This window comes from Rhinoraja longicauda, chromosome 13 (genome assembly GCF_053455715.1).
Source record: "Rhinoraja longicauda isolate Sanriku21f chromosome 13, sRhiLon1.1, whole genome shotgun sequence".
Classification (NCBI taxonomy): domain Eukaryota; kingdom Metazoa; phylum Chordata; class Chondrichthyes; order Rajiformes; family Arhynchobatidae; genus Rhinoraja; species Rhinoraja longicauda.
The window spans coordinates 12528722-12647889 of NC_135965.1; the positions used below are offsets into that span (position 1 = coordinate 12528722).

A 119168-nucleotide genomic window follows, 5' to 3' on the forward strand; every position below is an offset into this window, starting at 1 on the left:
GAAAAGAAAAACCGCAAAGTCTTGGAAAGTAAAATAAAAAACAGAAAATACTGGAAATAGTTAGCGAATCAGGATGATCATAACGTTTTAGAAATTGCTTGAATATATTTGGAGTTTGTTCCAAATTAATTACAGGCTATTTTATTTTATTTTGCTTCTGTCAGTACATTGTGTGTAGCAGGAAGGAATGGTGTTTCTCAGCAAGACTTTGTTATGCCCGGAAGGCTTGAGCTCTCGCATGATCTCCACCGCGTATACAATACAATACAATATATCTTTATTGTCATTGTACCCAGGGGTACAACGAGATTGGGAATGCGCCTCCCATACGATGCAATAATTTAAGTAATTAACATGGCTAACAGACCCAAATCGTTCCAACCTCAATGCCACTCGCAAATGACTTGCACAATCTGCACGTTCAGACTTCAAGTTTCAAGTCATTAACAAGTACTTCACAGAATATATAAGAAAATGGACCTTACACCAAACACTGGCAAATCAAAGGTCCTCTATCATCGGTCCCTGCTGCACAACTCAACCCCTCTGTCCCTTTACAACAGGGTCCACAATAAGAGCATGGGAATTACGGAGCATTTTCCATCGATCTGAAGCCATCTCACACTTGGGAAATATTCAGTGTACCAGCACAACCTTTGGCGCTCTGAGGAATAAAATGCTTGCAGATTAAAATCTCAAATCCAGCAAGAAGCACGTCGTCCACCAGGCAACAAAAATCCTCACCTTCTTAGACAAGGTGTACCAACAGCAGGACCTCAAAAGCACTCAAAGAACTGATGATGCCCTCTCTGTAAAATCTTCCAAAGCTACACGGTGGACGGCACGGTGGCGCAGTGGTAGAGTTGCTGCCTTACAGCGCTTGCCGCGCCTGAGACCCGGTTTGATCATGACTACGCGTGCTGTCTGTACAGAGGTTGTACGTTCACCCCGTGACTGCATGGGTTTTCTCCGAGAGCTTCGGTTTTCTCCAAAACTCCAAAGAAGTACAGGTTTGTAGGCTAATTGGCTTGGTATAGTGTAAACATTGTGTAGGGTAGTGTTAATGTGCAGGGATCGCTGGTGGGTGTGGACTCAGTGGGCACTGTATCTAGTCTCTAAACAAAACTAAACTACTGCCAGGAAGAGCAAACCTATATCAGTAATATACTCTCCCAGATTGATGCTCCATTGATGTTCTGCACTTGCTTAGTCAGCTCCAATGGATAGGCCACATCGTTCACAAGGTCAGCATCAGACTTCTGAAATAGATACTCCAGTCCCAATTCCATCACTGAACAGAGGAAATGTCCCCAAAGCCTCCATGACGAAAATGTTACATTCCCACTTCTCGTGGCCTCAAAATAGAGAAGGGACAATTTGATTGGCATTGGGAAAACAAATCATCTCATTAGCAGCATATGGAAGCCTAGCGTAAATGATAAAAGGAATGCACCGTTTTCCAAACCAACTCGCCCTGGCAAGAAGCATCTGGAGAAGAGTCTGTGCATCTCCCTTAGGACTGGAATATCTCAAAAACCAGAAACATCCTCAACCCGAGGGACTGCCTAACATGTAAAAATTTGGTTGATACAAAATGTTGGAGTAACTCAGCGGGACAGGCAGCATCTTTGGAGAGAAGGAATGGGTGACGTTTCGGGTCAAGGCCAATCTTCAGACTGATGTAGAAATTTGGAACTGTTTCTCCCAGAAAGCTGCAGTGCTGAGTTGAACGGAAAAGTTTGGAACTGTGATCAATAAAATGTTGGGCAGGGTTAATAAGGGATTGGAGCAGTGATGAGTGACCCAGTGTTGCAGGCTCAATCCCAAACTGGATTTCTGTCTGTGTGGAGTTTGCACTTTCTCCCTGTGATGTTGTGGCTTTCTGCAGTGTTCCAGCTTCTTCCCTCAGCCCAAATATATGCTGGTTACTAGGTTTAGTGGGTAAACTTGCATAAGGAGCTGACAGTTGAATCTTGTATTCAACATTGTTGCCAATAATGTGTTCTCCTGACCTATTCGACACTTAAAGCAGAATTTTCTGTAAATTCGCTTTGTACTGTTATCAACACTCCTTAGTGTTGGTAGATGGAAGGAGAATCAGGTTGGTATTGATGAGCATGTGAAAAGGATTAAGTTACAATGCTTACCAAGCCAGCATGGACTTGATGGGTTTCAATGGTCTTCATCATAAACCAATTTGAGAAATGTTGTTAAAATATTGTATCGGGCAGAGTAAAGATACAAACTAGCATGAGCACTCAAAATGCCTGCCCCTTTTATGCTGCTTAACCACATGTGGAAACTCAAACTGTTTTTCAAGCATAGATGTGGCAAAGAACTGCCATGAGTTTTCTTTCCATCCATTCCCTTTCTCTGAGGGTTAACAGAGGTTTCAGATGTATAAAATAATCTCTGTGCTACTGTGGTAACAGCATGATGTTCATGTGTGAACCAAAAGAATTAATGAACAGTTCAGTCAGGAAGGAACCCAGTGTCCTGAATGATTTATTTTTGCCTCCTGTTATTTTGGTAGCATTCATTTAAGGTCTGACAATGTAAGCAAGTACATTATACGCCAAACAAATATTGCAAGTTTTTTGTGGGTGCCTGATGAAAGTATTAATGTTTTCAAAGAAAACCAAATGATGAAAGCGGTTTACACCAAATTTGCAAGATGCCCCATGTGGATGGTGGCGGAGAAGCAGGCAAGTTATTTTCAGCTGCTTATCATTCAACAAGTATACAATGCCCAGTGAATCAAATATTTGCATCCTAAATGATTATGTAATGGTCTGACTTTCAAGAATACACTACCAAACCTATTTTGCGCTTCACAGATTAAAATTATTTCAAAACTGAAATAATTCCAAGTTAGTACATTACACAGCAAACCTGCAGAGGATTTTCACATGTGAAGAATGGAGACTTCATCCAAAGAAATGTTTCATCCACAATTGTGCTTCCAGAATTGTTTCTCTATCAACCCTTGTGGACCGAAGATGATTTACTTCCACTGCAGGTAACTGGATTTTGAGATGACGCACAATATCGTTGTTGGCTATACGAGCAACAAGATACACCCACTTTGATGCCAAATTTTGGTTGATCTCGTGTTCACACAGTGGGAATTGAAACGATGAATGATGTAAATCCGACATGGTCACCCATTTTACAATTGTTTGCAGAGTCAAAGACTCCATCAATATCAAGATTTAAAATATAAGAGCAGGGAAGTTATGTTCTATAAAACAGCATGCCATATGTTATACGAAATTGTACAAAACATATCTTAAGCCAAAGATAGCGTACAGTCTGCTCACCACATTGCAAGAAGTATGTGAATGTACAAGAGGGGTTCAAGGGGAGATTTGCGAGGATGTTGCCAGGAGAGAGTGACACAGAATCTTGGCTCTGAGGAAGTATTTGGATGGGCTGAGGTTGTTTTAATTAAGGCAGAAGGAACGATTTTTGTGAGTGAAACAAGATTAAACGAACATAAACTGTGGGCGAGAGGCCCTTAGCAGAAAGATCAATAACTATGCGCATGCATTTAACTTGATTGATAGCTGATTGATAGTTGATAGGGAGGTGAGGAGAGTTTTTGTGAAGGATATCAGGGGAAGGGGATGTGGCAGGGTGTGGTGCTAGAATTCACTGCCTGGAAGGACGAAAGGGACAGATTATATTATCGCATTTCAAAATCACTCAATATGCATTTGATCCTGTAACCTCCAAGGTCTCAAACAAAGACCTGAGAGTAAGTTTAGGTTAGCTCAGTCATGATGGGCAAAATGCTTCCCGTCCTGTAAATTTCCATCGTCCAAAATTTGGTTCATCATATTTGTGGTCATCAACCTAATATCATTGTCCTTTAATCAGTTAGAATCACTTCATAAAATAGTTTTCATTATTAATTGTAATTTGTAAAATATTACATTTCTGCCCTATCTATTCAAGTATAATGTTTGCCAGCTTGCAATAGGTGCTGTTCTAAGCCTTCTGAAACATTCATGTATCCTCTGATATTGCAGCACACTTATACAAAATCCATCCAATTCTAATCTTTTGTTTTCTCTTTATAAAATCAACCATGGCCCACCATTATGATTTTTTAAATGGTTAGATTTGATTCAATAGTTTTGCACTATAGTTTGGATACGAACCAAAACGAAATGGAACACAAAGAGACGGAATTAGATCCAAATGCTTTTGGTCTCTGTTTGCTGCAGCTACCCAATTTTAATCCAGCTGCTTTGTCACTTCCAAAAGTCTTGTTTTTCTTCCCTCAGTGCCTTTTCTTTGTCTGTTCATTATATTCTCTCTCCACATAATGACTATCCCTGCTCCAATGATAGATATTTATATGCACCCAGCATCTCCCTGTGTGTCAGAATAACATCTTTAATTTAGTTGAGGGATACAGCACGGAAAAAGGCCCTTCGGCCCAACGAGTCTGCGCCGACCAGCGATTCCCGCACACTAGCACTATCCTACACACTAGGGATAATTTACAATTTTACCAAAGCCAATTAACCTACAAACCTATGTCCTTGGAGTGTGGGAGGAAACCAGACCACCTGGAGAAAACCCACATAGTCACCGGGAGAACGTACAAACTACATACAGACAGCACCCATAGTCAGTATCGAACCCGGGTCTGTAAAGCAGCAACTCTACCGCTGCGTCACCATGCTGCCTTAGGCTCTAATCTCATTTTTTTGTTCTCTTAGTTTTAAATTGCCAATTCTCCATACTGAATATTTTCTGTGAATTTATCAGATTGAAAATACAATTATTTGGCATTTTTAGATGCAAAGCACTGAGTAACTCAGCGGGTCAGGCAGTATATCTAGAGAGCATAAATAGGTGTCAGCATATCGGACCAGACCCAAAATGTCACCTATCCATGTTCTCCAGGGATGCTACTGATGTGCTGAATTATTTCAGCACTTTGTATCTTGTAAACATCATCCACAATTCCTTGCTTCTACATTTGGTGTTTTAAAATCCTTTAAATGCTTGGTCCTCACTTGTCCAAAGTTCAGCACTGAGTTGCAAACAATTTGTTTCAGTATCGGATAGCTGTTAGATAAATGAATGGCGTAAATGATGAAGAGTCGCTCAGGTCTTTACTCCTGCCCATTTCTCCTGCATCCAACACATCAACTTCAAGAACTGACTGTTCACTTGCTGCCTAATATATCCCACCCCTTGACAGGTGCCATTGTAACAAGATAATCAATGTTATTTACTTTGCCTGTCAGTGGTCATAATGTTTTGGCTGATTGGTGTATATATACACATAGACAAGATGAGAGTTTTAGTAATATTTCGATACCAAATGAAAACCTCATGTATGAAAGAACATGTGTCAGGAACAAAGGACCTTGGAACAGATTTTCCAGATAGCAGTTTCTTACAAAATGTCGTGGCTGGAGACTAGAAACATAGAAAACATTAAAAAATAGGTGCAGGAGGAGGCCTTGGCCCTTCAAGGCAGAACCGTCATTCATTGTGATCATGACTGATCATCCATAATCAGTAACCTGTGCCTGCCTTCTTTCCATATCCCTTGATTCCACTAGCCCCTAGAGCTCTAACTCTCTTTTAAATTCATCCAGTGAATTGGCCTCCACTGCCTTCTGTGGCAGAGAATTCCACAAATTCACAACAGTCTGGGTGAAAACGTTTTTTCTCACCTCAGTTTTAAATGGCCTCCCCTTTATTCTTAGACTGTGGCCCCTGGTTCTGGACTCACCCAACATTGGGAACATTTTTCCTGCATCTAGCTTGTCCAGTCCTTTTATAATTTTATACGTCTCTATAAGATCCCTTCTCATCCTTCTAAATTCCAGTGAATACAAACCCAGCCTTTCCAATCTTTCCTCATACGACAGTCCCGCCATCCTGGGGATTAACCTCGTGAACCTATGCTGCACTGCCCCAATAGCAAGGATGTCCTTCCTCAAATTAGGAGACCAAAACTGCACACAATACTCCAGATGTGCAGTTCACCAGGGCCCTATATAACTGCAGAAGGACCTCTTTACTCCTATACTCAAATCCTCTCGTTATGGCCAACATGCCATTAACTTTCTTCACTGCTGGTTGTACCTGCATGTTTACGTTCAGTGACTGGTGTACAAGGACACCCAGGTCTCATTGCACTTCCCTTTTACCTAATCTGACACCATTGAGATAATAATCTGCCTCCTTGTTTTTGCCGCCAAAGTGGATAACCTCACATTTATCTACATTATACTGCATCTGTCATGCATCTGCCCACTCACTCAACCTGTCCAAGTCACCCTGCAACCTCCTAACATCCTCTTCGCTGTTCACACTGCCACCCAGCTTTATGTCATCTGCAAATTTGCTAGTTTTAATTTTAATTCCATCACCCAAATCATTAATATACATTGGAAAACAGTTGCAGCCCCAGCACCGAGCCTTGCGGCACTCGACTCACCACTGCCTGCCATTCTGAAAAGGACCATGATTGCCCCATCCAGAAGATTTACACTATTGGCTATTTCGAAAATAAATATAGGGAAAAGGGCAGCGATTTCGGGTTAAAGTGCTCCATGTGCAAACATAACCTCTCCACCATAGTGTATTATTTTAATGGCGTGATCTCCCTGGAGCATAGGAGGCAAAGCGATAACCTTATAGAGATTTATAAAATCATGAGGTGCATAGATGAGGTGAATGGCCGCAGCCTTTTACCCAGGAGTGTCAAAAACTAAAGGTCATAGGTTTAAGGTCGGAGGAGAAAGGGACTTGGGTTGACAAGTGTACTGCGCTCAAGGAATCACCTGCCAGAAAAAAATGGTTGTGGCAGGTAGAATAACAATATTAAAAAAACATTTGGACAGAAGCATGGATAGGACAAGTTTAGAGGAATATGGGCCTAACACGACAAATGGGAGGACCGAGACAAAGGAGCTGCAGATGCTGCAATCTTGGGCAAAACACAATGTGCTGGAAGAACTCAGCCGGTCAGGCGGCCTCTGTGGAGGGAATAGATAAACGACATTTTGGGTGAGGAGGATAGTATGTATATGGAATGGGCTGCCATAGGAAGCCATAGAGATGGATACAAATATAACATTTAAAAGACACTTGGACATATGGGTAGCAAAGGCTTGGAGGGAAATGGCCTCAGAGCAAGGATATAGGACTACCTCACATGACTAGTAGCACTGAAAGGCTTGTCTCTCCGGCTGTATAGGTCCATGACTCCTTTACTTCCCCCCTTCCACATCCCCTCAAGGTTAAGTGTCAGCAAATTACACTATCGTCCATCCTGACTTTTCTGTCCAGGGCCTCCTCCATTGCCAGAGTAAAGCCACACGCAAACCGGGCATACACCTCTTATTCTGCTTGGGCAACTTACAACCCAATGGCATGAATAATGAATAATGAATAATGAATTCTGCAATTTTAGGTAACATCTCTCCTCCCCACCCCACTCCAGCACGCACACATTTCTCCCATTATCCTGCTCACCCCCCCCCCCCCCACTCCATCCCTGTATTCTTCCACCAATGCTCCTCCCTCTGACTTTACATGTCACCTCTCTTTCACTCCTCTTCGCTTTCCACCTGCCACCCTTTTGTCTCGTTTTCTTGCCTAGCTCTTCTCCACCCCTCCCCCTCATCGCCTCACCTGTCTCCACCTGTCACTTGCCCACCTCTCTGCCAGCTTCCCCCCCCCCCCCCCCCCCACACCCGCGGTCTCCATCGACCTTCAGATGGGTTCCTTCCCCACGACCCTGACCCTGCCTATCCATGTCATGTCCTCCAGAGATGCAGCCTGCCCCGCTGAGTTACTCCGGCACTTTGTGTTCTTTACAAGAGTCCAGCACCTGCAGTTCCTTGTGTCTCCATTGAAATGATCTCCTCGCCTTCTCCACGTTTGCCCCATCCAGTTGACCCTAACAACAGAGTCGCGCTTTGAGGACGACTGACTGCTCGACCACACGGTGGACGTGGCCTCCAGAACCCCTGTCCACCTGGTCTGGCGGGAATCTCACCTTACTTAAACAAAGGTCGCTGATCGACGCGGGATCCATACAGTAATCCCTCTTTTCTTCATCCTTCACCCAACCATAGTTTTTCTTGGCGACGTGGCTGGCCGGGTGGTGTCCAACTCCAAGCTGCGGTATGTTTATAGTGCGTTGCCATGGCACAGCTCACTGGGTTGAAACATTCGGCGGGACGGGGAAGTTATGAGATATAATTTAAAGAGCTAAACTTCTCTGAGTAATGTTGATATGTCCTTACCCATTTGGTTTGGCGACCTGTTCCAACGATGTATTTAAAAAAAAAATTAAATTCAACCCTTTCCTCAAATAAAACCCATCAAAAGGAGACAAGGGGGATGTTTGTTAAAGGCGATGGAAGCCTGTCACAAATCGGGCACTCTTTCATCTGCGGGTGAATATTGTGTAAAAGTCTCTAATTTAACTCGCTGTCATCCCCACACAGGGCTAAGCGTGCTGCTTTGGCCCAAGATTCCCAAGAGGAAAGTTGCCAGGACTCTGTCAATTCACCTTGAATTTTTGTTCTTTATTTTTTCTCTCCAAGCTGGTGCAGAGTTACAGGCTTGACACCTCTGCAGTGCCAACAATTAAATTATACAACCTTTCATCCATGGAATTGATGTTCAGATCTCACGTGGAATGCACCTGATATTTGCTCACTCTTTTTTTTAGCCCAAATTTGGCACTGATGGACAACAAGGGCACAGAGTGCAATCCAGCCCAGGGGATGACAACAACTAAATTATTATGATGCATTGAACTTGTAATTTATGGTAAGTTTTTAACAGTTAATCCCATCTAGTATTTTTGTATATTTAATGGTCTGAAGAAGGGTCTCCACCCGAAAGATCACCTATTCCTTTTCTCCAGAGATGCTGTCTGAACCGCTGAGTTACTCCAGCTTTTTGTGTCTATCAATGGTCTACCCATGTTCACAATGCTTACAAAAGATCCAGATCTGGTGGCATTCCGAAAGAGTGTAGGGCAGGGTTGCAGAGGCGGGAGGTCATAGAGTTGTGCAGCATGGAAACAGGCCCTTCAGCCCAACTCATCCATGTCAACTAGGATGCTCCTTCTAAGCTAGATCAAGGTTTTGCTTCTTTATTCCATCCCACCTCCATTCTTCCCCCCCCCCCCCTCCTCCTCCACCCCCATTTTTGTACACTACAGCTGTCAAACACTCCAATAGCTACGTTGATAGATGTAAATCAGTTTGTCATGTTCTGAGAGAAGCATTACAGCTGCTATATAAATGTTGTTTGCAGATAATCTTCTGTAGAATTCCCCTACAATTGAGGGTGATTTGCTTGCAGTCTATTTCTATATAAATGTGTAGAATCAAGTTGTGGTTGGTGTTATTATCTGGAGAAATATTCAGCAAATAAGTAGATCATATTAAAGCTCTCTCTGCCCATTACTTTAATATGCACATTTGAAACTTGCTATATATAATGAGGTCCAGATAATTTTAGCTTCTTTAAGCGTCTGGGGACAATTAGAGAGTGATTATAGCTGCCTGCAAATTTCTGGCTTTAGATTTTTAAAAAACAGCAGATAATGGCAGTCCAGAATATTTTAGTCGTGAGACCCCATGATTTGCCCAGATTTTCGTTTGATGCATGTTGTGGTAAAAATTTAATTTATGAAGGGTTAAATCCAAGTGGTTACATTATTATTTTAAATTAGCAGTTAGAATCACTAATTTGGAAAAAATGGAGTATGATTGGAATAGATGTTGGCTTGTGCAACAGTGTGAAAAGGATGATGACTTATTTTATATCCTTTCTGGATTTTTATTTCCAGCCTTAGGCGCAGCTGAAAATCACAAGCCAGAATATTGGCTTCTTATGAGCAATTTTACAACAATGTACAGATGAAATCGGAAACTTTAGATTCATGGTCCATGTAACTGGCTTACACAAGTTTTCATTCAAAGCTGCAATCTGATTAATTTGAGAACTAACAAAATTCTCTATTGAAGATTTGTCATCTAAATTGTCAATTAATGCTGACTTAAATCCAATTTATCTAATTTTCAATGGTTGTTAATTATACATTTGCAGCAATCCTTACTGCAAATGTATAATTAGCAAACATTTACAACTAAATTATTGTGACACACTGAACCACCCTTCTAATTTCTGTTTTTTGTTTTTATCAGTTAACCTTAACTAGTATTATTTGTACATTTATTGTTTTTATCTCTGTCCACAATGATCACTAAAATAAACATAGACAGTACTTGGCATCATGAACAGGAACAGGCTTTTGGCCCCATAATGTCTGTGACGAACATGATGCTAAGTTAAACACATTTCCTCTGCCTGCATGTGATCCATATCCCTCCATGCCCAGCACATCCATGTGCCTATCCAAAAAACTCTTAAATGCTGCTATCGTATCTGCCTCCACCACACCCCTGGTACCACTCTACAGGCACCCACCACTCTCTATTCCCGTCAAAATATCTCTCCGTCTCTGTTTTCTCTGTTTTTACTATACGTCACTGAGTAAAATAAGTTGGTTGGTTTAGTTGCCATATGGACATATGTAGTGAGGTGCAGATACAATATAAATCATGCTTGCAGCAGCATCATTGGCACATAGATTGATACAACATAAAGATAAAAACATAAAATTATATATAAATCACATAGATTGTACTATACAGTAGTACAAAGGAAAAAGAATGCAAAAAAACCCACAAGACATTTGTGCAAAACATAATTAGAAAACAACTACATGCAAGAGATGATCTATAGTTTTGTACTGCCGAGGTAGGGTTAGGATAGTGCAGGCAGGTCCAAGAACCTGACTGTTGTAGGAACCTGTTGGTGTTTGACTTCAGGCTTCTCAACGTCCTGCCTAATGATAGCAGCAAGAAGGGGGCATGATAATAGATGGGGATCCTGATAATAGATGCTACCAAATGGAGGCAGTGCCTCATATAAATGCATTTGATGATGGGGATGGCTGTGCCCATGACAGGCTGAGATGATTACACTACTCTCTGCAGCTTCTTACATTCCTGTCACTGGAATTACTGCATCAGACCATTATGCAACCAGTGGAAATTTACTATAGAGTATTTGGTGACATAAAGTTCGTTTGAGTACTCGGGAACACCAAGGATCCATGAACTTGTCTTCATTGGTGCAACAGTGATGGAGAGAGTCAACCGTATCAAGTTCCTGGGTGGAGATATCTCTACAGATCTGTCCTGGCCCCAGCACTTTGATACAACTAGAAAGAAAGCTCATCAATGCCTCTACCTCAGAAGTCTGAGGAGATTCATCATGTCGACGAATACTCTATCGAGCTACTAGAGGTGCACGATAGAGAACATATTGTCTCATTGCATCACAGCCTGGTTCGGTATCTCAAATGCCCAAGAACATCGGAGACTGGAGAAAGTGGTGGACATTGCCCAGACATCACCAGTATTAACATCCCCACCATCGAAGGGATCTTACAGGAAGAGTTGCCTTGAGAAGGCAGCTAATATCACCTCAGACCCACACTACCCTGGCCACACTCTTATCTCACTGCTGCCTTTGGGAAGAAGATAAGGAGCTTGAGAACCGTTACCTCCAGCTTCAAAGACAACTTCTTACCATCAACCTACATTCAAGTTCTTGAACTACACTGCATAACCCTAACCACAATCCTACCTCAGCAAGAAACCACAATGGGCATTGTATAGATTGCACTACAAAATTCTCATTGCACTGTTATGGTTTAGTTACCTGGTATAACTAATCACTTATTGTTTTATTGTTTATTGTGTATTTATTTGTTGAATGGTTGTGTTAATCTGCCTGTAAAGCTGCAGCATGTAAGAATTTCATTCTGGTGCATATAACAATTAAATGCTCTTGGTTCTTGACTATTGATACTCCGAATGTCTTTAAACGTCTAAGAAAGGTGTAGTTTCTTTTTGATTACACCTGTGTGCTGGGACCAGGACAAGTCATCCAAGATGATAACACCCAGGAATTTGAAGTTGCTATCTTTTTCCTCCACCAACCCACCAGTGAAAACTGCCCCAACTCCCCCTTTCTGAAGTCAAGGATTAGTTCCTTGGTTTTGTTGGGCCATTGAGCCAGAGTTTGTGTTGCAGTACCACTCAACCAGGAGTTTTATCTCTCCCCCGTATGCTAACTCATCACCACCCATGATTCGGCCAACAACAAGTGTCCTCAGTGAATTTGTAGATGGATTTAGAGCTGTGCTTCGGCACACAGTCATGAGTTAAAAGATAGTACAGCGGGGACCTAAGATTGCAGCGTTGAGGTACACCTGTGTTGATGGTCAGTGAGAAGGCGATATCGTTATTGATCCACACTGATTGAGGTCTTCCTGTGAGGAAATCAAGGATCCAGTTACAGTGGACGTAGAGAGGCCCAGGTCTTGGAGCTTGGAGGAAGAAATAAAGAGTAAAGTACCAAAAAATGTCGATTTAAAACAAAAGAGTTTTTGTTATCTGGAACATATTACTGAAATTATTGGAGTCAGCTGCAGCTTGGTTGATGGTATTCTTACCTCTGCGTCAGAGGGTTATGGGTTCAAACCCCACTTCAGGGACTTGCGCACAGAAATCCAGATTGCCGCTCCAGGGGGGGAGACTGGGCTGTTGGAGGTGTCATCTTTCAGATCAGATATTGAACCAAAATTCTATCTTCACTCTCTCTCTCTCTCTCTCTCTCTAGTGGGCATAAAAAAAATCCCACTGTAATTCTTCACATATCCCTAGTATCCTGACCAGTATTTAGCTCTTAATGAACATTGCTGAAAACATTATACTTGTGAGAGCGTGCTGTGTGCAAATTTGCTCCCGTCCGTTCTATGTTACAATGGTGACTACACCTGTTTCTTAAAAAAAATCTTCCGCGGCCATTAAGTGCTTTGTTGGATGAGATGAAGAATGCTGTATAAATGCGAGACTTTCAAAAGAACAGGCTCCTGCAGAGAGACAATAGAAAATAGACAATAGACAATAGGTGCAGGAGGAGGCCATTCGGCCTTTCGAGCCTGCATCACCACTCAATGTGATCATGGCTGATCATTCTCAATCAGTACCCCGTTCCTGCCTTCTCCCCATACCCCCTGACTCCGCTATCCTTAAGAGCTCTATCTAGCTCTCTCTTGAATGTATTCAGAGAATTTGCCTCCACTGCCTTCTGAGGCAGAGAATTCCACAGATTCACAATTCTCTGACTGAAAAAGTTTTTCCTCATCTCAGTTCTAAATGGCCTACCCCTTATTCTTAAACTGTGGCCCCTTGTTCTGGACTCCCCAACTTTGGGAACATGTTTCCTGCCTCTAACGTGTCCAACCCCTTAATAATCTTATACGTTTCGATAAGATCCCCTCTCATCCTACTAAATTCCAGTGTATACAAGCCTAGTCGCTCCAGTCTTTCAACATATGATAGTCCCGCCATTCCGGGAATTAACCTGCAGGAGCATTAAACATTATAACTGGGACCTTGTGCAAGGATGACCATTATGATCAGGACACGAATAGGAAAAGAAAAACCGCAAAGTCTTGGAAAGTAAAATAAAAAACAGAAAATACTGGAAATAGTTAGCGAATCAGGATGATCATAACGTTTTAGAAATTGCTTGAATATATTTGGAGTTTGTTCCAAATTAATTACAGGCTATTTTATTTTATTTTGCTTCTGTCAGTACATTGTGTGTAGCAGGAAGGAATGGTGTTTCTCAGCAAGACTTTGTTATGCCCGGAGGGCTTGAGCTCTCGCATGATCTCCACCGCGTATACAATACAATACAATATATCTTTATTGTCATTGTACCCAGGGGTACAACGAGATTGGGAATGCGCCTCCCATACGATGCAATAATTTAAGTAATTAACATGGCTAACAGACCCAAATCGTTCCAACCTCAATGCCACTCGCAAATGACTTGCACAATCTGCACGTTCAGACTTCAAGTTTCAAGTCATTAACAAGTACTTCACAGAATATATAAGAAAATGGACCTTACACCAAACACTGGCAAATCAAAGGTCCTCTATCATCGGTCCCTGCTGCACAACTCAACCCCTCTGTCCCTTTACAACAGGGTCCACAATAAGAGCATGGGAATTACGGAGCATTTTCCATCGATCTGAAGCCATCTCACACTTGGGAAATATTCAGTGTACCAGCACAACCTTTGGCGCTCTGAGGAATAAAATGCTTGTAGATTAAAATCTCAAATCCAGCAAGAAGCACGTCGTCCACCAGGCAACAAAAATCCTCACCTTCTTAGACAAGGTGTACCAACAGCAGGACCTCAAAAGCACTCAAAGAACTGATGATGCCCTCTCTGTAAAATCTTCCAAAGCTACACGGTGGACGGCACGGTGGCGCAGTGGTAGAGTTGCTGCCTTACAGCGCTTGCCGCGCCTGAGACCCGGTTTGATCATGACTACGCGTGCTGTCTGTACAGAGGTTGTACGTTCACCCCGTGACTGCATGGGTTTTCTCCGAGAGCTTCGGTTTTCTCCAAAACTCCAAAGAAGTACAGGTTTGTAGGCTAATTGGCTTGGTATAGTGTAAACATTGTGTAGGGTAGTGTTAATGTGCAGGGATCGCTGGTGGGTGTGGACTCAGTGGGCACTGTATCTAGTCTCTAAACAAAACTAAACTACTGCCAGGAAGAGCAAACCTATATCAGTAATATACTCTCCCAGATTGATGCTCCATTGATGTTCTGCACTTGCTTAGTCAGCTCCAATGGATAGGCCACATCGTTCACAAGGTCAGCATCAGACTTCTGAAATAGATACTCCAGTCCCAATTCCATCACTGAACAGAGGAAATGTCCCCAAAGCCTCCATGACGAAAATGTTACATTCCCACTTCTCGTGGCCTCAAAATAGAGAAGGGACAATTTGATTGGCATTGGGAAAACAAATCATCTCATTAGCAGCATATGGAAGCCTAGCGTAAATGATAAAAGGAATGCACCGTTTTCCAAACCAACTCGCCCTGGCAAGAAGCATCTGGAGAAGAGTCTGTGCATCTCCCTTAGGACTGGAATATCTCAAAAACCAGAAACATCCTCAACCCGAGGGACTGCCTAACATGTAAAAATTTGGTTGATACAAAATGTTGGAGTAACTCAGCGGGACAGGCAGCATCTTTGGAGAGAAGGAATGGGTGACGTTTCGGGTCAAGGCCAATCTTCAGACTGATGTAGAAATTTGGAACTGTTTCTCCCAGAAAGCTGCAGTGCTGAGTTGAACGGAAAAGTTTGGAACTGTGATCAATAAAATGTTGGGCAGGGTTAATAAGGGATTGGAGCAGTGATGAGTGACCCAGTGTTGCAGGCTCAATCCCAAACTGGATTTCTGTCTGTGTGGAGTTTGCACTTTCTCCCTGTGATGTTGTGGCTTTCTGCAGTGTTCCAGCTTCTTCCCTCAGCCCAAATATATGCTGGTTACTAGGTTTAGTGGGTAAACTTGCATAAGGAGCTGACAGTTGAATCTTGTATTCAACATTGTTGCCAATAATGTGTTCTCCTGACCTATTCGACACTTAAAGCAGAATTTTCTGTAAATTCGCTTTGTACTGTTATCAACACTCCTTAGTGTTGGTAGATGGAAGGAGAATCAGGTTGGTATTGATGAGCATGTGAAAAGGATTAAGTTACAATGCTTACCAAGCCAGCATGGACTTGATGGGTTTCAATGGTCTTCATCATAAACCAATTTGAGAAATGTTGTTAAAATACTGTATCGGGCAGAGTAAAGATACAAACTAGCATGAGCACTCAAAATGCCTGCCCCTTTTATGCTGCTTAACCACATGTGGAAACTCAAACTGTTTTTCAAGCATAGATGTGGCAAAGAACTGCCATGAGTTTTCTTTCCATCCATTCCCTTTCTCTGAGGGTTAACAGAGGTTTCAGATGTATAAAATAATCTCTGTGCTACTGTGGTAACAGCATGATGTTCATGTGTGAACCAAAAGAATTAATGAACAGTTCAGTCAGGAAGGAACCCAGTGTTCTGAATGATTTATTTTTGCCTCCTGTTATTTTGGTAGCATTCATTTAAGGTCTGACAATGTAAGCAAGTACATTATACGCCAAACAAATATTGCAAGTTTTTTGTGGGTGCCTGATGAAAGTATTAATGTTTTCAAAGAAAACCAAATGATGAAAGCGGTTTACACCAAATTTGCAAGATGCCCCATGTGGATGGTGGCGGAGAAGCAGGCAAGTTATTTTCAGCTGCTTATCATTCAACAAGTATACAATGCCCAGTGAATCAAATATTTGCATCCTAAATGATTATGTAATGGTCTGACTTTCAAGAATACACTACCAAACCTATTTTGCGCTTCACAGATTAAAATTATTTCAAAACTGAAATAATTCCAAGTTAGTACATTACACAGCAAACCTGCAGAGGATTTTCACATGTGAAGAATGGAGACTTCATCCAAAGAAATGTTTCATCCACAATTGTGCTTCCAGAATTGTTTCTCTATCAACCCTTGTGGACCGAAGATGATTTACTTCCACTGCAGGTAACTGGATTTTGAGATGACGCACAATATCGTTGTTGGCTATACGAGCAACAAGATACACCCACTTTGATGCCAAATTTTGGTTGATCTCGTGTTCACACAGTGGGAATTGAAACGATGAATGATGTAAATCCGACATGGTCACCCATTTTACAATTGTTTGCAGAGTCAAAGACTCCATCAATATCAAGATTTAAAATATAAGAGCAGGGAAGTTATGTTCTATAAAACAGCATGCCATATGTTATACGAAATTGTACAAAACATATCTTAAGCCAAAGATAGCGTACAGTCTGCTCACCACATTGCAAGAAGTATGTGAATGTACAAGAGGGGTTCAAGGGGAGATTTGCGAGGATGTTGCCAGGAGAGAGTGACACAGAATCTTGGCTCTGAGGAAGTATTTGGATGGGCTGAGGTTTTAATTAAGGCAGAGGATGCTGAGGAACGATTTTTGTGAGTGAAACAAGATTAAACGAACATAAACTGTGGGCGAGAGGCCCTTAGCAGAAAGATCAATAACTATGCGCATGCATTTAACTTGATTGATAGCTGATTGATAGTTGATAGGGAGGTGAGGAGAGTTTTTGTGAAGGATATCAGGGGAAGGGGGTGTGGCAGGGTGTGGTGCTAGAATTCACTGCCTGGAAGGACGAAAGGGACAGATTATATTATCGCATTTCAAAATCACTCAATATGCATTTGATCCTGTAACCTCCAAGGTCTCAAACAAAGACCTGAGAGTAAGTTTAGGTTAGCTCAGTCATGATGGGCAAAATGCTTCCCGTCCTGTAAATTTCCATCGTCCAAAATTTGGTTCATCATATTTGTGGTCATCAACCTAATATCATTGTCCTTTAATCAGTTAGAATCACTTCATAAAATAGTTTTCATTATTAATTGTAATTTGTAAAATATTACATTTCTGCCCTATCTATTCAAGTATAATGTTTGCCAGCTTGCAATAGGTGCTGTTCTAAGCCTTCTGAAACATTCATGTATCCTCTGATATTGCAGCACACTTATACAAAATCCATCCAATTCTAATCTTTTGTTTTCTCTTTATAAAATCAACCATGGCCCACCATTATGATTTTTTAAATGGTTAGATTTGATTCAATAGTTTTGCACTATAGTTTGGATACGAACCAAAACGAAATGGAACACAAAGAGACGGAATTAGATCCAAATGCTTTTGGTCTCTGTTTGCTGCAGCTACCCAATTTTAATCCAGCTGCTTTGTCACTTCCAAAAGTCTTGTTTTTCTTCCCTCAGTGCCTTTTCTTTTTGTCTGTTCATTATATTCTCTCTCCACATAATGACTATCCCTGCTCCAATGATAGATATTTATATGCACCCAGCATCTCCCTGTGTGTCAGAATAACATCTTTAATTTAGTTGAGGGATACAGCACGGAAAAAGGCCCTTCGGCCCAACGAGTCTGCGCCGACCAGCGATTCCCGCACACTAGCACTATCCTACACACTAGGGATAATTTACAATTTTACCAAAGCCAATTAACCTACAAACCTATGTCCTTGGAGTGTGGGAGGAAACCAGACCACCTGGAGAAAACCCACATAGTCACCGGGAGAACGTACAAACTACATACAGACAGCACCCATAGTCAGTATCGAACCCGGGTCTGTAAAGCAGCAACTCTACCGCTGCGTCACCATGCTGCCTTAGGCTCTAATCTCATTTTTTTGTTCTCTTAGTTTTAAATTGCCAATTCTCCATACTGAATATTTTCTGTGAATTTATCAGATTGAAAATACAATTATTTGGCATTTTTAGATGCAAAGCACTGAGTAACTCAGCGGGTCAGGCAGTATATCTAGAGAGCATAAATAGGTGTCAGCATATCGGACCAGACCCAAAATGTCACCTATCCATGTTCTCCAGGGATGCTACTGATGTGCTGAATTATTTCAGCACTTTGTATCTTGTAAACATCATCCACAATTCCTTGCTTCTACATTTGGTGTTTTAAAATCCTTTAAATGCTTGGTCCTCACTTGTCCAAAGTTCAGCACTGAGTTGCAAACAATTTGTTTCAGTATCGGATAGCTGTTAGATAAATGAATGGCGTAAATGATGAAGAGTCGCTCAGGTCTTTACTCCTGCCCATTTCTCCTGCATCCAACACATCAACTTCAAGAACTGACTGTTCACTTGCTGCCTAATATATCCCACCCCTTGACAGGTGCCATTGTAACAAGATAATCAATGTTATTTACTTTGCCTGTCAGTGGTCATAATGTTTTGGCTGATTGGTGTATATATACACATAGACAAGATGAGAGTTTTAGTAATATTTCGATACCAAATGAAAACCTCATCTATGAAAGAACATGTGTCAGGAACAAAGGACCTTGGAACAGATTTTCCAGATAGCAGTTTCTTACAAAATGTCGTGGCTGGAGACTAGAAACATAGAAAACATTAAAAAATAGGTGCAGGAGGAGGCCTTGGCCCTTCAAGGCAGAACCGTCATTCATTGTGATCATGACTGATCATCCATAATCAGTAACCTGTGCCTGCCTTCTTTCCATATCCCTTGATTCCACTAGCCCCTAGAGCTCTAACTCTCTTTTAAATTCATCCAGTGAATTGGCCTCCACTGCCTTCTGTGGCAGAGAATTCCACAAATTCACAACAGTCTGGGTGAAAACGTTTTTTCTCACCTCAGTTTTAAATGGCCTCCCCTTTATTCTTAGACTGTGGCCCCTGGTTCTGGACTCACCCAACATTGGGAACATTTTTCCTGCATCTAGCTTGTCCAGTCCTTTTATAATTTTATACGTCTCTATAAGATCCCTTCTCATCCTTCTAAATTCCAGTGAATACAAACCCAGCCTTTCCAATCTTTCCTCATACGACAGTCCCGCCATCCTGGGGATTAACCTCGTGAACCTATGCTGCACTGCCCCAATAGCAAGGATGTCCTTCCTCAAATTAGGAGACCAAAACTGCACACAATACTCCAGATGTGCAGTTCACCAGGGCCCTATATAACTGCAGAAGGACCTCTTTACTCCTATACTCAAATCCTCTCGTTATGGCCAACATGCCATTAACTTTCTTCACTGCTGGTTGTACCTGCATGTTTACGTTCAGTGACTGGTGTACAAGGACACCCAGGTCTCATTGCACTTCCCTTTTACCTAATCTGACACCATTGAGATAATAATCTGCCTCCTTGTTTTTGCCGCCAAAGTGGATAACCTCACATTTATCTACATTATACTGCATCTGTCATGCATCTGCCCACTCACTCAACCTGTCCAAGTCACCCTGCAACCTCCTAACATCCTCTTCGCTGTTCACACTGCCACCCAGCTTTATGTCATCTGCAAATTTGCTAGTTTTAATTTTAATTCCATCACCCAAATCATTAATATACATTGGAAAACAGTTGCAGCCCCAGCACCGAGCCTTGCGGCACTCGACTCACCACTGCCTGCCATTCTGAAAAGGACCATGATTGCCCCATCCAGAAGATTTACACTATTGGCTATTTCGAAAATAAATATAGGGAAAAGGGCAGCGATTTCGGGTTAAAGTGCTCCACGTGCAAACATAACCTCTCCACCATAGTGTATTATTTTAATGGCGTGATCTCCCTGGAGCATAGGAGGCAAAGCGATAACCTTATAGAGATTTATAAAATCATGAGGTGCATAGATGAGGTGAATGGCCGCAGCCTTTTACCCAGGAGTGTCAAAAACTAAAGGTCATAGGTTTAAGGTCGGAGGAGAAAGGGACTTGGGTTGACAAGTGTACTGCGCTCAAGGAATCACCTGCCAGAAAAAAATGGTTGTGGCAGGTAGAATAACAATATTAAAAAAACATTTGGACAGAAGCATGGATAGGACAAGTTTAGAGGAATATGGGCCTAACACGACAAATGGGAGGACCGAGACAAAGGAGCTGCAGATGCTGCAATCTTGGGCAAAACACAATGTGCTGGAAGAACTCAGCCGGTCAGGCGGCCTCTGTGGAGGGAATGGATAAACGACATTTTGGGTGAGGAGGATAGTATGTATATGGAATGGGCTGCCATAGGAAGCCGTAGAGATGGATACAAATATAACATTTAAAAGACACTTGGACATATGGGTAGCAAAGGCTTGGAGGGAAATGGCCTCAGAGCAAGGATATAGGACTACCTCACATGACTAGTAGCACTGAAAGGCTTGTCTCTCCGGCTGTATAGGTCCATGACTCCTTTACTTCCCCCCTTCCACATCCCCTCAAGGTTAAGTGTCAGCAAATTACACTATCGTCCATCCTGACTTTTCTGTCCAGGGCCTCCTCCATTGCCAGAGTAAAGCCACACGCAAACCGGGCATACACCTCTTATTCTGCTTGGGCAACTTACAACCCAATGGCATGAATAATGAATAATGAATAATGAATTCTGCAATTTTAGGTAACATCTCTCCTCCCCACCCCACTCCAGCACGCACACATTTCTCCCATTATCCTGCTCACCCCCCCCCCCCCACTCCATCCCTGTATTCTTCCACCAATGCTCCTCCCTCTGACTTTACATGTCACCTCTCTTTCACTCCTCTTCGCTTTCCACCTGCCACCCTTTTGTCTCGTTTTCTTGCCTAGACCTTCTCCACCCCTCCCCCTCATCGCCTCACCTGTCTCCACCTGTCACTTGCCCACCTCTCTGCCAGCTTCCCCCCCCCCCCCCACCCCCCACACCCGCGGTCTCCATCGACCTTCAGATGGGTTCCTTCCTTCCCCCCGACCCTGACCCTGCCTATCCATGTCATGTCCTCCAGAGATGCAGCCTGCCCCGCTGAGTTACTCCGGCACTTTGTGTTCTTTACAAGAGTCCAGCACCTGCAGTTCCTTGTGTCTCCATTGAAATGATCTCCTCGCCTTCTCCACGTTTGCCCCATCCAGTTGACCCTAACAACAGAGTCGCGCTTTGAGGACGACTGACTGCTCGACCACACGGTGGACGTGGCCTCCAGAACCCCTGTCCACCTGGTCTGGCGGGAATCTCACCTTACTTAAACAAAGGTCGCTGATCGACGCGGGATCCATACAGTAATCCCTCTTTTCTTCATCCTTCACCCAACCATAGTTTTTCTTGGCGACGTGGCTGGCCGGGTGGTGTCCAACTCCAAGCTGCGGTATGTTTATAGTGCGTTGCCATGGCACAGCTCACTGGGTTGAAACATTCGGCGGGACGGGGAAGTTATGAGATATAATTTAAAGAGCTAAACTTCTCTGAGTAATGTTGATATGTCCTTACCCATTTGGTTTGGCGACCTGTTCCAACGATGTATTAAAAAAAAAAATTAAATTCAACCCTTTCCTCAAATAAAACCCATCAAAAGGAGACAAGGGGGATGTTTGTTAAAGGCGATGGAAGCCTGTCACAAATCGGGCACTCTTTCATCTGCGGGTGAATATTGTGTAAAAGTCTCTAATTTAACTCGCTGTCATCCCCACACAGGGCTAAGCGTGCTGCTTTGGCCCAAGATTCCCAAGAGGAAAGTTGCCAGGACTCTGTCAATTCACCTTGAATTTTTGTTCTTTATTTTTTCTCTCCAAGCTGGTGCAGAGTTACAGGCTTGACACCTCTGCAGTGCCAACAATTAAATTATACAACCTTTCATCCATGGAATTGATGTTCAGATCTCACGTGGAATGCACCTGATATTTGCTCACTCTTTTTTTTAGCCCAAATTTGGCACTGATGGACAACAAGGGCACAGAGTGCAATCCAGCCCAGGGGATGACAACAACTAAATTATTATGATGCATTGAACTTGTAATTTATGGTAAGTTTTTAACAGTTAATCCCATCTAGTATTTTTGTATATTTAATGGTCTGAAGAAGGGTCTCCACCCGAAAGATCACCTATTCCTTTTCTCCAGAGATGCTGTCTGAACCGCTGAGTTACTCCAGCTTTTTGTGTCTATCAATGGTCTACCCATGTTCACAATGCTTACAAAAGATCCAGATCTGGTGGCATTCCGAAAGAGTGTAGGGCAGGGTTGCAGAGGCGGGAGGTCATAGAGTTGTGCAGCATGGAAACAGGCCCTTCAGCCCAACTCATCCATGTCAACTAGGATGCTCCATCTAAGCTAGATCAAGGTTTTGCTTCTTTATTCCATCCCACCTCCATTCTTCCCCCCCCCCTCCTCCTCCACCCCCATTTTTGTACACTACAGCTGTCAAACACTCCAATAGCTACGTTGTTAGATGTAAATCAGTTTGTCATGTTCTGAGAGAAGCATTACAGCTGCTATATAAATGTTGTTTGCAGATAATCTTCTGTAGAATTCCCCTACAATTGAGGGTGATTTGCTTGCAGTCTATTTCTATATAAATGTGTAGAATCAAGTTGTGGTTGGTGTTATTGTCTGGAGAAATATTCAGCAAATAAGTAGATCATATTAAAGCTCTCTCTGCCCATTACTTTAATATGCACATTTGAAACTTGCTATATATAATGAGGTCCAGATAATTTTAGCTTCTTTAAGCGTCTGGGGACAATTAGAGAGTGATTATAGCTGCCTGCAAATTTCTGGCTTTAGATTAAAAAAAACCAGCAGATAATGGCAGTCCAGAATATTTTAGTCGTGAGACCCCATGATTTGCCCAGATTTTCGTTTGACGCATGTTGTGGTAAAAATTTAATTTATGAAGGGTTAAATCCAAGTGGTTACATTATTATTTTTAATTAGCAGTTAGAATCACTAATTTGGAAAAAATGGAGTATGATTGGAATAGATGTTGGCTTGTGCAACAGTGTGAAAAGGATGATGACTTATTTTATATCCTTTCTGGATTTTTATTTCCAGCCTTAGGCGCAGCTGAAAATCACAAGCCAGAATATTGGCTTCTTATGAGCAATTTTACAACAATGTACAGATGAAATCGGAAACTTTAGATTCATGGTCCATGTAACTGGCTTACACAAGTTTTCATTCAAAGCTGCAATCTGATTAATTTGAGAACTAACAAAATTCTCTATTGAAGATTTGTCATCTAAATTGTCAATTAATGCTGACTTAAATCCAATTTATCTAATTTTCAATGGTTGTTAATTATACATTTGCAGCAATCCTTACTGCAAATGTATAATTAGCAAACATTTACAACTAAATTATTGTGACACACTGAACCACCCTTCTAATTTCTGTTAACCTTAACCTTAACTAGTATTATTTGTACATTTATTGTTTTTATCTCTGTCCACAATGATCACTAAAATAAACATAGACAGTACTTGGCATCATGAACAGGAACAGGCTTTTGGCCCCATAATGTCTGTGACGAACGTGATGCTAAGTTAAACACATTTCCTCTGCCTGCATGTGATCCATATCCCTCCATGCCCAGCACATCCATGTGCCTATCCAAAAAACTCTTAAATGCTGCTATCGTATCTGCCTCCACCACACCCCTGGTACCACTCTACAGGCACCCACCAATCTCTATTCCCGTCAAAATATCTCTCCGTCTCTGTTTTCTCTGTTTTTACTATACGTCACTGAGTAAAATAAGTTGGTTGGTTTAGTTGCCATATGGACATATGTAGTGAGGTGCAGATACAATATAAATCATGCTTGCAGCAGCATCATTGGCACATAGATTGATACAACATAAAGATAAAAACATAAAATTATATATAAATCACATAGATTGTACTATACAGTAGTACAAAGGAAAAAGAATGCAAAAAAACCCACAAGACATTTGTGCAAAACATAATTAGAAAACAACTACATGCAAGAGATGATCTATAGTTTTGTACTGCCGAGGTAGGGTTAGGATAGTGCAGGCAGGTCCAAGAACCTGACTGTTGTAGGAACCTGTTGGTGTTTGACTTCAGGCTTCTCAACGTCCTGCCTAATGATAGCAGCAAGAAGGGGGCATGATAATAGATGGGGATCCTGATAATAGATGCTACCAAATGGAGGCAGTGCCTCATATAAATGCATTTGATGATGGGGATGGCTGTGCCCATGACAGGCTGAGATGATTACACTACTCTCTGCAGCTTCTTACATTCCTGTCACTGGAATTACTGCATCAGACCATTATGCAACCAGTGGAAATTTACTATAGAGTATTTGGTGACATAAAGTTCGTTTGAGTACTCGGGAACACCAAGGATCCATGAACTTGTCTTCATTGGTGCAACAGTGATGGAGAGAGTCAACCGTATCAAGTTCCTGGGTGGAGATATCTCTACAGATCTGTCCTGGCCCCAGCACTTTGATACAACTAGAAAGAAAGCTCATCAATGCCTCTACCTCAGAAGTCTGAGGAGATTCATCATGTCGATGAATACTCTATCGAGCTACTAGAGGTGCACGATAGAGAACATATTGTCTCATTGCATCACAGCCTGGTTCGGTATCTCAAATGCCCAAGAACATCGGAGACTGGAGAAAGTGGTGGACATTGCCCAGACATCACCAGTATTAACATCCCCACCATCGAAGGGATCTTACAGGAAGAGTTGCCTTGAGAAGGCAGCTAATATCACCTCAGACCCACACTACCCTGGCCACACTCTTATCTCACTGCTGCCTTTGGGAAGAAGATAAGGAGCTTGAGAACCGTTACCTCCAGCTTCAAAGACAACTTCTTACCGTCAACCTACATTCAAGTTCTTGAACTACACTGCATAACCCTAACCACAATCCTACCTCAGCAAGAAACCACAATGGGCATTGTATAGATTGCACTACAAAATTCTCATTGCACTGTTATGGTTTAGTTACCTGGTATAACTAATCACTTATTGTTTTATTGTTTATTGTGTATTTATTTGTTGAATGGTTGTGTTAATCTGCCTGTAAAGCTGCAGCATGTAAGAATTTCATTCTGGTGCATATAACAATTAAATGCTCTTGGTTCTTGACTATTGATACTCCGAATGTCTTTAAACGTCTAAGGTGTAGTTTCTTTTTGATTACACCTGTGTGCTGGGACCAGGACAAGTCATCCAAGATGATAACACCCAGGAATTTGAAGTTGCTATCTTTTTCCTCCACCAACCCACCAGTGAAAACTGCCCCAACTCCCCCTTTCTGAAGTCAAGGATTAGTTCCTTGGTTTTGTTGGGCCATTGAGCCAGAGTTTGTGTTGCAGTACCACTCAACCAGGAGTTTTATCTCTCCCCCGTATGCTAACTCATCACCACCCATGACTCGGCCAACAACAAGTGTCCTCAGTGAATTTGTAGATGGATTTAGAGCTGTGCTTCGGCACACAGTCATGAGTTAAAAGATAGTACAGCGGGGACCTAAGATTGCAGCGTTGAGGTACACCTGTGTTGATGGTCAGTGAGAAGGCGATATCGTTATTGATCCACACTGATTGAGGTCTTCCTGTGAGGAAATCAAGGATCCAGTTACAGTGGACGTAGAGAGGCCCAGGTCTTGGAGCTTGGAGGAAGAAATAAAGAGTAAAGTACCAAAAAATGTCGATTTAAAACAAAAGAGTTTTTGTTATCTGGAACATATTACTGAAATTATTGGAGTCAGCTGCAGCTTGGTTGATGGTATTCTTACCTCTGCGTCAGAGGGTTATGGGTTCAAACCCCACTTCAGGGACTTGCGCACAGAAATCCAGATTGCCGCTCCAGGGGGGGAGACTGGGCTGTTGGAGGTGTCATCTTTCAGATCAGATATTGAACCAAAATTCTATCTTCACTCTCTCTCTCTCTCTCTCTAGTGGGCATAAAAAAAATCCCACTGTAATTCTTCACATATCCCTAGTATCCTGACCAGTATTTAGCTCTTAATGAACATTGCTGAAAACATTATACTTGTGAGAGCGTGCTGTGTGCAAATTTGCTCCCGTCCGTTCTATGTTACAATGGTGACTACACCTGTTTCTTAAAAAAAATCTTCCGCGGCCATTAAGTGCTTTGTTGGATGAGATGAAGAATGCTGTATAAATGCGAGACTTTCAAAAGAACAGGCTCCTGCAGAGAGACAATAGAAAATAGACAATAGACAATAGGTGCAGGAGGAGGCCATTCGGCCTTTCGAGCCTGCATCACCACTCAATGTGATCATGGCTGATCATTCTCAATCAGTACCCCGTTCCTGCCTTCTCCCCATACCCCCTGACTCCGCTATCCTTAAGAGCTCTATCTAGCTCTCTCTTGAATGTATTCAGAGAATTTGCCTCCACTGCCTTCTGAGGCAGAGAATTCCACAGATTCACAATTCTCTGACTGAAAAAGTTTTTCCTCATCTCAGTTCTAAATGGCCTACCCCTTATTCTTAAACTGTGGCCCCTTGTTCTGGACTCCCCAACTTTGGGAACATGTTTCCTGCCTCTAACGTGTCCAACCCCTTAATAATCTTATACGTTTCGATAAGATCCCCTCTCATCCTACTAAATTCCAGTGTATACAAGCCTAGTCGCTCCAGTCTTTCAACATATGATAGTCCCGCCATTCCGGGAATTAACCTGCAGGAGCATTAAACATTATAACTGGGACCTTGTGCAAGGATGACCATTATGATCAGGACACGAATAGGAAAAGAAAAACCGCAAAGTCTTGGAAAGTAAAATAAAAAACAGAAAATACTGGAAATAGTTAGCGAATCAGGATGATCATAACGTTTTAGAAATTGCTTGAATATATTTGGAGTTTGTTCCAAATTAATTACAGGCTATTTTATTTTATTTTGCTTCTGTCAGTACATTGTGTGTAGCAGGAAGGAATGGTGTTTCTCAGCAAGACTTTGTTATGCCCGGAAGGCTTGAGCTCTCGCATGATCTCCACCGCGTATACAATACAATACAATATATCTTTATTGTCATTGTACCCAGGGGTACAACGAGATTGGGAATGCGCCTCCCATACGATGCAATAATTTAAGTAATTAACATGGCTAATAGACCCAAATCGTTCCAACCTCAATGCCACTCGCAAATGACTTGCACAATCTGCACGTTCAGACTTCAAGTTTCAAGTCATTAACAAGTACTTCACAGAATATATAAGAAAATGGACCTTACACCAAACACTGGCAAATCAAAGGTCCTCTATCATCGGTCCCTGCTGCACAACTCAACCCCTCTGTCCCTTTACAACAGGGTCCACAATAAGAGCATGGGAATTACGGAGCATTTTCCATCGATCTGAAGCCATCTCACACTTGGGAAATATTCAGTGTACCAGCACAACCTTTGGCGCTCTGAGGAATAAAATGCTTGTAGATTAAAATCTCAAATCCAGCAAGAAGCACGTCGTCCACCAGGCAACAAAAATCCTCACCTTCTTAGACAAGGTGTACCAACAGCAGGACCTCAAAAGCACTCAAAGAACTGATGATGCCCTCTCTGTAAAATCTTCCAAAGCTACACGGTGGACGGCACGGTGGCGCAGTGGTAGAGTTGCTGCCTTACAGCGCTTGCCGCGCCTGAGACCCGGTTTGATCATGACTACGCGTGCTGTCTGTACAGAGGTTGTACGTTCACCCCGTGACTGCATGGGTTTTCTCCGAGAGCTTCGGTTTTCTCCAAAACTCCAAAGAAGTACAGGTTTGTAGGCTAATTGGCTTGGTATAGTGTAAACATTGTGTAGGGTAGTGTTAATGTGCAGGGATCGCTGGTGGGTGTGGACTCAGTGGGCACTGTATCTAGTCTCTAAACAAAACTAAACTACTGCCAGGAAGAGCAAACCTATATCAGTAATATACTCTCCCAGATTGATGCTCCATTGATGTTCTGCACTTGCTTAGTCAGCTCCAATGGATAGGCCACATCGTTCACAAGGTCAGCATCAGACTTCTGAAATAGATACTCCAGTCCCAATTCCATCACTGAACAGAGGAAATGTCCCCAAAGCCTCCATGACGAAAATGTTACATTCCCACTTCTCGTGGCCTCAAAATAGAGAAGGGACAATTTGATTGGCATTGGGAAAACAAATCATCTCATTAGCAGCATATGGAAGCCTAGCGTAAATGATAAAAGGAATGCACCGTTTTCCAAACCAACTCGCCCTGGCAAGAAGCATCTGGAGAAGAGTCTGTGCATCTCCCTTAGGACTGGAATATCTCAAAAACCAGAAACATCCTCAACCCGAGGGACTGCCTAACATGTAAAAATTTGGTTGATACAAAATGTTGGAGTAACTCAGCGGGACAGGCAGCATCTTTGGAGAGAAGGAATGGGTGACGTTTCGGGTCAAGGCCAATCTTCAGACTGATGTAGAAATTTGGAACTGTTTCTCCCAGAAAGCTGCAGTGCTGAGTTGAACGGAAAAGTTTGGAACTGTGATCAATAAAATGTTGGGCAGGGTTAATAAGGGATTGGAGCAGTGATGAGTGACCCAGTGTTGCAGGCTCAATCCCAAACTGGATTTCTGTCTGTGTGGAGTTTGCACTTTCTCCCTGTGATGTTGTGGCTTTCTGCAGTGTTCCAGCTTCTTCCCTCAGCCCAAATATATGCTGGTTACTAGGTTTAGTGGGTAAACTTGCATAAGGAGCTGACAGTTGAATCTTGTATTCAACATTGTTGCCAATAATGTGTTCTCCTGACCTATTCGACACTTAAAGCAGAATTTTCTGTAAATTCGCTTTGTACTGTTATCAACACTCCTTAGTGTTGGTAGATGGAAGGAGAATCAGGTTGGTATTGATGAGCATGTGAAAAGGATTAAGTTACAATGCTTACCAAGCCAGCATGGACTTGATGGGTTTCAATGGTCTTCATCATAAACCAATTTGAGAAATGTTGTTAAAATACTGTATCGGGCAGAGTAAAGATACAAACTAGCATGAGCACTCAAAATGCCTGCCCCTTTTATGCTGCTTAACCACATGTGGAAACTCAAACTGTTTTTCAAGCATAGATGTGGCAAAGAACTGCCATGAGTTTTCTTTCCATCCATTCCCTTTCTCTGAGGGTTAACAGAGGTTTCAGATGTATAAAATAATCTCTGTGCTACTGTGGTAACAGCATGATGTTCATGTGTGAACCAAAAGAATTAATGAACAGTTCAGTCAGGAAGGAACCCAGTGTTCTGAATGATTTATTTTTGCCTCCTGTTATTTTGGTAGCATTCATTTAAGGTCTGACAATGTAAGCAAGTACATTATACGCCAAACAAATATTGCAAGTTTTTTGTGGGTGCCTGATGAAAGTATTAATGTTTTCAAAGAAAACCAAATGATGAAAGCGGTTTACACCAAATTTGCAAGATGCCCCATGGATGGTGGCGGAGAAGCAGGCAAGTTATTTTCAGCTGCTTATCATTCAACAAGTATACAATGCCCAGTGAATCAAATATTTGCATCCTAAATGATTATGTAATGGTCTGACTTTCAAGAATACACTACCAAACCTATTTTGCGCTTCACAGATTAAAATTATTTCAAAACTGAAATAATTCCAAGTTAGTACATTACACAGCAAACCTGCAGAGGATTTTCACATGTGAAGAATGGAGACTTCATCCAAAGAAATGTTTCATCCACAATTGTGCTTCCAGAATTGTTTCTCTATCAACCCTTGTGGACCGAAGATGATTTACTTCCACTGCAGGTAACTGGATTTTGAGATGACGCACAATATCGTTGTTGGCTATACGAGCAACAAGATACACCCACTTTGATGCCAAATTTTGGTTGATCTCGTGTTCACACAGTGGGAATTGAAACGATGAATGATGTAAATCCGACATGGTCACCCATTTTACAATTGTTTGCAGAGTCAAAGACTCCATCAATATCAAGATTTAAAATATAAGAGCAGGGAAGTTATGTTCTATAAAACAGCATGCCATATGTTATACGAAATTGTACAAAACATATCTTAAGCCAAAGATAGCGTACAGTCTGCTCACCACATTGCAAGAAGTATGTGAATGTACAAGAGGGGTTCAAGGGGAGATTTGCGAGGATGTTGCCAGGAGAGAGTGACACAGAATCTTGGCTCTGAGGAAGTATTTGGATGGGCTGAGGTTGTTTTAATTAAGGCAGAAGGAACGATTTTTGTGAGTGAAACAAGATTAAACGAACATAAACTGTGGGCGAGAGGCCCTTAGCAGAAAGATCAATAACTATGCGCATGCATTTAACTTGATTGATAGCTGATTGATAGTTGATAGGGAGGTGAGGAGAGTTTTTGTGAAGGATATCAGGGGAAGGGGATGTGGCAGGGTGTGGTGCTAGAATTCACTGCCTGGAAGGACGAAAGGGACAGATTATATTATCGCATTTCAAAATCACTCAATATGCATTTGATCCTGTAACCTCCAAGGTCTCAAACAAAGACCTGAGAGTAAGTTTAGGTTAGCTCAGTCATGATGGGCAAAATGCTTCCCGTCCTGTAAATTTCCATCGTCCAAAATTTGGTTCATCATATTTGTGGTCATCAACCTAATATCATTGTCCTTTAATCAGTTAGAATCACTTCATAAAATAGTTTTCATTATTAATTGTAATTTGTAAAATATTACATTTCTGCCCTATCTATTCAAGTATAATGTTTGCCAGCTTGCAATAGGTGCTGTTCTAAGCCTTCTGAAACATTCATGTATCCTCTGATATTGCAGCACACTTATACAAAATCCATCCAATTCTAATCTTTTGTTTTCTCTTTATAAAATCAACCATGGCCCCCCCCCTTCCACCCCCCAACTCGATGACTCAGCAGCGGTGGCAGCTCGACGGTGACGGCAGTTGCTTTGAGCGGGAAGATGGGCACCCCCCCTCATTGGCCGCCACTCCCGTCACTCAGGTGGGCCCTGCCCCCGGTGGCCATCTTGGGCACCCTCCCCCCTTCATAGGCCGCCACTCCCGTAACTTGGGCGGGTCCCATTGCGACGTCGAACGCGGCTGACGGCCAGAGCAAATGGAAAAGTGATTTTTTTAAACTTTAAAAAAGTGATTTTTAAAGTTTGAAAATTGAAAACGTTTAAAATATAACAAACATTTGAATCACAAGACAATGGTGATTAAGGTGGCGCTAAAATTGTTGCGCTATCATGTATTTTGGCTGTAGTTCGGGAAAATACTAAATATATATATATATGTATGTATACACCGATCGGCCAAAACATTATGACCTGATGAGCCAAAACATTATGACCACCTGCCTAATATGCTGTTGGTCCTCCTTGTGCAGCCGCATACGCAGCAGGGTGCGATGCACTGTGTATTGTGACACATTCCTCCCGTGACTACTATTAAAATTAGTAGACCTTCTGTCGGTTCGGACCAGACAGGATAGCCTTTGTTGCCCTCACGCATCGATGAGCCTTGGGCGTCCAACACCCTGTCGCCGGTTTGTGGTTTGTCCCTCCTCAGACCACTGTCAGTAGGTACTCACCACTGCTGACCGGGAGCACCCCACAAGCCTTGCCATTTCAGAGATCCTCTGATCCAGTCGTCTGGCCATAACAATTTGGCCCTTGTCAAAGTCGCTCAGGTCTTTACTCCTGCCCATTTCTCCTGCATCCAACACATCAACTTCAAGAACTGACTGTTCACTTGCTGCCTAATATATCCCACCCCTTGACAGGTGCCATTGTAACAAGATAATCAATGTTATTTACTTTGCCTGTCAGTGGTCATAATGTTTTGGCTGATTGGTGTATATATACACATAGACAAGATGAGAGTTTTAGTAATATTTCGATACCAAATGAAAACCTCATCTATGAAAGAACATGTGTCAGGAACAAAGGACCTTGGAACAGATTTTCCAGATAGCAGTTTCTTACAAAATGTCGTGGCTGGAGACTAGAAACATAGAAAACATTAAAAAATAGGTGCAGGAGGAGGCCTTGGCCCTTCAAGGCAGAATCGTCATTCATTGTGATCATGACTGATCATCCATAATCAGTAACCTGTGCCTGCCTTCTTTCCATATCCCTTGATTCCACTAGCCCCTAGAGCTCTAACTCTCTTTTAAATTCATCCAGTGAATTGGCCTTCTGTGGCAGAGAATTCCACAAATTCACAACAGTCTGGGTGAAAACGTTTTTTCTCACCTCAGTTTTAAATGGCCTCCCCTTTATTCTTAGACTGTGGCCCCTGGTTCTGGACTCACCCAACATTGGGAACATTTTTCCTGCATCTAGCTTGTCCAGTCCTTTTATAATTTTATACGTCTCTATAAGATCCCTTCTCATCCTTCTAAATTCCAGTGAATACAAACCCAGCCTTTCCAATCTTTCCTCATACGACAGTCCCGCCATCCTGGGGATTAACCTCGTGAACCTATGCTGCACTGCCCCAATAGCAAGGATGTCCTTCCTCAAATTAGGAGACCAAAACTGCACACAATACTCCAGATGTGCAGTTCACCAGGGCCCTATATAACTGCCCTATACTCAAATCCTCTCGTTATGGCCAACATGCCATTAACTTTCTTCACTGCTGGTTGTACCTGCATGTTTACGTTCAGTGACTGGTGTACAAGGACACCCAGGTCTCATTGCACTTCCCTTTTACCTAATCTGACACCATTGAGATAATAATCTGCCTCCTTGTTTTTGCCGCCAAAGTGGATAACCTCACATTTATCTACATTATACTGCATCTGTCATGCATCTGCCCACTCACTCAACCTGTCCAAGTCACCCTGCAACCTCCTAACATCCTCTTCGCTGTTCACACTGCCACCCAGCTTTATGTCATCTGCAAATTTGCTAGTTTTAATTTTAATTCCATCACCCAAATCATTAATATACATTGGAAAACAGTTGCAGCCCCAGCACCGAGCCTTGCGGCACTCGACTCACCACTGCCTGCCATTCTGAAAAGGACCATGATTGCCCCATCCAGAAGATTTACACTATTGGCTATTTCGAAAATAAATATAGGGAAAAGGGCAGCGATTTCGGGTTAAAGTGCTCCACGTGCAAACATAACCTCTCCACCATAGTGTATTATTTTAATGGCGTGATCTCCCTGGAGCATAGGAGGCAAAGCGATAACCTTATAGAGATTTATAAAATCATGAGGTGCATAGATGAGGTGAATGGCCGCAGCCTTTTACCCAGGAGTGTCAAAAACTAAAGGTCATAGGTTTAAGGTCGGAGGAGAAAGGGACTTGGGTTGACAAGTGTACTGCGCTCAAGGAATCACCTGCCAGAAAAAAATGGTTGTGGCAGGTAGAATAACAATATTAAAAAAACATTTGGACAGAAGCATGGATAGGACAAGTTTAGAGGAATATGGACCTAACACGACAAATGGGAGGACCGAGACAAAGGAGCTGCAGATGCTGCAATCTTGGGCAAAACACAATGTGCTGGAAGAACTCAGCCGGTCAGGCGGCCTCTGTGGAGGGAATGGATAAACGACATTTTGGGTGAGGAGGATAGTATGTATATGGAATGGGCTGCCATAGGAAGCCGTAGAGATGGATACAAATATAACATTTAAAAGACACTTGGACATATGGGTAGCAAAGGCTTGGAGGGAAATGGCCTCAGAGCAAGGATATAGGACTACCTCACATGACTAGTAGCACTGAAAGGCTTGTCTCTCCGGCTGTATAGGTCCATGACTCCTTTACTTCCCCCCTTCCACATCCCCTCAAGGTTAAGTGTCAGCAAATTACACTATCGTCCATCCTGACTTTTCTGTCCAGGGCCTCCTCCATTGCCAGAGTAAAGCCACACGCAAACCGGGCATACACCTCTTATTCTGCTTGGGCAACTTACAACCCAATGGCATGATTAATGAATAATGAATAATGAATTCTGCAATTTTAGGTAACATCTCTCCTCCCCACCCCACTCCAGCACGCACACATTTCTCCCATTATCCTGCTCACCCCCCCCCCCCCCCACTCCATCCCTGTGTTCTTCCACCAATGCTCCTCCCTCTGACTTTACATGTCACCTCTCTTTCACTCCTCTTCGCTTTCCACCTGCCACCCTTTTGTCTCGTTTTCTTGCCTAGCTCTTCTCCACCCCTCCCCCTCATCGCCTCACCTGTCTCCACCTGTCACTTGCCCACCTCTCTGCCAGCTTCCCCCCCCCCCCCCCCCCCCACACCCGCGGTCTCCATCGACCTTCAGATGGGTTCCTTCCCCCCGACCCTGACCCTGCCTATCCATGTCATGTCCTCCAGAGATGCAGCCTGCCCCGCTGAGTTACTCCGGCACTTTGTGTTCTTTACAAGAGTCCAGCACCTGCAGTTCCTTGTGTCTCCATTGAAATGATCTCCTCGCCTTCTCCACGTTTGCCCCATCCAGTTGACCCTAACAACAGAGTCGCGCTTTGAGGACGACTGACTGCTCGACCACACGGTGGACGTGGCCTCCAGAACCCCTGTCCACCTGGTCTGGCGGGAATCTCACCTTACTTAAACAAAGGTCGCTGATCGACGCGGGATCCATACAGTAATCCCTCTTTTCTTCATCCTTCACCCAACCATAGTTTTTCTTGGCGACGTGGCTGGCCGGGTGGTGTCCAACTCCAAGCTGCGGTATGTTTATAGTGCGTTGCCATGGCACAGCTCACTGGGTTGAAACATTCGGCGGGACGGGGAAGTTATGAGATATAATTTAAAGAGCTAAACTTCTCTGAGTAATGTTGATATGTCCTTACCCATTTGGTTTGGGGACCTGTTCCAACGATGTATTTAAAAAAAAATTTAAATTCAACCCTTTCCTCAAATAAAACCCATCAAAAGGAGACAAGGGGGATGTTTGTTAAAGGCGATGGAAGCCTGTCACAAATCGGGCACTCTTTCATCTGCGGGTGAATATTGTGTAAAAGTCTCTAATTTAACTCGCTGTCATCCCCACACAGGGCTAAGCGTGCTGCTTTGGCCCAAGATTCCCAAGAGGAAAGTTGCCAGGACTCTGTCAATTCACCTTGAATTTTTGTTCTTTATTTTTTCTCTCCAAGCTGGTGCAGAGTTACAGGCTTGACACCTCTGCAGTGCCAACAATTAAATTATACAACCTTTCATCCATGGAATTGATGTTCAGATCTCACGTGGAATGCACCTGATATTTGCTCACTCTTTTTTTTAGCCCAAATTTGGCACTGATGGGCAACAAGGGCACAGAGTGCAATCCAGCCCAGGGGATGACAACAACTAAATTATTATGATGCATTGAACTTGTAATTTATGGTAAGTTTTTAACAGTTAATCCCATCTAGTATTTTTGTATATTTAATGGTCTGAAGAAGGGTCTCCACCCGAAAGATCACCTATTCCTTTTCTCCAGAGATGCTGTCTGAACCGCTGAGTTACTCCAGCTTTTTGTGTCTATCAATGGTCTACCCATGTTCACAATGCTTACAAAAGATCCAGATCTGGTGGCATTCCGAAAGAGTGTAGGGCAGGGTTGCAGAGGCGGGAGGTCATAGAGTTGTGCAGCATGGAAACAGGCCCTTCAGCCCAACTCATCCATGTCAACTAGGATGCTCCATCTAAGCTAGATCAAGGTTTTGCTTCTTTATTCCATCCCACCTCCATTCTTCCCCCCCCCTCCTCCTCCACCCCCATTTTTGTACACTACAGCTGTCAAACACTCCAATAGCTACGTTGTTAGATGTAAATCAGTTTGTCATGTTCTGAGAGAAGCATTACAGCTGCTATATAAATGTTGTTTGCAGATAATCTTCTGTAGAATTCCCCTACAATTGAGGGTGATTTGCTTGCAGTCTATTTCTATATAAATGTGTAGAATCAAGTTGTGGTTGGTGTTATTGTCTGGAGAAATATTCAGCAAATAAGTAGATCATATTAAAGCTCTCTCTGCCCATTACTTTAATATGCACATTTGAAACTTGCTATATATAATGAGGTCCAGATAATTTTAGCTTCTTTAAGCGTCTGGGGACAATTAGAGAGTGATTATAGCTGCCTGCAAATTTCTGGCTTTAGATCAAAAAAAAACAGCAGATAATGGCAGTCCAGAATATTTTAGTCGTGAGACCCCATGATTTGCCCAGATTTTCGTTTGACGCATGTTGTGGTAAAAATTTAATTTATGAAGGGTTAAATCCAAGTGGTTACATTATTATTTTTAATTAGCAGTTAGAATCACTAATTTGGAAAAAATGGAGTATGATTGGAATAGATGTTGGCTTGTGCAACAGTGTGAAAAGGATGATGACTTATTTTATATCCTTTCTGGATTTTTATTTCCAGCCTTAGGCGCAGCTGAAAATCACAAGCCAGAATATTGGCTTCTTATGAGCAATTTTACAACAATGTACAGATGAAATCGGAAACTTTAGATTCATGGTCCATGTAACTGGCTTACACAAGTTTTCATTCAAAGCTGCAATCTGATTAATTTGAGAACTAACAAAATTCTCTATTGAAGATTTGTCATCTAAATTGTCAATTAATGCTGACTTAAATCCAATTTATCTAATTTTCAATGGTTGTTAATTATACATTTGCAGCAATCCTTACTGCAAATGTATAATTAGCAAACATTTACAACTAAATTATTGTGACACACTGAACCACCCTTCTAATTTCTGTTAACCTTAACCTTAACTAGTATTATTTGTACATTTATTGTTTTTATCTCTGTCCACAATGATCACTAAAATAAACATAGACAGTACTTGGCATCATGAACAGGAACAGGCTTTTGGCCCCATAATGTCTGTGACGAACATGATGCTAAGTTAAACACATTTCCTCTGCCTGCATGTGATCCATATCCCTCCATGCCCAGCACATCCATGTGCCTATCCAAAAAACTCTTAAATGCTGCTATCGTATCTGCCTCCACCACACCCCTGGTACCACTCTACAGGCACCCACCACTCTCTATTCCCGTCAAAATATCTCTCCGTCTCTGTTTTCTCTGTTTTTACTATACGTCACTGAGTAAAATAAGTTGGTTGGTTTAGTTACCATATGGACATATGTAGTGAGGTGCAGATACAATATAAATCATGCTTGCAGCAGCATCATTGGCACATAGATTGATACAACATAAAGATAAAAACATAAAATTATATATAAATCACATAGATTGTACTATACAGTAGTACAAAGGAAAAAGAATGCAAAAAAACCCACAAGACATTTGTGCAAAACATAATTAGAAAACAACTACATGCAAGAGATGATCTATAGTTTTGTACTGCCGAGGTAGGGTTAGGATAGTGCAGGCAGGTCCAAGAACCTGACTGTTGTAGGAACCTGTTGGTGTTTGACTTCAGGCTTCTCAACGTCCTGCCTAATGATAGCAGCAAGAAGGGGGCATGATAATAGATGGGGATCCTGATAATAGATGCTACCAAATGGAGGCAGTGCCTCATATAAATGCATTTGATGATGGGGATGGCTGTGCCCATGACAGGCTGAGATGATTACACTACTCTCTGCAGCTTCTTACATTCCTGTCACTGGAATTACTGCATCAGACCATTATGCAACCAGTGGAAATTTACTATAGAGTATTTGGTGACATAAAGTTCGTTTGAGTACTCGGGAACACCAAGGATCCATGAACTTGTCTTCATTGGTGCAACAGTGATGGAGAGAGTCAACCGTATCAAGTTCCTGGGTGGAGATATCTCTACAGATCTGTCCTGGCCCCAGCACTTTGATACAACTAGAAAGAAAGCTCATCAATGCCTCTACCTCAGAAGTCTGAGGAGATTCATCATGTCGACGAATACTCTATCGAGCTACTAGAGGTGCACGATAGAGAACATATTGTCTCATTGCATCACAGCCTGGTTCGGTATCTCAAATGCCCAAGAACATCGGAGACTGGAGAAAGTGGTGGACATTGCCCAGACATCACCAGTATTAACATCCCCACCATCGAAGGGATCTTACAGGAAGAGTTGCCTTGAGAAGGCAGCTAATATCACCTCAGACCCACACTACCCTGGCCACACTCTTATCTCACTGCTGCCTTTGGGAAGAAGATAAGGAGCTTGAGAACCGTTACCTCCAGCTTCAAAGACAACTTCTTACCATCAACCTACATTCAAGTTCTTGAACTACACTGCATAACCCTAACCACAATCCTACCTCAGCAAGAAACCACAATGGGCATTGTATAGATTGCACTACAAAATTCTCATTGCACTGTTATGGTTTAGTTACCTGGTATAACTAATCACTTATTGTTTTATTGTTTATTGTGTATTTATTTGTTGAATGGTTGTGTTAATCTGCCTGTAAAGCTGCAGCATGTAAGAATTTCATTCTGGTGCATATAACAATTAAATGCTCTTGGTTCTTGACTATTGATACTCCGAATGTCTTTAAACGTCTAAGAAAGGTGTAGTTTCTTTTTGATTACACCTGTGTGCTGGGACCAGGACAAGTCATCCAAGATGATAACACCCAGGAATTTGAAGTTGCTATCTTTTTCCTCCACCAACCCACCAGTGAAAACTGCCCCAACTCCCCCTTTCTGAAGTCAAGGATTAGTTCCTTGGTTTTGTTGGGCCATTGAGCCAGAGTTTGTGTTGCAGTACCACTCAACCAGGAGTTTTATCTCTCCCCCGTATGCTAACTCATCACCACCCATGATTCGGCCAACAACAAGTGTCCTCAGTGAATTTGTAGATGGATTTAGAGCTGTGCTTCGGCACACAGTCATGAGTTAAAAGATAGTACAGCGGGGACCTAAGATTGCAGCGTTGAGGTACACCTGTGTTGATGGTCAGTGAGAAGGCGATATCGTTATTGATCCACACTGATTGAGGTCTTCCTGTGAGGAAATCAAGGATCCAGTTACAGTGGACGTAGAGAGGCCCAGGTCTTGGAGCTTGGAGGAAGAAATAAAGAGTAAAGTACCAAAAAATGTCGATTTAAAACAAAAGAGTTTTTGTTATCTGGAACATATTACTGAAATTATTGGAGTCAGCTGCAGCTTGGTTGATGGTATTCTTACCTCTGCGTCAGAGGGTTATGGGTTCAAACCCCACTTCAGGGACTTGCGCACAGAAATCCAGATTGCCGCTCCAGGGGGGGAGACTGGGCTGTTGGAGGTGTCATCTTTCAGATCAGATATTGAACCAAAATTCTATCTTCACTCTCTCTCTCTCTCTCTCTAGTGGGCATAAAAAAAATCCCACTGTAATTCTTCACATATCCCTAGTATCCTGACCAGTATTTAGCTCTTAATGAACATTGCTGAAAACATTATACTTGTGAGAGCGTGCTGTGTGCAAATTTGCTCCCGTCCGTTCTATGTTACAATGGTGACTACACCTGTTTCTTAAAAAAAATCTTCCGCGGCCATTAAGTGCTTTGTTGGATGAGATGAAGAATGCTGTATAAATGCGAGACTTTCAAAAGAACAGGCTCCTGCAGAGAGACAATAGAAAATAGACAATAGACAATAGGTGCAGGAGGAGGCCATTCGGCCTTTCGAGCCTGCATCACCACTCAATGTGATCATGGCTGATCATTCTCAATCAGTACCCCGTTCCTGCCTTCTCCCCATACCCCCTGACTCCGCTATCCTTAAGAGCTCTATCTAGCTCTCTCTTGAATGTATTCAGAGAATTTGCCTCCACTGCCTTCTGAGGCAGAGAATTCCACAGATTCACAATTCTCTGACTGAAAAAGTTTTTCCTCATCTCAGTTCTAAATGGCCTACCCCTTATTCTTAAACTGTGGCCCCTTGTTCTGGACTCCCCAACTTTGGGAACATGTTTCCTGCCTCTAACGTGTCCAACCCCTTAATAATCTTATACGTTTCGATAAGATCCCCTCTCATCCTACTAAATTCCAGTGTATACAAGCCTAGTCGCTCCAGTCTTTCAACATATGATAGTCCCGCCATTCCGGGAATTAACCTGCAGGAGCATTAAACATTATAACTGGGACCTTGTGCAAGGATGACCATTATGATCAGGACACGAATAGGAAAAGAAAAACCGCAAAGTCTTGGAAAGTAAAATAAAAAACAGAAAATACTGGAAATAGTTAGCGAATCAGGATGATCATAACGTTTTAGAAATTGCTTGAATATATTTGGAGTTTGTTCCAAATTAATTACAGGCTATTTTATTTTATTTTGCTTCTGTCAGTACATTGTGTGTAGCAGGAAGGAATGGTGTTTCTCAGCAAGACTTTGTTATGCCCGGAGGGCTTGAGCTCTCGCATGATCTCCACCGCGTATACAATACAATACAATATATCTTTATTGTCATTGTACCCAGGGGTACAACGAGATTGGGAATGCGCCTCCCATACGATGCAATAATTTAAGTAATTAACATGGCTAACAGACCCAAATCGTTCCAACCTCAATGCCACTCGCAAATGACTTGCACAATCTGCACGTTCAGACTTCAAGTTTCAAGTCATTAACAAGTACTTCACAGAATATATAAGAAAATGGACCTTACACCAAACACTGGCAAATCAAAGGTCCTCTATCATCGGTCCCTGCTGCACAACTCAACCCCTCTGTCCCTTTACAACAGGGTCCACAATAAGAGCATGGGAATTACGGAGCATTTTCCATCGATCTGAAGCCATCTCACACTTGGGAAATATTCAGTGTACCAGCACAACCTTTGGCGCTCTGAGGAATAAAATGCTTGTAGATTAAAATCTCAAATCCAGCAAGAAGCACGTCGTCCACCAGGCAACAAAAATCCTCACCTTCTTAGACAAGGTGTACCAACAGCAGGACCTCAAAAGCACTCAAAGAACTGATGATGCCCTCTCTGTAAAATCTTCCAAAGCTACACGGTGGACGGCACGGTGGCGCAGTGGTAGAGTTGCTGCCTTACAGCGCTTGCCGCGCCTGAGACCCGGTTTGATCATGACTACGCGTGCTGTCTGTACAGAGGTTGTACGTTCACCCCGTGACTGCATGGGTTTTCTCCGAGAGCTTCGGTTTTCTCCAAAACTCCAAAGAAGTACAGGTTTGTAGGCTAATTGGCTTGGTATAGTGTAAACATTGTGTAGGGTAGTGTTAATGTGCAGGGATCGCTGGTGGGTGTGGACTCAGTGGGCACTGTATCTAGTCTCTAAACAAAACTAAACTACTGCCAGGAAGAGCAAACCTATATCAGTAATATACTCTCCCAGATTGATGCTCCATTGATGTTCTGCACTTGCTTAGTCAGCTCCAATGGATAGGCCACATCGTTCACAAGGTCAGCATCAGACTTCTGAAATAGATACTCCAGTCCCAATTCCATCACTGAACAGAGGAAATGTCCCCAAAGCCTCCATGACGAAAATGTTACATTCCCACTTCTCGTGGCCTCAAAATAGAGAAGGGACAATTTGATTGGCATTGGGAAAACAAATCATCTCATTAGCAGCATATGGAAGCCTAGCGTAAATGATAAAAGGAATGCACCGTTTTCCAAACCAACTCGCCCTGGCAAGAAGCATCTGGAGAAGAGTCTGTGCATCTCCCTTAGGACTGGAATATCTCAAAAACCAGAAACATCCTCAACCCGAGGGACTGCCTAACATGTAAAAATTTGGTTGATACAAAATGTTGGAGTAACTCAGCGGGACAGGCAGCATCTTTGGAGAGAAGGAATGGGTGACGTTTCGGGTCAAGGCCAATCTTCAGACTGATGTAGAAATTTGGAACTGTTTCTCCCAGAAAGCTGCAGTGCTGAGTTGAACGGAAAAGTTTGGAACTGTGATCAATAAAATGTTGGGCAGGGTTAATAAGGGATTGGAGCAGTGATGAGTGACCCAGTGTTGCAGGCTCAATCCCAAACTGGATTTCTGTCTGTGTGGAGTTTGCACTTTCTCCCTGTGATGTTGTGGCTTTCTGCAGTGTTCCAGCTTCTTCCCTCAGCCCAAATATATGCTGGTTACTAGGTTTAGTGGGTAAACTTGCATAAGGAGCTGACAGTTGAATCTTGTATTCAACATTGTTGCCAATAATGTGTTCTCCTGACCTATTCGACACTTAAAGCAGAATTTTCTGTAAATTCGCTTTGTACTGTTATCAACACTCCTTAGTGTTGGTAGATGGAAGGAGAATCAGGTTGGTATTGATGAGCATGTGAAAAGGATTAAGTTACAATGCTTACCAAGCCAGCATGGACTTGATGGGTTTCAATGGTCTTCATCATAAACCAATTTGAGAAATGTTGTTAAAATACTGTATCGGGCAGAGTAAAGATACAAACTAGCATGAGCACTCAAAATGCCTGCCCCTTTTATGCTGCTTAACCACATGTGGAAACTCAAACTGTTTTTCAAGCATAGATGTGGCAAAGAACTGCCATGAGTTTTCTTTCCATCCATTCCCTTTCTCTGAGGGTTAACAGAGGTTTCAGATGTATAAAATAATCTCTGTGCTACTGTGGTAACAGCATGATGTTCATGTGTGAACCAAAAGAATTAATGAACAGTTCAGTCAGGAAGGAACCCAGTGTCCTGAATGATTTATTTTTGCCTCCTGTTATTTTGGTAGCATTCATTTAAGGTCTGACAATGTAAGCAAGTACATTATACGCCAAACAAATATTGCAAGTTTTTTGTGGGTGCCTGATGAAAGTATTAATGTTTTCAAAGAAAACCAAATGATGAAAGCGGTTTACACCAAATTTGCAAGATGCCCCATGTGGATGGTGGCGGAGAAGCAGGCAAGTTATTTTCAGCTGCTTATCATTCAACAAGTATACAATGCCCAGTGAATCAAATATTTGCATCCTAAATGATTATGTAATGGTCTGACTTTCAAGAATACACTACCAAACCTATTTTGCGCTTCACAGATTAAAATTATTTCAAAACTGAAATAATTCCAAGTTAGTACATTACACAGCAAACCTGCAGAGGATTTTCACATGTGAAGAATGGAGACTTCATCCAAAGAAATGTTTCATCCACAATTGTGCTTCCAGAATTGTTTCTCTATCAACCCTTGTGGACCGAAGATGATTTACTTCCACTGCAGGTAACTGGATTTTGAGATGACGCACAATATCGTTGTTGGCTATACGAGCAACAAGATACACCCACTTTGATGCCAAATTTTGGTTGATCTCGTGTTCACACAGTGGGAATTGAAACGATGAATGATGTAAATCCGACATGGTCACCCATTTTACAATTGTTTGCAGAGTCAAAGACTCCATCAATATCAAGATTTAAAATATAAGAGCAGGGAAGTTATGTTCTATAAAACAGCATGCCATATGTTATACGAAATTGTACAAAACATATCTTAAGCCAAAGATAGCGTACAGTCTGCTCACCACATTGCAAGAAGTATGTGAATGTACAAGAGGGGTTCAAGGGGAGATTTGCGAGGATGTTGCCAGGAGAGAGTGACACAGAATCTTGGCTCTGAGGAAGTATTTGGATGGGCTGAGGTTTTAATTAAGGCAGAGGATGCTGAGGAACGATTTTTGTGAGTGAAACAAGATTAAACGAACATAAACTGTGGGCGAGAGGCCCTTAGCAGAAAGATCAATAACTATGCGCATGCATTTAACTTGATTGATAGCTGATTGATAGTTGATAGGGAGGTGAGGAGAGTTTTTGTGAAGGATATCAGGGGAAGGGGGTGTGGCAGGGTGTGGTGCTAGAATTCACTGCCTGGAAGGACGAAAGGGACAGATTATATTATCGCATTTCAAAATCACTCAATATGCATTTGATCCTGTAACCTCCAAGGTCTCAAACAAAGACCTGAGAGTAAGTTTAGGTTAGCTCAGTCATGATGGGCAAAATGCTTCCCGTCCTGTAAATTTCCATCGTCCAAAATTTGGTTCATCATATTTGTGGTCATCAACCTAATATCATTGTCCTTTAATCAGTTAGAATCACTTCATAAAATAGTTTTCATTATTAATTGTAATTTGTAAAATATTACATTTCTGCCCTATCTATTCAAGTATAATGTTTGCCAGCTTGCAATAGGTGCTGTTCTAAGCCTTCTGAAACATTCATGTATCCTCTGATATTGCAGCACACTTATACAAAATCCATCCAATTCTAATCTTTTGTTTTCTCTTTATAAAATCAACCATGGCCCACCATTATGATTTTTTAAATGGTTAGATTTGATTCAATAGTTTTGCACTATAGTTTGGATACGAACCAAAACGAAATGGAACACAAAGAGACGGAATTAGATCCAAATGCTTTTGGTCTCTGTTTGCTGCAGCTACCCAATTTTAATCCAGCTGCTTTGTCACTTCCAAAAGTCTTGTTTTTCTTCCCTCAGTGCCTTTTCTTTGTCTGTTCATTATATTCTCTCTCCACATAATGACTATCCCTGCTCCAATGATAGATATTTATATGCACCCAGCATCTCCCTGTGTGTCAGAATAACATCTTTAATTTAGTTGAGGGATACAGCACGGAAAAAGGCCCTTCGGCCCAACGAGTCTGCGCCGACCAGCGATTCCCGCACACTAGCACTATCCTACACACTAGGGATAATTTACAATTTTACCAAAGCCAATTAACCTACAAACCTATGTCCTTGGAGTGTGGGAGGAAACCAGACCACCTGGAGAAAACCCACATAGTCACCGGGAGAACGTACAAACTACATACAGACAGCACCCATAGTCAGTATCGAACCCGGGTCTGTAAAGCAGCAACTCTACCGCTGCGTCACCATGCTGCCTTAGGCTCTAATCTCATTTTTTTGTTCTCTTAGTTTTAAATTGCCAATTCTCCATACTGAATATTTTCTGTGAATTTATCAGATTGAAAATACAATTATTTGGCATTTTTAGATGCAAAGCACTGAGTAACTCTGCGGGTCAGGCAGTATATCTAGAGAGCATAAATAGGTGTCAGCATATCGGACCAGACCCAAAATGTCACCTATCCATGTTCTCCAGGGATGCTACTGATGTGCTGAATTATTTCAGCACTTTGTATCTTGTAAACATCATCCACAATTCCTTGCTTCTACATTTGATGTTTTAAAATCCTTTAAATGCTTGGTCCTCACTTGTCCAAAGTTCAGCACTGAGTTGCAAACAATTTGTTTCAGTATCGGATAGCTGTTAGATAAATGAATGGCGTAAATGATGAAGAGCATGATTGGAGTACATCATTTAATCTGCCATTTCCCTTGCATCAATATTTCCTTTCTTAATCACTCTATTGCTTTAACTCTCTTTCCTCCTTTAAGATGGTCCTTAGAACTTCCTCTTAATCCAGCTCTTGGTCATCTGCTCTAAGATGCTTTATGTGCCCTGGCATTAATGTTTGATTGCGCTCCTGTAAAATGTCTTGGTACATTTTGCTGTTAAAATAGTTATTTTGAACTACAGTAGAGACACAAAGCACGTTTTTATTAACCCCAATGCCTGAGTGATAGTCAATAGACAATAGACAATAGGTGCAGGAGTGGGCCATTCGGCCCTTCGAGCCAGCACCGCCATTCAATGTGGTCATGGCTGATCATTCTCAATCAGTACCCCGTTCCTGCTTTCTCCCCATACCCCCTGACTCCGCTATCCTTAAGAGCTCTATCTAGCTCTCTCTTGAATGTATTCAGAGAATTGGCCTCCACTGCCCTCTGAGGCAGAGAATTCCACAGATTCACAACTCTGACTAAAAAAGTTTTTCCTCATCTCTGTTCTAAATGGCCTACCCCTTATTCTTAAACTGTGGTCCCTGGTTCTGGACTCCCCCAACATTGGGAACATGTTTCCTGCCTCTAACATGTCCAACCCCTTAATAATCTTATACGTTTCGATAAGATCTTAATAATCTTATACGTTTCGATAGTCAAGCATTGGGACCTCTTGTCTGATGCCAAACTTGCCTGGTTTAATTCCATTGAAATCATTGAAATCATGTTTGGCTGAGTGAGTCTGTAAAATAGGATTTAGAAAATTATAGAGCAACCATCAATATTATGCAGGTTTAAAAATAATTGCTGCAGTTTTTAGCTGTATCATTTTCCAGATACTTTGCCAACTTCCTTCATTCTTTCTTCTTGTCATTGAGTCATATGATACAGAACGTGCCACTGGCAGTTAAGATATATATGGATGAGCACATATATCACCAAGGCAGAAAAGCTGTGGACAAGTGCTGCTAAGTGGGATTGGTGTAGATGTGTACTTGATGGTTGGCATAGACGTGCTATGCCACTGGCACGTTCTGTATCATATGACTCAATGACTCTATGTAGCACTTCACATTCCTTTCAAAACAATACCCTAGGGGCACCTGTTATACCATCACGTTGCACTGTCTTCTGATTTTTTGATCCTGGTGAGCTATGTCCCTACACATAAAATGTTGCAGAATACCAGTAGAATGGGCAACACAAAATGGAATGCAATACATGAAGAACTATTGTCGAAGACCAACAAGAAGAAAGAATGAAGGAAGTTGGCAAAGTATCTGGAAAATGATACAGCTAAAAACTGCAGCAATTTAAAAAAAACCTGCATCAGTTATAACCCGTGTCCAAATGTGCCCAATTTATCGCCATGTAATTCCCCATGAAACAGTGTTCAACCTATTCTTATCTATTTAAGTACCAAACATACCTATCCATATACTACAAAATAGATATATTTCCAATAACACTGCTGCTGGAGAAAAACCATGGCCACAATGACCTGCGTTAATTAAGGTCGAACTTCAAGGACTTACAAAAGACAGCACACGTCTGACAAATGAAATAATGCTTCTGCCAAAACAATGGCATATACGAATAAATAAAATAGGTGCAGCCCGCCCCCGGGTTATGAGCACCCAATTTGTGCACACTCGTAGATACTAGTGAGCTCCCATTATATTATTGAATTCAAATATTTAATGTACATACATATAGTTAGTTCTACGAGCAGAAGAACTCATTTCCCCTCCTCTCTCTCACTTAATAATTGTTCTGTCTTGTCAGTCTGAAGTGCTACAGATGCCATTCACTCCAATACTGTGGAGCGATGGCTATCTTATTGTGTGATATTTGTGCACTTTCCGACTTCTGGACTTTAGTAGAGGGAGAACCGTTCGTTACCCGAGGTAGCCTGTAATTTTCAAAAAGATGCCGCTCAAGAAACTTGTTACTAAAATTAAGACATATGGTGTCAGAGAGAATGTGAGCATATGAGTTGGAAATTGGTTAAAAGCCAGGAAGTGGAGGCACTGTATGAATATTTTTTTTTTAGGAAAACAAAGATTTTCAAAGTGTTGTTTATAAATGCCAGACCCAAGTCTACTTCTTTCTGTCACATACAAAATTTCTATCAAATAAAAAATCTGAACTTGATTGACAGAGATATGGTATCCATGTTTCTAGGTTACCCTTTGAAAGTAGTTTCATGAAACTGACTGGATGCAGCTGGTGAGGATAGACATTAATTGACTGAGCAGATGGCAAATGAAATGCAAAGAAACGTGTGGTAATATAATTTTTGGCAAGAAGAATGAGGACATTGACACTATTCAAAAGTAGAAGGACAAGTTGATCGACATGAAAAGAAACACTTGGGAATTATAAGTTACCCAAATTGGAGAACAGCCTTCCAAAGTCAAGAGGCAATTCAGATGCCCCCACACATCTTTGACAAGGCAGAAGTTAGAACAATTTTGAAAATCAAAATAAATACAGGTTCTGAAATGTTCTAAAATGCTTCTGAGATCCTCCGATTCTTTCTTAAAATATGACCCTACCAGTTCCCCTCCACCATAGTACCATTCTATCTTGCTGATCTAATTTACTTAAAACATCCATTCATTACAGGCCTCCATATCCTGGCCTCAAACCAATTTCCAACTCATAGAATATAGAGTAGTGCAGTGCTGGAACAGGCCTCTCGACCATGATGTCTATTCTGAACATGATGCCAAATTGAACTAATCCCTTCTGCCTGCACATGATCCATATCCCACCATTACCTGCATATTCTTATGTGCCACGATATATCTGCTTCCACCACCACTCCTGGCAGCACATTCCAGGCATCTATCACTCGCTGTGTAAAACATTTGGTCTGCACGCCTCCTTTAAACTTTCCCCCTTCCAACATAGCTATGCCATTTGGTATTTAATATTTCTACCCTAGGGAAAAGATTTGGACCGTCTGTCCTATAATAATTTATAAATCTTTATCAGTTCATCCTTTAGCCTCCATGCTCCAGAGAAAACAATCCAAGTTTGTCCAACCTCTCCTGATAGGTAACACCCTCTAATCCAGGCAGCATTTGGGTGAACCTCTTTGGCACCCGTTCCAACACTTCCATACCCTTCCTGAAATGTGTGATCATCACAACTGCACACAATAATCCAACCCCGTTCTAACCAAAGTTTTATGAAACTGCAACATATACTCACATTCTTCTTGTGTAGGAAGGATCTGCAGAAGCTGGTTTACATAGAAACATAGAAAATAGGTGCAGGAGGAGGCCCTTCAGCCCTTCGAGCCAGCACCACCATTCATTGTGACCATGGCTGATCGGCCCCAATCAATAACCCATGCCTGCCTTCTCCCCATATCCCTTGATTCCACTAGCCCCTAGAGCTCTATCTAACTCTCTTTTAAATTCATCCAGTGAATTGGCCTCCACTGCCCTCTGTGGCAGAGAATTCCACAAATTCACAACTCTCTGGGTGAAAAAGTTTTTTCTCACCTCAGTTTTAAATGGCCTCCCCTTTATTCTAAGGCTGTGGCCCCTGGTTCTGGACTCGCCCAACATTGGGAAAATTTTTACACCGAAGATAGACACAAAATGCTGGAGTAACTCAGTGGGCCAGGCAGCATCTCTGGATGGAAGGAATGAAGAAGGGCTTCGATCCAAAACGCTGCCCATTCCTTCTACCCAGAGATGCTGCCTGTCCCGCTGAGTTACTCCAGCATTTTGTGTCTATCTCGCATTCGTCTTTTTTTCCAATGAACAACTTCATTTCTATCTCCCTGCATTAGTTCCAAGTGAAAAATGTATCTGCTCTTTCATCTCGATCAACCATTCCCCTCCTCACAATACATTGCATGCAAAACTACATGAGATTTAACACCTGCTCTTTTGCCCCATTCCTCCCCACCATCCAGGGACCTTAACAATCCTTCCAAATGAAAGACTGATGCTCTTCCACTCCGTCCATTCCCAGCGTGTGGGATTTGGTGCTTATGATGTGATCACTTCTACAATAGAGGAACCCAATGTAGATTGGGTGACCAGTTTGTGGAGCAGCCATGATCAATCTGCAAGGGTGACCCTCAGCTTTCACTGCCTGCCTCTTTAATTCTCCCCATTCCTCTCACACTCAGTTCTGTCTGACTGTTGAACCCTATACTGTCTCAACAACCTCCAAATAAACGTAAAAACCAACACCTCACCTGTCGCCTGGGCACAACACAGCCTTCAATTCTCTAGTTCAGAAGATTCCACTAACTTGCTTTGTCTTTTTAAGTCAGAACTGGCCAGGTCCCCTACTAGGTTATCCATAATAATTGTTTTCCTCTCTCTCTCTCTTTCTCCACACACCCTTCCTGGATCGTTAGGCATGGCCAGCATTCTCTTCTAAGTTTAAGCAACAGCTCTCAGCCTGCGTGTTACAGCTTTACACGTTGCCTTCTCTCTTTTCAACTGCCTTGATTCAGGCAGCAGCGTAAGCACCCGAGCAAATCTGGTTTTAAACAATTGCAGAGTCATTTATCCCATGCCTCCTCAGCCCAGCGCTATGTGACTGAACACTAACTTGACTTCGCTCTTTCCATAAAGGGTCGCCCACATTTTTCTCTTGCCACAGATGTTGCCTAACCCGTTGAGTATTTATTTACAGCATTATCCATTTTTATTTTATTTTTAAAGAATAATGGGTCCAGTTGATGGTCATTTACTTTGGGGAAGATATAGATTGGAGGGAAGGGCTTGGGATGTTACCCAATCAAATGCAAACTAGTCTGAGCGGCGGCAAGAGCAGGATATACTCATCAGGTCAAGCAGCATCTATGAAAAGAGGAGCAAGGTTTAAAAGTTTCGGATCGATGGGCGTTCATCGGAACCTACAGGCAGATCCAAGGACGATTTAAAGGTAAAGTGGGCATCTAGTGAAGAAATGCAGCAACATTTCTCAAAATTGGGGGACGGATGTGTAAGCCTATTCTAACATATTGATGTATCTCGGGAAATTAAATACCGAACAGCGGGTGTGTTTCAATAGAACAGGGTGTTCAAAACCCAATTCCCCCGAGCCGGCGGTGGTAGTGCTTTGTTGTCGATCTGGTGAACTTCGGACATGACTCAAATCCATTCCTCAGGACCTTGTCCACACGCAGAAATCAAACTGGAAAATAAAAACGTGCACCAAACATTCGTATTGCACGTTGGACGAAAAATTATTTCCATTTATTTCCCAGCCCATTAGTTAGACTTTGGGGAAACGCTCACTGCCGGACTGCTGGAGATGTTTCCCAAAGTCAAGAGGACTGTTTGGGTTTTTACTCCACTGATAGTAAGTCCCCAGAATGATAGATAACTCTACAGTTTCCCACCCCATCCCTCGTTTGTTTGTTTTTTGTGTTAGGGCGGGCGCCAGAGAGTTAAAGTGCCCTCTCAGGAATGTTTTCCTCCAGGGATCTCGGCGCCTGTGTAATTTGGTGTGCGAGGAAGGTAGTAAAACATTTGGCGAGAGGCTGCGCGCTTGTAGGCTTGGCATGGAATGATTCCTATCTTGCTCCCATTACCAGTGAGTGTGCATCCGAGGAGGTCAGACCCGGGGCGCTGGGACGTGGACATCAGAGGTGATTAGACTGCGGGAAGCTGCGATCGAGCACAGTACCAGACCACAGCACCGCTCAGATACCTCCTTGCATCCATTGAGTTCACAGAACGAAAGCAGACCATGCAACAAATCCCGGGGCCAAATCTAACCCAAGTCCGTTCCGAACTGTTCGGTGAGTCTCAAACTTGATGAATTCCGAAACGTCTTTTCTCGTGACAGTACCCCCGTGTTATTTTGGTTATCAAGAAATATAAATATTTCCTAATTAGGGGGGATTGAGAAACGAAACACTCAAAATCCAAGCAAAATGCAAAACGAGAGAACGACCCGAGAATGTATTCGCGTCTTAATTTTATCGTTCGCGTTTGAGGACGTGTCCATTTTTGCTGTAAATATCATGATTGCATTTGATCCAAAATTCATTGCAATTTTGAAATCGGAGCTACTATTGAAACTGAACCCACCGCCTCTTCTATGGCTTATGCTTCAATAACTTAATCCGCCAACACAACCCACCCACAATCAAAGCAAAAAAACCCCAAATAAAACTAATTCCCTACTAGATGTTAAACAAAGGTAAGTTATTATTAATCAGTTGCTTTGGTGATAATTAATGTAAATTACATTTTGCACATTTATAATACACAATGTTCGTTTGTAGTGATGTCGTCTGTTGAAAAGGTTTTAAAGTATCCGTGTTAATCTTTACGAAATGTGTGGCTTTCGATAGAAGATGCGAAATGTTATTCAGAAACATGTCTTTATTTCGCGTCCAGTAATTTGTTTTGTATAACGCCCAGAATGCTCCTTATTTCTAAATATCAACTCCAGAATATTCGCACAGTGCCAACATCGATATTTGTCTTTCGCTTGAAGCGCGTTTCCACTTCATCCTCCAAATCTAATGGGGCGTGTAATGTACTAATGCAGGTTTGTAAATTGTAAGATCCCGTTTACAGCGAGGGTGGTATTTCGTTTAGACATTTACAGATATCATCTTTTGATCAAACTACCAATATTAAGTTTTATGACTGGAAGAGGGAAATGTATCTGCTTCCAGCACTCAAGTGAATATATTTTTAAAGAATTCGGAAAAGTTGGAAATCTCAAATAGAAATTGTTAGAAATCCACTGTGCGAAAATATACCAATCTGATATTAAAAAAATTTGCGCCCAGCCACTACATCCAGATGGGTAACGTGAAATCCCTCTCCCACATTCCACTAAAGCAGCATATTGACCCATGAGGGCTATGTCTGTACTCATACGAGAATGAGGAAGGATCCCTTTCAAATGAAGAACAAGGAATGATCCAGGAATGATCCCTTCAAAGCAGGCAAAATTCTTATAAGGCGGTAGAATAGATATAGACCACGTTCCCCTTGGGTGGAGTGTCTAAAACCAAGGTTTAGATTCAGATTCAGACAAATTTGTCATATACACCATGATGCAATGCAATTCCTGGTTCACACCAAACTCACAGAGTAACCATGACATATCGAGTAAAGATAAGTACAACAACAAATGCAAAACAGCAGAATGGAATAGGATTGCAGTGCAAATTGAATTAGTGCAAAGTACATTAAAGTACAATAATGGAATAACCCAATGAGGTAGAGTTAAAAGTAAGAGTACGTGGCAGTCGCTCCGGGAAGGAGTGTGTAAGACGTGATTGGTTCAGGAGTCAGATTGCAGTGGGGAACAAGCTGTTCTTTGGACTGGATGTCTGAGCTTTAAAGCTATTTATCTTCTCCCAAAGGGAATAGCCTGGATGGCATCCTTGATGATACTTCCAGACTTCCTGATGCAATGCACCATGAAGATATACTGGATGGAAGCAAGGGACGACCCTTAAATAAAACTATCGCCGCTGTGGGCTTCTACCAATCTTTCAAAGCAATTCATTATGGTTAATTTTAGAGTTACTGAGCATTGCCATTGAGACAGGTCACTTTATCCTGCTTGGGGACTGGAATGAGGGAGTTCTCATGGAAGCAGATGGGGTTAGTAGACTGTTGACGGGAGAGGTTGAAGATATCCGTGAAGACTCTGGCCAGTTGATTGGCGCACAATTTCAAAACCTATTCAGGACTCCTTCTGGGCCAGCGACTTTCCGAGAGTGAAAGCGAGCTTTCCCTCATGAAAGCAGATCTGACCTCTGCCGTCGACAGAGCCAGTGGGGTGTGGAGGGTGCACCTAGATAGAGCTTTGTTTGCCTGATTACAAAACAGCTCTTCCAGAGCGATACGTCATTGCCCCAGATTTTCCTAATTTCGTCTCGTGGTCCGTGATGATATTCAGGCCCTGCCAGAGTCGCCTGGTTTCAGTTTGATTGAATTGAGCCTCTCGTATGTTATGGATTTCTTTCTTGGCATCCCTGATGGCCTTGTGGAGAACATGCTTGGCCACCTTGTACAGTGCAGCGTCAATCTTTATGAAAGTATTGGATCTGGACTTGAGCAGCGGGTCAATCTCCCGGTCCATTCTTGTGCGGGTTCTTGTTAGGATAGATATTAATTATCTGTCGGAACGTGGTCACCAGTGCATTTCTTGATGAAATGTGTGATGACTGAGATATACCCATCAGGTGGGTGAAGCGGTTCTGACCAGGTTCCAGTTCACCGAGTTAAGCCAGCCCTGAGGTAGACACACAGCCTCCACGGACCACTGCTCTATTGCTCTCTCAGCTCCAGAGATGCTGTCTGACCCACCGAGTTACTCCAGTTTTTTGTGTATATCTTCCACTCATGCTTCAATCTCCGTTGGCAGAAGCAGCTTCCACAGTCTCCAACTGCTGAATCCTCCCTGTAGCTGGGCGACCACAACTGTACGCAGTGCCCACGCGTGGGCTTCCCCTGACCCCGCCGTGCAGCGTGGCAGGACCCCATGGTTGCATGAGGGATGCATGCAGCTGTGCAGCAGCGTTGCTGGCAGCAGTAACGCAGCGACCCAGGGGACCAAGCGGGGAACTTCAATGGGGCCGGGGTGGGGGGAGCAGGCATGCATTGGTGCAGAGCGCTGGGCCGCCCGCACATCTGCCCAAACCCCTGGCCGCCCACACATCTACCCAAACCCCTGGCACATCTGTCCGGACCCCGGGCTGCCCGCACATCTGCCCAAACCCCTAGCGCACATCTGCCCTGACCCTGGACACACATCTGCACTGACCCCAGGCAGCCCACACATCTGCCCTGACCCCGGGCACACATCTGCCCTGACCCCTGGCACACATCTGCCCTGACCCCGGGTACACATCTGCGCAAACCCCTGGCACATCTGCCCAAACACCTGGCACATCTGCCCAAACCCCTGGCACACATCTGCCCTGACCCCGGGCCGCCCACACATCTGCCCAAACCCCTGGAACATCTGCCCTGACCCCGGGCACACATCTGCCCAAACCCTTGGAACATCTGCCCTGACCCCGGGCACACATCTGCCCAAACCCCTGGCACATCAGCCTGACCCCGGGCTGCCCGCACATCTGCCCAAACCCCTGGTGCACATCTGCCCTGACCCTGGGCACACATCTGCTCTGACCCCGGGCAGCCCGCACATCTGACCTGACCCCGGGCACACATCTGCCCTGACCCCTGGCACACATCTGCCCTGACCCCTGGCACACATCTGCCCAAACCACTGGAACATCTGCCCTGACCCCGGGCACAGATCTGCACAAACCCCTGGCCTATCTGCCCAAACAGATAGCACGGTAGTGCGGCACGGTAGCGCAGCGGTAGAGTTGCTGCTTTACAGCGAATGCAGCGCCGGAGACACAGGTTCGATCCTGACTACGGGTGCTGCACTGTAAGGAGTTTGTACGTTCTCCCCGTGACCTGCGTGGGTTTTCTCCGAGATCTTCGGTTTCCTCCCACACTCCAAAGACGTACAGGTATGTAGGTTAATTGGCTGGGTAAATGTAAAAATTGTCCCTAGTGGGTGTAGGATAGTGTTAATGTACGGGGATCACTGGGCGGCACGGACTTGGAGGGCCGAAAAGGCCTGTTTCCGGCTGTAGATATATGATATGATATGATAACACCTGGCACATCTTCCCAACCCCCTGACACACATCTGCCCTGATCCCGGGACGCTCGTACATCTGCCCAAACCCCTGGAACATCTGCCCTGACCACGGGCACACATCTGCCCAAACCCCTGGCACATCTGCCCTGACGCCGGGCCGCCCGCACATTTGCCCAAACCCCTGGAACATCTGCCCTGACCCCGGGCCGCCCGCACATCTGCCCTGACCCCGGGCCACCCGCACATCTGCCCTGACCCCGGGCCACCCGCACATCTGCCCTGAACTTAGGGCGGCACGGTAGCGCAGCGGTAGAGTTGCTGCTTTACAGCGAATGCAGCGCCGGAGACTCAGGTTCGATCCTGACTACGGGTGCTGCACTGTAAGGAGTTTGTACGTTCTCCCCGTGACCTGCGTGGGTTTTCTCCGAGATCTTCGGTTTCCTCCCACACTCCAAAGACGTACAGGTATGTAGGTTAATTGGCTGGGTAAATGTAAAAATTGTCACTAGTGGGTGTAGGATAGTGTTAATGTACGGGGATCGCTGGGCGGCGCGGACTCGGTGGGCCGAAAGGCCTGTTTCCGGCTGTATATATATGATATTGTAGCGACCATAGAGAATGGTCCAGGTCGTCGAACCCTCGGATTGGCCAGCGAGGTCACGTGGGAACGCGACCATGGGGATTGGTCCAGGGAGCGACATCGCTGATTGGCCAGCGATGTCATGTGCGCGTTTGGCGCCCGTTTTAGTCAGTTCGGCGAAGTCTTCAAGGAAGACAGTAAGTTTGTATTGGTTGTCCTGTACCTTGTTGTTTAACTCTGTATTCGTGTATTGCGGCTGCAATAAACTTCGTCTACAACCAACAAGTTTCGGACTCGCCATATTGGTGACCCCGTCGTGATCTGGACGATCACCGACTGAGCAGGAACCCGACGCCTCGTTGACGATGACCGAGCAGGGCACACCGGAGTCAAGCGCGGCGGGCGTCCATCTTCCGTTATTTTGGACGTACGCACCGCAAGCTTGGTTTATCCACGCCGAGGCTCAATTCCATATAAAGAAGGTGTCGGACGAATCCACAAAGTACTTCTACCTCGTCAGCGCTCTATCGCCGGACACAACCAAGCGCGTGATGCGGTTCATCGTAAATTCACCTGCGGAAGACAAGTACGAGGCCATGAAGAAGGTATTACTGCGAACCTTCGGGTTTAATAAGCATGGTGGTGCGGCAAAACTTCTGCACCTACCGGATCTTGGAGACCAACTGCCTTCCGTCCTCATGGCCGAAATGATGATGCTAGCCGGTGAGCATACGGATTGCCCGATGTTTGAACAGGCATTCCGCGAGAAACTTCCCGAGGATGTCCGACTGCTGCTCACGGATTGTTCTTTTAAGGACCCCGAAGCATATGCAGCGAAAGCGGACGCGCTCATAGCGGCAAAAAACAAGGCAAGTGGTTCAATCAACAAAGTCTCGACATCGGTGACCACGCCACAGCGACGGCAAGATGGCGCCACGGCTCCCGCCAATTCTCCGAAAGCCCGCCAAAAAGATCCGCACAAGCGCGGCTGGTGCTATTATCACCTACGATGGGGTAACGAATCCCGCAACTGTCGTTTGCCTTGTACCTTCGCGGGAAATGCCTCGGCCGATCGTACATAGGGGCAGTTACGATTGGCCAGAACCGGCGCCTCTATGTCCATGATCGATTCACGGACACAGAATTTTTGGTAGACACGGGAGCCATCGTCAGCATAGTGCCGCCGACCGACCTCGAAACCAGATCGGGTAAGACAGGTCCCACCCTCATCGCGGTTAATGGCAGCCCAATTCGCACTTTCGGTACACGGAAGATGTCCCTTGTGTTAGGCCTCCGCACGTACGAATGGCCATTCATCATAGCCGACGTCAAACAAGCGATCCTGGGCGCAGATTTTCTCTGGGCTTTTTCACTGGTTCCTGATGTCCGCGGTAACGACCTCCGACCCTCCGCCGAAGATGAGCACGTCGCTCCGACAATCGCCTCCTCGCCCAGCCCTACTGTCCAGGCCATCGTCGCGGCCCCCGACTCGTATGCTGCGATTCTGGCAGAGTTCCCAGAGCTGCTCGTCCAACGTTTTGACGCACCTTCGGCTAAGCACGGTGTGGTCCATCACATCCGCACCGAAGGCCCTCCCGTTTTCGCTCGGGCCAGGAGACTACCGCCAGACAAACTGGTGGTGGCAAGGGCGGAGTTCAGGAAGATGGAGGAAATGGGAATTGTCCGTCAGTCTGACAGCCCGTGGGCCTCGCCGTTACACATGGTCTCCAAGGCATCTGGGGGGTGGAGGCCATGTGGCGATTATCGGCGTCTCAATGCTGTCACCACGGCTGATCCCTACCCCATACCGCACCTACAGGACTTTTCATCTGGGCTGGAAGGAGTGGTGGTGTTTTCCAAAATCGATTTGGTGCGAGGATACCATCAGATTCCGGTGCGACCGGAGGACATACAGAAAACTGCAACTATTACTCCGTTCGGGTTGTTTGAATGGTTGCGTATGCCTTTCGGTTTAAAGAACGCGGCACAGGCTTTCCAGCGACTGATGGACCGCGTGGGCCGGGGTTTACCCTTTTTGTTTATTTATTTGGACGACATCCTGGTCGCCAGCCCCTCAGTGCAGGAACACCAGGTCCATTTGCGGACCGTGTTCCAGCGGCTCCAAGACCTCGGGCTCATTATCCAACCCTCCAAATGTCAATTCGGCCTGCCTGCTCTCGATTTTCTAGGGCACAGAATTACTCCTGCCGGCGCCGCCCCTTTGCCCGAGAAGGTAGAGGCTATCCGGGCTTTTCCCAGGCCCACCACAGTAAAAGGGCTGCAGGAGTTCGTAGGCATGGTTAATTTCTACCATAGATTTGTTCCGGCAGCGGCGCGAGTCCTGCGCCCGCTTTTCCAATGCCTTGCGGGGAATCCGGTAGAGTTGTTGTGGTCCCCGACTGCAGAGTCGGCTTTTACAGCAGCTAAGGCAGCCTTGGCAGACGCCACCATGTTGGTCCATCCGAGCCCCTCCGCCCCCACGGCCCTGACGGTTGACGCCTCTGACGTGGCGGTGGGCGGGGTTCTGGAGCAGCAGGTCGGTGACCGTTGGCAGCCTTTAGCATTTTTCAGCCGGCAACTAAATTCGGCCGAGATGAAATATAGCGCGTTTGACCGAGAGCTTCTAGCTCTCTATTTAGCTGTCCGTCATTTCAGGTACTTCCTCGAGGGCCGCCCATTTGTGGCATTTACGGACCACAAGCCATTAACATTTGCTTTTTTGAAATTGTCTGACCCATGGTCGGCCCGCCAGCAGCGGCATCTAACTGCTATCTCCGAATTTACCACAGATGTCCGTCATGTCGCGGGTAAGCTTAATGCCGTTGCTGACGCCCTGTCTAGACCTCTATCAAGGGCCGTTCCGGGTTTTACGTAAGGGGACGGCTACTTTCACCTTAGACATGGGCGGCAAGAGTGAACTCGTCTCGGAGTCCCGGCTCAAACCGGCCCATTTGGACCCGGATCAACCAGTCCTGGTCGGTCAAACCCCTCGGAGAGGCCGACCTCCGTTAGTTCCGCCCAGTCCGGAAACCCCCGTTCCGGCAGTTCCTCCAGGACCCCCCGTTCCGGCAGTTCCTCCAGGACCCCCCGTTTCGGCAGTTCCTCCAGGACCCCCCGTGCCGGTAGTTCCTCCAGAACCTCTCGTTCCGGCCGTTCCACCAAGTCCGGAACCTCCGGCTCCTGTGGTTCCGGCTGTCCCTCTCCGTACTCGTTATGGTCGCGAAATCCGGCTCCCTGCTAGGTTCCGCACCTCGGGTTCTGGGGGGGGGTCATGTAGCGACCATAGAGAATGGTCCAGGTCGTCGAACCCTCGGATTGGCCAGCGAGGTCACGTGGGAACGCGACCATGGGGATTGGTCCAGGGAGCGACATCGCTGATTGGCCAGCGATGTCATGTGCGCGTTTGGCGCCCGTTTTAGTCAGTTCGGCGAAGTCTTCAAGGAAGACAGTAAGTTTGTATTGGTTGTCCTGTACCTTGTTGTTTAACTCTGTATTCGTGTATTGCGGCTGCAATAAACTTCGTCTACAACCAACAAGTTTCGGACTCGCCATAATATGATATGATATGAGATGATCAAACTGGTTGAAATACGGGCAAGTTGGCGAAGGTGTAACATTGGTCTGGAATGTTAATAGCCTGCGTGGGGCAGGAGACATGCTCATGGTATTTTGGAAGTACTTGCTGAAGTTAGCTTCCTTGAAATCACTGCAGCTAACGAACAGGACATTAGGATACCTCTAGTTTCCCTCTCCCCTGACTCTCTCCTGAAGAAGGGTCTCGACCTGAAACGTCACCTATTCCTTGTCTCAAGAGATGCTGCCTGACCCGCTGAGTTACTCCAGTATATTGTGTCTATCTTTGGTGTAAACCAGCACCAGCAGTTCTTTCCTGCACAGGACATTAGGGATTGCTGTCCCAAGAGAGTTGACAACCAAGTATAATTTGGCCAGTGCCACGTGACTAGGGGCAGTATGAAAACTGCCAACAAAATGGTAGAGGTGAATTTTCTTGCTAAATAAAAGGGCCAATGTTTTATGAATGTTTTTTTCCAGATCAGGGGAGCAGAATTGAGTTTAGACCGTGGACAGTGGAGAACATGGTGGGATATCGGGAGCAGATCCGAAACATCACCTATCCATGTTCTCCAGAGATGCTGCCTGACCCGCTGAGTTAGTCCAGCACTTTGTGTCCTTTTATGTAAACCCGAATCTGCAGTTCCTTGTTTCTTCATAGTTCTGAGAGTTGCTTTGATTTAACGATGATAGACAGGATATTTTCATAAGATCATAAGTGGTAGGAGCAGACTTCGGCCATTCGGCCCATCAAGTCTACTCCGTCATTCAATCATGGCTGATGTATCGCTCCCTCCTAACCCCATTCTCTTGCCTTCTCCCCATTTCAGTACGGGATCTAATGACTTTCTCAGTACTGGAATGGATACATAATAAGGAGAGACAATGAGAAGAGGCTAATTTAAGAGAAGCTTTATGTGAAATGTCGCCACTTTCCAGCGCTATCATAGTCTCAAAATGAGGAATCCGCCATTCAACACTGCAGCGGGAGACAGAATGGTGCAGCTGGTAGTGCTGCAACGATCTGGATTTGATCCTGAGCTCAGATGCTGATTGATGTAGTTTGCATGTTCTTGTGACTGTCTGAGTTTCTCCTATTTAATCTTGCCTATTTTTAAGGTGGAGATTGATAGATTCTTGGTTAGTAAGGTGTCAAGGGTTATGGGGAAAAGGCAAGAAAATGGGGTTGAGAGGGAAAGATGGATCAGCCATGATTGAATGGCAGAGTAGACATGATGGGCCAAATGGCTTAATTCTACTCCTATAACTTATGAACTTATGAACTTGCCCCCTGAAGGCATTCAGGTAGGTTAAATGGCCATTATGAATTGCTGCTTGTGTCAGTGGATGCAAGATTATTGTGAGGAATTGATGATGGGCAGAGGGAGAGAGAAGATTACAGGGAAAAAAGGGGAATGTGAATGCTCTGAGAACTAACATGGACTTGGGCCAAATGGCCTCCTACTGTGTTGTGAGAAAAATATAAAAGATTCACGAGTTTGGGATGAGAAGACATTTCTTCACCCAGATCTTAGTGCATCAATGGAATGCTATACTCTAGAGAGCTGTGGACCGCCAGTCACTGAATATATTTAAGAAAGAGATCAACACATTTTATGGCAGTGAGGGAATCGAGGGATAAGGGTCAATGTAGGAAAATGGTACTGAAATAAAAGATCAATCAGTCACAGACTTATTGAATGGTGAAGCAGGCACATGGGGCTAAATGGTTTGCTGTTCTTTTCATTTTGTTCTTTATTTTTTTAAGTTACTTCCATTTGTTAAAACTGTTGGCAAGAGGAAATTGTATCCCTCAACTCAACGTAGAAATATGTACTTAATTGGTTAAAATGGTTACAAATTGGGCTCTTCTCTGGTATATTTGGTTATGTTTTGCTCTGACTTCTGGGTTCATTCAGTGAACTGCTTAATTGCATGGCTCACAAAGGTTAAGGGTTTTGAGGTAAGTTGAAAGGTTTTGAGGCAAGGCTCCCAGTTCTTTAGTGAATTGATTTGAGCTTTTGTGTGTTTAATGGCTCATTGACAACAGTAATAGCTGGTTGGGCAAAAGGACAGCAATGAAATCTAACCCCACGCCAATCGATTCTGAAGTGGAAAACAAATTAACAAAGACAACATCCAAAAACAACAGTAATACAATCACAGGTCCAAATAACTAAGATTACATGAACTGAATACAAGTGAATGTTTTGTGTCGTATAATTAAACTGAATATGTTAATTTCCGTTTTACTTTACAAAGGTCATTATATATAAGTCAAGTCAAGTCAAGTCAATTTTATTTGTATAGCACATTTAAAAACAACCCACGTTGACCAAAGTGCTGCACATCTGATTAGGAAAAAAAAAAGAAACATACATAAAAGGAAATTACAAATCAGAAAACAAAAAGCATAACTATGATCAACTGTTAAATTGTGTTTTAACCTTTGATTCCAAAATAGTTTCTTAACTGACTGAATTTTGGATCTAATGCAGGGAGAACTTGCATAAAAACTGGACATATCCTTCTACCTGACACAAATAAGTCAAGGCATAGTTACATTTTCCAACAGATTTGGATCACGTTATTTATTATTTTGCATTATGGTTTGATATGGATCACCCTATTTCCCAGTTCCCTTAACCAGAAAGGGTTTACATTTCTTGACAACCAATGTGTACTTGAGCAGCATGTCTTTTCAAGAAATAAATTAATTATACATTCAAAGTAGCTCCACAGAAGTAAATTTGGAAAAGGACAGCTGATCTAATAAACTGTATTTTTGCATTAAATTCTTGTACAGGTTAATTGTGAAGATTGCGCGATGCTCACAATTTTTCAGGATTGTTTAATAAAAACTCGGAAATGTTCCGTGATTAAAACATGAACATGTAATTAAAATTACGAGATTAATTGAAATGTGTTTTAAATTTTATCACAAACTGTTTGCTAATTCAAAATTTGTGTCAGTAATCTTTTACATTGTTGGATAGTTATCCCTTGGCGCTTTTGTAGCCAAATCATCAACTGAGGAAAAGAGCATTAATCACATGTATTTTCTCACATTAGAAGAGACAGATTCTTGGAAAGTGCACGGAGGAAAAGGCGGAGGTGGAGAACATAACCATTTCTGGTGTAATTTCAAGTATCTTGTTGGCACAAGACATCTTTTTGGAGAATAAAAATGGGGTCGAAATGATCTGTGACAGTTTACCATTGCAAAACGAACATCTTCAGATTCCATTGTGGTTTGTGTGTGTTCCCACAAATTGCCTGCAGAGCTCCAAGGGATCTCGCTTGAGTGTATAGGCATGGGGATCGGTGATGGTTAAGTTCTGAGTATCACTAGTTAGGCACACTAGGTATTTTGAAGTTGAACTGCTGCAAGCAATAATTGAGGTAGGCCAAAGAACATCATTTCTCAGCATAAAGGGTATGGCAATTCACTGGCATTTCTGCAGCTTTAAATCTCTTTGAACAGGGACTTAGTTTTATGCCATTCTGTCACTGCAGATGAAGGCTTGCTTATGCCATTAGGTTTAAAGAGTAAACAGTTGTCATGCATTCCCAACCGGAATGAGAATTTATTCAAGCTTAGTTTGGCATTCCCCATGGTGGTTCTTTTATGTTGCTTTAATATGAAGGAGAAGCCACTCAAACTAGAGCAAAGGGAGGTCAGGTAGAATGAGGATGTAAGCACTAGTTGGGCCACTTTCTGGGCCATGAACAAACAGGTAAGACAGACCTTATGAAAGCATCGGTGAGTATTGCTATACAGGAAGAGCCCATGTCCCCGAAAGGCCAGTGAAGCAACTCTGCGTGCACATGAAGTTTGATAGCCATGCCTAGCTGTGTGCAGTGCACCCTCTTCATGAGAATTAGGTGACCATAATAATCAAAATATGTCCCAAACATCCCAAAGACATGCATGTTTGTACATTGTAAAATTTCCCCTGATATGTTGGGAGTGGATGAGAAAGTGAGATAACATAGAGCTCGTGTGGATAGGCACAAAGTGCAGGATTAACTCAGTGGGTCAGGCAGCATCTCTGGAGAAAAAGGATGGGTGACGATTGGGTCATGGTCCTTCTTCAGACTGAAGGGCTAGAGCTAGTGTGAACAGGGGTTCATTGATCGGCATAGAATCTGTGGGCCAAAGGGCCTGTTTTCATGCTGCATCTCTAAACTAAACTAAGCTAATCTTTAAACTTCAGAAAGCCATGGATAAACTGTTTTAAATTAGTTGAGTACAAGAAAACATTTGTTGTGACTGCAAAGCAAGGCAATTCATCAACTTTGGCATCAAAGCAAAGGCAGCAGTGAGTTGAAGCCAGATCTTCCAAACTCCTTTACGTATATAGATGGTTCTCTGTTATCCTGGAACTAGAACTCCAGCTGTTGGCATTCCACTGGCCACTGGATTGGCAGCTCTTTTATCAGTGGAAAGCCAGATTAACCGGCAGGTTTGTTGTATAATGCGAAAATGTGCGTGAGCACATTCACATAAAAATCTAAATCGAACCAAATGAGAGCTCAAAGTGTCCAAGTGACGAACCCTTTCACAGGCTAGTTTACCTAGAATAACTGATAATTTATTGTATGTTTATTTGTTGTGTTGATGTGTTTAATGTGCCCGTAAAACTGCAGCAAGTAAGAATGACAATGTTCCAGCACCAGTGCATATGACAATTAAACACTCTTGAATCCTGAAAAATCTTACAGGAGTTTTCTGAGCTTTCTGATAAATTAACCATTTTCTCTTGAATTGTACGATAGTGTCACCAGAGCTGAGTAATTATTCCATATAATTAAACATTTCTGCTTAGTGACATCCAGCAATTAAGTGTCTCAATTTCCTTCAATCTAATAAATTCTTCACTTGTGAATAGCACCAATTTTAGACTTTAGAGATATAGTGTGGAAACAGGCCCTTCAGCCCCTCGAGCCCGCGCCGACCAGCAATCACCCCGTACATTAGCACTATCCTATACACAAGGGACAATTTACAATTTTACAGACGCCAATTAACCTACAAACCTGTACGTCTTGGAAGGAAACCGGAGCTCCCGAAGAAAACCCATGTGGTCACAGGGAGAACGTAGAAACTTTGCACAGATGGCACCTGTAGTCAGGATCGAACCAGGATCTCTGGCACTGTAAAGCCACAACTTTAGCCCTGCGCCACTGTGTCACGTAGTTAACAAGCGATCATTTTTACAAGTGGAGACAGTATAAGCTGCCTGCCCCACTGTTAAATGCGATCATTGCTGACCTCAACTGCTCATGTTCCAGTTCTCAATAATCTTCAATTCTCCAATCTTTCAAGTATTTATCTATCTGCACCTTAAATATATTAATTAATCTGGCATCCGCCATTACCGGGGGCAGGATTCCAGATATTCACATGGTGGCACAGTGGTGCAGCTAGTAGAGCTGCCACCTCACAGTGCCAGACCCAAATTCAATCCTGACATTGGGTGCTGTTTGTGTGGAGTTTACATGTTCTCCCTGTGGCCGCGGTCAGGGTGCTCTGGTTCCCTCCCACATCCCAATGACATGCGGGTTTGTAGGTTCATTGGCCCCTGTAAATTCCCCTTAGTGTGTGTAGAGAGTGGATGAGAAAATGGGATAACGTAGAACAAGTGTGAACAGGTGATCGATGGTCGGCATGGACTCAGTGGGCCAAAGGGCTTGCTATATCTTTCAATCAATCAATCAGAACCGAGAGCAGAAATGTTTCAGTAATTCAGTTTTAAATGGCTAGTCTTTACTCCACAGCTCTGTTCCCTTGTTTGTAACTCTCCCACTGGTGAGAATATCTCAACATCTACTCTGCCAAGCCCCCAGAGGATCTTATATGTTTTAATAAGGTGACCCCTCATTCTTTTTAACTCAAAGGAACTCATCCATACATATTTAGCATAGTTAAAGATGTGAAATATAAGTAATGTTTTGAGAACAATTTTCATTTCAAACTTATTTTCTTAGTAGAATGAGTAATCACCTTTTCTGTAGGCAAATACCACAATGTTTCATCACCCAGTTATTTAAAACCTGCTCCAATTAAATAGCTTCTCTATCTCGTAATTGTAGCCAGTGGTTATGCAGAAGGAATGAAGATGGAATTGTATTGCATTATATTATCAAGATATTCCTCTTTTCAGAGCTACTGATGAGAAGAAAGAAAAGGGCGGTCTGGCTTTCAAGCACTCTTCTACTTCTATCCCTCCTCATCACTGCTGTTGGCATATTCATCGCAACAAGGATAGAGAATATTAGTGTCATTGGCTACGCATCTGGAATAATTGTAAGTGTAAATTGGAGACGATAACTTGTCACTCCCTCATGAAAACACCCATAAACATGTCTATTCTCTGAGCTCATGGGAGATCATAAGTGTAAGAAAATAACTGCAGATGCTGGTACAAATCGAAGGTATTTATTCACAAAATGCTGGAGTAACTCAGCAGGTCAGGCAGCATCTCGGGAGAGAAGGAATGGGTGACGTTTCGGGTCGAGACCCTTCTTCACCCGAAACGTCACCCATTCCTTCTCTCCTGAGATGCTGCCTGACCTGCTGAGTTACTCCAGCATTTTGTGAATAAGATCATGTGATAGGAGTGGAATTAGGCCATTTGGTCCATCGAGTCTACTCCACCATTCAATCATGGCCGATCTAGCTTTCCCTCCCCCCCTAACCCCATTCTCCTGCCTTCTCCCCATAACCACTGACACCCATACTAATCAAGAAACTATCTCTGCCCTAAATATATCCACTGATGGCCTCCACAGCCTTCTGTGGCAAAGAATTCAACAGATTCACCACCCTCTGATTAAAGAAATTCCTCATCTCATAGTCATAGTGATACAGTGTGGAAACAGGCTCTTTGGCTCAACTTGCCCACACTGGCCAACATGTCCCAGCTACACTTGTCCCACCTGCCTGCGCTTGGTCCATATCCCTCCAAACCTGTCCTATCAATGTACCTGTCTAACTGTTTCTTAAATGTTGGGATTTGTCCCTGCCTCAACTACCTCCTCTGGCAGCTTGTTCCATACACCCACTACCCTTTGTGTGAAAAGAACATTCCTAAAAGAATGTCCTTTAATTCTGAGGCTTTGACCTCTAGTCCTAGACTTTCCCACGAGTGGAAACATCCTCACCACAGATAATGCCAAAGTAGCAAAACAAATGTGATACAAATGCCGGAAATCTGCAATAAAAGTAAAACAAATACATAAAAATCCTTAGAGAGCAAAATAGTTGATATTTCAAATTGGCGGTTTTTCATAAGACCTAGGAAAAGTTAGAGATATAACAGCTTTTAAGGTGCAGAGCAATTGATGAGTGCGAAAGTAGGAAGGACAAAGTTACACTTAATGTCCTATTACAACTGAGAAACCATTGTAATTGTGACATTATAATTGCAATGCAGCTTGCATTTCATCAACAGCTTCTTGCTGCACCTAATACACCCATTTAAAATAGATAAAAGAAAAACTAAGTAAATAAAATGTCTCGGCAGAATGTGGTTCTAATGAATTGTTGTGAAAATAAAACAGTTTCTCTTTCTATAAATGCTGCCTGATCTGCTGAATATTTCCACTACCTTCTCAGAGTTTAAAATGCAACTTTAACTATTATCATTAGTACATTTTGTGTGCCAGGTCTCTCTTCTTATATCATGTTGGTTCCACACTTTAGCTATCTAGAATGTCTTCTTCATTCAGGAAGACAATGAGGGACTTTTCAGTGTCAGTAATGTCCTCGACTAGTAGCAAAAGTACCAAGACTGGAATAGATTGTGAGCAATTTTGGGCACCTTTTCTGAGGAAGGATGTGCTGGCTCTGGAGAGGGTCCAGAGGAGGTTTAAAAGAATGATTCCATGAATGAGTAGGTTAACCTATGATGAGCGTTGGTTGGCAATGGGTCTGTACTCGCTGGAGTTTAGAAGAATTAGGGGGTACCTCATTGAAACATACAGAATAGTGAAAGGCTTGGATAGAGTGGATGTAGAGAGGATGTTTCCACTAGTGGGAGAGTCCAGGACTAGAGGTCATAGCCTAAGAGTTAAAGGACGTTCTTTTAGGAAGGGGATGAGGAGAAATTTCTTTAGTCAGGGTGGTGAATCTGTGGAATTCTTTGCCACAGAAGACTGTGGAGACTAAGTCAGTGGATATTTTTAAGGCAGAGATAGATAGATTCTTGATTAGTACAGGTGTTTTAGGTTATGGGGAGAAGGCAGGAGAATGGGGTTAGGAGGGAGAGATAGATCAACCATGACTGAATGGCGTAGACGATGGGCCAAATGGCCTAATTGTATTCCTATCACTTATGACTTTCTGACCCAGTAATTAATACATGTTACAGAAGCTCTATCACCTGCATGCATTCATTCTACTTTTCCTTACTCTGCCACTTGTTTTGCATATGGGTCTAGTTTAAGTGGAAAATCTCGGCAGGGCTCTGCTGTAAAGCTGCACTTCCAGTTGTACACAATGTTACATCAATGGCCAAGATTCCCTCTTGTTTACAGAGTATTTTCCAACTATTTTCCTTTAAATACCTCACTGCATCTCCTCATGTCTTTTGTTTGGGAGACTGGACAAGCCATTAATTAAATGGGGACCACATGTCTCCTCGTAAACCTGTGGGGAGAAATTGGCCCCAGGTTGTTTTTTACACCTCTTAAATAGCTAGTTAAAACGAATAATAGCTACAGAGCGATGAGGTGAAAATAAGAAATACTGCATGCTATTAAAAAATTGAACATATGGTTGAGTACATACTAGTTGTGGCAAATTACAGGTTGTTATGGAATATCCACTGTAAAACATTCCCAACTGATCAATTATACCAACTAATCCTCCACTAAGCCCATTTTATTTCCCTCCACATTTCCATCTACTCTTCCCAGATTTCACCTCCAATCTACATATCTTGAATCATTTAAGGGTGCTTAGGTGTTAGCTCCATGTGGGTTGAGAAAAACTGCCTAGAAATTGGATATCACCCACTTATGATGAAATGAAAGCTAACTGTAGTCTGCTGACCAATCTTCACCGGCAATTTCCTGTCTAGTCTCTGCGTGGAAAGCTTGCATCAGGTTAGAGTTGGTTCAGTAATCGCATCTCCCTTCATTTGAAAGGAGTGGAAAAGTTGTGAGGGAAAAGATTAACATTTGGTAATACATAATGTTGTAGCGACCATAGAGAATGGTCCAGGTCGTCGAACCCTCGGATTGGCCAGCGAGGTCACGTGGGAACGCGACCATGGGGATTGGTCCAGGGAACGACATCGCTGATTGGCCAGCGATGTCAGGTGCGCGTTTGGCGCCCGTTTTAGTCAGTTCGGCGAAGTCTTCAAGGAAGACAGTAAGTTTGTATTGGTTGTCCTGTACCTTGTTGTTTAACTCTATATTCGTGTATTGCGGCTGCAATAAACTTCGTCTACAACCAACAAGTTTCGGACTCGCCATATTGGTGACCCCGACGTGATCTGGACGATCACCGACTGAGCAGGAACCCGACGCCTCGTTGACGATGACCGAGCAGGGCACACCGGAGTCAAGCGCGGCAGGCGTTCATCTTCCGTTATTTTGGACGTACGCACCGCAAGCTTGGTTTATCCACGCCGAGGCTCAATTCCATATAAAGAAGGTGTCGGACGAGTCCACGAAGTACTTCTACCTCGTCAGCGCGCTATCGCCGGACACAACTAAGCGCGGTTCATCGTAAATTCACCTGCGGAAGACAAATACGAGGCCATGAAGAAGGTATTACTACGAAACTTCGGGTTGAATAAGCATGGTGGTGCGGCAAAACTTCTGCACCTACCGGATCTTGGAGACCAACTGCCTTCCGACCTCATGGCCGAAATGATGATGCTAGCCGGTGAGCATACGGATTGCCCGATGTTTGAACAGGCATTCCGCGAGAAACTTCCCGAGGATGTCCGACTGCTGCTTACGGATTGTTCTTTTAAGGACCCCGAAGCATATGCAGCGAAAGCGGACGCGCTCATAGCGGCAAAAAACAAGGCAAGTGGTTCAATCAACAAAGTCTCGACATCGGTGACCACGCCACAGCGACGGCAAGATGGCGCCACGGCTCCCGCCAATTCTCCGAAAGCCCGCCAAAAAGATCCGCACAAGCGCGGCTGGTGCTATTATCACCTACGATGGGGTAACGAATCCCGCAACTGTCGTTTGCCTTGTACCTTCGCGGGAAATGCCTCGGCCGATCGTACATAGGGGCAGTTACGATTGGCCAGAACCGGCGCCTCTATGTCCATGATCGATTCACGGACACAGAATTTTTGGTAGACACGGGAGCCATCGTCAGCATAGTGCCGCCGACCGACCTCGAAACCACATCGGGTAAGACAGGTCCCACCCTCATCGCGGTTAATGGCAGCCCAATTCGCACTTTCGGTACACGGAAGATGTCCCTTGTGTTAGGCCTCCGCACGTACGAATGGCCATTCATCATAGCCGACGTCAAACAAGCGATCCTGGGCGCAGATTTTCTCTGGGCTTTTTCACTGGTTCCTGATGTCCGCGGTAACGACCTCCGACCCTCCGCCGAAGATGAGCACGTCGCTCCGACAATCGCCTCCTCGCCCAGCCCTACTGTCCAGGCCATCGTCGCGGCCCCCGACTCGTATGCTGCGATTCTGGCAGAGTTCCCAGAGCTGCTCATCCAACGTTTTGACGCACCTTCGGCTAAGCACGGTGTGGTCCATCACATCCGCACCGAAGGCCCTCCCGTTTTCGCTCGGGCCAGGAGACTACCGCCAGACAAACTGGTGGTGGCAAGGGCGGAGTTCAGGAAGATGGAGGAAATGGGAATTGTCCGTCAGTCTGACAGCCCGTGGGCCTCGCCGTTACACATGGTCTCCAAGGCATCTGGGGGGTGGAGGCCATGTGGCGATTATCGGCGTCTCAATGCTGTCACCACGGCTGATCGCTACCCCATACCGCACCTACAGGACTTTTCATCGGGGCTGGAAGGAGCGGTGGTGTTTTCCAAAATCGATTTGGTGCGAGGATACCATCAGATTCCGGTGCGACCGGAGGACATACAAAAAACTGCAACTATTACTCCGTTCGGGTTGTTTGAATGGTTGCGTATGCCTTTCGGTTTAAAGAACGCGGCACAGGCTTTCCAGTGACTGATGGACTGTGTGGGTCGGGGTTTACCCTTTTTGTTTATTTATTTAGACGACATCCTGGTAGCCAGCCCCTCAGTGCAGGAACACCAGGCCCATTTGCGGACCGTGTTCCAGCGGCTCCAAGACCACGGGCTCATTATCCAACCCTCCAAATGTCAATTCGGCCTGCCTGCCCTCGATTTTCTAGGGCACAGAATTACTCCTGCCGGCGCCGCCCCTTTGCCCGAGAAGGTGGAAGCTATCCGGGCTTTTCCCAGGCCCACCACAGTAAAAGGGCTGCAGGAGTTCGTAGGCATGGTTAATTTCTACCATAGATTCGTTCCGGCAGCGGCGCGAGTCCTGCGCCCGCTTTTCCAATGCCTTGCAGGGAATCCGGTAGAGTTGTTGTGGTCCCCGACCGCAGAGTCGGCTTTTACGGCAGCTAAGGCAGCCTTGGCAGACGCCACCATGTTGGTCCATCCGAGCCCCTCCGCCCCCACGGCCCTGACGGTTGACGCCTCTGACGTGGCGGTGGGTGGGGTTCTGGAGCAGCAGGTCGGTGGCCGTTGGCAGCCTTTAGCGTTTTTCAGCCGGCAACTAAATTCGGCCGAGCTGAAATATAGCGCATTTGACCGAGAGCTTCTAGCTCTCTATTTAGCTGTCCGTCATTTCAGGTATTTCCTCGAGGGCCGCCCATTCGTGGCATTTACGGACCACAAGCCATTAACATTTGCTTTTTTGAAATTGTCTAACCCATGGTCGGCCCGCCAGCAGCGGCACCTGACTGCTATCTCCGAATTTACCACAGATGTCCGTCATATCGCGGGTAAGCTTAATGCCGTTGCTGACGCCCTGTCTAGACCTGCTTTTCCCCCTATTTCGGCGGTGGACTGCGAAGTGGATCCCCAGGAGCTCGCGGAGGCACAGCTCCTAGCGGATACCGTTTCGGCTTACCAGTCCACCACTTCGGGATTGAAGTTGGCCCAGGTAGCTTGTGGGTCGGAGGGCACGAAAGTCTGGTGCGATGTTTCTCTTCCTCGTCCCAGGCCGGTAGTACCGCCCTCCCTTCAGCGCCGGGTTTTCGATGCCATTCATGGGCTGGCGCACCCGTCCATCCGCTCCACCTCTGTCTTGGTAGCAGCGAGGTTTGTCTGGCATGGCCTGCGGAAACAGGTAGCGGGGTGGGCACGTTCCTGCGTGCCCTGTCAGACCGCTAAAGTCCAGCGCCACGTCCAGCCCCCCGTACAGGATTTCGAGGTCCCGGCTTGTCGTTTTTTCCACATCCACGTGGATTTGGTCGGGCCTTTGCCTTCCTCCCGGGGCTACACCCACCTCCTCACGGTGGTGGATCGGTTCACCCGGTGGCCAGAGGCTTTCCCATTGTTTGATATCTCGTCAGCGTCTTGTGCTAGGACTTTGGCCCTTCATTGGGTAGCTCGTTTCGAGGTCCCGGCAGTTATTACAACTGACAGAGGGCCACAGTTCACTTCGTCCCTCTGGGCCGCGCTGGCGGAACTGTACGGGTCCAAGTTACAACCCACAACTGCATATCACCCCCAGGCAAATGGACTCGTAGAAAGGTTCCACCGCCAACTTAAGGCGTCCCTCAGTGCAAGGCTTGAAGGCCCGGACTGGGTAGACCAACTCCCTTGGGTTCTTTTGGGCATCCGGACTGCTCCTAAGCCAGATCTCGGTGCGTCGTCCGCAGAGCTAGTATATGGCTCGACACTTCGAGTACCCGGAGATCTGTTTCCGGACCCTTCAGCCCTGCTCCCTACAGTCCCATCAGCGTTAGCATCTCTCCGGGAACGGGTGGGCTCCCTGGCTCCAGTGCCGACTTCACGTCATGGGTGTCCCATGGTACATGAACCGTCTTCCCTGAAGGACTGTGAGTTTGTTTTTCTGCGTAAAGATGCCCATCGCGCCCCGTTGCAGAAGGTCTATCAAGGGCCGTTCCGGGTTTTACGTAAGGGAACGGCTACTTTCACCTTAGACATGGGCGGCAAGAGTGAACTCGTCTCGGTGTCCCGGCTCAAACCTGCCCATTTGGACCCGGATCAACCAGTCCTGGTCGGTCAAACCCCTAGGAGAGGCCGACCTCCGTTAGTTCCGCCCAGTCCAGAAACCCCTGTTCCGACGTTTCCTCCAGGACCCCCCGTTTCGGCAGTTCCTCCAGGACCCCCCGTGCCGGTAGTTCCTCCAGAACCTCTCGTTCCGGCTGTTCCTCCAAGTCCGGAACCTCCGGCTCCTGTGGTTCAGGCTGTCCCTCTCCGTACTCGTTATGGTCGCGAAATCCGGCTCCCAGCTAGGTTCCGCACCTCGGGTTCTGGGGGGGGGTCATGTAGCGACCATAGTGAATGGTCCAGGTCGTCGAACCCTCGGATTGGCCAGCGAGGTCACGTGGGAACGCGACCATGGGGATTGGTCCAGGGAACGACATCGCTGATTGGCCAGCGATGTCAGGTGCGCGTTTGGCGCCCGTTTTAGTCAGTTCGGCGAAGTCTTCAAGGAAGACAGTAAGTTTGTATTGGTTGTCCTGTACCTTGTTGTTTAACTCTGTATTCGTGTATTGCGGCTGCAATAAACTTCGTCTACAACCAACAAGTTTCGGACTCGCCATAATGTCACTATTTGCATATAAATTTGTAGCTTAAACTTAACTTGCATCAAAGAGATCACAAAGAGACATGGATGCATGTTATATAACTAATACATACAGGGATAAGATATTGAACTCTGCATTTGCTGTATGCTGTTAAATGGTGGTGGTTAAAGGCATATTATAATCCAGCTGGAGTAAGGTCTCGTTTACAGAAATGATCTTTTGCATTGAGTACAAGGAATGTAGTTGTGGTAAATGGCCCAGAATACAAAACGGTCTGGATATTTCAGAAATTGTTAGCAGTTTGATGTAGTACTGTTAGTACTTCCACTCATAATTGACACTGAGTTCAGAATTCATGCCCACATTAAACTGCATCTGCCATGCATCCGCCCACTCACACAACCTGTCCAAGTCACCCTGCAAGCTTGTAGCATCTTCCTCACATTTCACACTGCCGCCCAGCTTTGTATCATCTGCAAATTTGCAAATGTTACTTTTAATCCCTTCATCCAAGTCATTAATGTATATTGTAAATAGCTGCAGTCCCAGCACCGAGCCTTGCGGTACCCCACTAGTCACTGCCTGCCATTCTGAAAGGGACCCATTTATCCCCACTCTTCGCTTTCTGTCTGCCAACCAATTTTCTATCCATGTCAGTACCCTACCCCCAATACCATGTGCTCTAATTTTGCCCACTAATCTCCTACGTGGGACCTTGTCGAAGGCTTTCTGAAAGTCAAGGTACACTACATCCACCGGCTCTCCCCTGTCAATTTTCCTAGTTACATCCTCAAAAATATCTTAGTGCTTGTTTAACTTTCAAAACAATTATATATATTTTTCAATTTTTAAAATAATTTTGAATAGCTTTTCCGTTGTTTCTGAATTTAAGAGACATTCAGGAACAGCCCAAGCTTTTAATATGTTCAGCAGTTGATTGAGCTGGGAAGTGGATAAACTGCTACCTAAGATTTTATTCCACATTTTTAAAAATTGTATGAGTCTTTGACCTGGATGTTCGATTTGAAATGAGATTTATTCATCTGGTACTTTGGGTCTCACCCGCTAAGATATCTGATGCCTTCCAGGGTTGTTAGATGCAAGTATAATAATTGATTTTTTAAATATGTAAAATCAACTATTGGCCAAGATTTTCCAGTCAGAGTGACAAAATGTTTGTATATTTATATATCTATACACACACACACACACACACACACACACACACACACACACACACACACACACACACACACACACACACACACACACACACACACACACACACACACACACGTATTAGACACTCTGACTGGAAAAACTTGGCCAATATTTGATGTAAACTTCATGAGTATAGTAATTATTATTAATATTTGGACATCAATTAACATGCCTTTTTCAATTTTTGTGCAATTCCAAATATGTTGTGATGTATTAATTCATTTACGAAAGAGGTTAATGTCTTTGGAATAGGTGTTGTTCTTGTCATTAGTAGTAGGAAAATTGGTTAATTTATAAACCGATCTTGGGCTTCATATTCTGCTTATTATTTATGGTTCTGCAAAAAGTATAAGAAACTGCAATGAATGTTAACAGGTGGAAGGTTAAATGAAGCCCCAGTACTTGTGAATGATGCAAATTATTCATAGATTATAAACTTCATTGACATCGTATGATTCTGTCTCAAAATTAATTCCAAATGCTATCCCACACATCACTTCCAAATTCCAACATGTGTCGTATCCAAGTTTCGTCTTCTGTCAGATCACAAGAGATTTTAACAGGAATTTGAGGATATGCCAGAGTGGAATCAATTTTAAAGTGGATACTGTGATCATTTGCTGGAAAGGATGCGTGATAGGGTTTGGGTAGGAGAGGGAATAGATGATCCAATCTACTATGCTAAGATGATTCAACCAGAAAATATTACATGATTTCTACTGTCTACCAGATGGTTTCATGTGACAGAAATAATTAATATCGAACATCAGGCCATAAACGGGCTATGGTATAGGGTTAGACACAAAATGCTGGAGTAACTCAGTGTGTGAGGCAACATCTCTGGAGAAAAAGAGTAGGTGGTGTTTTGGGTATTTAGAGTATTGCATGCAGTTCTGGTCACCCCAACACAGAAATGTGTGGACGCTTAGGAAAGGGCGCAGAGCAGATTTACCATAATGTTGCCTGTTTTAATGTTGCCTGGATTAAAGAGTATTAGCTACAAGGAGAGGTTGGACATATTTGGATTGTATTCTCTGGAACGCCGAAGGTTGAGAGGAGATCCGATTGAAGTATATTACTGTAAATTATGAGAGGCATAGATCAGGTGGACATCCAGAACCTTTTTCCCAGGAAGGATATATCAAATACTAGAAGGCATAGTTTTAAGGTGAGAGGGGCAAAGTGTAAGGGATGTGTGTGGCAAGTTTTTACGCAGATGGTGATGGGTGCCTGGAAAGTGCTGCCAGGTAGGAAAGTGATATCTAGGAGACTTTTGGATAGACACATGGATATGCAGGGAATGGATGAATATGGATCATGTAAAAGTTGATGTTGGCATCATGTTTGGCATAGACGATGTAGGCTGTTGGGCTTGTTCCTGTGCTGTACTGTTCTATGTTCTGTGTTCTGTCAGTGGAAATCCACAATCCAATGTTTGCTGGAACTATACATGGAGCAGTTTTTCATCGATCAAATCCAGGCAATCCGTTTAATGCTAGTTGATACTAGTTGAAGATCTTATTTGGGATGCCAACGAACACTGTTTGATAGTTTAGTTTGGAGATACAACATGTGAACAGGCCCTTCAGCCCACTGAATTCATGCTGATCATGAAACAGATGCTGAAAGATGTGTAGGACAGAACTGCAGATGCTGGTTTGAACCGAAGATAGACACAAAAAGATGGAGTAATTCAGCAGGTTCAGACAGCATCTCTGGAGAAAAGGAATAGGTGATGTTTCAGGTCGAGACCTTTCTTCCGACTGCTGAAAGATCTCAGCCAGTCATGCAGCATCTGTGAGAGAGAATCCAATTAACAGTTCAGATGGAAGACCATCATTAGTTAGCTGGTTTCCCTTTCCATAGGTGCTGCCTGACCGGCTGAATTCTTATAGTACTTCTGTTTTTGTTTCGGATTCAGAACATCTACAGTTTTGTTTCCACGGTGTAAATTTAGCACTAGCTTTAAAATGAAGAGGTTTAGGGAAAAATATGCATCCAGAACAAATAGACCACAGAAGGCACAGTGAAAGGATTTGATTTTCATGAAAGAATTTAAGGCATTGGAATGACAAAAGAAAAAAGGTTTGATGGAAGGGTGAGGTATTGTTGAGGCATTGTGATTAATAGATCAAGTCCCAATAGTTCAGTGGTGATGTAAAAAAGCATTCTTTAAGAATCAGAGGACTGAGTGATGTGGGCTGGAGTGTACAGCTGGAAAGATTTTGGGAGAGAAATTCATCCCAAATGTAGGAATTTGTCCAGATAACTTACTTTTCATGTGTTGAGTTTGTAATCCTGACAAGAAATCCATTATCTGCTACTTAATGCGGAGACTGAATTTGTTGCAGCTTTAAACAGAAATGTTCTGGGCAGCCCAAATGAACACCATGTACATGACTGGAATGTGCTAATGACATGTATTTTGGTGGAATAGTTGAAAAAGGCAAATACCTCCAGCTTGATATTACAAAATCTATTACAATGATGGCTATTCAGATTCCTGAGGATACAAGTGATGTAACTCACCGAATCATTTTTGCTTTCTTCCAAAGCTTGCCTTCGGCTCTTTTCTCACTCTGCTGGGACTCTTCCTGCAAGAGAATCGGAAACAACTGGTAAGCCATTTATCTAAATTCTTTCAGATTAGTGGGGAAATAAAAAGCTTATGACAATGGACAATAGACAATAGACAATTCGGCCCTTCGAGCCAGCCATTCAATCCATCACGTCCATTCAATGTGATCATGGCTGATCATTCAAAATCAGTACCCCGTTCCTGCCTTCTCCCCGTACCCCCTGACTCCGCTATCTTTAAGAGCTCTATCTAGCTCTCTCTTGAAAGCATCCAGAGAATTCGCCTCCACTGCCTTCTGAGGCAGAGAATTCCACAGATTTACAACTCTCTGACTGAAAAAGTTTTTCCTCATCTCCGTTCTAAATGGCCTACCCCTTATTTATAAACCGTGGCCCCTGGTTCTGGACTCCCCCAACAATGGGAACATGTTTCCTGCTTCTAACGTGTACAATCCCTTAATAATCTTATATGTTTCAATAGGATCCCCTCTCATTCTTCTAAATTCCAGCGTATACAAGCCTAGTTGCTCCAGTCTTTCAACATACGACAGTCCCGCCATTCCGGGAATTAACCTAGTGAACCTATGCTGCATGCCCTCAATAGCAAGAATATTCTTCCTCAAATTTGGAGACCAAAACTGCACACAGTACTCCAGGTGCGGTCTCACTAGGGCCCTGTACAACTGCAGAAGGACCTCTTTGTTCCTCTTGTCATAAAGGACAACATGCCATTAGCTTTCTTCACTGCCTGCTGTACCTGCATGCTAACTTTAAGTGACTGATGAACAAGGACACCCAGATCTCTTTGTACTTCCCAATTTCCTAACTTGACACCATCTGCTTTCCTGTTCTTACCACCAAAGTGGATAACCTCACATTTATCCACATTAAACTGCATCTGCCATGCATCTGCCCACTCACCCAACCTGTCCAAGTCACCCTGCATCCTCATAGCATCCTCCTCACAGTTCACTCTGCCACCCAGCTTTGTGTCATCCGCAAATTTGCTAATGTTACTTTTAATCCCTTCGTCTAAGTCAGTGAAAAGTACCAGTGAAAGTATCTTAGGATTGCAGGTGCTGTTTGTAACATGTCAGTCAGCTTGCATTTAAGCAAGCTCCCAGAAACAGTAATTTCGTAATAACCAGATAATCTGTTTTAGTGAGGTTTGTGGGAAGGATAACTATTAATCAGGATACTGGGGATAAATGGAGAGACAAGGGAAAGCAGATGTTGGAATCTGGAGCAAAAACAAACTGCCGGAAGAACTCAACGGGTCAAGCAGCATCTGCGGAGGGAAATGGACAGATGACGTTTTGGGTCGGTATCCTTCTTCAAGAATGGAGTAGAGGGGAGATGGCTGTTGGAAAGGAACGTTTTAGGTTTTAAACTCTTTATAGGAGCAATCTAGCTGGTTCCACTCCTCCACCCTCTCCTTGCAGTCCTGCAAATTCATTGCTTTCATGTTCCAATCCAGCTCCCTTTTGAGCCAAAGATAGACACAAAGTGCTGGAGCAACTGTCTGTGGGACAGGCAGCATCTCTGGAGAAAATGATAGGTAACGTTTGGGATCGGGAACCTCTTTAGACCCGACCTGAAATGCCACCTATCCATTTTCTCCAGAGATGCAGCCTGACCCGCTGAGTTACTCCAGCACCACGTGTCTATGTCTGGTATAAACCTGCATCTGCAGTTCATTTTTATTACATATTCTCCCATTTATGCCAGTTGCCTCCATGCCTAAGTAGCCCTGGCAGTGCTCCACCCCCAAGGGCCAAACACAAACTACCTCCCTTCTTCTACCAATCACCTTCATCTTTGTCCCCTGGTTCTTGACTCTTTCAGCAGTGGGAACAGTTTCTGTCAGCTCTAATTTATACTCTTCACGATACATGGCATCTGAAAAACAGTACATTATATGCTGCTCACAAATTATGCTGAATATTGATACACAGGAGTAGGGTCAGATATAAACAACCAAACTTGATGTGACAGAGATTTTAAACACTGCCAACTTTTGCTTTAGAAGAAGTGACCACAAATTAAATGTATTTCATTTGATGGTGAAGCCCTTAGGTTAGATAATTATTATTTTTTTGGTCATCGGTATACAGCATGGAAACAAGCTCTTCAACCCAACTCACCTATGCCCACCTGAGCTAGTCTTATTTGACTGTGTCTGGCTCATATCACTTTCAACATTCCCTGTCAATGTACCTGTTCAAATGTCTTTTAAACATTGCAATTAAACCCACCTTTCCCCACTAAAAATGTATCTGTATCTGTATATACCACAGTGACATTTTGACAGGGAGAAAATATTTTACTATATCTCCATTGATGTCCAAGCGCACTTTTGTTTGTGTAATTTTGTTTTCTTATCCCTGGTCAAACGCACTTTTAATATGTTCCTAATTTGTGGTCGGATTCTGCTTGATTATAATTTCATGTGCAACATTTGTGGACCTAATCCAACTTGGCTGATCATATTTCTGATGCGAGAGAAATAACAAAATGGGGTCAACTGTTTGTCTTTACTTCCAGTTTACTGCCAGAACAGTAAACTGTCAAAGCTGATTGCCCACCTAGTTGAGAACCCGCACAATTTCTATGGCAATAAGGTTAATAAAATACAGATGTTCTGGTGTGATAAATTATATCCCAGAGGAAAAGGCAGGAATTTACCCTGATGTTTTGTGAGCTATATTCAGGTTGTTATATGTAAAACATAATGTTTTGGATTAGAGAGGAGAACTAAATAATAAAGGGATTTATTCACAAAATGCTGGAGTAACTCAGCAGGTCAGGCAGCATCTCGGGAGAGAAGGAATGGGTGAAGTTTCGGGTCGAGACCCTTCTTCAGACTGCTGATGCTGGTACAAATCGATTTATTCACAAAATGCTGGAGTAACTCAGCAGGCCAGGCAGCATCTCGGGAGAGAAGGAATGGGTGACGTTTCAGGTCGAGACCCTTCTTCAGTCACCCATTCCTTCTCTCCCGAGATGCTGCCTGACCTGCTGAGTTACTCCAGCATTTTGTGAATAAATCGATTTGTACCAGCATCTGCAGTTATTTTCTTAAATAATAAAGGGAGTAGTTACGCCCAAACCGCAGGTGCCATGAGTAAGTAGTATGCATTTCTTGAATGAATTGCATAAAACCTGCTCATGATATGTGTGTTAAACATTTAGGATAATTGTCTACTTCTAGAGTCAAAGAGTCATACAGCGTGGAAAGAGGCCCTTCGTCCCAACTTGTCCACTCCGACCAACATGTCCCTTCTACACTTGTCCCAACTGCCTGCATTTGGCTCATATCCCTCCAAACCTGTCCTATCCATGTACCTGTTTCATTGTTTCGTTAACATTGCAATAGTCCGTGCCTGAACTACCACCTCTGGTAGCTCATTCCATACACCCACCACCCTTTCCCCCTTCACCTTAAACCTATGTCCTTTGGATCCCGATTCCTCTACACTGGGTAAGAGACTATGTGCTTTTACCCAGTCCATTCTTCCCATGATTTTATACACCTCTATAAGATCACCCTTCATTCTCCTGTGTTCCAATGAATAGAGACCCAGCCTGCTCAACCTTTCCCTACAGTTCAGAACCTTGAGTCCTGGCAACATCCTCGTAAATCTCTGTACCCTTTCCAGCTTGACAATATCTTTCCTTTAATATGGTGCCCTGAACTGAACACAATACTCTAAATGCAGCCTCACCAATGTCTTGTGTAATTGTAACATGAACTCCCAATTTCTATACTTAATATTCTGACTGATGAAGGCCAATGTGTCAAAAGCCTTTTTGACCTATCTACCTGTGATGGTTTTAAAACTATCAGGGAAATGCATAGACTCGTAGGTGGCAGAAAGGGACTGCCTTATTGCCAGAGACTTGGGTTAGTTCAAACATTGGGTGTTTTCTCAGTGGAGTTTGCACACTTTTCTTTTGACTGCAAGGGTTTCTTCTGAGTGCTCCAGTTTCCTTCCATGGCCCAAAGAGGGTGTGGCTTGCCTGGCTAATTGTTCACTCTACAATGCCCTTGGTGTGCAAGAGAGTGGTAGAATTGGAGAGGGTGGGGAGTTGATTTGAATATAGGGAGAATAAAAAATGGGATTAATGTAGGACTAGTGGAAATGAATGCTTGATAGTTAGTGTGGACTTGGTGGGCCATTGGGTGTGCCTCCATGAGGACCATGAGACCAAATAGGTTTTGCTCAGGTAAGGCCAATACAGCAATGTTCAACATTCATCACCAAAAGATTATTTCTGGATTGGATTACATTAATGATATTAAATCAATATTACAATTGTCCCTAGTAAGTATAGGATAGTATTAGTGTGCGGGGATCGCTGGTCGGCGTGGACTCAGTGAGCCAAAAGGCCTGTTTCCACGCAGTATCACTAAACTAAACTAAACAATTTCCAAAGGCCGAAAGGTCAATAATTAAAGGCCATAAATTAGGGATTGACCAACGAATTAACAATGCCACGAAGAAAAAAAGTAACACATGGAAGGACCAAAAGTTAATTTCTTTATTATTTTTACTTTGAACTTGGATCCTCTGGTTGCTGTTTTCCTACACCAGCCGCGTCCCCACTACCTTAATGACTGAACGTCTGTCAAGCTGGAAGCCCTGGCAGAGGCATTGTATTCTTGCTAGACATAGGCAAGAGGAAGCAAGTTTGCATTTAACTCTTTCATATAACTTTAAATGCCTGGAAGAGTTGATCATCCTCGTATTTGTTGAGGGACATTGTGGAGACTCCTTGAACCTGCTATTGCATTCCAATTTAAAATAAAACCAGGAAGTGCTGGAGTTTAGGGGGTCATGCATATCCGCTGAAAGAGAAACAGTTACATTGAAAAATCATTATACAATGTTCCAAATTATGCTTTAATTCAGCATTGCCGATTAATGGTGCAGAGATGATCCTATTCTAATGGGTAGCTAATTCATCTTTCCTCATCTATGTGTTGCCTATTATTACTCAGTGATAGAATTTTGATGTTTTGTCCAAAGGTTTTGGTTGAGATCAGAAATGTAGACATTTGGGTAAATATTGAAGATCAATTATCGCCCAATTTTTCTTCATATTACGTTTGTTTCTGGTAGAACAAGTTACCTTATTTGCAGCTCTGCATGTGTCTGAACAAAACTGTACACAGCTCATTGAAAATATTCTCAAAGGATCTGTAAATTTTACGTTGAATTTGTTTCCACAAGTTCTGGCAGAGAGCTTTTCATACCAGTGCTATGGCAAGTGATGAAGTTTGCTCCTGATTGAGGAATGACAGCAGTATATATTATCATAGTATAATTATTAGAAATATGAATGGCTGATTAAAAAAAACCTGAAAATATAGTTATAACAACAAACAGAAAATTCAAATTATATATCAACTTTTTAGAGGGCATTTCAGAAGGCATTATCAAACAAAATTTGGCAATGTGCTGCAGAAGGAGTTAGTAGGACAGATAACCAAAAGGAAGGTCAAAAAGTCATGCTCTGGATTTATGCCGCAGAGGTAGAATTGCTGCCTTACAGCGCTTTCAGGATTACACACCCGGGTTCGGTCCCGACGATGGGGGCTGTCTGTACAGAGTTTGTACGTTCTCCCCATGACCGCGTGGAATTTCTCAGAAATTTTCGGTTTCCTCCCACACTCCAAATACGTACAGGTTTGTAGGTTTATTGGCTTCGTATAAATGTAAACTGTCCCTAGTGTGTGTAGGATAGTGGTAATATGCGGGGATCGCTGGTCAGCATGGACACGGTTGGCCGAAGGGCCTGTTTCCGCACTGTATCTCTAAACTAAACTAAACTAAACTAATTATCTTCAGATGCTCTGCATTACGATGTTGTTTCTAAATAAACGGAAAAATTTGCTCTCAGCGTGGTAAAATGCCTTCTCTTGTAAGAAGGGACCTTGGGATTGAGAATGATTTGGATTTGAGGTTTAGTGGGTTCAGGCATTCCTGATGTGGGAACTCTTTCATTGATGGGCGAAGCAATACATGGTGGGATGGGCAGGTGGAAGTTTGAGAAGCAGTGTATGGTGTCTGCTGTTATGCTGGGCTTCTGTATTCTCCCAGCATGTCGCCTTGAGGTTATTAATATCATCCCATTGCTTCTTCTCCACCTTGAATGGTTATTGGCCAGTGATTCGCAGCAACCTTTGGTTTAGTTTAGTTTAGATTGGTTTAGTTTATTTTCATTTTGTTTCTTCTTTTTTTGGTTGTGTTTAGTTTAGTTTAGAGATACAACCCTGAAACAGGCCCTTCGGCCCACTGAGTCTGTGCCGACCAGCGATCTCTGCAAACGAACACCATCCTACACGAGGGACAATTTACAATTTTACCAAGCCAATTAGCCTACGTCTTTAGAGTTTGAGAGGAAACCGGAGCACCCGGAGAAAACCCACACAAGTCACGGGGAGGTAGACACAAAAAGCTGGAGTAACTCAGCGGGATCTCTGGAGAGAAGGAATGGGTGACTTTTCGGGTCGAGACTCTTCTTAAGAAATTCCTTCTCTCCAAATAACCCATTCCTTCCCTCCAGAGATGCTGCCTGGCCCGCTGAGTTACCCCAACTTTTTGTGTTTATCTTCGATTTAAACCAGCATCTGCAGTTTTTTCCTACATATGTCAGGGGAAGAACGTACAAACTCCACACAGATCGCAGTCACGATCAAACACGGGTTTCTGCCGCTGTAAGGCAGTAACTCTACCCCTGCACCACCATGCCACCAGTTAATACGGATGTCAAATTTTCGAGACCATCCTTGAATCTCTTCCTCTGTCTGATGGTACCATACACCATAAATATGAATTTTATCATTTTTTAAAATAGTTTTGAGAATTTGCCCTTACTGTATCCCATGGTGCTCATCTTCATGAATTCATATTCACTTTGAGTCATTGTTTGTTGGACTTCAGGAAAGTCAGACCCTTGTAACACAGCCCAGTTGCTCCGCCAGGCAACTGAATCGGACAGACGTGATAATTTCCCAAATGTTATCTGCTGTTCTGCAGATGACTGTTCAAGGCTTTGGTTCAGATTTACTCACTGAAGTTTATATCAATCCGCATCAGCCTCCTCACTCAATGACTCCATATTTTTGGTCCTCCCCACATACCTCTTAGATTCCAAGTGTGAAGAATTCACCCAGAACTGGTAAAACTTCACCAAACTTGAGAACCAACTATGGGGCTACATCTGCTAAACAAGTCATGAGGAATCAGTAAACTGAGAATGGAATGCCCTGTCAAGGATGAACCTTTGCCTGAAACTACTCATTCAAGAATATAAGGGATAGATTTGGAGTTGAAGAACATGTGGGTTAGTTGACATGTGAGGGGAGTGAATGGGTTTGATTTTATCCAGGTGGATAAGCATGTTTTTGGATTTTGCATGACAGCAAATAGTTGGGGGAGGGGAAAATTAAAAACAAATGTGGATGATGGATATCTACAGTAAAAACAGAAAATGTTGGAAGCAATCACCTCAGCAGGTTTGGGAGAGTTTTTCTAGTCTTTAGACTTTAGAGATACAGCGTGGAAACAGGCCCTTCGGCCTCCAAGTCCACGCCAACCATCGACCATCGACCACATTAGCACTATCCTGCACACTAGGGTCAATTTCCAATTTATCAAAGCCAATTAACCTTCAAACCTATACGTTTTTGGAGTGTGGGAGGAAACTAGAGCACCCGGAGAAAACCCACACAGTCACAGGGAGAACGTACAAACTCCGTACAGACAGCATCCGTGGTCAGGATTGAACCTGGGTTTCTGACGCTGTAAGGCAGCAACTCTACCACTGCTCCACCGTGCCAGACTAAAGAAAAAGAGAATTAAAATGAGTGTGGCCTTAATGAGGGATATAAAGCGCACTTTCGTTTGTGGAATGTTTTGCAAAGTCGGTGCCCTAGAAGAGAGTTGAGAGTGGTGGTGCCCAGGAAGGCGATGGAGGCAAAGAGAGTGTTATCATACTTGCCCCTACAGCTTGAGTCAATCACTTGAACATTTACAAGTTTTGCACTGAAGTTCTCACCATGAAGCAGCTGGGGTTGAGTACCAAGGATGTTCTCTGCCAGGCAGCAAGTCTGAGTGTCCTCAAGGCCTTCCTGGGAACAAAGCATTACAGCTGGCCTTAGTCTACTGTTACCTCTTTGCTACTGAAAAGCAGTTACTTCATACCAATGATGATGCTTAAAATCAAAGACATTTGAGACTATGGTTAGGTTCATAGATCATTATGTTCTAGAATGTGTAGGAAGGAACTGCAGGTGCTGGTTTAAACCGAAGATAGACACAAAAATCTAGAGTAACTGAGCGGGACAGGCAGCATCTCTGGAGAGAAGGAATGGGTGACATTTTGGTTCGAGAACCTTCTCCTGAAGACCCGAAACGTCACCCATTCCTTCTCTCCAGAGATGCTGCCTGTCCCGCTGAGTTACTCCAGCTTTTTGTGTCTACTATGTTCCAGCATGTTCCCTTCAGTAAGTATTATATATAGAGTGAGCATTGTCTACTGAAATCCAATGGAAGGTCTGTACCTTCCATTATACTCCAGTATACTCTTGTCATCAAATGTTTTCTTTTCACTAATAATTGCTTGGACTTGTAATTTACAAAATTCCTCTACAGCCTATTTCAGATGATCAAATCCAATCCACAAGATCGAGTAACCCATATATAATTTGTAGAAATTGGCTGGAAATGTGCTCGATTTGCTTATCGCGAATGAAAATGGATGCTAAAAACATGATTGCATTGATTCACAGGTTTAATTATATTGTTCCATATACTTGACCAGTAACTTTCTATCACATATTTACATAAGTTACTTTCAACATCTTAATATTAGTTTAGTTTAGTGGTAAAGCATGGAAACAGGCCCTTAGGTCCACCGAGTCCGTGCCAACCATGGATCACGTGTTCACAGTGGTTCTATGTTATTCAACTTTCTAATCCATTCTAATTGCATACTAGGGGCAATTTGCAGTGGCCAATTAGCCTACAAACCTGCACGGCTTTGGGATGTGCAGTCGGAGGAAACCCCATGGGTCAGCGAGGACATAGATCCACACCCCACACAAACTCCACACAGATAGCACCCAAAGTTAAGATCAAACCTGCACTTTGGCAATGGGAGGCAACAGTTCTACCAGCTGTGCCCCTGTGCTGTCTTTTCTTATACACATAATGATGTCATTCCTGCCACAAAACCGTAACCCAACCACCCTATTTCACTAAAACTATTCTGCGGACCATCCCCTATCCAGAATTTGATACTTGCTGAACTCCCTCACCTATTGATCATCTAACTACCCCTCCTCCACCCCAATATTGCTGACAAGACCCGCCATTGATCTCCGCTCCATCCCAGACTTGCCCCAGACTTACCCCAGACATGTCGAACCATCCCCATCATCAGTAACTGACCCTCACCCCTCAACGCATTCTGATCTTCTATCACCACCCCATCCTCGCCTCTCTTATCCCAGACTTTGCCAACATTCTTTGAACTCTGCACCTGCCTTTTAATTTAGAACAACTCATGCCATGGTGCTGTTGAATTTCTGACGTCCCCTCAAAATAATTTATTGATCGTGAAAGATCTGCAGAGCCCAAACATCACTTGTAAACGTGTGCCATTGGGGGAAGTGCTCCAAGTTTTTGTTAACTCATTCACTGATTCATATTATGATCGAGCCGTCTACTAAACATCTGGAAAACATAATTTATCCACCAATCTTCCCCAGAAATCAACATCACATCTCAATCCCCGACTGGCTAAATGTTTCCAACATTTTCTGGGTTTCAGATTTCCATCATGTGCAGTTCGTTCTTCGTTTTCAGGTCTGAAGCAATCCTTTATGAAGCAGTGTGCTGTGGATAAAGGAGAACTGGGTGAAGATTTCCAGAAAGCATTTGTTAAGGTGCAATGCCAAAGTTTATTATGAGGGGTAGTGAAAAGATGATGGTGTGGAGAGAAGATTGGTGCAGAGAGAAGATTGGCTGGCTAACAGAAAACAGAGTATGCAGAGTAGGCTCAGTAATAAAGCACCACAATACTATCCGGTTACCTGCTTTCAATTCAATGGCCTGAATATGGCCATATGATGAAAGAACTAAAGATTGATTAACAGAAATACTTGCTCTTCCTGTTCTGCAGAACCTTACATTGCGAAGGAAACTGTAAAACATGTTCTCACGCAATGTCCTCTTCAAATTGTCATATTCCTCTGACTTAGCTTTCCACTCCACTCTCCTGCCAAAACACATCATCTGTCCCACTATCAATGGCATACCTTTCAACTAACAAAGTCCTGCACCTGTGCAATTGTCTCCCTGGCTCTTTTGTTCCTCCTCTGAAGAATGCCCCACACTTCACAACAAACGACCCAGTTTCCAGTGCAAATTTCGGCTTTGCGTACTGTTTATCGGTGGGATTTTCCTGTTGTAATGCTACCTGCATTCAGCCCATACGCACAAATGTTTTGTATTACGCGCCATCTCAGTGTTTTCTGCTTGTAATTATTGAAATAGCAGTTAGACCAAAGATCCCAATCAGAAATTATTTCAACACACTGGTGCAGAAATTCCTTTTGTGACACGATGGAAATTCCTTCCCCCATTAGCTTTATCTTTGATGATGTGAACTTTTGATCTTGAAATATGCATGGCAGCGAGAAAGTTCCCTCGGCGAGCGAGGCTCGTTGGTAACAAAAGGGAGGGAATGTGGAAGGTAAAGACCAGTCAATGTATACACATTGTGATGTTAACGGAGCTTAAATAATAAACGACTCAATGTGTCCAAAAAAAAAGGATAGGAAAGGTTTAGAGGGATATGGGCCAAATGTGGGCAGGTGGGACTAGTGTAGATAGGGCATCTTGGTCGGCATGGGAAATTGGGCTGAATGGCCTGTTTCCATGCTGTGTAATTCTATGAATCTAGCAACTGAAACTACTTGCATTTACTTAAGTAGAACACAAAGTGCTGGAGTAACTCAGCATGTCAGGCAGCTTATCTGGAGGACAATGATAGACAATGTTTTTGGGTCGGGATGCTTGCATTTCTAAGTTTTTAAGTGCTAAAATATTCCAAACATATTTCACTGAACACTATTGACCAAACCCACATAGTCGGTCCGGTAAAGATCAGTTTTGATGAGCTTTTCTTTTCTTTAAAAAAAAAAGAGTGATTGAGAGTCAAAGATTTTTCAGTTAAAGCCTCCAGTGTCTTGTCAGCTGAGGCTAATGATAGAGTGATGAAAATTAGGGTTGTGCAAGAAGGTGGAATTGGAAGAAAAACAAAATCTGGAAGGGTTGAAGGAGTGGATGTGATGAACCAGACAAGGAGAGATAAAACAACAATCAAGATAATTCAATTAATTTAAGTTCCAGTCAAGCACTCCAAGTTGAGACCAAGTAAAATATTGTTGATGCTCAAAATCTAAAATAAAAACAGATGATTCTAAAAATCCTCACAGGGTCAGGCGACATCTGTGGATGTAAAGTTTCAGGTCAATGTTTCTTCATCAGAAATTATGGGAACTTAGTGCTCCTGGAACTTTGAGAATAGAAATTGGGAGGTCATGTTACAGTTGTACAAGACATTGGTGAGGCCACATTTAGAGTATTGTGTTCAGTTTTGGTCACCCTGTTATAGGAAAGATGTTGTCATACTGGAAAGGGTGCAAATAAGCTTTACGAGAATGTTGCCAGGACTCGAGGGCCTGAACTATAGGAAGAGGTTGAGGAGGCTTGGAATTTATTCATTGGAAAGCAGGAGAATGTGGGGTGATACTGTAGAGGTGTAAAGATCAGGAGAGGGATAGTCAGGGTAAAAGTCCTTTACCCTGAGTAAAGGAATCAAGCACCACAGCACATAGGTTTAAGATGAGGGGGGGAAAGATTTAATAGGAACTTGAGGGGCAACTGTTTTACACAATGGATAGGAGGTATATGGAATAAACTGCCGGAGGAGATAGTTGAGTGTGATCACAACATTTAAAAAACATTTGAACAGGTACATTAATAAGATAGGTTTAGTGGGATATGGGCCAAGCACAGGCAAGTGGGACTAGTGTAGATGGTGCATGTTGGTTGGCATGGGCAAGTTGGGCCAAAGGGCCTGTTTCCACGCTGTATCATTCTATGACTCTATCACAGAAAGTAAAATGAGTAATATTCAGCCAAGTGAGCTAGCTTGATAGACTGCCAATCAGAATTTAACTTTCATGTTTTTTATTTAGTTTAGTTTAGTTTGTTTTAGTTTAGAGACACAGCAGGGAAACATGCCTGGCCTGCCCACCGAATCCGCGCCTACCAGCAATCCCCGCACATTAACACTATCCTATATGCACTGGGGACAATTTTTACATTTACCAAGCCAATTAACCTACATACCTGTACATCTTTGGAGTGTGGGAGGAAACCGAAGATCCCGGAGAAAACCCACGCAGCTCACGGGGAGAACGTACAAACTCCGTACAGACAGCACCCGTAGTCGGGATCGAACCCGGGTCTCCGGCACTGCATTCGCTGTAAGGCAACAACTGTTGCTCTGCCACTGTGCTTCAGTAGTCTATGCTTCAGTATAGAATTAATATATGCAATTGAGCCTTAGTCGTTGCAATATGTCTTAAATTGTAGTGAACATCCTACACTAGAGAAAGAGCTAATATTTGTATCCTGCCTTACGAAATCCAACAAGACCTCAGAATAAATGAATTTCTTTGAAGAGCTACCGCTGTTATGCAGATCTGCATGTTTATTATTTACAGAATAGAATTCTGCAAACATTAAATCACTGAAATGTGGGATTGATTCATCTATTGGTTGAATGGAAACATGTGCTAACACATGGCCGAAAGGCATCCTGAAGTGAGTGACATCTCCAGTGATCAAGCAGAAAACACCTCAGTTTCATATTTGCTTTGAGTGCTGCAACACTTTAAGATGCTGAAATCCCATCCTGCTTTATAAATAAAAAGATGGCTTGATGTTTAAGACACACTTTTCCTGCCCTAGGACACCCCAAAGCACTTTGTATCTGACAATAATCAGCATTGAATTGTGGTATTGAGGAAGCCAGTTTGCATAGAGCAACTCCCACAAAAACCAATGTGATAAATAACATTTTTTTTGGTCATGTGGATTAAATTAAAGGATAAATATTAAACTCCCTGGTCTTCTATTGTTTTAGCTCCCTTATGTCTTTTGCTTCTACTTAAGAGAAATACATGACCTGGGTTTAGCATATTGTATGAAGAGCTGTAACTCTGGCAGTCCCAGCAGGCACTCAGTGCTTCACAGGAGTGGGAATTAAACCCATAACCTCTTGACCCAGAGGCAAGAATATCATGAGCCAAATCATAGCTGATATGTGACTTTTTTTGAAATTTGATTCTGATCTTTAATCTTTTGCCACAGAGACATTTAGCCAAGCCATTTCTCTAAATCATTTACTGTAACCACCACAGTTAGAGCTATGAAGCATCTGTCCTTTATCAAGATTATGTTAAGCCATACCAATTTGGAGTGCAGCTAATCCTCAATGTGAATGGAAAACTGATCAATCTAGAAAACTACCACCCCGAACCAAAGTTATTTATTTACTCGTGTCATTACACAGCTGTTTGCCAATAGCGAGCAAATTTTAGTGCCACGTCATTGGCCTCTGCAAGAACCTTTACAGTGCATGTATCATGCAGCTTGTCACAGCTCAGGAGATGTTTCATAGTCTGGAGGCCCCGTCCACACTCGCAGTCTGCCGCATCTTCAGTACATCCCCACTTCAGCATGTTCGATTTGCTCCTCCCCATGCCTGTCTGCAGTCTGTTGAGCCTGTGCCAGGTTATCCATGGTTGGTCGGAATCTGGTGGGTGTTTCTCAGAGGGATCGATTGCCATGTGAATGTCTTCCGGAGATTTCTCTAGTCTCTCTTCCCAGAGTTTGAGCCTTCTGGAAGATGCACTGCAGTCCAGGGGATGGACAGAAGAGAGGAAACTTCTGCGTGATTTCAAACACTGAGGTAGCAAAGACTAGGTCATGTAGGGGGTGTCTTTCATTCTCTGATTGTCTGAGGTTATTGACTGGCTACAGCTCTTCTGATTCCAGAGGGTGCAATGCCAGAGAGTAGGTAGATGTTGTCAGTCTTGGTAGGTTTCATGCATCCACTGATGCAGCGACAACTTGTGTTTAGCACAGGATCAATCTTCCTCGCATGAGCTGAGCGCTCCCATACTGCGCAGGCATACTCGGCAGTGGAGAAGCAGAGAGCCAGAGCTGTTGATTGAATGGTTTTAGAATTTGCTCCCCATTTTGAGGTACTCAGTTTGCTAAGAAGAGCATTTCTGGAACTGACTTTTCCTTTAAGCTTAGCCATAGCAGGAGCGTTCTCGTCGCGGTCGCGGTCCCTGTCAGATTCTACAAGTATCTGCGAATCCTACTACCACACCACAAATTATTCATCACCACCAATTACTATTCCCCGATCCAGAGGCAATGTTACCTCAAGAACAAGACAGAAGGTCCTTTTCAGGACCAGCAATCACAGTTCTGTCTTTCAATGTTGAAGGAATTTCAGCAGCTAAACAGGAGCTATTAGGTGACTTCTGTGTCGGAGCCAAAGTCAGTGCCACATCATGATTGAGCGGCAGTGCACAAATGACATTTGTGTATGTGTGCATTTGGATAATGTGCTCCAAGTTACTTTAACTCATTCACTGAAGCAAACATATGAAACACAACGACAGGCCTTTCAGCCCAACTTGCCTATGCTGGCCAAGGTACCTTTCCAGGCTAGTTCTATTTTCTTGCATTTGGTACATAAATCTTTCCTAACCATGGTCCTGTCCAAAAGACTTTTACATGTTGAAATTGTACTTGCTTCTACCACTTCCTCTGGCAGCTTGTTCGATATACTCACCACCCTCTGTGTGAAAACTTTGCCCCTCAGATCCTCTTTAAAAATTTCCCCACTCACATTAAACCGATGTCCTCCAACTTTAGACTTTCATACACTGTCTATGCCCCTCATGATGTATAAACCTCTAGAAAGTCATCCCTTTGCCTCCTTTACCCCAGGAAAATTCATCTCAGCCTTTCTAGTCTCTCCTTATAACTTATCTCCTCCTATCCCCTCAACAAACTTGTGAATCTGCAGTTAATCACCTCTTTCCTGGAGCTGAACAACCGTGTGAGCGAATGGGTCTTCCACCAAACCCACAAAACATTGGCCTTCCACCAAACTACTCCCATAGCATAAGTAATGGGTCAGGCAGCTTCTGTGGAAAAATAACAGTTACCATTTCAGGGTCAGCATCCAAACTCTTATCTCAGAGTAGAATGCAAAAGGGTGTTTGAAGTGAAGAGTTTTATGTAACATAGAAACATAGAAAATAGGTGCAGGAGTAGGCTATTTGGCCCTTCGAGCCAGCACCCCCATTCAATATGATCATGGCTGATCATCCAAAATCAGTACCTCGATTCCTGCTTTCTCCCCATATCCCTTGATTCCGTTAACCCTAAGAGCTAACTCTCTCCTGAATAAAACCTTGAATATATGTAGAAATGTAACTGAAAGCTTAGTGTTTGTGATTATCAACAAAGGATGTAAGGAGCTCCATCTAAGTGAGGGAGAAGTTATGCCTAACTCTGAAAGATGTTAAATGTTTATCCACTGAATGCCAGTGATAGAGACTTATCAATATCCATGTTCCAGAAAGCCTGCAATATTTCGTAGCTTATCCCTTTCTCTTTTTGATTAGTATAGGTGTCAGGGGTTATGGGGCAAAGGCAGCAGAATGGGGTTAGGAGGGAGAGATAGCTCAGGCAAGAATGAATGGCGGAGTAGACTTGATGAGTCGAATGGCCTAATTCTGCTCCTATCACTTACTTTCTTATGACCTTATCAAACTCTCCAGTATTCCTTGTGTCCAATAATGATTGTCAGATTGTGGCTAATGTCTCAGTAAATTCCACCTTCATTTCCTTCAACCAACAGGGAAGTTAATAACATTTACTGATGGTTTTTTTTTACAATTCTTTTGTAATTATGTCCATAACTTCTTTTAGTTTAATACCAAGTCATCACCCTTTGTGTGGACAAATGCAAAGTACCCATTTAACACTTTATGTTTCGTGCCCTTACATGACCTGAAACATTATCTCCATTCCCTGTCCATGAATGCCACCTGACCTTTAGTTTAGTTTAGTTTAGAAATACAAATACAGCATGGAAACAAGCCCTTCGGCCCACCAAGTCCATGCTGACCGGCGATCCCCCTACACTAGCACTAACCCACACACTAGGGACAATTTTCAATTTTTACCAAAGCCAATTAACCTACAAGCCTGCACGTCTTAGAAGAAGGACTTGTGGGAGGAAACCGGAGCACTCAGGGAAAACCCACGTGATCACAGGGAGAACGTACAAACTCCATACGGACAGCACCTGTAGTCAGGATCGAACCCGGGTCTCCGGCGCTGTAAGGCACCAACTCTACTGCTGCGCCACCATGCAGCCCCAGCAAATCTGCTGAGTATTTCCCGACCTTAAAAGTCTGGATCTTTCACAGCCCCTGGGTAACACATTGTGGGTGGGATTTTAACCTGACCAGGCTGTTAATGTGAATTTAGGAGCTGATGGGTTGGAATGTTGTCAGGGAAACCAATCACCACGCTGAAGTAAGGTCAGCCTTTTAACATCACCTTTCCATCACTTTTCTCTCTCTTCTCTCCGCCTCAGTGTGCATGTGCCTAATGACCCTTCACACAGCCGAGTTAGGAGGAGATCATGTGATATTTGTCATCACATCTGCTGATTAGTCAGAAAACCCACGCGCCACATTAATGCATCATGTACATTGAATGTTGCACACCTATTGGTTTGAAAATGTAAAACAAAATACTGCAAATGCTGGACACCTGAAGTAAAACCAAAATGCTGGAAACTCTCAATGATGCAAAGTGCTGGAGTAACTCAGCAGGTCAGGCGGCAACTCTGGAGGACATGGATAGACAACGTTTCAGGTTGGGAAATACTCAGCAGGTGAGGAGCATCCATGGACAGGGAAACAGAGACCCTTCGTCAGACCTGTGAGTGTTTCGAGCATTTTCAGTATTATTGCACCTTTAGGTTTCCCTGCTGCCAAAATAGCTGAGCATCAAAATCATAATCCAGACATTAAGCAGTAGCTTAGCATTCAGTTTAATTACACCTGCTAATCGTTTTTTTGTAACCTTTCTTTCCCTTAGTTAATTTCCTCCCGTATTTTCCCTAACCTTCCTGCTTACTGACCGTTAGTCACCGTTTATGTTTCATTTGAACTTTTAAACAGGGAACATTTTTAGCTTTGGATGTCAAAAGCGTGGGAAGAGCTCGCGTAAGCTGCTCGAGGTGGCTGGAAGGATCAGGAGGGGGAAATTCAGTCCAAGATAAACACATCCATGTAGACATGCCTCTCCAAGTGATGTAGAAGTAATTCAAATTCACTGAATCAATGGATTAAGGAGAAATGAGAGGAATGCAAAACAGACGTTAAAAATTATCATTAAATGGATCAGTGCTGGGTAAGGAATTCCCGGGCCGCTTGACACTAAGAATCAAGGGCCCTCTCATTATCCCTTCATCCTTTGAAATAACATTCGCTGTGTGAAGAAGTGCTGATGACATTTTTTTTCACTGAGAATCAAAAGGAGATCATATCACAACATGCTTCAGTTAAAAAGAAGGACAAAATGGGACAACATATTCAGCTGATCCATCCATGTTAGTTCGAGGAGAGGATTTTTAACCTTTTCTGGAATATACTGCCCTGGTTTTGTGCACTGTGATGTGCGATGGGAATCTACTTTCCAGGAGTAGCTCCAAGTTTAATCTACAAAATATCTTCAAACATCAGAGCAGCCTAGAGAGACAGACAAGAACCAGAAAGAAACCAGGGAGTAAAGTACTGATCTCAGCTTGCTCCACCCTGCACACTCCGAATCTTCTCTTCTGCCCAGTTCTTTACTTTAGATACATGATGGAAACAGCCCCTTCAGCCCACCGAGTCCACGGTGACCAGTGATCAACCCGTGCACCAGCGATATCCAACACACCAGGGACAATTTACAATTTTACCAACGTCAATTAACCTACAAATCTGTCTTTGGAGAGTGGGTGGAAACTGGAGCACCCTGAGAAAACCCATATAGTCATAGGGAGAACATACAAACTCCATGCAGATGGTACTCATAGTCAGGATCAAACCTGGGTCTTTGCGCTGTAAGGCAGCAACTCTACTGCTGCACCTTGAAGTTGGAATAGGAGTTAAATTATTGGTCCAACATCTAGAGATCTGAGCTATTGATTTGGACACCTGTCTTCAATTCCCACCGTGGCAACAGGGAGCTTAGTTTGAAGAAATGAAATACATTTGGAATTGAGAAACTTGTAAGAGTCATGGTGCACTTGAAATGACTGGACTGTGGATAAAAATCCAAATGGTTAACTCACCACCATGGGGCTGTAGAGAGGTGGGCTTATTGCAATGGAGAGTTGAGGGTCAATTTCCGTGGGACCACGATCTAAGGTCATAAGTGATAGGAGCAGAATTAGGCCATTCGGCCCATCAAGTCTCCGCCATTCGATCATGGCTGATCTATCTCTCCCCCCTAACCCCATTCTCCTGCCTTCTCCCCAAAACACCTGACACCCTTACTAATCAAGATTCTACCTCTGCTTTAAAAGGTATAGTAATATCAAGGTATAGTAATTATACCACTTGGGGTCTTAGTGTTAGGACAATGGTGAAATTCAGATACCACCAACTCCCCCATGGGGAGATAACATGCTCATCTTCATCTTGATAATGTGAACTGTTTCTATGCAATCACAGGCTCCTTTGTTGCTGATAGTCTTATTTACGCTTTTGCGATCGTCAAACATTCTCTTACAGATCATGGACTTTGTCGGCAAACAGTCTGTCTGGTACCCATACTCATTGGGATGGTGTTGGTGGAGCTGCTTTCTTGGACTGCCGCAGTCTTTGTAATGGTGCTCCCATGGGGTTGTTGGATGGCAGCTCCTGGTGATGTTGAAGGAATAGTGATATACTGCCAAGGCAGGAAGGTGTGTGACTTCCACGTGCAGGTGGGGGTGGACCCATGCACCTGGCCACTCCACCGATCACATGGACAATCTCTTCTCCAACCTCTGTTACACTCCGGGGACACTTCAGTACTTCCAGCAAGTGGACCAGTCTTTGGACTTTTTAAACTCTTTGTAAAAGGCGCCAAAATATGGCGACTGTACATTTGGGGGTTGTGCAAAATAATTTCACTGTGCTGTGCATACATGATAATTAAAAAAACATTGAAGCATTGAACTTCAACATCTTCCTAAACATTACACCTTAGCAATTATCCCTAAACCCCCAGGGCCTACACCGTCTCCCTCTCCCCGTCGCTGGAAAGAACCAATGTGTAAAAATTTAAATCCTCATTCCTGTGCACCATTCAGTTGTATTCCTCCCTGTCTGTAAAACCTTCAACTATACAACTTTTAGTAGATATATGTGACACACTTTGAAATATTTTGTAGATTATCTATATACTAAAACTCTCCTTTGTTTGTTTGTTCCTGAACTACAGCCAAAATGGTACACGATAGGGCAACAATTTTAGGCCCACCTTACTCACCGTCGTTCCTTTGGTGCTAATGGAAGAAGTTTCATTGAAATTGGTGTTATATTTTTAAAGTTATGTTCACAATTTAAAGTTTAAATCTAGGGAGGGAGGATAAAGAGGGAGGTTGAAGGGGATGGAGTGGGGGGTGAGGGGAAGGGGGGAGAGGGGAACGGGGGAGGGAGGGAGGAGGGAGGGAGGGGTGAGAAGGGAGGATAAGGAGGGAGGTTGAAGGGATGGAGTGGGGAGGATGGGGAAGGGGGTGGGGAGGGGGGGGTGGAAGGAGGGGGGAGGGGAGGAGGGAAGGGGGAAGGGGAGGGCAGGCGGAGGGGAGGGGGAGATGGGGGTAGAGGGAAGGGACGGGGGGGAGAAGAGGGTGCTGCACCAATGCAGGAGAGGATTGGGCCTAACGGGTCCACTTGGTCTAGTATAATATAAAATGCAAGCTGTGATGGGTCACAAAGCACGAATTGGAGCATTCTTCATTTTTCTTTGTTTTTAATCCTATTTTTGTGAAGTAAATCTACTAAATCACGAGTTTCAAATGAGAACTAACCTGCAGTTAATAATCTTCACGTGCCTCTATCTCCTTCCCCCACAGTTGGTCGCTGCCATTATCTTCCTCAGTTTTGGTGTTATTGGAGCATTTTTCTGTGTGATCGTGGATGGTGTCTTCACTGCCATAAACATTGTGAGTCATATTTTTCTGTCATTTGAAGATTAATGAACAGGCTCAAGGAGCAGGGGATTTCAGTCATCCCTTTGCCACACCGCAGTCCAGTGGACCAGCACAGCAGAGTCCTTGCACGAAACATCAGCCAAGCAATTCTTCAGAACCAAGGGGTTTGCACCATGACAGGCCTTATATAAAAGTCTTTCATTTTCGTGATGCATCATTATTGAAATGGCAGAGGAGAACGGGGAGGTAATGGTCTTTGTGGGTCGAGGGTGTGGTGATGGAGGCCTGTTGCAGAGAAGGAGGATGGTGGAGACAGCAGGTGGCTGGAACCCTCCCTGAAATTGCCTCCCAGTGCTTGATGCCCTGGGCTGGAACCCCCTCTTTCATCCCCTGTACCTCACAACAAAGCCTCCTCAGTCGTGAAGGGGGGGGCTTTAGCATGAGTGGCCACGCTTACTACAATGAACATTACCCAAGCCGCACACTACAATGCTATGATCTGTTATATGCCACAGCACATGTCCGGGTGCCTCCACTTTAGTTTTCATTAGAGATACAGCGCAAAAACAGGCCCTTCAGCCCACGGAGTCCGCACCGACCAGCGATCCCCATACACTAGTACTATCCTACACACTGGGGAAAATTTATAGTCTTTACCGAAGCCAATTAATCTACAAACCTGCATGTCTTTGAAATGTGGGAGAAAACCGGAGCACCCAGGGAAAATCCACGTGGTCATGGGGAGAATGTACAAATTCCTTACAGACAGCACCCGTAGTCACAATCAAACCCGGGTCTCCGGCGCTGTAAAGCACCAACTCTACCGCTGCGGCACCTTGCCGCCCCTGCTGAACACATGGAGAATCCTGCAGGAAGATCATAGACTTCGTCGTTCTTACAGCAAGTACACTATTCTGTTCAATGAAAGGTTTTTCGATAGAAGTTCAATGATGTAACACACATAACCATTGTGGAGCATGATGAAACTTTGAGGCCATTCAGTCTCAGCCCTGTCTACCTTACCTGCGTTTCACATAGAAACGAAAGAGCCCATTACATTTTATCAAAAGACCAGGCAATTTTCCCCATGAAGGTGAGACATGGAGAAGCAAAGATTTGAAATTAATGTAGTATTATGCTATGAAGATGTTTTGAAATCATTATTCTGTGGATGGGAGAAAGGCAAATAGATGTGCATTACAAGAACAAAAATATTCACTTCGAAGACTTTAAAAGGGAAATGTTCAAATAAATTTCTCTTAAGAAAAGAGTTCGTTTGAACTGTTCTGAAATTGGTTTAATAATAACATTAACTGAAAATGTATTTTTATATCCTGTTGAACTGCTAGGATCTAAGACCACTGCATGCAGGAAGATGCCAGCATTACACCAGTGGAACCAACTTTATTTATGAGAATTATCTGACTACTGTAAGTGGAATAAATCATGGCGCATTAATTCTTTAAATGATTGAATACCTTTCGGTACAGACAATTTGAAAATAGATTGAGTCAAATTGAAAATATTCAACATTCAATTCAATTCAATGATACTTTATTGTCACATGTACCTATTTTCTACGTTTCTTATGTTTATATGTACCTGGGTACAGTGAAATTCTTTGATTTTGCATATAATTCAGTAAAATCACACAGCAGAAGTTACCTAGGTAGTACACAAAGAGTTTCTGGCACTGACAAAGTTGCAAAACGTTCATGGAACAGTCTTGTCTTCTCGCAGCAGTGAACCGGGCCTTCTGCTGCACATGTTGGCCCACAGGGTTCTCCTTCACGGTGTGGGCAAGGCCAATATTCACTGCCCACCTCCAGCTCAGGTGAGACAGCAATGCTGTGCCTCTGACATCATTTGTATCATATTTGTATCAATGATAGCCACAGGTAAGTTGCCAGAACAATGGAGGGTGGCTAATGTGCTTCATTTCAGAAAAGGCTGCAAGGAAAGAATGCAGTTGGGATAAACGGCACTTCCTCCCTCCCTTCCTCCCTCCCTTCCCCTCCCTTCCCTTCCTCCCTCCCTCCCTCCCTCCCTCCCTCCCTCCCTCCCTCCCTCCCTCCCTCCCTCCCTCCCTCCCTCCCTCCCTCCCTCCCTCCCTCCCTCCCTCCCTCCCTCCCCTCCCTTCCTCCCTCCCTCCCTCCCTCCCTCCCCTCCCTTCCCTTCCCCTCCCTCCCTCCCTCCCTCCCTCCCTCCCTCCCTCCCTCCCTGCCCTTGAATTTTGAAAGTGCCCTGGTTTTGAGTGTGGTCTTCCTGAAAGTGTGGGATGACAAGTAAACATTGATAAAGCAGACCACAGATATCAGATAAGTCCTATAACAGTGGGGAAATGCAGCCTGCCAAACTCCAGCCGAGGGGTATAGACAGGTATTTACTGCCACATCTGGAGGAAGGTGTTAAGTTACAAACGATCTGTGCTCAAAGATCTCTTACTGATGGAACGTGATGTTTGGGAAAAAGAAAAAGGTTTGAAACAACTTTAATTATTTGCATACGACTGGGATGTGCGAAACCCTGAGTCACAACTCATCCATATGCACTGTACATAACCATGTATGAAATGTGACATCAATATATTACAGTTTATTTGTGTGTGCACACAAGATCCCAAAATTCTTTAATTGATACGTTCCCACCTTAGTGCTACTCTGTCTTGGTGTCTCGCGTTACTCAAGTCTGCCCGTTTTTATAGATTCATCTTGGTTTCTGTGTTTTATTTCGGTTTTGTTCCATCTCGTGGTTCCCATTGGTTTGCGTGCCATTCTCCCAGGCCCTTTCATGCAGGGTTGGATTATCAAAACTAGCTAGAGCACTTCAACTGGTTTATGAGTTGCACAAGAATCTGCAACAATAAAATGCCTCTCCAGCATTTGAAGATTTCCATTTTCACCGACCCCCCCCCCACCGCCCTTCATAGCAGTTTGTTTTTAATACCACATAAGCTCATGCAGTTTTGAAATTGAAATATTAGATTTATCTTTCATTTCCCCCGACTGAAAAGGGCACAATGTTAAAGGAACAATATCAGCATATCTCACGTGTCTTTAATTTGGCATGTCTATTTGCAGTGTTGGCTTGCATGTTGATTACCGCAGGTGCTGGAAAACTGAAGAAAAAGCCGGAATTTCTGAAAATAACTCACAGATCAAGGGAGCAGCTGTGGAGAGAGACACAGAACTTGTCAGAACTAGGAATGGTTAAAGATAAAAATATCAAGAAAGAAGGCAGGGGATGAAAGAGAAAAGGAAAAGTCTAGGAAAGGGTGGAGGGCAGGAAGGATTCAATCACCAGTGCATTATGGTACAAGGCAAGTGAAGGTTTCATTGACAGGGGAAGAGGAGGTGCAAAGAAAAATGAGGTACGGGAGGTCAGCAATCGTGGAGTACGGGAGGAGGTGGAGCTGCTGACAGAGATCAGTCACAAAACAAAAGTACATAAGCAGACTTTCATAGAACGTAGAACATAGAACAGTACAGCACGGGAACAGGCCCATCGGCTCACAGTGTGTGTGCCGAACATTATGCCTAGATAAACTAATCTCATCTTCCTCACATCATCCATACCCCCTCCTTCGGGTTCCTTCTAATGGATTCCTTCGATATCCATTAGAATTATTAGCTGGTTTATTGTTAGTACTTCATCAGTTTTCACATCAATCAGTCTATTAAGGAAGGCACATGATTCATTTTAGTGCTCTGTCTAATCTGAATGGTGTAAGTAGCTGCTGAAGATGGCTGTGTTTGGATCACAAATATCACAAGCGCTTGATCCCCCACTCCTGCCATTAATTATGCATGATTACATTCAGGCCCCCTGCCCAAGAGGAGTTCAAATGGAATAAAGGCATTGCTGCTCATGATTCCAAGAAGATGTCCAAGAATCCGATGTTGTTTAATCTGCCAGAAAAGCTGGAAGGAAGGAAGGTCTGAAGGGCACGAGTTTCATTCCTTGGTGGTGATCTCAAACTCTTCACTTGCCCCACCCCAGCTCTGACCCTACCTACCATCGCGCCCATGATATCGGCTTCCCATCTCCCAGTGATTGTGTTGTTCTACCTGGCTTCAAGTCGATGTTCATGTCCATCAGCCCCCCAAGTTAACAATGCGCTCTGACGGGGAGTGGGGTCTGGGTTGAGGGGAGGGGTACCGGACACTTCACCACTGGTGTTGCCTCTTGGATTCCGGCAGCTGACCTAATGTGATTGTAAATAGCAGACTTGCTAAATTCAGTGATCAACATGGGCTTTGTCAGAACTGTTCAGTAAGTAGCTCTGAACATCAGAAGGGCATGGCAAAATTGCAGTCATAATAATATTTAACATTCTTCAGTCCTGCACATAATTGTGTTACTTTTAAGATGCTTGTCAGCAACATTTATTTTCAGCTTTTCTTTCATTAAACCAAGGCAGCTGTGTTACACCTCTACAATCTTCTATTGGTTACAGGTGCCATGCCAGAGTCTCACGGAATCTTGCAACCTGAATGTGCGGAGTAACACTTGCTACTGCTGTGACCTGTACAACTGCGCAAAGTGAGTGCCTTGCTTCCCATGTGATAAGCACTGCTTGTGGTTGCACAGTTGAGTTTAGTTTATTGTCACGTGTACCGAGGCACAGTGAAAAGCTTTTGTTGCATGCTAACCCGTCAGCTGAAAGACAATACATGATTACAATCGAGCCGTCCACAGTGTACAGATACATGATAAAGGGAATAACGTGAATAATGTTTAGTACAAGATAAAGTCTGATCAAGAATAGTCTGAGGGACTCCAATGAGGTAGATAGTAGTTCAGGACTAATAATTAGGTTTCAATAGTTGTCAAATGTCAAACACATTCAAATCTTTAGCCGAGAATACAAAATAACATGAAACAAAAGCAGAAAGAAGCCATTTGCCCTCTTGTGGATGCGCCATCATTCAATAACATTGTGGCTGATCTTTTACCTCCAGACCACTTTCCTGCACTGACCCAGTAAACCCTGATCCCCTCAATATCTGCATTAGGGTTAACAACAATAGGGTGGCACAGTGGTGCAGCTGGTAGAGCAGCCACCTCACAGTGCCACAGATCCAGGTTCAATCCTGACCTCAGATGCTGTCTGTGTGCATTTTGCATGTTCTCTCTGTGAATGTGCAGGTTTCCTCCGGGCACTCTGGTTTCCTCCATTATCCCAAAGACATGTGGGTTTGTAGATTAGCTGGCCTCTAATTTATTGTCATATGTATCGAGGTGCAGTGAAAAACGAACTTTTCACTGCACCTCGGTACAAGTGAAAATAATTGTCCTAAACCCCGTAAATTGGCCCGAGTGTGTAGGAAGTGGAAGTGGAAGTGGGTGAGATGACATAGAACTTGTATGAACAGGTTTGATGGACAACGTGGACACGATGTGCCAAAGGGCTTGTTTCCATGCTGTACTAAACTAAAATAAAATGTGTGGCTTAACAGGTTGTTAAAAGTTTTATTTAAACAGGGTGGGGTTTGTTTTGGAAATATAATGGCACATGTCATATTTACAAGTCTTTCTTTTTTAACAATGATGCATTCTCTTGATTAAATATTAATTTGAAAACATATTTTAAATTGTTAACAAAATGAAATTGTTCGTTTTAGTTTGAGGTAGTAGGAGCAAAGGTGAGCATTTTTTTCACTGCAATCCATGAAATCAGTCACGACCAATTCCTTTCTCTTCTGATGGCTAGACTCATTCCGTACAAAACAATGTTGGAAGAGATTCAGTCCACTTCCTGTGCCCAAAAGCCAGAAGTGCCTTGAAACTGCCAAAAACAAACTCAAAACTGACAAACAGAGGCCACAGGAATGTGGGAACGAGAACTAGAGCAATACACAAGGGAAACTTGGAGTTGTTTGGCGTTAAGGCACCTGTTGACCCAGCGGCATCAACAACCACTGCATCAGAATAGCAAAGCATCTCTACAGTTCCAGAAGTGAACCAAACCATCAGGACCGATGGTCAATACCTTGGTCAGAAATCTAGGTTTTAGGAGTACCTTCGAGAAGGAAAGAAAGAGTTAGAGAGGGTGAAATATTTAAGGAGTTAGCTGGTATATTTCTTCATTTTAAGCTTGGCCTTAATTGTTCATCCCCTGCTTCAACTCTTTCCTTCTCAATGAAATATATTTGCACTGGGAACATAGAATATAGAACACAGGAACAAGATCTTCAGCCAAACATGATGATAATTTAACAAATACCTTCTGCTTGCACGTGATCCACATACCTCTATTCCTTGCATACCCATGTGTTTAATCTAAAAGCCTCTTAAACACCATGGGCATATCTGCTTCCATCATCACCCCTGGAAGTGCATTTCAGGCACGCACCATTCTGCATTTAAAAAGGAATTGTGCATCTCACCTTAAAGCTATGCCCTTGACCATTTGACATTTCTGCCCTGGGAAAATGATTCTGACTGTACCCTATCAATGCCACTCCTAATTTTATAATCTTTTATCAGGACTCCCTCAGTCTTCGATGCTACAGAGAATACAATCCCAGTTTGTCCAACCTCTCCTTATAGTTAATGCCCTTTAATCCAGGCATTATCCTGATAAACCTCTTCTGCATCCTCCCCAAAGTCTCCTCCATGTCCTTCCTGAATGCAACGGGATGTCCAGACTTGCACACGATACTGCAAATGTGGTCTAACCAAAGTTTTATAAAGCTGCAACATGACCTCCTGACTCTTAAACTCAATGCCCCAATTAATCACGGCAAGCATGCCTGTTTTACCACTTTATCTACTTGTGTGGCTACTTTTTGGGAGCTGTGGGAATCATGAATTATTTCCATAAATGTTTGTGATTGCTAATCTTTTTGCCCAGTTCCCTTTAACAAGCTCTATCCTCCTTCAATTGTAAATCCCCTTAAGTTAACACAATTGTTACAACCCGAGGATTTTCTGCCTCAAACTGGATGCAATATTCTATCTTGGTGTGATCATCCCTTCTTGATGAACATCTACTCATTTATAAAGATAGACACAAAATTTAATTTACCACTGGTGGACTCCAACCAAGGTATAGAAACATCTCAAGAATAATCAATGGAAACAGAATGAACCTAAGCTCAATTTTGAGTGTCATAGCAAAGGGTCTGAATACTTATGTAAATATGATATTTCAGTTATTTCTTTTTAAAAACTTTGCAAAAATTTCTAAACACCTGTTTTTGCTTTTTTATTATGGGGTATTGATGATAACAAAAAATGAATTTAATCCATTTTAAAATAAGGCTGTATCGTAGCAAAATGTGGAAAAGGTGAAGGGGTCTCCAATGGGTTTTCCCCAATATTTTAGATAGAGTAGAGCCATTATTTCCAAGTCTTACTAAGTTTGCATGTTCTCCCTGTAAGCACGTGTGTTCCCATTTTCTCCATCAAGCTCCTCATAATTTAGAACATCTATTTTGTATCTCCTCTCATACTTCACTGCTGGGAGAAGAGCAAACCAAGCTTTTCTCCAGATACCTGAAGCCCTGCGCTTGCCTTACCCGCAACTATTCTCACCAATGCCTTACGAGAACGATACTCCACCAACTCCACTCCATCAGATTTGTTTGGTGGTAAATGTTAAAAAAAACAGTTTTCAAGTACAGATAACCTTTGCCTCAATGAGCATAAAACATTCAGAAATTATGTATGATTTTCTATAATTAACTAATTTGTTAAGTGATCCAATGTCACTCCACGTAGTGGGAAAGCATTAAATGCTCCACATGCCACTCTATCTGGTCCATCAAGATTGTGTCAGAGAATTTCTTCCAGTACAACCTTGAATGTGCTGCATAGCCATTTAATCAAGAGGTCAGAATTTTAGTCAACCCACATTTAATTGAACCATCATTCATCAGATGATCACTTTACTTTCCACAGGGGTGACTACCTGAACAATTACTTTGAATTTGTTGGAGTGAAGAGTTGCCAGGAGGTACACGTTGTCTACATTATGATTTGGCTGGTGACGGCACTGAATGTCTCTGCCTTTCTTTTGGGAATCATCACCACTGCCATTCTTGGCAGCTTTAAAAACATGGTAAGAAAATGTGAAAGTGTCAAGAACAGTTCGATCTTACACATCGGTAATTTTTCATTTCCGCTGCAGGGAATTAATGACAAAACATTTACAGGATAAATGGTTGGATTCACTGAAATGATGTTGGATTTTTCGATGTGCTTTAATAGACAAAGCACATTTAAATAAATAATACTTCATCAAGTAGCAATTTTTCACCTTCAATAAGTCTCTAACTATAAGGAGAGATTGGATAACTTGGAGTTTTTGGTGTATCGGAGGCTGAGCAGCAAGCTAATAGAATCGTATAAAATGATGACTCTCTTAGATAGAGTCTTTTTCCTAGGTTGGAAATCGCAAATGCCAGAGGTCATAGAGTCATAGAGCCATGCCGCATGCAAACAGGTCTTTGGGCCCAACTTGGCCACACTGGCCAGCATTTCCCTTCTACACTAGTCCCACCTGCTTCCGTTTGGCCCATATCCCTCTAAATCTGTCTTATCCATGTCCCTATCTAAATGTTTCTTAAACATTGCGATAGTCACTGCCTCAAATACCTCCTCCTGCAGTTTTTTTTCATACATCCACTACCCTTTGTGTGAAAATGTTACCCCTCAGGTTCCCATTAAATCTCCCCCACCCCCACCTTAAACCTATGTCCTCTGGTTTCCAATTCCCCTACTCTGGGCCAGAGACTGTGCGTCTACCCAATCTATTCCTCTCAAGATTTTGTTCAGCTCTAGAAGATCACCCCTCATCCTCCTGCGCTCCAAGATATAGACTCCTAGCCTGCTCAACCTCTCCCTCTAGCTTAGGCCCTCAAGTCCTTGCAACATCCTTGCAAATCATCTCTGCACCCTTTCCAGCTTGACAACATCTTTCCCATAACATGGTGCCCAGAACTGAACACAATACTCTAAATGCAGCCTCACAACATCTTGTATACCTGCAACATGACCTCCCAAAGGTGAAAGGGGAGAGGGGGAAAGTTAAAAGGAGATTTTTGAGGCGTTTTTTTTTGTACAGAGAGAGAGCAATAGCTGTCTAGATTGAGCCGCCAAGGGAGGTGATTGAAGCAGACACAGTAGCATGCTTCAGAGGCACATGAATAGGCAGAAATGTAGGGGTATGGAACATGTGGGATTAGTTTAATCTGGTATCATGCTTCGCTTTTCTTTGTTCTATTAATATTTCTATTTTAGCATTTGAATAGATGTTAATAAAAACATAACTTCAAATATCTGACATAGACCATTACAGCACAGGAACAGGCCCTTCAGCCCACAATGCCTGTGCTGAACACGATGCCAAATTAAACTAATCCCTCCACCATGTGATGCACATCCCTCCATTCCCTACGTATTTATGTGCCGATGTAGAAGCCTCTTGTCTAGCCGTTCTTTTATGTTCTTCATTCACCACTCCTGGCAGTGCATTCCAGGCATTTGCCACTCTCTGTGTAAATACTTGCCCCACACTGCCCCTTTAAACTTTCTCCCTCTTACCTTAACACTATGCCCCCTAGTACTTTAATTTTTCACCCTTTGAAAAAGATTCTGACTGTCTACGCCTCTCATAACTTCTATCAGGTCTATGGCCACTCTCCGATTGTCCAGAGAAAACAATTCAAGTTTGTTCAACCTCTTATTGCTAATATGCTGTAATCTAACCAGCATCCCGGTAAATCCTCCTGCACACCCTTCCTGTAATGGACTGACCAGAACTGGACACAATGCACCACATACAGCCTAGCCAAGGTTATATAAAATTGCATCATTATTTCCTGACTCTTATACTCGATGCCCTAACTGATGGTCAAACGTACCATAGGCCTTCTATATCACTCTATCTACTTGTGTTGCTACTTTCAGGGAGCTATGGACTTGGACTCCAAGATCGCTCTGTACATCAATGCTGTTAAGGCCCCTGCCATTATTCCACCGGGTGGCGCCGCGATGGCAGCCTCACCTACAGTCTGTCTTTTTTGTCTTTTTTTTGTCATTTTTGGTGTGTTTAAAAAAGTATGTGTTAATGTTCTCTGGTTTGTTTTATGTGGGGTTGGGCGAGGGGGGGTCAGGGGAAACTTTTTTTCAATCTCTTACCTTGCCGGAGATGCGATTGTTTTCCGGATCGTATCTCCGGTCGCTCTGCGGCCTAACATCGTGGAGCTGGAGGCCTTGCTCGGGACTGTCTTTGAGCCCCACCGCGGGGCGTGGACTTACCATCGGAGTTGATTCCTTGCCTGGGGTCGACGCTCCAACCGCGGCCTACAGACTTTAACATCAAGGAGCTCGCAGTCTCGGGTTGAGACCGATGTCGGGAAGCTCCAAAGCCGCACGAGGTTCGACTAGTCCCGACCCGGGGGTAGATCGCCCGGCACGGAGGAGCTGAGATCCCCCCCCCCCCCGATGCAGGAGCTTGATCGCACTGATGAGGAAGGTCCGACCGCCGGCTAAGGGAGTCAAGATCGTCCTGTCAACGGAAGGTTAGAGGCCGCCGACCGCTGGAGGACAAAGAAGGGAGACATTTAACTTTTTTTCACCTTCTATCACAGTGAGGAATGCGGAGGGCTCACAGTGGTGGATGTTCATGTTAAAATGTATTTTGTGTTCTGTTGCTTTTTATTGGTATGACCGTATGGCAAATGAATTTCCTTGTATGTCGCAAAGCATACTTAGCTAATAAAGTATGAATATTATTATTATTATGATTATCTCTATATTTTCCTCTTACATTTGCCCCAAAGTGCAAAGCCCAAATACATTTGCCATTTCTCCACCCAGATCTATAACTGAACTATATCCCACTGTATCATTTGACAGCCTTCTTCCCTGTCTGCACCAACGTTTGTGACATCTGAAAACTTAATAACCAACCCATTTAGAGTTTTCCCAAATCGCTCTATAAAAAGCAAACATCTGAGTTCTTTGCACTAAATCCTGCAGAAGACCATTGGTCACAAAGCTTGTTCCATGTACCTACCACACTTTATGTAAAAAAGTTGCCCCTCACCTTCAACCTATGTCCCCTGGATCTTGATTCTCCTATGCTGGGTAAAAAACTATGTGCGTTTTCCCGATCTATTCCTCTCATGATCTTATCCACCTCTATAAGATCACCTCTCATCCTCCTGCGCTGCAAGGAATAACGTTCTAGCCTGTTCAACCTCCCCCTTTAGCTCAGGCCCTCAAGTCCTTGTATATCTTCTCGGCCACCATAACAACTTAATGATATCTTTCCTATACAGGGTGACCAAAACTAATTGCTGCAATGTGCCGCATATTGATTCGGAGTTCTTACAGTTTTTAGCTAGCACTATTATATTTATATGATATTATTTATATACTAATACTCTTGTTTGTTTGTTTCTTCCTGAACTACAGCCAAAATGGTACACAATAGCGCGACAATTTTAGGCCCACCTTACTCACCGTCGTCCCTTTGGGGCTAATTGAAGAAGTTTCATTGAAATCTGTGTTATATTTTTAGTTATTCACATTTTTAAGTTTAAATCTATCTCCTAGGGAGCGAGGTGGGAGGGAGGGAGAGGTGTGGAGGGCGGTGGGGAGGGAGGGAGGGAGGGAGGGAGGGAGAGGTGTGGAGGGCGGTGGGGAGGGAGGGAGGGAGGGAGGGAGGGAGGGAGGGAGGGAGGGAGGGAGGGAGGGAGGGAGGGAGGGAGGGAGGGAGGGAGGGAGGGAGGGAGGGAGGGAGGGAGGGAGGGAGGAGGATAAGAGAGGTTGAGGGGGATGGAGTGGGGGGGGAAGGGAAAGGGGAGGGGAGGGGGTGGGGCGGGGAGGTTAGGAAGTAGGGGGAGGGAGGAAAGGGAGGGGGAGGGGAGGGGGATGGGGGAGAGGGGGGGATGGGGAGAGGGGAGGAGGGAAGGGAGGGGGGGAGAGGAGAGGAGGGGGGAGGGGTTGGAAAGGGTGCTGCACCAATGCAGGAGAGGTTTGGGCCCAACGGGTCCACTTGGTCTAGTCACTATTAAAACTGTAGTGTATTTCACCTTATCAATGAAGTCACTACTCTTTTGGTGTTGCACAAATAATCTGTCTGCTCTTTTGCCAGGAGTCTCTCATTGGACCCGAGGTTAGTTTCCAGCTCTTTCACATTCAAAGTTCCCGATACAAGCCCAAGGATCAGTTGGAGATCCAGCCCATACTGTCTCCCACTGCACCTCTGCTGTTGCACGAACAAGCAGTGGACACAATGCACCAGGTAATTTGTTTCAATGATTCAATGATACTTTATTGTTACGTGTACATAGGTGCAGTGAAATGCTTTGTCATGCACACAACCTGGTAAAATCATACAGCAGACCTCACCTAGGAAGTACACAAGTGCCGCCATGTTTTGACATCGACAAAGTTCCAAATGTTCACTGAACAGTAATATCTACTACCTGCCGCCATATGTGGCAGCAGCCCCCCCCTCCCCCCTCCCCCACCCCACCGCCAGGTCCCACTTTGTTCTCAGTGATCCTACCTGCCGAGCCCCCCCTACGTTCTCACTCGCCAAACCCCCCCCTACCCGCCCAATCCCCCTCCCCCCCAGCTGGGTCCTCCATCATTCTTAGCCTTATAGGTCTAAGCGTTTAGATAGGTGTGGACTCTTCCAATGTAGCTTAACATAATTGACATAAAGTTACAAACATAATGTTCATATTTTTGACTTAATTTCCTCATTTTTTATTCATTTTGCTGCTAATGACATTACATCGTTTGGAAATGGCCAGTGACTTAAAGGTTCTTTTCCTTCATCCTAAAAATCATGACATCAGTTTGAGTGTGTGACTTTCCTGAATCTTTAACACAAGTTGCAAATATGACTCTTCCGTCAAGCACAAGATAATCATATCTGTTTGAGCATGCATAACCATAGATATTTTTAAATCTATCCCAATTATCCCTATTGCTCAATCCAATTAATGGCAACATTCAATCTGTGTAAGGCATCAGTAAATTTGTAAAATGGTGTTGTGGATCTGCTGAAATGTGTGTGTAAATGAGCAGGATGGAATAAATAGAACTGATTATTTTCATAAATGGTCAGTTCCAAGATTCAGGACTTCTATTTGTTAATTAAATAACATTGCATTATCATTGAGCATTTAAACCAGCACAGCGTTGTTTAATTCAACATCATTACCACTTGAGTTGAAAACTTGCAAGGAATCACAAAGGTTAAATCATTAGAGGTTCTTCCTTTTAAATTAATTCAACACTTCGAATATCTTGAATGTGGCAGAGCAGAATTTATACCTTCTGGGAAAATAATTAAATAAATTACAAACAGCTAACCGTTCCTTTCCTCACTATTAAAACAGCAGTTCAGATGGCCTCTTGGGGATGTTGGTGCAATGAAGAAAAGTAGCTTACAGTAGAAAAGTTTTACAAGATTATTACGATTAACACTTGTACATGGTGTGGAAAAGAAAGCATGTTTGAAACGATAATGGTCTTTCTCTTCTCAGGGGCCTCCCACACGATACATGGCTATGCCAATGGCTGGATCGCTGCCTGCTTGTGATTTTAACTGTGCAAATAAGATCAACAACCCTCCTCCATTTTCGCCTTTGTATAATTTGCTGCCAGAGAAGCCAGTGGGATATCCAATATGATCACTTCTTATCCGTCTCTGTGCACATCTGGAATACAGATCCGAAACCCAAAACATTTAGACTTCATATTTTTGTACAATTGTGTTGAGTTGTTAATAGAGAGAAAATGGCCTATTTTACATCTCACATGATTTTTACTTTATTTTCCTTCATTGTAAAATAATGAGCATTGGACTTGCAATCACATATTTACAATATTGCATAAATTCAACATCTGTGCCTTGAATTTTCTCACTGCAGTGTGATATATGTATTGATATCACTTTGTTAGACAATTGTATATATTTATATCATACAAATTGTATTTTTCTTTATATTAGCTACTGCAATAGAATTCACATAAAGAAAATTTCCAGTATTACAGTTAAATTTGCCATATAATAGAATTAATTAAAACGCCCTATTAGTCCTGCTTGTAATGATAATTTGCAACTGATTTAGCTTTGCATCCATTAGGAGCAGTGCACTTCACAGGCTGGTGCACCTTCAGTTCCCAAAGAACATAATCATTCAATATATACTGACTTCCATTGGTTGCAAGTTTCAGGATTACTATTCCAGTTTATTTGGAAAACCCCTCTGGTCAGTTTCCCACTTCCCTCACATAGACAAACCCACCCGAAACTCATCCAAATTCATGTCATCCAGCCCTGCGTAAGTCGGCATTGATTGACTTCCAATGCACTAACAATTTCAAAATTACAATCTTGATTTTCATTCCTTATTTTCCCATCTCCAAATCCCCACACCCTTGATCTGTCCCAAAACCCTGCAAAAACTTTCCATTCTTCCGTCTGTTCTCTCTTGTGCACCTCCTGCTTTCTTTGAAGATAGACATAAAAAGTTGGAGTAACTCAGCGGGACAGGCAGCATCTCTGGATAGAAGGAATGGGTGACGTTTCTGGTCGAGATCCTTCTTCGGACTTCCTGCTTTCTTTGTCCTACCATGGTAGCTGTGCATCCAGCCGTCTCGTTCCTAAACTGTGAACTGTCTCCCTAAATCTCATTCCAAACAGTGAGTAAAATATATCGCCCATAGATTCCGGCATCCAGAGGTTCATATCTGCAGTCTTGCCTCATTCGGTAATGAATTAACAATATAAATAATGGGAGGAGACCTTGTGGTCACTTCCATCCTCCGCAGTAGCAGAGTTGAGTACACGAGTACTTAAAGCAATCTTCATTTGGAAGTGCCCAGTGGCTGATACGTCTCGATTTCCTGAGGTCTTCATTGTGACAGGAATCAGTTTCCAGCCAAGTCAGTTCATTGCATGTGATGCAAAAAACACCAACACTGCCACGGTCAAGGGACAAGACAACATGAAGAAGTGAAAGATTATGCATCAAGACTTGTGCTGGCCCAGCTGAAAAACACACAACCCCCCTGCTGGACTCCCTGCAGTTTGCATACAGGGCCAATGGATCGGTGGATGACGCAGCCAACTGAGGCCTGCACTTCATCCTCCAGCACCTAGACCACAAGGGGACCTATGCCAGGATTCTGTTTGTGGACTTTAGCTCTGCTTTTAACACCATTGTACCAGAGCTACTACACTACAAACTCTCCCAGCTGACTGTGCCTGAACCCCTGTCAGTGGATCATCAACTTCCTGACGGACAGGAAGCAGCATGTGAGGCTGGGAAAGCACATCTCGGACCCGCAGACCCTCAGCATAGGAGCACCGCAAGGCTGCGTACTCTCCCCTCTCCTTTACTCTCTCTACACCAACGACTGCACCTCCACAGACTCCTCTGTCAAGCTCCTCAAGTTTGCGGACGACACAACCCTGATTGGACTGATCCAGGATTGGGAGGAATCTGCCTACAGAGGGGAAGTGACACGGCTGGCGTCCTGGTGCCATCGCAACAAGCTGGAGCTCAATGCTCTCAAGACAGTGGAACTAATTGTCGACTTTCGAAGAGATCCCACTCCCCTCCACCCACTCACCATCAACAACATTACAGTTACATCTGTGGAGTCATTTAAGTTCCTTGGAACCATCATCTCCAGGGACCTTAAATGGGGGGCCACCATCGACTCCACAGTCAAAAAGGCCCAACAGAGGATGTACTTCCTGCGGCAACTGAGGAAACACAATCTGCCACAGGCAATGATGGTCCATTTCTATACTTCTATCATTGAGTCCGTCCTCACCTTCTCCATCATGGTGTGGTTTGGCTCAGCCACCAAGCACGACATCCGGAGGCCTCAACGGATCGTTCGCACAGCTGAGAAGGTTGTTGGCTGCAACCTTCCCCCCCATTGACGAACTGTACACTGCAAGGGCCAGGAAGTGAGCGGGCAAGATCATCTCTGACCCCTCTCACCCTGACCACAAACTATTTGAAGCACTTCCCTCTGGAAGGCGACTCCGGACTGTCAAAGCCAGACATAAAAACAGCTTTTTTTTCCACAAGTGATAGTTCTACTCAATAACCAAAGTCTGTAGTCTCTTTTTTGCTCTGGTTTATTTTCACCCACATGTTTAGACCGTAATGGTGTATCATTATTGTTTTGATGTGTTTATGCTTTATTCTTAATTGTTAACTGTATGTTTGTGTTGTCATTTGTGAGTGGAGCACCAAAGGACATTCCTTGTATATATACATACTTGGCCAATAAACTTATTCATTCATTCATTCATTCATTCATTCATCAGAACCACTTATTGCTCTGACACCTCCCTGACAATTTGGAAAATTGTCCAGTGTAGCACAAATTAAACACAGCTAGTTCCCCTCCTGCTGTCTTAGGCTCAATGAGCAATGTACTTGAAAGTACATTGCTCATTTAATCACACATCAAATGGCACTCAATCACCAATGTCCTGTTTGCAGATGTTCATTCTGAATTTTGCTCAGACATTTGGTTCCAAATGTTCTCATATCTGTGATCCGTTCATGGAATAACTTGGATCTGGTGTTAGGAAGGCAGCAAAGAATGTTCCAGAGTTCTCTTTGCAGTTGAAAGCCTGCTGCTATCTGTTACATGCTTTAACAATCTACATGTGAATGTAGGAAGTGTGAATGGTAAGTTTGCAGATCACACAAAAATTGTTGGCGGTGTTGAGAGTGTGGAGGGTAGTCTTCAGTCACAGAATGATATTGTTGAGTTAGTAATATGGCAGAACAATGACTGTTGGTAGTTATTCCTGAAAAATGAAAGTTGGTGCATTTCAGGGAATTTAAATTCATGTAATTAAATAAGGAATTTCAAAGGAAAATAGTATCAATGCTACTGTATTGTAAAACTCAATGAGGTCTACTCATGTCATCAGGGGTGGAAATAAACACTTATCTACACCTAACACCTGAGGTCAAACCATCTTCAACTGCTAATCAATGATCTTCCATTGTAATATTGGTCACTGATTTTGGTGCTTTGGTCAGGAATGTCAATGGATTGGACAATATGGTAGTCCATGCCTGTGTGCAGCTTGCTGTGACACTTATGAGGTGTCTTGTAATAAGATTTGCGACAGGCAATCCTCAGACTATGTAATATACCCAACAAGAAGTCAAGCATTCAATGGTGTTATGATTGCTAATCCCACCCCACTCCCCTCCTCCCCAACCCCCTCACTAACATTCTGGGGTTGACCAGAAACTCAACTGGATCAGCCATAGGTACTGTGACTACAAGCGTAGACTATCCCGCAGCACTGGTTAAAGGTGTTTCCAATGTAAACAGGATGGGCTTGAGACGTGAATACATTGCTTTTGACTGCCTGAGTGCATGCCTCAATGGCACTGAAGGATTTCAATACCAATTTAAGCAGCCACTTGTACACCAACCTAAACGCTCACTCCCTCTGGCACCAGGGCACATGATCTACAGCATGTGCCCTCTATTAAGTGCACTTAATCACACTAAGGCTAATCTGAGAAACCAATCACACCCAAGGTCAAGATGGATCCCGGGTCTCAGGCGCAGCAAAGCAGCAGCTCTGCCAGCCGTTCCACTGTGCTGCACTAAATCTTTAAGCCCCATTAGTTACATGCTTGATGTACAGGCATTGCAGAATGTAACAGCTTTATGAATCAGGTTTCAGATCTATTCTTTGCAGCTTTTATGAAAACTATTGTCTTAACATCAAGGGGTCTCATGGAGTAGCACAGTGGCACAGCTGGTAGAGCTGCTGCTTCACAGCGCCAGAGACCCTGACCTTGGGTGCTGTCAGTGTGGAGTTTGCATGTTCTCCCTGTTGCTACATGGATTTCCTCCGGTTGCTCCGTTTCTTCCCATATCCAAAGTTGTACAGATTTGCAGGTTGATTGGCCTCTGTAAATTGCTCCTAGTATGTAGGGAGTGGATGAGAATGGGATCACATAGAACTAGTTTGAAAGGATGCTCTGTGGTCAGCATGGATTCAGGGGGCCAAAGGGCCTGTTTTCAAGCTATATCTCTAAACCAAACATTCATTCTATAAAACTGCAAGTGAACACTTCCCTAACTTTTGTATTTCATCATGTATTATTGAATTTGCTGTGTCTTTTTCATTGAACAGATTCACATTGTAAAAGCTTCTTCAAGTAGGACCAAGTTCTACTTTATGTTAATGTTAATTAATACAATATTAAAATCAAAGACTGAAAGATTTGCTGAATGTTTCATTTTACTGCACATCAGAAATGGTGGAACCAGTTATAACATAACATATACGTAAAATATTATTTCAGAGAAGAAAAGTAAATATTCTATAATAGCACCTTCTCCTGCTCCTTGATTTTAATCCTTGCACTGCTGGTAATTACACTTTCAGCCACAAAATGAAACGTCGTGTTATGTGGCAATCATGTGCAGCCATAACCTTCATTTCCAAAGTGCCTTTCATGTAGCAAAATAGGATAAGGTGCACCATGTGAAAGACTGGCAGCAAAATACAAGGAGATTTGCAGGGAGGTGACAGGATGTTCAATCGAGGACGTACGCTGCAATGCGTCTAGGAGAAGGAAGGTGACAGAGGGCTTTGCGGAATGAATTCCAGAGCATGAAGCCTTGTTAGCTGAAGACTCCGTTACCAAATGAAATTGCTCAGGAGCCCCAGGAAAAGACCAACTTTGCAGATGCTCGAAGTGTTCACTGATAACTCCCCAGTCACAGCTATTACATAAAAATGCAAGCAGGCAACTTCATTAGGCCCATGATTAAATTATTATCAATGCTGTTATTCATTATTATAATTTATTAATTAATGTTATTATTTATTCCCTTCATTGTTCATTGTCCCAGCCAGCTGCAGACTAACGGAGATAACAGAACGTTGCAGTGTTTCATACTTTGAGCATATTTATCCCAAGGAGTCCCTTGAAGCCTCTTTAAATCCCAATAGCAGCTTACACCCCAGCGGTATGAATATTGACTTCTCTAACTTCAAATAACCCTTGCTTTCCTGCTCTCTCCATCCCTCCCCTTCCCAGTTCTCCGACCAATCTGACTGTCCCTCTGGTTACATTGTATCTCTGTTTGCTTTGTTGTCACCTTCTCCTGGCTAACAATGGGCCATTCTACATTTTGCTCGATCTGCTTCTTTTTTGATCCCTTACTCTTCCTTATCTCTGTAACTCCCTCTCCACTGACACTCAGTCTGAAGAAGGGCCTCAACCCGAAAAGTCACCCATTCCTTCTATCCAGAGATGCTGCCTGTCCCGCTGAGTTGCTCCAGCATTTTGTGTCTATCTTCTTACTAATCAGACCACCTATCACCCAAATGAATATATGAATATTACAAAGAATAGCAGTTCCAGCAAAGATCCTTGTGGAACACCACTGATCACAGAACAAAGTGAAAATATACCCCTCGACTACTACCCTCTGTCTCTATGACCAGGCTAATTTTGTATCCAACATTTTGGATCGCATGTGAGTTGACCTGCCTACCAAGGGAGATCTTGTGAAATGCTTTACTAAAGTCCATGTAGTCAACATCCACCACCCTACTCTCGTCAATTATCTATGTCACCTCATAGAGTCATGTAGAATGGAAACAGGCCCTTTGGCCCATTGTATCCATGCCAATCAAGATGCCATCCAAGATGTTTCCATTTACAAGCATTTGACCATATCCCTCTAAACCAGGGGCCTCCAAACTTTTCAGCATGAGGGCCACATGATATATTTGGCACATTTTGCGGGCCGTAGGAAAAAAGAAGCAATTTTTAATGTATTTAGAGAGCTTACTAGAGAAAACCATGCGACCGCAGACATAGACCTGGCAGCGGCTGCTCTTGTTTGACTCCTCAATCACTTCACAAGTGAATAATTCATTACAAATTCAATTTTATTTCATAGATAATATTTTAACACGTTCTGTTCAGGTTAGATTAGGTTAGTTTAGATTAGGTTGGGTTAGATTAGATTAGTTGGCCCGCCGCGGACCTTTCACCGTCCGGTGCGGCCTGGAATAGGTCACGGGGTTTTCTCCGCCCGGCGGGGGCTTCAATGTCGGGAGCCCCAACCGCCCCGACGGGGCAACTTCAACAGCCTGACTGCGGGAGAAGACGGCAGGGAAGAGAAAAATACATTCTGGCCTTCCATCACAGTGAGGAGGGACTGGAGGAGACTCACTGTGATGGATGTTTCTTTTGTTTGGTGTAGTTTATGATTGTATGTGTTATTGCATTTTTATTGTTTATTCTTATTGGTCTTATTGTTGAACTGCGGGTAATTTTTCATTTCACTGCATTTATGTGTATGTGACAAATAAATGACTATTGAATGACTATTATTGATTGAGGAAAGGTTAAAATAGGTTAGGCTAGTTTAGGTTAGTTTACATTAGGTTTATATGGCAACAAATAAATAATATTCAATTTTTTAAAAGAGCTTGAAATATTGGAATATATATATACCGTAGGTATACAATTATTTATAAAAGAAACAAAATACAGTGACCGCCAGTGGGCATGCAGACAGTATAGAAATATCATATGATATAATGTTGGAGTGACCATATGTGTCACCGTCGCAGTGACTCACGGGTGGGCACTCCGCTAAGAAATCATTAAAGTTTAAAATTATTATTAAGTCAGCAGCTGCATACAAACCGTCAACTTGATAGCCTACCTGACGTGTAAGTTCGGAAACTGCCGCCGAGATCGACCCTGAAGACCGGAGAACCGAGGAGGAGGGAGCTGCTGGTGACGACAGTGTTGGGGAGATCAGAAAGGGTGTGTTGATGTTCTGGGACATGTCCTTAATAAGAGTTTGTTGTGTCTTGAAAAACATTTAAGGTGGATAAGTCACCAGGTCCTGATGGGATCTATCTAGGATACTGAAGGAGGCAAGGGAGGTGATTACTGAGGTCTTTACTTTGTTATCCTCTTTAGTCACAGGCAAGGTGCCAACAAACTGGAGAAAAGCCAACGTTTGTTTCTTTGTGTAAGAAGGACAACAGGGATAATCAAATAAATTACAGGCTGGTGAGCATTATATCAGTGGTAGGGAAATTATAGAAGATTTTTATGACAGGATTTACTTGCATTTGCAAAAGCATGAACTCATTGGCAATAGTTAGCATGGATTTGTGTGAGGAAGGTGAGTTTTGTGAGCAGCGTGCGCAACACACACGTTCCCTGCCCATTTCAAGCATTTAGGGATGCCGATTTCAAGCACTTAGCGTGGGGCCCTCAAATGTGCGGGGCCCGTAGCAAATGCTACTTTTGCTACTATGTTAATCCGGCCCTGATTATCCCACTTCCTGTACATTTCTTGGTGCCTTGTCAAACTGAAGCTTCCTAAACCTGACATATGCTTCTTTGTTTCTTTTCAATCTTACAGAATCATTTGTCATCCAAGATTACTGAACTTTGTTATCCTTAATTTTCATCCTCACAAGAACATGCTGGCCCTGAACTCTGACCAGCTGGCCTTTAAAAAACTTCCACATGTCACATCAACTCAATAACAACATAAACATGTGCCATGCCAGCAGGCAAATGTCACCCCACACTTATTAATTCTGTCCGTAATGCCTATTCACCGTTGGGCAATGCCCTTTGTGTCCTTGAACTTAATGCAGATAATTGCATTCACAACCAAATTTTTCCTTAAACTTAGTTCACAGATGACTTCACCTTCCCAAAGTTTGTAACTAGCATCAAACATATCTATTGGGGGGAAAAAGTAAATACATTGAAACATTGTGAGAAAAGCTATACAGGATAAAAGTGTCCAAAAAATTTCA

The 119168-nt window shown here is 43.5% G+C and overlaps 1 protein-coding gene across 1 annotated transcript; it reads left to right on the top strand.

Annotated features, from left to right (window-relative positions):
• Positions 1 to 50436: 50436 nt before the first annotated feature.
• LOC144599452 (transmembrane protein 255B) lies at positions 50437 to 115515 on the top strand. Its single transcript, XM_078410372.1, has 10 exons — positions 50437 to 50520; positions 51176 to 51382; positions 65557 to 65699; positions 76927 to 76989; positions 97244 to 97333; positions 98671 to 98751; positions 101778 to 101863; positions 105227 to 105386; positions 109431 to 109580; positions 110836 to 115515. Exons 2-10 carry the CDS (start codon positions 51331 to 51333, stop codon positions 110980 to 110982), a joined length of 972 nt encoding a protein of 323 aa, XP_078266498.1. The 5' UTR covers positions 50437 to 50520; positions 51176 to 51330; the 3' UTR covers positions 110983 to 115515.
• Positions 115516 to 119168: the final 3653 nt, after the last annotated feature.

Excerpts from the sequence above, each read along its gene's own strand:
- LOC144599452 (XM_078410372.1), top strand. The coding sequence starts at position 51,331 with ATGCAACAAATCCCGGGGCCAAATCTAACCCAAGTCCGTTCCGAACTG. Across the intron at positions 76,990-97,243 it reads AAGAGAATCGGAAACAACTG|TTGGTCGCTGCCATTATCTT; the intron begins GTAAGCCATTTA and ends CTTCCCCCACAG. Across the intron at positions 98,752-101,777 it reads ATGAGAATTATCTGACTACT|GTGCCATGCCAGAGTCTCAC; the intron begins GTAAGTGGAATA and ends TATTGGTTACAG.